Source organism: Salvelinus alpinus, chromosome 30 (assembly GCF_045679555.1).
Source record: "Salvelinus alpinus chromosome 30, SLU_Salpinus.1, whole genome shotgun sequence".
In the NCBI taxonomy this organism is placed as follows: Eukaryota; Metazoa; Chordata; class Actinopteri; order Salmoniformes; family Salmonidae; genus Salvelinus; species Salvelinus alpinus.
The window spans coordinates 14,498,406-14,640,543 of NC_092115.1; the positions used below are offsets into that span (position 1 = coordinate 14,498,406).

Genomic DNA, 142,138 nt, shown 5'->3' on the forward strand with positions numbered 1-142,138 from the left:
TTTTTGTTGGTGCGAGTTTTCATTTTTTCCTTGTTCATTTAAACATTTGTGGAATTAAAATATTGTGCAATGGAATTGTGTCGAAATTGTAAAAGCCTATAGGGTGAATTCAGAAAGTAGAACATCATATAAACTGGGGCAGCTTAATCCTGAAGCATATATTTATTGGTCTGACAAGAGAAAATCTAAATTATTGTTATGCCACGTTCAAAACAACTTGGAACTCGGAAATCTCCGACATCAGTGCGTTCAAGACAACTGGGAACTTGGGAAAAAACGTTTTGAAGGGTCATCCAACCCGGAATTCCAAGTCAGAGACTCTGGCATATTTCTAGAGCTCTGACTTTCGACCTGAAGATCACTGATGCCTCGTTTTTTTCTTAGTTCCCAGTTGTCTTGAAAGCACCAACACTAATGCCACGTTCACATGTTACTAGGAAACTCGGAAATGTCACACTTGCCAACATGGTTGTAGTTATGCACGAGCCATGTTCAACTAGTTAGTAAAGCGGACATTTCTGAGTTTCCTAGTTCCGATTAGTTTAGTTGCACAAGTAGGAAGACAGTTTGTAACCGTAAACAAATGCCCTTGCAGAGAAACCAACCACATGACAAAAATCACATAATTTCGTTGGTGTGACATCACAGAGGGGCCAGATGCCACGTTCAAAACAACTGGGTACTAGGCCGAAATCTCCGACTTCAGTGAATTCACATCAACTGGGAACTCCCGAAAGAAAACTTGCTCTGAGTTGGGAAAATCGTTTTGAACAGTGATTCAACTCGGAATTCCAAGTCAGGAAATCACACCTCTTTCTAGATATCCGATCTGGACGTCGTGATTTGACCTCGTTTTTTCTCTGAGTTCCCAGTTGTCTTGAAAGCACCAAGAGCAAGCTTCAAACAGGAAGTTCACCTTGCAATGCACAGTAATATCAGTGACATATAGCTTTTTTCTGTTAAGGTCATACAACTCATAATGAACAGTGTCAAGTTGTGATGTAAATGTGCATACTACTGGTGCTTCAAAATAAAAAATTGAAAAAGTTGCCAAAATTATGTTTACATTTTGTAATTCAGCACTTTTTTGTTGTCCCGCTTTACTAAACATAGCTAGCTAAAGTAGGACATTCTTCTAGGCTTTTCCAATGGAGGAAAGATCCAGTTTACATTAGGGAACACCTGTACTTAGGTTAGGCACGGTTCTGGTTCTTCTAGTACTATACCTTGTTCATTTTTTCTTGTAGTATTGTTATTAGTACTGTTATTTTTACTGTTATTAGTACTGTTATTTGAATGAATTCAGAAAAAAATACACTTTTTATCTATCCAACATATACAACACATGATACATTTCTGAAATTCTCAGATGTTTCCTAGTCACACAACATTGAATTGAATTGTTTTTTGGGTACAAGTAGGACTGTAATAATGGTGTCCCAGTTTATCTAACCTGCTGTCTACCAAATGAGAACTGAAAATAGGGTTTTGACTCAGTGTGCACAAATGGGTGTGCTGCCTTCTGTGATAAAATGTGTGTTTGTGCGTGATTATGAAACATTTTGGAGAGATGTCTGAAGAGGTTACAGGAAACTGAAGTTTGCCCGATTACTCTTCCCATTCCGAATTCAACCTACTGTATCAATTCACTCACTTCACTGACAACAATTAAATTCACTGACAACAATTTTGGATGAAGGACTATTATTATTATTATTATATATATATATATTTGAACATGTTTGGTTTAGATGTCTTCACTTATTAGCCTATCATTGTTTTTTACAAAAGACAAGGGAACATTTAAAATGCATATTCAGACAAAGGAGCATAAATTCTCCTTTCCTCACCATGGATTCTGTATACACAGCAGATTATAAAGCGACCGTGTTGGATAATTAAAGGCGTTAATTAATTAAACAGGCATTAATATTAAAATGTTCCGATAAATAGACTACTAAGCTATAGCATATAGAAGTTAACTAGCCGGTTTCTTCTCGAGAAGAAAACAAATAGGCTAGGCTAAAACGAATTATGCGCAAATACAATCCTTGTGGATCACAACCAAAACTTTTAAATCCTGTATTTTTGTGTTGTGTGAAATGATATTCAGAATTTGGCCTGTAGCTAATGAAAATCTATAGGCCTATTTAATAAATACATGTTTAATTTTCAAAACAAGAATATGAAGAATGAAAACAATTAGGCATATAGCCAAGCAATGATAGAATAACATAAACGTATTTTGAAAGGGACATATTTACGCTACATGTATTAAAATAATACAATTCTCCAGCACAGTTTTTCGGTGTTGACAGTTTTTCATTTCAATCCATGTTGTGTTTCCTTGTGCCTCCTCAGATCCACTTTCCTTTGGAATCCTTTGCCGCAGAGGTCGCAGCCGAACGGTTTGAAGCCTGTGTGCTTGCGGCTGTGCGTGATGAGGTTGGAGCTCTGACTGAAGGCCTTCCCGCATACCTGGCACTTGTGCGGCTTCTCACCTGATAATGTAAACAAGTTGCATTATGAAAGTGTCATTTTGAGCTCTCCATATCTGCTGTGATTGTTCTCGTGCCTAATTGTCTGACTTTTAGAAGCATAATATGCATACCCACTGGGCACCGACGTCAATTCAAGGTCTATTCCACGTTGGTTTAACGTAATTTAATTGAACTGACCCAGAGGGAAAAGTTTATTTTTGTTTGGTTGACACTTTCAAATAACAGGCGTTTGTAAAATATTTTATATAATATTTTAAAATCATTAACTTATCTTTTGTGGTGGATGCGGGATCTCTCACCTGTGTGGATAAAGGTGTGTTTCTTCATGTCGGACTTCTGATGGAATCTCTTCCCGCAGTACTGACAAGGGTAGGGCCGCGTGTCGGAGTGGATAAGCAAGTGCGTGGACAGCGTGGATGAGCGCTTGAAGCTTTTGTCACATATTTTACAGTTGAAGCTCCTCTCCTGTGAACCAGGTAAGATGTGAGTGCATGTGACATGCACCTTTTTATTTCATCCATTGCGTTTGTCGTTTACGCATGCATAACACGTGGTATTGAATCCCAATAGGCATAGGAGAAAGTAGGCCTAAAGGTCCAAATATTAAGTGACATAGGCATTTGGGCCTTACCTGTGAGTGAACGCCCTTGTGTTGTTCGAGGCTCACTGCGTGCCCAAACGTTTTCCCACACAATCCACAGGCAAAGGGGCGAGTTCCGCTATGCGACCGACGAACGTGAACCTCTAACCCGTGCGGCGTCGAGAATACCTTTAGGAAAGGATGAAAGAGATGTTATTATGTGTTAATAAGTGACAATCACCCAATTGAAACCGAACAATTGTTTATCGTTGCCATACGTTGTGATAGAGGAGTGTGGTCCACCTTGCAACACTTGATGCACTTGTACGATCCACTTGGTTCTAGACGGGAACAGATGAGATCGGATTCAGACTTGATTTCAGAGGCCTTGGTCTTCAGCTTGAGGTCCGAATATAACTGGTCGGCGTCCCGCATTCTATAGGTAGGGAACACCGTAGACCCAAAGTCCCTGTAAAATCCAGTGTGTGGGCCCCTCTGTGCGTAAATGAGGGAGTTGGTGGCACCATCCTCGGATCCATAGAGGCCCATCTGTATGTCGGGCTCCAGGGTTGTGGGGAGATTGTGTTGATATGTTCGCTGCACAAGGTGCCTGAGCTCGGAGCCAGAGTAGGTAATCCATGGGTAAGGGCGAAATGGAATGGCGAAAGGGTGAGCGTCGTCTGCTGACGGAGTGAAACATTGTTCCGAATCTGGAAAACATTTGGACTATGAGTCGTCACGTTTCCAAATACTATTTACAAAAATAGGTAATAGTTATTAAATAATACACCCTTTAATATTCTGGTAACCTATATTGAAGGATAAAAGTGCTAAAATATGAAAAGCAGAGGGACAGCCTCAAATAACCATGTTTGGAGATGCAGTGCGCATATGCGTAATGATGACATCACAACAAACTATAAACACAAACCTGGTGATGCAGATGGAGATGGAGGGCGCCAGTAGTCGTCATAGTCCGAGAAGCGGTCGCACACGCTGCCCTCGCAGCTCAGCGGGTAGATGGGGGAGTGGTCAGCCGTGTGCACCAGACGGGATTCGGGGGAGAGGTTAGGAGCAACCTGCGCGTCACAGTTCCCCTCAAACTCAACCTGCAATTTGCTTTCTATAGCCATAGAGAAAGAGAGCAAGGACTGGCACTTAATTCAAGCTCATAATATTCGTCACAGTTTTATATTTTATTTGTGAATTCTAAAAAGTAAACATAAAACATTCCACGCGTATTTAGAGAAATTTGAATCGTATCCATATCCAAACAGACTTGTGTGTAACGTGCATAATGTATTACAATTAAGTCCAGGCCTAGGCATGACATACATTGAGACCAGTATCACATATAGACATACCTGCGCATATATGGGCTAAAATAGTATCCATTCTAATGTAGTCATCATCCAGGTATCGTGGTTGGTGGTAGCTATGTGCTCGTTTACTCTTCACCAAAAATGACCTCGGCATGGTTATTCTCTGCTGTGTGACTGTCAAGATCCCTGGGCACTTGTGATGAAATCCTCTTCGTCCACACGGACCTATTTTATCTCTGGAAAGATTTGAATACCATTGGTTGACAGGTTCATCCAGCATAGGGATTTTTTGGCAGGAGATGAAGCATGCGCATTGCCCAAAGGCACCTGCGCGTTCACCAGGTGTTGTGAGACAGGTGGCCAGAGGAACTACTGCCCTCCACGGTCTACGGAGTGTGTGATTGAATACCACAACTTATCATATTTCAAAAAGGTCATTAAGAGGCCATAGTAGTTGTTTCCTTTCATGACAGGTAATATTTGAGTTTGTTCAGAATCAGATGACAGAATATAATTTGTTACAGTGATTGGTTTTAACGTGTGTGCATTGGGTTTAAATGGACATAATCTTATTGGAATTTCTTTGATTATGATGTGGAGTCTTTAGAATATTTGTCGATTTAAAGTCGTAACCCTCCCTTCATTAATGGCTTATGCAACTAGGCCCATGTCAATGTAAACGGATCCTGCGGTACCTTCTCAGAGCTCACCCACCGGCAATGATATCCCATTAATGACGCATGCACGGCAAGGTGACTAGCCCTCTCCATGCAACCGTCTCCAAGTGCGGACCTGAGGTATCCCTTACTGACCCGCCGTCAGTTAACATGCTGGTTAATTAACCTGTATAGACCCAATAACTTCTTCCAAATGTATCTTATCCAAATGCGTAATGCAAAAGCATGTCAAGGCTCTATTATTGTATCAGTACCCACTGGGCACACTGGTTTAATCAACCTTGTTTCCAGGTCATTTCAATGAAATTACGTTGAACCAACGTTGAATAGACGTCGAATAGACGTCTGTGCCCAGGGGTAGGCTCGCCTTTGATTTAAAAAAGTTGGAGTGAACTGAGATGCTGTCATTTAGCCTATTCCAGAAATCACTAAGCTTCAAATTAAATCATTGCGAGGATTTTCGTGTTCAAGGTTGGTGTTCGAAGTTGTCTGAAAGCAAAGTGATATCGATTTCTGGATGGTGTGGGAAAGAACGTTGTTAGTTGAACCTGCAAGTACAACTTGAGATAAGCAAAGTTGGAACACATGCTCGATACTCATAGCCAAAGTTGCTTACCCGTGCTTATTATTTTTTTACAGAGCCTTTTGATTAACAACTAACACCTCCAACACATTGCAACTGTAAGTAATTGATAAATCACTTGACATCTGAAGTATTTCCCCCCCCAAAAAAGTATTTAATTCTTTACCTTAAAACATTTGACACTCTATCAACCACACATAGAAGCATTAACATTTAGTCTACATTATTAAAATTGTCAAGAAACAAAACTGTTTCAGTTACAATTTTTGTTATTTCAGTCTAATGCATTGAGACCTACCCGTACACGGTGTCCACATGCGTAATAGGCGCAACTTGCAGCGTCCCTCCTCTCTCATCTGAACACAGCGGCTGTGCGGCTGTCATGACCTTTAAACAGCTGACAACTTCCTGAACTTCAGATTTTTTTTGCACAACTTTCAGTAAATAGACAGTGATTAGGCCTGATCGCTAATGACATAAAGGGCTATTCTTATCATTTGTACGCCTATTTCAATTGTTCTACCTTGTTTGACAATCAAGTCATATGAAATGACTTCAACCAATTTGATTTGATGTTATAACAAAGTTATACCTCCTCAAACATTAATAACACAACACCCAATGAATCATAACAAAAAAAATCCCACAGACAACTCATGTTCCAAAGCAGCTTTTTCATATCCCAATTTTACTCTGTCTATTTACAGCTCAAGGTAGGGCTGTGAGTTTGTAATGATGTTTCCAATATTAGACCTATGGGTTATGGGCTGGCTAGACTTATCCTTAGTCGTGACAGTGCCAATGCCCACACAGAAGCTGTGTAATTTCAGAAAGATCCTAAACATTCCTTTAAATGGATCTCGTAACCATTCATTATCTGAACTATTTGTGTATTGAACTGACCAGGCATCTTGACTGACATGAATAGCCCATTGTTGTCTTCTCTCCTGGTTTTCACTTTCCTGCAGGTGGAAGTTCACTGGAATAGAGGGCCTCCACCCTTAAAGCCAGACGGACTGTCACTGGATGGAGTTCACTGGAATAGAGGGCCTCCACCCTTAAAGCCAGACGGACTGTCACTGGATGGAGTTCACTGGAATAGAGGGCCTCCACCCTTAAAGCCAGACAGACTGTCACTGGATGGAGTTCACTGGAATAGAGGGCCTCCACCCTTAAAGCCAGACGGACTGTCACTGGATGGAGTTCACTGGAATAGAGGGCCTCCACCCTTAAAGCCAGACGGACTGTCACTGGATGGAGTTCACTGGAATAGAGGGCCTCCACCCTTAAAGCCAGACGGACTGTCACTGGATGGAGTTCACTGGAATAGAGGGCCTCCACCCTGAAAGTCAGACAGACTGTCACTGGATGGAGTTCACTGGAATAGAGGGCCTCCACCCTGAAAGTCAGACAGACTGTCACTGGATGGGGTTTTTCATTTATTGTTTAAATGTAACCTTTATTTAACTAGGCAAGTCAGTAAATAACAAATTATTATTTACAATGACAGCCGGTGAACCGTGGGTTAACTGCCTTGTTCAGGGGCAGAACAACAGATTTTTACCTTGTCAGCTCGAAGATTCGATCCAGTATCTTTTTGGTGACTGGCCCAACGCTTTAACCACTAGGCTATCTTCCATTCACTGGAATAGAGGGCCTCCACCCTTAAAACCAGACAGACTGTCACTGGATGGAGTTCACTGGAATAGAAGGCCTCCAACCTGAAAGCCAGACGTACTGTCACTTGATGCACACATGCCTACTCTTACACACAGGGCAGGGCATAGTGGCCTTCATTGTTTCTCTTTATGGATTTGATATCAGATCTGGGTTCAAATAATTGAGTTGGCTTGATTGAGCTTGCCTGGTAAAATTGAACCAATGCAATAGACCCAAGTGCAAACCTCTCCCATCTGGGACTCCATCAGACAGACTCAATCAAACACTCAGAGGATTTGAAAGATAACAAATCAAATACTATTTGAACCTGGGTCTGTGAAATCTGTATAATCTTTTGAGTTTATGTTCCCTGAAGTTTTGATCTGCATCAAGATATCTGGAGGGAAAAATCCCATTTCCATGGGACCTCAGTGGAGGATGCACCTTTATGTGCCCTTTAGGGTCTTGAGAATGAGACTGATTAGACAAATAGCTTGACATGCACAGTACTGTACAGACTTAATATGGTGTCTGAGGCACTAAGAGCATCAAGCAGACTAAGAGCATCAAGTGCATCAAGCCCAACACTCTGTCTTGTCTATAATAACGACCGTATAAGCTATTAAAAAAATGAAAAGGGGTGCAAATATCTTTGCATCCTTTTGAGCAGTCAATCACAATCACACTGCATTTAGGTAAAGGCAAAGCAGACTGACCTTGTGCAGTATTGCAGAGTGATATCTATCTGAGCAGAGCTGAAGGAATTGGAGAGTGTAAACTCAGAGCCAGAACAGGAAACCAAACACAGTGCAGAGCAGGCGCTATCAATGCTGCGGCAGGTCATCATCTCGTCAGTCATGCTTTTTTTCTCTCTCTCCTTTTCTCACCATCCAGAGACCCTGGTGGTAAACGCTACAGTCTCTCAGCCAAATATGTGATTGAAATAGCTGCAAAGAGTCGCTGTGATAACAGCTTGTGGTTTTTTTCTTTCAACTTTCTCAAACATGCTATAGAAATAAACGTGGGCTTTGACTTGCTGTCTCTGAACCACCAGTCTATATCTGCAGCTCAAGCTAATGTTCTTGAAACCATATGTGCGCAGAGAGAAAGTATGTGACTGCTGTTCCTGGAAAGTATATATAGTATTTTACCTGTGCAATGCTGTCGCTTAAACACCACAAAGTCCCTGTGAATCTTTCAGAAGACAACTCAGCAGTTCAAAAAACATGGCTGTGCAATATGTTAGTTATTTGAGGGTTGCTTTCCAGACCCCGATTAAGTCTGCTACTCCTGGACTTAAAAAATTGTGCTAAATGGAGATTCTCCATTGAAAGTGCTATTAAATCCAGGACTAGGCTTAAACTAGGTCTGGGAAACCAGCCCTGAAAGTTTAAACTGAATCTTCTTGACTGCATTCCACTCTAAAGTGATGGGTCACCTTTTGCAACAAGGCAAATTACTTTAAAGTAAGGTCTGATAAGCTCTTGAGTGGCGCAGCAGTCTAAGGAACTGCATCTCAGTGCTAGAGGCGTCACTACAGACCCAGGTTAGATTCCAGGCTGTATCACAACCGACCTTGATTAGGAGTCCTATAAGGCTGCGCACAATTGGCCCAGTCTGGTCCAGGTTAGGGTAGGCCGTCATTGTAAATAAGAATTTGTTCTTAACGGACTTGCCTCGTTAAATAAAGGTACCAAAATAAGCATACCACTGATAGACTAATCTTATGTATCTGTGGCTTTTATAAAGCCGAGCAGGTTTTCTCAGACATTATCAACAGCTCAGTGGACTGTGAGCCTCCACAGTCCATTATGTAGCTCATGTGACTCAAGCATGTTTGGATTCTTGTCAAATTTACCATAGAATATTAAGCTACACAGTGTATCAAAATAGTCTCCCCTATGTACATCAAGCAGTCAGAGGCAGATCATGGGGGTTGGAATCCAGTAAGAGTGGAGTCTGTTGTGGAGCCTCCATCAGTGTTGAGACATCTCTATAAAAACCACACCGCTATCTAATCACCTCACAAGTTCCTCTGGCCCACTCACGCAAACCACACAAACGTGAAGCGCTAAGGAAACACACACACACACACACACACACACACACACACACACACACACACACACACACACACACACACACACACACACACACACACACACACACACACACACACACACACACACACACACACACACACACACACACACACACACACACACACACACACACACACACACACACACACACACACACAAACCTTACTTTAACTTCACCCACTGCCTCCCCTCATTCAACCACAGCCCAATGGGAACAACAAGCCAAATCTGACCGAACCCCCAGCTGCCAACTGCTCCCTCCAGATAGGGCTGCAATCGAGAACACAATGCATGATTTACTGTGTCGCAGTCGAAACAAAACCACAAGACAGTTCTTCTCTCAGAGGGATAGCATCTTGTTCTCCCTTCAAATCTTGTCATCTGAACTAGTAAATCAGTGGTTATGAGGAAGAAAACCCTATAGTCCCCTTCTGTCCACACTGTGTCTCATTTCTTTTCCAACTGTCCTACACTTCTTCGGCTGTACCCATAGGAGAACCCCTTTTGGTTTCCATGTTGAACCCTCTGTGGATTGCGTTCTACCTGGAACCAAAAATGGTTCCTCAAAGGTTTCTCCTATGGGGACAGCCAAATAGCCTTTTTATGTTCCAGGTAGCACCTTTTTTTCTAAGAGTGTATGATCATAAGATTTCTTCTTCAAATCAGTGTGTATCTTTACAGTTTCTCCATCAATCAGTCATGCATGCTTCTTTTGTTTGGGTCCCCTTGTATTGTATGTTATATAAGATTATGAATTACGAAAGTCAAGAAAGTGGACCAAACAGCAACTTGAATGTACATTTTCCTTAGACTGCACAGAAAGCTAAACGATATACAGCTACTGGCCTATTTGGCTATATTTTGGCATGATTTTGTCAATAATGAAGTTCTTGAAAACACTCTCTCCTAGACTTGCTGGATGCTATAAACAGGTTACAAATCACCTCCTCAGAACAGGAGCACCTCATCAATCTGATCAACAAGACCCCTTGTTAGCAAGCCGCCAGGCCAATTTCTGGTTGTAAATCATCCAAAGTGGGCAAATACTAGGAATCTCATGGAAACAGACGTGTGCAAATCTACTCAGAGCTTCCTGGTTATTGTGCCCCTCTTCAGGAGCATGTTGGAGTTTGTTGCTGAGAGGTCAGGGTTCACAACCTCGCTCTCCGTGTTGTGTGATTTTCTGATACACTTGACAGCGGTCAGTGCAAAGAGCTTATTGATAGGTTATTGATTTACAGCTCTGTGTTAAAGAGCTATGATTCATAGTAACATTGAAGTCTTCCTGGTAGCCACTGGTTACTGTCTTCTCAGTACATTGGTAGTTTTAATCTCCCTTGTTAAATATTCATAACAGGACTGCTTCAGAGCTCATTGTTGATATTGATAAGATGTTTGACTTGTTTGGACAAAATAGACCCCTTTTTCTACTTCAACCCATATGCACGCACGCACACACACACACACACACACACACACAAATAGTAATGACCCCACTGATGTACTTTAATCGGTGTTTTGACTAGGATTGCAAAAGGAGGGTATAATATTGGAAAATGTCTCAGTTTACCAGTAAACTACCAGATTTTGATAACTTTCAAAGTTGTTTTGGAATTTTCTGAAATAACATCTAGTGGCCTTTTTGGCTATTTCGGATTATCACAGGCATCTGTAACTATCTAAATAAAATGACAAAGCTGGAAAATGTTATCCGAAATACAGTGCCTTCAGAAAGTATTCATACCCCTTGACTTATTCCACACTTGGTTTTGTTACAACCTGAATTAAAAAGGGATTGTATTTAATAGACACAGACCCCATAATGACAAAGTTTTTAGAAATGTTAGCAAATTTATTGAAAATGAAATACAGAAATGTCTAATTTACATAAGTATTCACACCCCTGAGTCAATACTTTGTAGAATCACCTTTGGCAGCGATTACTGCTGTGAGTCTTTCTGGGCAAGTCTCTAAGAGCTTTGCACACCTGAATTGTACAATATTTGTACAATATTCTTTTTAAAATTCTTCAAGATCTGTCAAGTTGGTTGTTGATAATTGCTAGACAGCAATCTTCAAGTCTTTCCATAGATTTTCAAGCCGATTTAAGACAAAACTGTAACTAGGCCACTAAGGAACATTCAATGTAGTCTTGGAAAGTAACTCTAGTATATATTTGGCGTTGTGTTTTAGCTTATTGTCCTTCTGAAAGGTGAATTTGTTTCCCAGTGTCTGTTGGAAAGCAGACTGAACCAGGTTTTCCTCTTGGATTTTGCCTGTGCTTAGCTCTATTCCGTTTATTTTATCCTAAAAAACTCCCTAGTCCTTGCCGATGACAAGCATACCCATAACACGATGCAGAAAATATGAAGAGCGGTACTCACTGATGTGTTGTGTAGGATTTGCCCCAAACATAACGCTTTGTATTCAGGAAATTAAGTTGATTTATTTGCCACATTTTTTGTAGTTTTACTTTAGTGCCTTATTGCAAACAGGATGCATGTTTTGAAATATTTTGTATTTTGTACAGGCTTCCTTCTTTTCACCTTTTTCACTGTCGTTTAAGTTAGCATTGTGGAGTAACTCTAATGTTGTTGATCCATCCTCACAGCCATTAAGGTCTTTATCTGTTTTAGTCACCATTGGCTTCATTGTGAAACCCCTGAGCGGTTTCCTTCCTTTCCGGCAACTGAGCTAGGAAGGACGCCTGTATCTTTGTAGTGACTGGGTGTATTGATACACCATCCAAAGTGTAATTAATAACTTCACCATGCTCAAACGGTTATTCAATGTCGTTTTTTTTTACCCATCTACCAATAGGTGCCCTTCTTTGTGAGGCATTGGAAAACTGCCCTAGTCTTATGGTTGAATCTGTGTTTGAAACTCACTACTCGACTGAGGGACCTTATGTGTGGGGTACAGAGATGAGGTAGTCATTGAAAAATCATGCACACAGTGAGTCCATGCAACTTATTGTGTGACTAATTAAGCAAATATTTACTCCTGAACTTTTACATTTTTTAAATGTAAGCTTTATTTAAACTAGGCAAGTCAGTTAAGAACAAATTCTTATTTACAATGACTTATTTATTCTTGCCATAACAAAAGGGTTGAATACTTATTGACTCAAGTCATTTCAGCTTTTCATTTTTAATTAATTTGTAAAAATTTCTACAAACATATTTCCACTTTGACATTATGGGGTATTGTGTGTAGGCCAGTGACACAAAATCTCAATTTAAATTCAGGCTGTAACACAACAAAATGTGGAAAAAGTCAAGGTGTGTGAATACTTTAAGGCACTGCATAAACCATCAACTTAGTGAAAACCACTAATGTTTAATATAAGCGTTTCAGCATGAAATATCCTTAAAAAATGTTTTACACTGTCACGTTCCTGACCTGTTTTCTGTTGTTTTGTATGTGTTTGATGGTCAGGGCGTGAGTTTTGGGTGGGCAGTCTATGTTTTCTGTTTCTATGTTGGTTTTGGGTTGCCTGGTATGGCTCTCAATTAGAGGCAGGTGTTTGACGTTTCCTCTGATTGAGAGTCATATTAAGGTAGGTTGTTCTCACTGTTTGTTTGTGGGTGATTGTCTCCTGTGTCAGTGTCTGTATGTTACGCCACACGGGACTGTTCCGGTTTTTGTTTGTTCGTTCGTTTTATGTAGTCTGTTTCCTGGTTCATGCGTTCTTCACGTTGTATGTAAGTTCGGGTCCAGGTCTGTCTACATTCGTTTATTTGTTTTGTAATTATTCAAGTGTTCGTCGTGTTCTTCAGTTTTGTTTATTAAAGTATCATTATGTATTCACAACCCGCTGCACGTTGGTCCAATCCTTGCTACTCCTCTTCGGATGAAGAGAAGGAGGAGGCCCGTTACAGAATCACCCACCAAACCCAGATCAAGCAGCGGGTTAACGGACAGCGCACGAAGCAGGATTTATGGTCTTGGGAGGAAATCATGGAAGGAAAAGGACCATGGGCTAAAGTTGAGGTGAATCGCCGCCCATGGGAACAGCTGGAGGCAGCTCGGAGAGCGGAGGAAACCGGAGAGAGGAACCGGCGTTATGAGGGGACGCGTCTAGCACGGAAGCCCGAAAAGCCCGCAAGTACAACCCAAAAATTTCTTGGGCGGGGGCTAAGAGGTAGTGGGTCTAGGGCAGGTAGGAGACCTGCGCCCACTTCCCAGGCTAACCGTGGAGAGCGGGAGTACGGGCAGACACCGTGTTACGCAGTAGAGCGCACGGTGTCTCCTGTACGTGTGCATAGCCCGGTGCGGGTTATTCCACCTCCCCGCACTGGTAGGGCTAGATGAAGCATTGAGCCAAGTGCCATGAAGCCGGCTCTACATATCTGGCCACCAGTACGTCTCCTTGGGCCGGCTTACATGGCACCAGCCTTACGCATGGTGTCCCCGGTTCGCCTACATAGCCCGGTGCGGGTTATTCCACCTCCCCGCACTGGTCAGGCGACGGGGAGCATACAACCAGGTAAGGTTGGGCAGGTTCAGTGCTCAAGGGAGCCAGTACGCCTACGCCTACACGGTCCGGTATTTCCGGCGCTATCTCCCCGCCCCAGCCCAGTACCACCAGTGCCTACACCACGCACCAGGCATCCGGTGCGTTTCCAGAGCCCTGTTCCTCCTTCACGCACTCTCCCTATGGTGCGTGTCTCCAGCCCAGTGCCTCCAGTTCCGGCACCACGCACTAAGCCACCTGTGTGTCTCCAGAGCCCTGTACGCACTGTTCCTTCTCCCCGCACTCGCCCTGAGGTGCGTGCCCTCAGCCCGGTACCTCCAGTTCCGGTACCACGCACCAGGCCTATAGTGCGCTTCGAGAGGTCAGTGTGCCCTGTCCCTGCTCCCCGCACTAGCCTTGAAGTGCGTGCCGTCATCCCGGTACCTCCAGTTCCGGCACCACGCACCAGGCCTACTGTGCGCCTCAGCAGGGCAGAGTCGGCCGTCTGCCCAACGCCTTCTGCACTGCCTGTCTGCCCAGCTCCGTCTGAGCCATCTGAGCCATCTGTCTGCCCAGCGCCGTCTGAGCCATCTGTCTGCCCAGCGCCGTCTGAGCCATCCGTCTGCCCAGCGCCTTCTGAGCCATCCGTCTGCCCAGCGCCTTCTGAGCCATCCGTCTGCCACGAGCCATTAGAGCCGCCCGTCTGTCCCGAGCCATTAGAGCCGTCCGTCAGTCAGGAGCCGCGAGAGCCGTCCGTCAGTCAGGAGCCGCCAGAGCCGCCAGCCAGTCAGGAGCCGCCAGAGCCGCCAGCCAGTCAGGAGCCGCCAGAGCCGCCAGCCAGTCAGGAGCCGCCAGAGCCGCCATCCAGTCAGGAGCTGCCAGAGCCGCCAGCCAGTCAGGAGCTGCCCTACAGTCATGAGCTGCCCTACAGTCATGAGCTGCCCTACAGTCATGAGCTGCCCTACAGTCATGAGCTGCCCTACAGTCATGAGCTGCCCTACAGTCCGGAGCTGCCCTACAGTCCGGAGCTGCCACTCAGTCCGGAGCTGCCACTCAGTCCGGAGCTGCCACTCAGTCCGGAGCTGCCACTCAGTCCGGAGCTGCCACCCAGTCCGGAGCTGCCACCCAGTCCGGAGCTGCCACCCAGTCCGGAGCTGCCACCCAGTCCGGAGCTGCCATTAGTACAGAGTTGTCCCTCTGTCCTAAGCTATCCCTCTGTCCGGAGCTACCTCTCTGTCCGGAGCTACCTCTCTGTCCGGAGCTACCTCTCTGTCCTGAGCTACCTCTCTGTCCTGAGCTACCTCTCTGTCCTGAGCTGTCTCCTCTATGTAGGAGGGGCCTTAGTGAAGGTTCCTGGACCATGGTCGGGGGCGAGGGTCGCCACTCAAAGGACGCTAAGGAGGGGGACAAAGACAATGGTGGAGTGGTGTCCTCGTCCACCGCCGGAGCCGCCACCGCGGACAGATGCCCACCCAGACCCTCCCCTTGAGTTTTAGGGGTGCGCCCGGAGTTCGCACCTTGAGGGGGGGGGTTCTGTCACGTTCCTGACCTGTTTTCTGTTGTTTTGTATGTGTTTGATGGTCAGGGCGTGAGTTTTGGGTGGGCAGTCTATGTTTTCTGTTTCTATGTTGGTTTTGGGTTGCCTGGTATGGCTCTCAATTAGAGGCAGGTGTTTGACGTTTCCTCTGATTGAGAGTCATATTAAGGTAGGTTGTTCTCACTGTTTGTTTGTGGGTGATTGTCTCCTGTGTCAGTGTCTGTATGTTACGCCACACGGGACTGTTCCGGTTTTTGTTTGTTCGTTCGTTTTATGTAGTCTGTTTCCTGGTTCATGCGTTCTTCACGTTGTATGTAAGTTCGGGTCCAGGTCTGTCTACATTCGTTTATTTGTTTTGTAATTATTCAAGTGTTCGTCGTGTTCTTCAGTTTTGTTTATTAAAGTATCATTATGTATTCACAACCCGCTGCACGTTGGTGCAATCCTTGCTACTCCTCTTCGGATGAAGAGAAGGAGGAGGCCCGTTACATACACACTTGTATTTATTTTACTTTGTCAATATGTCTTTGATGCAAATGTTTTGCTGCCAAACTGGTGGCAGCTGTGAAAAAAAATTAATAGTAGGAAGAGTTTCAGAGTTAATTGAAAATAATGGCATTGTTGATTAGATAATTTTTTCATTAATTAGGCTATTTTCTGCTGAACCATATAGTCTAACCTGTTAGACTGTTCCCCAGGCGCCGCACCTCCCTGATTCAGACTGGTTGGGTTAAATGCGGAAGACACATTTCAGTTGTAGTGGTCTGGGTGTAGCTGGTGCAGAGGACTCAGGCGCAGGACAGCAGAGATGAGTAACACAAGTAACTTTACTCAAATATTCCAATAACATGTCGTAATATGCCGAACATACATAAAACAATCACGCACAAAAACCATGGGGGAAACAGAGGGTTAAATAATGAACGTGTAATTGGGGAATTGAAACCAGACAAAACAAAATGGAAAATGAAAAGTGGATCGGCGATGGCTAGAAGGCCGGTGACGTCGACCGCCGAACGCCGCCCGAACAAGGAGAGGGACCGACTTCGGCGGAAGTCGTGACAGTACCCCCCCCCCCCCCCCCTTGACCCGCGCATCGACACTGACCTCGGGGACGACCCGGAGGACGAGGCGCAGGGCGATCCGGATGTAGACGGTGGAACTCCCGCAGCAACGAAGGGTCCAAAACGTCCTCCACCGGCACCCAGCATCTCTTTCCGGACCGGACCCCTCCCACTCCACGAGGTACTGAAGGCCCCTCGCCCGACGCCTCGAGTCCAGTATGGCTCTAACAGCATACGCCGGGGCTCCCTCGATGTCCAGAGGGGGCGGAGGAACCTCCCGCACCTCAGACTCCTGGAGTGGACCAGCCACCACCAGCCTGAGGAGAGACACATGGAACGAGGGGTTAATACGGTAATCGGGGGGAAGCTGTAACCTGTAGCAAACCTCGTTCAGTCTCCTCAGGACTTTGAATGGCCCCACAAACCGCGGGCCCAGCTTTCAGCAGGGCAGGCGGAGGGGCAGGTTTCGGGTCGAGAGCCAGACCCAGTCGCACCGGGGCCTCACTGTGGTGGCGGTCGGCGCTCGTCTTCTGACGCCTCACGGCCCGTTGCAGGTGCACATGAGCGGCGTCCCAGGTCTCCTCCGAGCGCTTAAATCACTCATCCACCGCAGGAGCCTCGATCTGGCTCTGATGCCAAGGTGCCAGAACCGGCTGATACCCCAGTACGCACTGGAAGGGGGAGAGGTTAGTGGAGGAGAGGCGGAGCGAGTTTTGGGCCATCTCTGCCCAGGGGATGAATGCCACCCACTCCCCCGGCCGGTCCTGGCAATAAGACCGCAGAAACCTACCCACATCCTGGTTTACTCTCTCCACCTGCCCGTTACTCTCGGGGTGAAAACCCGAGGTAAGGCTGACCGAGACCCCCAGACGTTCCATGAACGCCCTCCAGACCCTTGACGTGAACTGGGGACCTCGATCAGACACTATATCCTCAGGCACCCCGTAGTGCCGGAAGACGTGTGTTAACAGGGCCTCGGCAGTCTGTAGGGCCGTAGGGAGACCGGGCAAAGGAAGGAGACGGCAGGACTTAGAGAACCGATCCACAACGACCAGGATCGTGGTGTTACCCTGTGAGGGAGGAAGATCGGTGAGGAAGTTCACCGATAGGTGCGACCACGGCCGTTGTGGAACGGGTAAGGGCTGTAACTTCCCTCTGAGCAGGTGCCTGGGGGCCTTGCACTGGGCGCACACAGATCAGGAGGAAACATAAACCCTCATGTCCTTGGCCAAGGTGGACCACCAGTACTTCCCACTAAGACAGCGCACAGTCCGGCCGATGCCAGGATGACCAGAGGAGGGTGACGTGTGGGCCCAATAAATCAAACGGTCGCGAACAGCAGACGGAACGTACAGACGCCCAGCTGGACACTGGAGGGGAGTGGGCTCTGTACGTAACGCCCTCTCGATGTCCGCGTCCAGCTCCCACACCACCGGTGCCACCAGGCAAGAGGCCAGAAGTATGGGAGTGTGATCTATGGACCTCTGTGTCATACATCCGGGACAGTGCGTCTACCTTAGCGCTCTGGGAACCTGGTCTGTCGGACAGGGTGAAAACAAAACGGGTAAAGAACATGGCCCACCTTGCCTGGCGAGGGTTCAGTCTCCTCGCCGCCCGGATGTACTCCAGATTGCGGTGGTCAGTCCAGATGAGAAAAGGGTGTTTAGCCCCCTCAAGCCAATGTCTCCACGCCTTCAGAGCCTTGACAACAGCCAACAGCTCCCGGTCCCCCACATCATAGTTTCACTCCGCCGGGCTGAGCTTCTTCGAAAAGAAAGCACAGGGGCGGAGCTTTGGTGGCGTACCCGAGCGCTGAGAGAGCACGGCTCCTATCCCAGCCTCGGACGCATCCACCTCCACTATGAACGCCAAAGAGGGATCCGGATGAGCCAGCACGGGAGCCGAGGTAAACAGAGCCCTCAGGTGACCAAAAGCCCTGTCCGCCTCAGCCGACCACTGCAGTCGCACCGGTCTCCCCTTCAGCAGTGAGGTAATGGGAGCCGCTACCTGACCAAAGCCCCGGATAAACCTCCGGTAGAAGTTGGCAAGCCCTAGAAACCGCTGCACTTCCTTTACCGTGGTGGGAGTCGGCCAATTATGCATGGCTGAAATGCGGTCACTCTCCATCTCCACCCCTGAAGTGGAAATGCGGTACCCTAGGAAGGATACGGACTGTTGGAAGAACAGACATTTCTCAGCCTTGACGTACAGGTCATGCTCCAACAGTCGACCAAGCACCCTGCGCACCAGGGACACATGCTCGGCGCGTGTAGCGGAGTATATCAGAATGTCGTCGATATACACCACTACACCCTGCCCGTGCAGGTCCCGGAAAATCTTGTCTACAAAGGCCTGGAAGACTGATGGAGCATTCATCGACCCGTACGGCATGACAAGGTACTCATAGTGCCCTGAGGTGGTACTAAATGCCGTCTTCCACTCGTCCCCCTCCCGGGATACGCACCAGGTTGTAAGCGCTCCTGAGATCCAATTTTGTGAAGAGGCGTGCCCTGTGCATTGACTCTATCGCACTGGCTATGAGAGGCAGCGGGTAGCTGTACCTCACAGTGATTTGGTTGATACCTCGATAGTCAATGCACGGGCGCAGACCTCCATCCTTCTTCTTCACAAAAAATAAACTTGAGGAGGCAGGTGAAGTGGAGGGCCGAATGTACCCCTGCCCCAGGGATTCGGAGACATATGTTTCCATAGCCGCCGTCTCCTCCTGTGACAGGGGATACACGTGACTCCTGGGAAGTGCTGCGTCTACCAGGAGATTTATCGCACAATCCCCCCGTCGATGGGGTGGTAATTGAGTCGCCTTCTTCTCACAGAAGGCGAGAGCCAAATCGGCATATTCAGAGGGGATGCGCACGGTGGAGACCTGTTCTGGACTTTCCACCGTAGTAGCACCGACGGAAACCCCTAAACACCTCCCCGAGCACTCTTGTGACCACCCCTTGAGAGCCTTCTGTTGCCACGAAATAGTGGGGTTATGACAGTCCAACCAGGGTAGGCCCAGCACCACGGGAAACACAGGAGAATCAATAAGGAAAAGACTAATTCTCTCCTTGTGACCCTCCTGCGTAACCATGCCCAGTGGTGCGGTGGCCTCCCTAATTAACCCTGACTCTAATGGTCATTTATCTAGGGCATGCACAGGGAAGGGCATATCCACAGGAACAGGAATCTACGAGTGCCTTATGCTGGAAGTGGTGTCCCTGCAGGCCAACTCCCGACGGACGTCCTCATGCAGACTGCACCGGTAGTGATCGATCAGGGCCCTGTTGTTCCCTCCCGCACTGGCGGCCAGGGTCCGGAAGACCAAGGCGAACTCCTGTGCGCTCCTCGTCCCCTGCCTCAGGTGGAACAGACGTTCACCTAATGATCCAACACCGCTTCTCCTTCCCCCCATACGGCGTTGGCCCATTCCAGGGCTTTCCCTGAGAGACAGGAGACAAGGGCGGACACGCTCTCACGTCCCGAAGGAGCCGGGTGGACGGTCGCCATGTAGAGTTCCAGCTGCAGTAGGAACCCCTGGCATCCGGCAGCCGTTCCATCATACTCCCTCGGGAGCGCGAGCCGAATCCCACTGGGACCGGGTGAAGGAGGGGTGAACAGTGGTGCCTGTTGTAGTGGTGCCGGTGGAGGCGCTGGAAGAACTCCTCCTGTCTCCCATCGGTCCGTCGTCTGCAGCACGCAATCCATGGCGGTGCCGAGATGTTGCAACATGGTCGCATGGTGCTGGACACGCTCCTCGGCCGCCAAAGAGGGGTTGACTGCTCCTGCTGACTCCATTTTTTTGCTCCGTGATTCTGTAGTGGTCTGGGTGTAGCTGGTGCAGAGGAGTCAGGCGCAGGACAGCAGAGATGAGTAACACAAGTAACTTTACTCAAATATTCCAATAACATGTTGTAATACCGAGCCCACAATAACGGACCGAACATACATAAAACAATCACGCACAAAAACCATGGGGAAAACAGAGAGTTAAATAATGAACATGTAATTGGGGAATTGAAACCAGGTGTGTAAAACAAAGACAAAACAAATGGAAAATGAAAAGTGGATCGGCGATGGCTAGAAGGCCGGTGATGTCGACCGCCGAACGCCGCCCGAACAAGAAGAGGGACCGACTTCGGCAGAAGTTGTGACATCAGTTGAATACATTCAGTTGGACAACTGACTAGGTATCCCACTTTCCCTTTCCCTATCCACCAGAAAGTCGACACAGATATAAAAATACTCTACATGAATATATTTAAAGGTTGTTCAAGTATAAATTACCAAAGTTACCATAGATTGCCATAGATTACCTGCTAATTACCAAAATTACAGAAGATTCAGTTATCTTTGGTAAATTACCAGTAGCTTTGCAGACCTAGTTTTGACAAAGCGATTTTCTTCTCTAAATAAGATGTGAGAAGTCTGGTCAGAGTGTCACATAGCTGACTGAGAACAAAACACTTTTTCAAACAGGAGTTGCTAGATCTTAGCGCCATCTCCACTATTTCCGCTATATATTTGGCATGTAATTTACTTATTCCTTGTAGGGTAATCTATCGTAATGAGTAAATTTAGGACAAATTTGCCTTTTCCGAGCCAGACAGCCCATAGTAGGTACTGACACAAATGTGGTTTTATGTAGGCCTTTATTGTAATTAGGGCTTAAAACCACTTTTGTGTTGAATGGAAAAAACTAGGACTCCACTGAATTGACGTTCTGCGTCCACAGTCATCCTATGCAAGATTTGTCTGTTCTGCTGCAGCACCAGTCAACCATGGGTGGCTTCTCACTCAACCACCTAGGCCTATTACAGGCACTACAAGATGACTGGACTGTACTGGATGGGCACTCAGGGCACATGCCCTAGGGCCCCCGACATTCAAGGGGGCTACCAACCAAAATATTTTGAGGTTGGGGACCCCCAGATACCATAGGATAGCAAAATCTTTAGAATTGCAAGAAAATTAGCTTTAAAACTACTACATTATCTCTCAGCCTCATGGAAAAATGTGTAGAATAGCAGGAAATGTGAACCCTCCTGTCTCAGCCTCCAGTATTTATGCTACAGTAGTTTATGTGTCGGGGGGCTAGGGTCAGTTTGTTATATCTGGAGTACTTCTCCTGTCTTATCCGGTGTCCTGTGTGAATTTAAGTATGCTCTCTCTAATTCTCTCTTTCTCTCTTTCTTTCTCTCTCTCGGAGGACCTGAGCCCTAGGACCATGCCTCAGGACGACCTGACATGATGACTCCTTGCTGTCCCCAGTCCACCTGGCCGTGCTGCTGCTCCAGTTTCAACTGTTCTGCCTGCGGCTATGGAACCCTGACCTGTTCACCAGACGTGCTACCTGTCCTAGACCTGCTGTTTTCAACTCTCTAGAGACTGCAGGAGCGGTAGAGATACTCTTAATGATCGGCTATGAAAAGCCAACTGACATTTACTCCTGAGGTGCTGACTCGCTGCACCCTCGACAACTACTGTGATTATTATTATTTGACCATGCTGGTAATTTATGAACATTTGAACATCTTGGCCATGTTCTGTTATAATCTCCACCCGGCACAGCCAGAAGAGGACTGGCCACCCCTCATAGCCTGGTTCCTCTCTAGGTTTCTTCCTAGGTTTTGGCCTTTCTAGGGAGTTTTTCCTAGCCACCGTGCTTCTACACCTGCATTGCTTGCTGTTTGGGGTTTTAGGCTGGGTTTCTGTACAGCACTTTGAGATATCAGCTGATGTAAGAAGGGCTATATAAATAATTTTGATTTGATTTGATTTGAGATCAGCTATAAAACAGCACATTCTTTCTCTCTGACCTATTGCCAAAAGTATAGAATTGCAGGAAATTAGCTTTAAAACTGTAAATTATCTCATAGCCTCATGACAAAATGTGTAGAATAGCATTCTAAAACATTTTTTTCAACACACAATTTGTTGAAATGCATGAAGTTATCTGTTTTCACCGCCCAAAAAGGGTTGGTCCCCTGGGGCCCCAAATGGGGTAGTCCGGCTCTCCTTTCACAGTTGCTCTCTCTTGCGAAACCAGTTCTGCAGAACAGAGCTTGGGAATGGCAGTGACCTGTTCACTAGGACCCAATGTGACTGAATGACAGCAGTGATGTTCTCACTGAGAGTGAGAGTGAAAGATCTTATCGGTCATTTTATCCAGAAAAGGAGAAGACATTGGTTCCTTTTTAGGGGTTGGGTGATCTACAGATAGGGCTACATTTTAACAAACTCATAGTGCGATGAAGAAATCTAAATGTTTTATCTTTCTATATCGTGAGACCGGGGTTTGAGTCGACCGGCTAGGCAGTTGTTTGTTATGTACTTGAACGGACATATCAAACTCTGGGAAACGTTATTTAATAGTTTATCCGTCATTGATGTTCTACTGTACTGTTATCTCTCTGTCTATATATATAATTACAAATGAGAAACACTGTAAAGTTTGCAAAATTGTGCAAAGAGAACATAATTTGGCTAATCAGAATGCCGTAACATTCTAAAACGTTTTGAATGTTCTTCAAATGAACTGTAGACCTTTTGGATCTTATCTCAAAGACCGTTTCACAAACATGACAAGGAGGTGGAAAAAGTTTCATTTTTAGGCGGACGGGTAATGTGATTTTAACATAATTTAATAAACAATGAATGATAGACAACTTCAATATGTATGGTAATAACATTTGTTTTGAATTATCAAAGAGTCATCAATATTTTACCTTGTGAGTGAGGTACACACACAATAGTGATTTTTAACATAAACATTTCAAGCATCCTGTCCTATAGTTGACCCCTGTGACTGAGGACCTTCCCAAGGCTTGACTGCTGCATGATACTAGGCTGATTAATCAAAGCAGAGTGCTCATTGGGGGAGGTTACCACATATAGGTCAATGGTCTCTACTCATCACCACCGGTCCTACCAGGGAAGAGCTGGATCAGCAGACTGGGCGTGGCTGCTTCAATGTCAAGGGAGACTCTGTCCCAATATATTCACACTAGCATACCATTTAGTGTGAAGCAATGTATTGAACATGGATTCTAAGTGGTATACTTAGTATGGGTATTGCAATGTGGCCATTTTTTTAAACTGCATTCCAATAGGTAACCAATTTTGGCAAACCTTAACTAATTTCTTATACAGTTAGAATTTACCCTTGCTAACTTAACTGGGTGTGGCTGTCCCTGCCATCGCTCTCCAGGACAGCAGAGCTGATACCGTGACTGTCCCTGCCATCGCTCTCCAGGACAGCAGAGCAGATACCGTGGCTGTCCCTGCCATCGCTCTCCAGGACAGCAGAGCAGATACCGTGACTGTCCCTGCCATCGCTCTCCAGGACAGCAGAGCAGATACCGTGGCTGTCCCTGTCATCGCTCTCCAGGACAGCAGAGCAGATACCGTGACTGTCCCTGCCATCGCTCTCAGGATAGCAGAGCAGATACCGTGACTGTCCCTGCCATCGCGCTCCAGGACAGCAGAGCAGATACCGTGGCCGTCCCTGCCATCGCGCTCCAGGACAGCAGAGCAGATACCGTGGCCGTCCCTGCCATCGCTCTCCAGGACAGCAGAGCAGATACCGTGACTCCACTGAATTGACGTTCTGCATCCACAGTCATCCTATGCAAGATTTGTCTGTTCTGCTGCAGCACCAGTCAACCATGGGTGGCTTCTCACTCAACCACCTAGGCCTATTACAGGCACTAAAAGATGACTGGACTGTACTGGATGGGCACTCAGGGCACGTGCCCCAGGGCCCTCGACCTTCAAGAAGGCTACCAACCAAAATATTTTTGAGGTTGGGGACCCCCAGATACCATAGGATAGCAAAATCTTTAGAATTACATGAAAATTAGCTTTAAAACTACTAAACTATCTCTCAGCCTCATGGAAAAATGTGTAGAATAGCAGGAAATGTGAACAATATCATGAGATAAGCTATAAAATAGCACATTCTTTCTCTCTGACCCATTGCCAAAAGTATAGAATTGCAGGAAATTAGCTTTAAAACTGTACATTTTCTCATAGCCTCATGACAAAACGTGTAGAATAGCATTCTAAAACATTTTTTCAACACACAATTTGTTGAAATGCATGAAGTTATCTGTTTTCACCCCCCAAAAAAGGTTGGGCCCCAAATGGGGTAGTCCGGCTCTCCTTTCACAGTTGCTCTCTCTTGCGAAACCAGTTCTGCAGAACAGAGCTTGGGAATGGCAGTGACCTGTTCACTAGGACCCAATGTGACTGAATGACAGCAGTGATATTCTCACTGAGAGTGAGAGAGAAAGATCTTATCGGTCATTTTATCAAGTAAAGGAGAAGACATTGGTTCCTTTTTAGGGGTTGGGTGATCTACAGATAGGGCTAAATTTTAACAAACTCATAGTGCGATGAAGAAATCTAAATGTTTTATATTTTCTATCTTTCTTTTTTTCTGTCCCTGGCATCGATCTCCAGGACAGCAGAGCAGATACCGTGGCTGTCCCTGCCATCGCTCTCTAGGACAGCAGAGCAGATACTGTGGCTGTCCCTGCCATCGCGCTCCAGGACAGCAGAGCAGATACTGTGGCTGTCCCTGCCATCGCGCTCCAGGACAGCAGAGCAGATACTGTGGCTGTCCCTGCCATCGCGCTCCAGGACAGCAGAGCAGATACTGTGGCTGTCCCTGCCATCGCGCTCCAGGACAGCAGAGCAGATACTGTGGCTGTCCCTGCCATCGCTCTCTAGGACAGCAGAGCAGATACTGTGGCTGTCCCTGCCATCGCGCTCCAGGACAGCAGAGCAGATACTGATGGGCAACCAAATGGAGCAATGGTTCAGTAGCTAGCGTTCAGTAGCCAGACTACAAACTGGCGGGCTCTATGAGGATGAAATTTAGCATAATTCAGCTAGACAGCTAGTTCAGTCACAGATAGAACAATGAAGCAGATTTTTCACCGAATGTATAAATGTGAAGCATCCGGTTGGTGTTTCCACTCACTACCAAATATGGTGATGAGAGGAAGCCCAGTTTGTTGACTTTACCCTTTGCCAAAGTTTCTAAAAATGTTGTTTTTTATAAGGAGTGCAAGGGTGAATTGAGTTATTGCACACTCACACTTCACAGAGTTGGCGTTCCCTAATGAAATACAATTAAATCAAATGTTATTGGTCACATACACATGGTTAGCAGATGTTATTGCGAGTGTAGTGAAATGCTTGTGACCAATATGCAAATATGCTAATACTGTACACGCTAGAACGTGCCAATAGGCTCTCGCTAGCTCATGCTTGGCTCTGCCCACCTCCTTGCTTGTTCTGCACACTAGGATTAATTTGTTCCCATTGGATACTACAGGTTGGGGTCTATCTTGGGTTAGTTCTAAAAATCCCACTTTTCATGAGTCATGACGTTTCACAATGCAGTTTACAAAGGAGCATGAGGTTGTGATTAATATCACAACATCCTATTCAATTCAGAACCCTTATACTCAGTCTATTTAAAAATGCCATTAACAACAGAACTTTTTTTTCAAAATATTAATTAATTCATTTCAGAAGGCAGCATAAAAACAAATAAAGTAAAGCAGTGGCAGTCTGGTCTGGTGGTAGTGCTGCCAAGTTGGGTGTACACATAGCCCCTTTGGGCAAGGGTTTGAAACCTGCTCTATGACCAGCAACTCTGTCTCCCCATCTTGTTCTAATCTATACCTATCCAAAAAGGAAGAAATACTCTCCTTTGAAACAGTAAAAAGTATATAGGCTATTGGCCTCTCAAATTCAACTCATGACCTTGAAGCACTTCCACTGCTTTTTGTCATTGTTCCCCTCTAGTAAGGGGGGAACCTGGTACACCAGTGGGTGTAATTACTTGTCAGGTACATTAGAAAACCAGCAGGCTTCGGACCTCGTAGGGTAAGAGTTGAATACCACTGCGTAGTAGAGGAGGCTGGTGTGAAGAGCTATAGGAGGACAGGCTCATTGTAATGGCTGGAATGGAATGAATGGAACGGAGTCAAACATGTGCTTTCCATATGTTCAATGTGTTTGATACCGTTTTATGGATTCCATTCCAGCCATTACAATGAGCCCATCCTCCTATTGCTCCTCTCACCAGCCTCCTCTGATGCACAGCTACATCCTTTTTCAACACTGTTATTGAACTTTCAGGAATGCCATGCCTAGCATAAGTAGTGAGCAGTGGAGGCTGCTGAGGGAGGACAGCTCATAATAATGTCTGGAAATGAGCGAATGGAATGGCATGGAACCCATGTGTTTGATGTATTTGATACCATTCCACCCTTTCCGCTCCAGCCATTACCACTAGCCTGTCCTCCCCAAATACCTTATTCCCGAGATCACATACTGCAGGGCTGGGCTACTGTACACTGGAATGGGTTGCTGCTGCCCTCTGCTGGTGTCTTGGTAAATGTCAGCCAGGACAATGACCCTTTGTTTCTTATTTCTATTTCTGGTGTGTTTTTATACTACCTGTTATTCTACCTGTTTATTTTTAGTGCTACATTGATATTGATTACTGCATTGTTGGGTTTGGAGCTCGCAAGAAAGGCATTTCACTGTACCTGTGCACTTGTTTTGGCCGGTGTAGGCCGTCATTGTAAATAAGAATGTGTTCTTAACTGACTTGCCTAGTTAAATAAAGGTTACATTTGACATTAAAACTTGAAACTCTGTGATGGTTTATTATCCTCACCCATGGTAAGAACATCCAGTGGCGCTGGAGGGGAAACACACACAGATAAAGTTTTACCACACAATGTCATGTAGAAGTATACAGGGATTCTTTACTTAGTCAGAATTGATTTTGAATGTAGTTTCATGGGTGTTAGTTCCTTGTTGTATGTGTACTGTGTCTTTGCCTTCATTATGGTGATATTCATAATTGAGAGGCCAGAATAGATTATTCTTGCAAAAGCGTAAATATTTTTGCAACTTTGCTTGCATCCTTGCACAGATAGGAGACACATCAGAGACTAATATTGTAGCCTCTGCCCAGGCATTCACCTGAAGCCGAGGCTAGCGATATGAGATACATTTTATTTGATATTTTTTGTTAATATTCATACAATTTCTCCTCCAATCCACTAGGTGGCGTGTATTACAGTTTCTATTCACAAGAACACACATCCTGTCTGCAACGTCAGCATATTTTACCAGCTCTGGAAAAGGCTGTCAACTGAGAAGTTGGAAAAACTGCAAAAATGGTAAATATATTGTCTTCATATACTGTCAACATTAAACATTTAATGCTATTACTTGTCCTGTGCATTTCTATGTCTGATGTTCGTTTCTTTTGAAATGGATGACGTTGGATTTGTGATATAAACTTTCACCGGTCAGCTGAATGCTAGGTTCCAGCGTGGTGATATGGCGCTCAAAGGCCTTTGACATTTCTTAGTTATTCCTATTAATAAATAATGACATGCCAATTGCATAACGTGTTTGTTGTTAATATATCGGCCTGCTTATCTTCCATGCGAATGAAACTGGTCATTGTGTGAAGAAGTTGTCAGTCGATACTCTTGTTTGAAAGTCCTAACGTTACCTAGCAAGTTAAGTTTGAAAATTGGCCACCAGTCTGAAGAAAAGTGTTTCAACCGGCCAAGCTAGCTGTGCCATGGAGAACTTACACTGCAGTAATATGTATTGCACGTTAGGTGAGTGACACCCATGTCACCAGAAATATGCAATGGCAGCTGTCTCACTTCTCTTCTCCACAGGGCTTCGTGAAAGTAGTGAAAAGTAAGGCGTACTTCAAGAGATACCAGGTGAAATTCAGGAGAAGGCGAGGTGAATAATCATACAATTTTCTTTATGTTATGCACATTTACGAGCCACGGACTCAATAGATTGTAGAACAGTGTTTTAATTGGCTTATTTTAATGGTGAATACTAACCAGTTTTCAACTTGTGCGTTAAATTAGCTGCTTCTTAATGATGATACCAAGATCTCTGAGCATTATGTAGTTGGTCCTTCATTTGCGACGGCTGATGTTTTTTTGTTCTTTCAAGACGGGGCTGAGAGAAGCAAGAGTCTTGTAATTGTCATTGTCCTATTGGCTAATGCTGGCATACTAACCAGTTGTGTGTTTGGTGTGATTTGTCTTTGACAGAGGGTAAGACTGACTACTTTGCCCGTAAGCGCCTGGTCATCCAAGACAAGAACAAGTACAACACACCCAAATACAGGATGATTGTGAGGTTCTCCAACAGAGATATCTGTTGCCAGGTGATTGCTGGAGGGCTGATGTGTGCAGCCGTGGTGTGATTTCAACAACTATTTAGATTTGTAAAAACACATCCTGGCCCTCACCACTTTTATCAATTGCTTCAGATTGCCTACGCCAAGATCGAGGGAGACCAGATTGTCGCTGCTGCCTACTCCCATGAGCTGCTCAAGTATGGCATCACCGTGGGACTGACAAATTACGCTGCAGCCTACTGCACGGGCCTTCTGCTGGCTCGCAGGGTAAGGGTCACACACACCCCCTATGACATGCTTACACACATACTATATGCATACACATACTGAAGTCTCAAACAGAGAAGAATGCATAGCTACATGTCATTGTGCAATCCCATAGAGTTGGCCACATGTGCGCACTCGTGCTAAGATTTCTTGCTTTTTCTCATAGTTAATTTTTCTGTTTTCATGAGGTAGCTAGTTGACGTCATTGTGATTCATCAGGCATGACTTTCCCTTGAGTGAAGTTGTATGTCAGGGTGTTGATGTGTAGCCATTCATCTGCAGTTCTGCACTGGCAAAGGATACTTTTTTTCAAATTATGGGAGAGGAATTGTTGCTGATGTTGGGTTTGAGGGCTTTTGACTAAAACCTTCCACCATAGCCAGAATCAGTATCATTGTGCTGACAAAGCAAGACAGACCTGGCCTTTGTGGACTTCCCTTTGTGTATAGATTTAATGCTAGCAAATGCTTATAATTTTGATGTCTAATACACTGAACTCTGTTTTTTGGGGGGGGGGTGTAAGCTGGTGTGGGGATATTCCTTAACCGAGTCTGATATCCAGCAGCACAGTTAATGCAATGAATTTTCAGTTTATCAAGATTCTATTCATTAGATATGAATTGTCAACAGGGGTTGCTGCTAAATCTTAGACTGCATTTCTCTAATGAAACATCTTGGTCCCCTCAGCTGCTGAACAAGTTCGGCCTGGACCAGGTGTACGAGGGCCAGGTGGAGGTGACGGGGGACGAGTTCAACGTGGAGAGTATAGATGGCCAGCCGGGGGCCTTCACATGTTTCCTAGACGCCGGGCTCGCCAGGACGTCCACAGGAAACAAGGTGTTCGGAGCACTAAAGGGCGCCGTCGACGGTGGGCTCTCAATTCCTCACAGGTTAGTTTGAGATTTTGGCAATTAAGTTCTTTATCTACCCCACCAGAGTCAGATGAACTCGTGCATATCATTTTTGTCCCTTCGTCCAGTATGAAGGAAGTTTTTTAACTAGCGTTTGCGCAATGACAAAGTCTATGCGAACAGCTGTTCCTGAGCCCACCAGTCATTGCGCTAACACTGCTTAACATTAGTCTGGGTAACTAACTCTTAACTTCCTTGATACTGGATGCAGAGACATCAAAATTGTATCATGAGTTCATTGGACTCTGGGGGGAGTCGATTAATGACTTCATGATCAAAATCACTAACTATCCCTTTAAGTGCAGCTTAAAGCTGAATATGTATCCCCTTTTTTGCCCATCTAGGACTTGAAGTGTCCTATATGATCAACACAGAGGGGTAGAGGATGATAGTTCTCTCATAAACCTGTAGTGAAGGCTGAACACCTCACTGCGGATCCTGTCGGGAGATACAATGTGTCCATGTCTCTTCGCCATGGATTGTATAATGAATGGCCAAGACCAGACCATCGGCCCTGTAATAAGACATGGTCTTTGTCATAAAACAAGTTTTTCCAGAATCGCATTGTATAATTTGACTATTCAAAGTCACTAAATCAACCCAAGTAATCCAGTGTTGTACCACATCACCATCCTCTTCTCCTCAGCACAAAACGTTTCCCAGGCTACGACATGGAGAGCAAAGAGTTCAACGCAGAGATGCATCGCAAACACATCATGGGCATGAACGTGTCGGACTACATGAGCTACCTGATGGAAGAGGACGAAGACGCCTACAAGAAACAGTTCTCGCGCTTCATAAAGAACGGAGTCACGCCAGACACAGTAAGTCCTTTTGCACATCCCACTGAATTAGATATTAGAAATGTAATGCTGCCAGACTGATGGTAGTTACTCCTGGTGTGTGAGGGTATCGGTTGGTTTGGCAACTCCTTTCTCACAGTTTTCTGTGTAAATTTGCTGCTTCTTAATGATGATTCCAAGATCTCTGAGCAATATGTAGTTGGTCCTTCAATTGCGACGGCTGATGTTTTTTTGTTCTTTCAAGACGGGGCTGAGAGAAGCAAGAATAATTACCAGTGCTGAAAGGCTATTTGTGTGTTCTGTGACTCTCGTCCCAAAACCGCTACCCTACCTCTGTCTAAACAATGTCATTCTTTCAGGTAGAGGAGATGTATAAGAAAGCACACGCCGCGATCAGAGAGAACCCAGTCCACGAAAAGAAACCCAAAAAAGACGTCAAAAAGAAGAGGTGGGTTTGTCTCCGTTGCTGGATTTCCGCTTGGGAACACTTTGAAATTGTTCTTTGGAGTAGTGCTTCTTTATGATGATACGAAGTACGCTGAGCAAAATGTAGTTGGTCCTTCATTTGCAACGGCTGATGTCCATTGTCCTTTCAAGACGGGGCTGAGAGAAGCAACTTGTATACCCACTTGTAGTATTAAAAACATTGAGCGGTCTGCCATTTAATGTTGTTTAATGTGCTGAATGTTAATGGGGGCATTGTTTTCTGTCGCAGGTGGAACCGCGCCAAACTTTCGCTGGCACAGAGAAAGGACCGCGTCGCCCAGAAAAAGGCCAGCTTTCTACGAGCACAGGAAGCCGAGGCAGCGGACGGTTAGAGGGACGGGGATCACTGCCCGTTCCAAAGACACCACTGCACATTGCCTCAATAAATTTATTGCAAATGACTTCATCACTTTGCTCTCTATGGAAATTCTGCCAGTGTGGCGTGTTAGACATTTTGGGGAAATTCTGGTGTGATTGAATGATAGACCTGATGGAAAACATTTAACATACTAGGAACTCTTTAAAAAAAATGTTTTATTACATTTCCTTCGACTGTCACTGCATACTACAGTCAGGACAATCCACAACTCAGCTGACAAAGAAATTAAGATGAGACCACAGTGAGTGGTATGTGGATTTATTGTGCAAAATCATGCTGTTTCAAACTTCAAGGAAAACATACATTGATCCCTCAAAATCAGCTGTGTGCTTCAGCTCCTTCAGAAACCAGACCGGGTTTCCTGTTTAAAAGTTGCGCTTGAAAGAATGTAGAAACAGGAAGCTGAATAAAGCGAGCAGTTCATGTACAGTACCTCCTTCACAAGTGGTTGACTAATTCCAAGTTTTATAGTTTTCAGCATGATCTCATGATACGCTACACGGTTAGTGGTAAACTACAAGTGAAAATGTAGATGGTGTGGTCTAGGGCAGTGCTAGCTGCGCCACCAGAGTCTCTGGGTTCGCGCCCAGGCTCTGTCGCAGCCGGCCGCGACCGGGAGGCCCATGGGGCGACGCACAATTGATCTAGCGTCGTCCGGGTTAGGGAGGGTTTGGCCGGTAGGGATATCCTTGTCTCATCGCTCTCCAGCGACTCCTGTGGCGGACCGGGCGCAGTGCGCGCTAACCAAGGGGGCCAGGTTCACGGTGTTTCCTCCCACACATTGGTGCGGCTTGGTTGGGTTGTGCTTCGGAGGACGCGTGGCTTTCGACCTTCGTCTCTCCCGAGCCCGTACGGGAGTTGTAGCGATGAGACAAAATAGTAATTACTAGCGATTGGATACCACGAAAAATTGGGGATAAAATAAAAAAAAAATAAAAAATGTACATGGTACACAAACCAAGAATAATGGCTCGTCATAGGCCGATTCGGGAATTCAGGACGACAGCTGGGTACATTCCAATGTCTCCTGAAGTGTACACTATCCACTATTTGCCATAAATCTAAAAGCATTGGATTGGTTGAGGTATGGACTACAGGAAGTTTCCACAATATTGGTTATACCAGTAATTTCCTTTCAAATCAGAAGGGAACAAGTGCACACTGGAAAGGAGAGAATTGGAACAATACCGTAGACCTCTATAATACTGTTTCTTCGGATAGATTCCTTGGTCACATTGAAGAAAACGAAATGTGCAAGTGTACTTCCAACGTGTAGTGCATAACTTACCAAATGTTCCATCTGTTTTTTTCTGAGGGGAAAACAAGACTCCCTGAGCCCTGTCATAAACAGCAGATCTACAGTTATTTTCCAGCATCCTGAACAGGAATTATAATTATCATTCTTCCAATGAGTCAGCAAAACATAAATAAAACAATGTAGTACGTCTTGAATGAATGATCCACCCAAAGTGGTTGTTTTTGTGATTCACTCATTTTGAATGTTATATTGTATTTCTGCCTGCTTGAACAGCAATAGCTCAGACACATGAAATGACCCCTGGAATCGATAGAACATCACTCAGATGCACAAAAACGATAACATTCAAAATGGGTGAATCTTTCCTTTTAAGTATTTGAGGACTCGGTTGTGTTGTCCCCTCATCACGAGTCTTTAGTATGGGATATCTGTCTCCACAGCAGGGCCTTGAGGTTGTTCAGAATCAGGGAGTGCTCCATGTCCATCTGTCCCGCCGAGCCTCTGAGGGCCATGCAGGCGTACAGCTGCATCTCTAACCCCTCCCTCAGCTCTGACGGCGCCCCTCTCAGAAGGTAGTCCCTCAGCACCCTGCATGCCTTGGCCAGGTTGGGCTGGGTTACCTCCTCCCTGCATCGTCTCTGAGCCATGTCGCACGATGTCCGGCAGTCCGGCCCCAGCACACAGTCGTCGTCCTTCTCGCAGTGCAGCGCACGCATGGTGCGCCGGAACGTGTCCTCAGAGACGATGGCCCTGGGGTCGGTGAGGCGGAGGTCGTGACGGTCCGTGTAGCCGAAATGGTCGGCGCTCAGGTCGCACATGAGGAAGCTCCCGTAGTTGCCGTGGAAGATGTCCTCCACCAGCTCCAGGAGACCCATGGAGATCTTGGCTTTGCGGGGCCAAGAGGGCGTGAACCACTGGTCCATGCTGCGTCGGGCCTCACTGGGTACCCAGGCCTCAAGGGACCAGGGGAGGCTGAGACCGTACAGGGGGCCGTAGGGGACCCTCTCGGTCATGTACAGGTCCCCACAGAAGCCCAGCAGCCGAGGGGTGTGGCCCCGGTCCTGGAGGAGCAGGCCCAGCAGTACCTCATCCAACTGGAGAAGAGCCCAGGCTGAACGGGCCTCAGGGAGGGAGACGTGCCCGTCCTTGTTGCCGTCGGCGACGGTGAGGATCTTGGTCACCAGGCTGGCCAGGTTGGCCTGCTCGCCCAGCTTTGACTGGAGACGGAAGGAGTTAGGGGAGGTAAGAAGAAAAGAGAAAGAAGTTAAGGTGATGTTCTCATGCTCAATCTGGAGATTTTGGTAAAACTGATGGTGAAATAACAAAATCACTTTAAACAAAAGACAAATGATAGTTGTAATGCTATGCTGATGTTGCCATTGTGACACAGCATATGCTAAAGTCAAAGCAGCAGGAGTTCCAGAACCTTGAAGTGATTGAAGACCATCTCTCTGAACTTCTTCACAGACGTGCCACGGGTGGGTTTGTCGAAGACTGCAGCCTCCCTCCGGGGCTCCGGCTCTTCTCCCAGCTCATAGTGCAGCACCTTCCCCACCCGGCAGCGGATCACCCCGTCCACATCACCCCAACCACCTGTGTAAACCTGAGGGCCCAGGCAAGGGGAACGAGAAGGACAACCAGACCCAAGTTAGTGGAATTACATTATTATACACCTACAGTCGATAAGAAGGACCAATGGTTCTGACTTATTCTTCTGGACTGACTGCGTGGGAAATACTATAGTGAACTTCTACTGAAGACACCACACCCTTCAATAAAACTATTGGCTACATACTGGAACTTGCCGAAGTGCCTTCTTGAGTCGACATTAGGGCTGTAGGTCCCGGTTGTAGTAGGTTGTCCCAAGATGCACTGATCTAAAGTTGGTTTTACAAAACCTGGATCTGTACTTAAAACAAACCAAGACTACTTGAACAGTACAGGGCTCTACAGTGCTACCAACAGCTTGTACAGGGCTCAATTTTTTAAAAACTTTTATTTAATTTGGCAAGTCAGTTAAGAACAAATTCTTATTTATAATGACGGCCTACCGGGGAACAGTGGGTTAATTGCCTTGTTCAGGGGCAGAATGACTGATTTTTATGACTGATTCGATCCAACTGGCCCAATGCTCTAACCACTAGACTACCTGCCGCCTATAAAGTGCATATCCACCTAAATATTTTGCTTTGTGACCTGGAATTTTAATTTAGGAGCACCAGTGCGCCTAGAAGAATGAAGGATTCTAGTTTTAATATCTCAGATATGTTTCATTGTGCTCACACATTTCTTTGTGTGCGCCTACATTTTTCAACAACCTGGTCAGCGTAGAGCCCTGCAGTACAGATGACGCAATCTCAATCCACACCGCCCTTTCTCACCTGGACAAAAGGAACACCTACAGTGGGGAGAACAAGTATTTGATACACTGCCGATTTTGCAAGTTTTCCTACTTACAAAGCATGTAGAGGTCTGTAATTTTTATCATAGGTACACTTCAACTGTGGGAGACGGAATCTAAAACAAAAATCCAGAAAATCACATTGTATGATTTTTAAGTAATTAATTTGCATTTTATTGCATGACATAAGTATTTGATACATCAGAAAAGCAGAACTTAATATTTGGTACAGAAACCTTTGTTTGCAATTACAGAGATCATACGTTTCCTGTAGTTCTTGACCAGGTTTGCACACACTGCAGCAGGGATTTTGGCCCACTCCTCCATACAGACCTTCTCCAGATCCTTCAGGTTTCGGGGCTGTCGCTGGGCAATACGGACTTTCAGCTCCCTCCAAAGATTTTCTATTGGGTTCAGGTCTGGAGACTGGCTAGGCCACTCCAGGACCTTGAGATGCTTCTTACGGAGCCACTCCTTAGTTGCCCTGGCTGTGTGTTTCGGGTCGTTGTCATGCTGGAAGACCCAGCCACGACCCATCTTCAATGCTCTTACTGAGGGAAGGAGGTTGTTGGCCAAGATCTCGCGATACATGGCCCCATACATCCTCCCCTCAATACGGTGCAGTCGTCCTGTCCCCTTTGCAGAAAAGCATCCCCAAAGAATGATGTTTCCACCTCCATGCTTCACGGTTGGGATGGTGTTCTTGGGGTTGTACTCATCCTTCTTCTTCCTCCAAACACGGCGAGTGGAGTTTAGACCAAAAAGCTCAATTTTTGTCTCATCAGACCACATGACCTTCTCCCACTCCTCCTCTGGATCATCCAGAGGGTCATTGGCAAACTTCAGACGGGCCTGGACATGCGCTGGCTTGAGCAAGGGGACCTTGCGTGCACTGCAGGATTTTAATCCATGACGTCGTAGTGTGTTACTAATGGTTTTCTTTGAGACTGTGATCCCAGCTCTCTTCAGGTCATTGACCAGGTTCTGCCGTGTAGTTCTGGGCTGATCCCTCACCTTCCTCATGATCATTGATGCCCCACGAGGTGAGATCTTGCATGGAGCCCCAGACCGAGGGTGATTGACCGTCATCTTGAACTTCTTCCATTTTCGAATAATTGCGCCAACAGTTGTTGCCCTCTCACCAAGCTGCTTGCCTATTGTCCTGTAGCCCATCCCAGCCTTGTGCAGGTCTACAATTTACCCCTGATGTCCTTATACATCTCTCTGGTCTTGGCTATTGTGGAGAGGTTGGAGTCTGTTTGATTGAGTGTGTGGACAGGTGTCTTTTATACAGGTAACGAGCTCAAACAGGTGCAGTTAATACAGGTAATGAGTGGAGAACAGGTGGGCTTCTTAAAGAAAAACTAACAGGTCTGTGAGAGCCGGAATTCTTACTGGTCGGTAGGTGATCAAATACTTATGTCATGCAATAAAATGCAAATTAATTACTTAAAAATCCTACAATGTGATTTTCTGGATTTTTGTTTTAGATTCCGTCTCTCACAGTTGAAGTGTACCTATGATAAAAATTACAGACCTCTACATGCTTTGTAAGTAGGAAAACCTGCAAAATCGGCAGTGTATCAAATACTTGTTCTCCCCACTGTATGTGAGAATGCTGTTCATCGACTACAGCTCAGCGTTCAACACCATAGTGCCCACGAAGCTGATCACTTAGCTAAGGACTCTGGGACTAAACACCTCCCTCTGCAACTGGATCCTGGACTTCCTGACGGGCCCCCAGGTGGTAAGGGTAGGCAGACGTGTTGTTGCCACGCTGATCCTTAACACTGGGGCCCCTCAGGGGTGTGTACTTAGTCCTAACCTGTATTCCCTGTTCACCGACGACTGCATGGCCAAAAACGACTCCAACACCATCATTACGTTTGCTGACAACACAACAGACGGCCTATAGGGAGGAGGTCAGAGAACTGGCAGTGTGGTGCCAGGATGACAACTTCTCCCTTTATGTGAGCAAGACTAAGGAGCTGATCATGGACTACAGGAAAAGGCGGGCCGAACAGGCCCCCGTTAACATCAACGAGGCTGTAGTGTAGTGGGTCGAGAGTTAAGTTCCTTGGTGCCCACATCACTAACGAACTATCATGGTCCAAACATACCAAGACAGGTGTGAAGAGGGCACGACAAAGCCTTTTTCCCCTCAGGAGACTGAAAAGATTTGGCATGGGACCTCAGATCCTCAAAAGGTTATACAGCTGCACCATCGAGAGCATCCTGACCGGTTGCATCACCGCCTGGTATGGCAACTGCTCAGCATCTGACCGTAAGGCACTACAGAGGGTAGTGCGAACGGCCCAGTACATCACTGGGGCCAAGCTTCCTGCCATCTAGGACCTATATAATAGGCGGTGTCGGAGAAAAGCCCATAACATTTTCAGAGACTCCAGTCACCCAAGTTATAGACTGTTTTCTCTGCTACCGCACGGCAAGCGGTACCGGAGGGCCAAGTCTAGGACCAAAAGGCTCCTCAACAGCTTCTATCCCCAAGCCATTAGACTGCTGAACAATTCATAAAAATTGCCACCGGGCAATTTACATTGACCCCCCCCCTCTTGTACACTGCTGCTACTCGCTGTTTGTTTGTTACCTATGCATATTCACTTCGCCCCCACCTACATGTACAGATTACTAGCCTGTACCCCTGCACACCGACTCGTACCGGTGCCCCCTGTATATAGCCTCGTTATTCTTATTGTGTTACTTTTTATTATTACTTTTTATTTTAGTCTACTTGGTAAATATTTTCTTCTTCTTGAACTGTACTGTTGGTTAAGGGATTGTAAGTAACCATTTCATGGTAAAGTCTACAGTTTTTGTATTCGGCGCATGTGGCAAATACAGTTTGATTTGATTTACAGTAACCCCTGCAGCTCAAAGGTAGGGGCATGGTCTGTTACCTCACCTGGTGGTTGGGGCTGGTAGAGAGACATCTTCCCAGGTAGAGGGTGTCTTTGTCACACAGACTGCTGCAGGCCGAGCCGTCAATGATACCCCTCCTGTATTTATCACACTGACAAGTGGAGGGTTGGTGTTAGTCTATTCCTCTCCATTAATTTATTCAATATAACAATATGCTAGGTATTACAAAGTCAGAACCATAGCGCTTAAACCACTTGTGACAGATTTTAATCTTAGTGACCTCGCTATTGTTTTATTTCTATGGTCAGAACCAACAACACTTCACTCAAGATGAAAGTTAACTGCCACAGACTACCCAAAGACCTGTCACTAACTTCTTTCTCTGTTTGACGCTCGCATGTTACGAATTAAATCAGTCTCGTGGTAGCAGATCTGGTAACAGCAAGGGTCCGAATGCCAAATAGCTTGTCCTTGAGCCTTTGTGTCTAAGCTTCATAAGCCTCAGTGCTCTAACCCTCAACGGTTGAATGAGATGGATGATGTCAAAATGGTGGAGGATAAAAATGGGTGATATTGTATGGGTGATGCTCTTTACAAGGGTTCCCCAACTGGCGGCCTGCGAGCCGAATTTGGCCCGTGTATAATTTGTATTTTTTGACATTTTTGGACATAAAAGACCATAAAAACACAAGCAAATCAGCAGCAAGTTATTTACATTTTGGAAATCTGTCCCAAAGTATTCCAATAAAATAGAAACGTGATCGTATACAAATGTAAGCAAGGTTTGAAATGCTGTTTTAGTTCAACATTATGGGCTTCTTGAGGTCAATTTGCTCTGGCCCCCTGACCATCCACTCAAGAAAACATAATCGTCCTGCCACTGAATCTAGTTAATGATTCCTGCTCTACACTACAGCAGTGCTACTACAACTACTAAAAATCTAATCAAATTTTATTAGTCACATACACATATTTAGCAGATGTTATTGCGTGTGTAGCGAAATGCTTGTGTTCCTAGCTCCAACAGTGCAGTAATATCTAACAATTCACAACAATACACACAAATCTAAAAGTGGCTGGTCCAGCAGTTATAACCGCCGATCGGCCACCCCCATATTATGTAGTCATTCCAATCTTTCCCATAGCCTGTTTGACACACTCCTCCTGTTATTCCTGTTCCCCCTGTCTATCAATAAAAGCATAACAATATGAAAGTTGGTCATGAATATGATATGTCAGATGTGTCTGTACTCACTATGGCGTTCTTGCACTCATGTCCTCGGCAGAGCTCGGTGTAGTTAGAATACTGGACGTAGATCACCCAGCCTCCCACGAACACTGTCAGCCAGGTGAGGAACAGGTATTTCACCCGCACAAAGGAGATACGAGCCTGTAGGCGTCAAACAGAGAAAGACGGTTGGTTGGTTGCTTCATTCCCTTTAAATGCATGAGCATGCAGTTCTACCATTTCACGTTGTGAAATTATACAGTGTGCCGAGCACCTACCCTACATAGTAAACATCACACCATATGATATAACTAATTATATATTAAGTTCAGTTGGTTGATGTTATTTGATTGTCAATGCATCAGAAACAATGGATTTTTCACTAATTTCATGATCTGGTTAAGGTGAGCTATTCTGTTATGATTTATAACAGTGATTCCCAACCAGGGGTACTAGGACTCCAGGGGCACTTGGCCTATCCACAGGGGTACTTGGCCTATCCACAGGGGTACTTGGCCTATCCACAGGGGGTAGTTGAGAAGACTCATGAGACCTAATGGGAAAAATACACAAGGGGGTACTTTCAGGGTACTCCGGGCAGAGCACAATTCAGTTGGTGGAACAGGAACTGGAAAAGGTTGGGAACCACTGACTTTAAATATGACACACACAACCTACAGTACAAAAAAATGGAGTGAGAACATAAAGAACATGCCCCATTTAGCCATGAGATGGAAAAATGAGGCTAGCCTGGTCAATGGCAGTATACTAATTAACACTTCCTAATCAACACCGTCATGTGACCAACAACTGACAGCCCAGCAGTATTTTTATTACATTTTTTAACCTTTTATTTAACTGGGCAAGTCAGTTAAGAACAAATTCTTATTTACAATGACGGCCTAGGAACAGTGGGTTAACTGCCTTGTTTTCAAGGTTTTACTGTTAACCTATAAAGCGTTACATGGGCTTGCTCCTACCTATCTTTCCGAGTTGGTCCTGCCGTACATACCTACACGTGCGCTACGGTCACAAGACGCAGGCCTCCTAATTGTCCCTAGAATTTCTAAGCAAACAGCTGGAGGCAGGGCTTTCTCCTATAGATCTCCATTTTTATGGAATAGTCTGCCTACCCATGTGAGAGACGCAGACTCGGTCTCAACCTTCAAGTCTTTACTGAAGACTTATCTCTTCAGTAGGTCATATGATTGAGTGTAGTCTGGCCCAGGAGTGTGAAGGTGAACGGAAAGGCTATGAAGCAACGAACCGCCCTTGCTGTCTCTGCCTGGCCGGTTCCCCTCTCTCCACTGGGATTCTCTGCCTCTAACCCTATTACAGGGGCTGAGTCACTGGCTTACTGGTGCTCTTTCATGCCATCCCTAGGAGGGGTGCGTCACTTGAGTGGGTTGAGTTACTGACGTGATCTTCCTGTCTGGGTTGGCGCCCCCCCTTGGTTTGTGCTGTGGTGGAGATCTTTGTGGGCTATACTCGGCCTTGTCTCAGGATGGTAAGTTGGTGGTTGAAGATATCCCTCTAGTGGTGTGGGGGCTGTGCTTTGGCAAAGTGGGTGGGGTTATATCCTTCCTGTTTGGCCCTGTCCGGGGGTATCATCGGATGGGGCCACAGTGTCTCCTGACCCCTCCTGTCTCAGCCTCCAGTATTTATGCTGCAGTAGTTTATGTGTCGGGGGGCTAGGGTCAGTTGGTTATATCTGGAGTACTTCTCCTGTCTTATCCGGTGTCCTGTGTGAATTTAAGTATGCTCTCTCTAATTCTCTCCTTCTCTCTTTATTTCTCTCTCTCGGAGGACCATGCGTCAGGACTACCGGGCATGATGACTCCTTGCTGTCCCCAGTCCACCTGGCCTTGCTGCTGTTCCAGTTTCAACTGTTCTGCCCGCGGCTATGGAACCCTGACCTGTCCACCGGACGTGCTACCTGTCCCAGACCTGCTGTTTTCAACTCTCTAGAGACCGCAGGAGCGGTAGAGATACTCTTAATGATCGGCTATGAAAAGCCAACTGACATTTACTCCTGATTATTATTTGACCATGCTGGTCATTTATGAACATTTGAACATCTTGGCCATGTTCTGTTATAATCTCCACCCGGCACAGCCAGAAGAGGACTGGCCACCCCTCATAGCCTGGTTCCTCTCTAGGTTTCTTCCTAGGTTTTGGCCTTTCTAGGGAGTTTTTCCTAGCCACCGTGCTTCTACACCTGCATTGCTTGCTGATTGGGGTTTTAGGCTGGGTTTCTGTACAGCACTTCGAGATATTAGCTGATGTACGAAGGGCTATATAAAATAAACTTGATTTGATTTGTTCAGGGACAGAATGACAGATTTTTACCTTGTCAGCTCGGGGATTCGATCTAGAAACCTTTCGGTTACTGGTCCAACGCTCTAACCACTAGGCTACCTTCTGTATTGTAGTTTCCACAGTGATGGTGGGGTCACACATATTCAAGCTATTGATCTCATAACCACAGTGGCCCAACAATGTCCCTTTGAGACTAAACAACAGAGTTCGGGGGTTAAGTGTTGGATTGGTCCTAATGTAATAGAAGACTCGAGACATAGTTGTAAACCAATTGAGTTATCACTTCAGCTGTGGCATGTATCACATGACAGGTTAACAGGCTGTATGCAGACATAGGTTATGTTCCAATGTCCATACTAGCATACTAATGTTGCATACCCAATCAGGAATTGACGTTAAGGGCTGCCCCATTGCCATGACAATACATTGCTTCACACTAAGTGGTATGCTAGTGTGTGGATTTTGGAATCAGAGCATGTCTGAAAGGCAACTGCGACCAATAAGATCCTCATGAGGCGACAGGGACCAATCGCCTTCGACTTTCTCTGACTTGGTATTTCTAAATCAGGACTATGACCAGGGCTGGAGCTTAAAGAGGTGTTGTTTTGGGATGAGAAGAATAAGCCTGAACAGTGACAGAGTTATGCCTTAAAGGGGTGTGAGAGAGTGAGTGAGAGAGTCCTGAGTTGTGTTCACCAGACACGAAATGGAAGAAAGCTGTCTGACCTCTGAAACGGTGTGAAATGGAACTTGTATGAGAAACGCTCGTTCCCATTTGGTTTTTCCACTGTATGCCCCAATGAACCTGACCCACATCTTTCAGTGTTGTCCTCACAGAAAGGCGGTAACAGATAGGGATCAGATATTCCCCTCCCAAAAGCCTCGCTAGACTATCTGATCTGACCCCTGTAGTGTGTGTGTGTGGGCTAACACACACTTTAAAGATACAGGGCTCTGGCAGTCACTTAGGTATGAGGCTCCATGATGAGTCTGTGTTTGAAGACTCGAGACATCGGCCTAGTTGTAAAATCAATTGAGTTACAACCAATAGGCTAAAGCAGTGCTTGACTTGGACTGAAATAGGTGCCGGTACTGTTTATATTCATGTGAAGTAACTCCTCAATACATTTGAGCTGATATTCTGTAGGAGGTGCAGGAACTCAAGCAGAAGAACATTTGAGGTGCCGGTACTCAGCTCCGGTGAACTCCTGCCCAAGTTAAGCCCTGGGCTAAAGGCTATGTCACAGGTCTCATATCATCTGACAAGATAACTTTTTTATTTTATTTAACCTTTAACTAGGCAAGTCAGTTAAGAACAAATTCTTAATTTACAATGACGGCCTACCAAATGGCAAAAGGCCTCCTGCGGGGACGGAGGCTGGGATTAAAAATATAAATAAATGTAATAAAAATATAGGACAGAATGTGACTGGCAGAACATGTGTTGTATGAGAGCTGCAGTAGATACCTCAGATAGGGGTGAGTGAGGCAAAGAGGGTTTTATAACTGCCTGTAGGCAGACAGAGGATGTCTGAAAAGTCATTGTGTGAGTTTCAGAGAGTAACTACCTCTACCTGTGCTTGTGTTTCGATGAGGAGCTGTGTGTGCGTGTGTGTGTTGATCGATGTGTTTGGTTTGGATGCAGTAATAATACTCCAGTCTCACAAGTTGAAACAGGTAAGATCAAAATTGCACATCTACTAGCTTCCGTCTGATAAGTAAAACGGTTGCAGTCAATGAGGTGCCAAAATGCTAATTGTGTTCGTGTTATGCAACAATAATGCATATAATAATAGGTTTAAACACTTCACGCCGCTGGGTTGCACTTTGACTCATAGACAGTTAGCGGCTCTGTCATGTGTGAGTAACATTTATCCTACAGCCCATTGCTCTTTGCTTCTAAGGGTCTACAGTATGCCATTTTCACATTCCCTGACACTATTATGCAATAAAGGCTGTCGTGATATCCTGCATTCCCCTACTCCAGGCCACGGCTAGCTCTACAGTAAAAGCATCACTGCATAAGCCAGGCCTGCCACTTAAGTCACCACAGGTCACATCCACTAACGCATGTTTAATAATACAGTAACAGTAAAAATAGTAATATCACCTTTTACTGTTTCAAACACCTCCTTTGCCGAGGGTTAGTCTGTGCAGCTTGCACATAGCACAGACTGTCTTTACACTGAAGGAAATAATAGCACTTGCCATTGGCCTTGCTCACTCTCACACTGCTCCTTGCTATCTATTTCTCTGTTGCTCTCTCTCATAACTGCTTCTTAAGGGCAACTCTTATCTACTGAGTAAATACAGTATTTCCTTGCTGTGTTAGTGTCTTGTCAATAAACTTTTTTATAACCTTGCATTGCTCAAAATAACTAGCCAGATGCTGGCAAGTAGTGTTAACCTCAGGAAAAGATGGGGGGGGGGGGGGGGGGGCTCAGGAATTCACACAGGGTGAAACATCATTTGATGTAGCTGAGAACTCATAGGTTGTTAGATGTCATAAAGACCCTATGCCAGACAGTATTTCACTTCGCAATCAAATAGTACTGTGCCTATGGCAGCCAAACCTTTTGCATTGTGAAGAACTTACACGGCCTGCCAACAAATAGCGTTGTTGCTATGACAGTCTGGCAACACAGAAAGGGGTTTGGTGCCAGATAGGTGGTGGACTGAGTACTCTGTAAACCTCTCAACCCACTTGTATTAATAAGTAGTCAAGGATCCTTTTATATCTAAACTAGCAAAAACAAAAGCTATACTACATTTAAAGTGTCTGCAATCCTATGAAAGTACAGACAAAAGGTTGAAACAATGTATCTGCTCAACTATGGAAAGAAATATAAATAAATAAATGGATTTGCTGAGCCACGTTTACATTTCCGGTGTCTGGTCCGGTCAACGCTGTTTGGATTTATGGTCGCCTCATGAATCACTGTAGCAGGCGTATTCTGTTGACCGTCCTGCCAAGAGGCCACATTCTACAGAGAGTAGTAATCTTGTTCTAACAGTGGTCTGTTCAGGAGGATGTAATGTTACAGAACGTTCAGATAGAAATGTGGTTTGTAGAACAGATATGATTATCTGTCAGATCGAACAGTGTGTGCTCTACTCGTTCTGATTATATCTGCAATGTTCAGAACATTTCCCCTCACTGAATACAACACATGCTGTGTTTCAACAGATGGTGGAACAACTGTTAAGTATAGCTAAACATGGAAATATAATATTATAATGTGCTATTGAATGCCTTCAACACACCCCTACAGCCAGGTCAGAAATGTATTCAGGAGCTTGAATAAGTTACATATTAGCTAAGTCTCCATGACATATTTAACAAAAGCAAAGCAAGCCTGTCAGACATTGAGAGCAATGTCAACATTACCACAGTGATGGATTGGGAACCATCGTGATAGGGCAGTGATGCAAAGCCTGAGTACACAAGCAACTCTATCACATCCAAGTGAGATAAACTTTTATACTATCCAACACAAAACAAACTAACAGACAGACAGAAACACACATACACACACTGTGTGGCCCCTCTCTCCCTCTTTCCACTAAGCGTTTTATGGTATAGTGGAATTGCAGGCCCCGAGTGCCCAAAACCTTTAGTTCAGCCATATTATCCAGCACAGCGGATTATTCTTGCTGTCGCACTGGATACACGTAAATCAAATATGCCGCTGGTGGCCTCAGGCAGGGACAAAGGTGACCCACATCCACCCCTTACTGTTGGACGTGACCTGTTATTACGCCATCACCAATTTGTAATGAAATATAAAACAATATTATGAAAAAAGGATCGCAGGACTACATTGAGCCAATGAATTAGCCTACATTCAACAAGAGTGTATAAAGATATATGCAATAAAGTGTAGACTATAGCCATAGTCTAAAAAATCCTATTAAAGAGTCTGGCATAATTTATTTCTGCCAGTTCTTTGGGGTAGCCTATTTTTCCAAACCAAATTGACGCACTTCATGGCAGCATCAACAATTTCAGCATGCAAGAATATGCATTGCAGCAAAACAGTCTTTTCAATCTCTAAATGTCTAGCTCGTGGCTGTCCTCGCATACATGGCCTTACTGTATAGGCTACTATAAAACCAACATTTGAGTCCCTTCAGAATTTTAAGAGGGTGCACGGTGTCCCGTGTGCGTAATATTGCTCGACAAAAAGCACACTACAGCTGTCGATGGCAGTGGCCACACGACGTCAATTCGCTTGTGGCGCGGTTGATTGTAGACTGAGCTCAATCAATATAAATTGTAAAACGGTTTAGAACTGTTACCTGGAAATATAACGATTTATTTATCCAGGCACGTGGAAACAGACGCCTCGCCATCACAAAAATAGATGATCTCCATACGCGGAGCTGCGAAAGAGAATCCAAATAAATGGAGAATGCATTTCAGTGCATTCCTATGCGTTCGAAGCAGATTCTATTAACACTGAATATATCCGTTGCAGAGTTATTCTTAGTTACCCTTTCGTGTAGTTACAGCCGAAGCCTGTCTCTGAACGCAGCGCTGCTGTCTTGTCCGTGCAGCTGCTGATCACCACCTCACAAGAAAGACCACAGAAAATAAAGGCGCTGGGACGATTTTTTGGCGACGCAAAAGCTTTGATCTCCTCTGTGCAAGCAATGCATAACCATCACATTTCCTATGAAAATTTCCCTATGAAATAATGAGAATTTCTATGAAATCATTAAAACATTTATAGATTATAACTCTTCTCTCTCACTAATTCTGAATTTCATGAATGCTTGGATTTGCCATAAAATGTAACTGTTACAGCAGCTCGCAGTCATAAAAAGCAACAAGGTTTCAGCCTTTCATTGTAACAAATATGTAAATGTTACACAATGTAACAATACACAATGTTACAGGACTACTAACAGTAACAGAGGTGAAGATGGTGTATGGTTCTCTAGCGCCGACAAGTGGACGGTTGATTAATTCATATATTTGATTGGAATTCAAATAATATTACAAATATGAATAACTATAGGCTAGTCTACTACAGCTATACATTTTCCAAAACTTCAGAAGTATCCCAGAATAGTAGGTTGCCATGTCCACTATGCACACTATAATTTAGTTGTGGGCTCACAAGCTGGATATGCAGTCTAGGTGGGACGAAACAATAAGTGTAGATAATAATAATTGGACTGGTTCTGACAGTAAAACATATATATTTTTAAGTGGGTCGTGGGTGGAAAAGTGTCCTGCCTTCATTTTCAAATGTATCTAGTGGGTCAAAGATGATTGATATAGTGCCAAGATACATGTCTCTCCGCCTTTACAATGGGAGTCGTCGTCTCGCTCCCGCCTTATCCTTTCTTTGGATTGGTGGATACATCTCATTATTGTTGTCCTTTTTTAAATATTCGATGAGGGTTGTTGACATCAACTGCCTGTATTCAGTGGAGAGAGACGCTATGCTACTAGCCTAATTTAATGAACATGCAGTCATCTCGAGACATCTCCGATATAAAGTGTTTTTTCTTTAAGTTTCCGGGATGTCACCTTCCCAACTTATATCAGCATTATGAAACTTCTATTGGATCAAATAAACCTCACGTAGCAAATAAGACATACATTTTTGTTGTTGACCAAATTCGACACTCTCATTGACCTCCATACAAAACCTCCTTGCTTGGTGTGCGAAACAACACTAACTGCTGGAGGGAAACAAATTTCCCGCCGAGTAGGACCTCCCTTTCTGCCATGGTTGACCGAGCGCTTCCCACAATGCACTCCCATATCAGCGGGAAATAAAAATGGCGAATGTATTAGGGGAGAATGACCCGTTTGTTATTTTCTAAACAACATTTGTATTGTGTCATATTTTGAGAGGAGCATTTCAAAGAGATTTACCGATATTCGGACAAGACGCCAATCACCGGTTACGACCGAGTATTTCAATATATGTGGCATTTTGACCCTCCTAACTGACCGAATGAGGTAGCTCGCAAACTTATCAAAATAACATGTTATTAACTGTGGGTGCGCTCCAGAATCATTCCGTCTGTTATAGCTCGAGACATGTGCCTGTAGACAACTGCTAAGACAAATTGCATACATGATGTATCCAGCTAGCCATTGAACTGAAAACGTATATGCCGTTAATTGTATCAATTCATTATTTCATCCTGGATGCAAATGTCCAGACAGCTAACTAGCCCACGAACAAAAGGAAAAAGTGACGGTGTAGAGAGTGGGATAGGGCTCTAACACCCCAAGACTACTAATTTTCTCACAGATATCTAGTATGCTGAGTTACTTGACAGCTGAGTTGACGCAACCTGTCAAATTCTAGACAATTCTCTATTAAGTAGCGTGCATGGCTTGCTTCTGTTACTTAAAAAATGTGATTTGGCTTTCCAGTGTTCCCATTGAAATAATCTCCTTTTATTCTGTGTCTCACATATGCTGCTATGGTGAGACTCAACTGGCCTGTAGCTTCAATACAATGACAACGCTTGACAGTGACACCTATTTTTGGGGGGGGGACGATGTAGGAATTAATTCCTCTCTCTTCCAATATGACAGAGACTCAACGGCATTAGAGCGGTTGCCGGTCCACCAGCAGAAAGCACATTCCCTTCGGCAGCAGTGCAAGACGCCAGTGTCCCTGACCAGCGTCCACTCTACCGAGGCTAGACATGGAGGGGACACGGACACCAAGCTCGGCAACAAGTTTGAAGAGGGACAAGAGGTCCTAGCCCGATGGTCGGATGGGCTGTTTTATTTGGGGACTATCACGAAGGTAAGCAGCTGTAGTTACTAGGTGGAAAGTTTCAATTTGGTGTAAATGCAATTTCAGACATCTTATGTCATTTTGCAGTAAAGGATCTTGATATTTCTTTCTCCCTCAGATAAATAAGGACAAGCACCGCTGCTTTGTTGTCTTTGAAGATCGGTCCAAGTCCTGGGTTCTGTGGAAGGACATTCAGACAGGCAAGTAGTTCTTCTGCACAAGACATGCTGCCATGTCAAGTTCCAGTCATATATTTGATAGTCAATGTGATGGACCGTTTTATGCTTACTTGATAGTATGTTGAACTTTCATCTTGTTGGATATTTGCCACGTGTGTATTACACTCTAAAGAAAAAAGCCGTCTGCTAGTAAAAATACATGCCTTTCTATTTTCTCCACAGATATTGCCAATAGACCGTGGGCAGAATCCTTAAAATTCTGCTTTCATAAAGTATAATTTCTTCTCCGGGATGTACAGTTTTTCAGTTAAATGTGTGTATTCATTCCGTTAGGCTTGCCCTCATTCATTCTATCTCCGGTTGTCTTCATATCCTTGGTTGAGATTTCTTCCATCTCCTCCTGGTTTTTCTTTTGTAATTTGTCCCTGACAGTTAACAGACCACAGAATTTCCTACACCAACCGTAAATTCCCCACAGACAGGCATAGGGAAGGCACTCCTCAGCCTGTGTTACTACTGTGTTCATACATGTTAATTTTATACATGTTAATGAGTCACACTTCAGGGAGGGGCCTAGAAATTAATTGTCATCTATGAGCACCGATTTTAGTTAGATTACTCATGACTGATGTTTGACATATTGGAATTGCACAATCGTATTTGGTCTAAGTGGCAGAAAATGTGATTGTGTTATGTTGAACCTCAAATGGCACCCCCAGTTGTATTTGAGTAGGAATTCATTTAAGTTGGGCCTCTCAACTAAAGTCACCTAGAGTTAAAAAGTTCATATTCTATGGCCTTTGCACTTATGCTTACACTCTGACCAGACCGTGCGTCCGCCATCGCCATTTTGTCCACCTACACCAGACACGATCAGGACACGCAGGTTGAAAAATCAAAACGAACTCTGAACCAACTATATTAATTTGGGGACAGGTCGAAAAGCATTAAACATTTATGGCAATTTAACTAGCTAGCTTGCTGTTGCTAGCTAATTTGTCCTTGGATATAAACATTGGGTTGTTATTTTACCACAAGGTCCTCTACTCCGACAATTAATCTACAGGTAAAAGTTTGTTTCTAGTAATCTCTCCTCCTTCTTCTTTGGACTTTATATGGCGGTTGGCAACCATCTTTAAGGTGCACTACCGACTGGACTGGAGTGTAGACCTCAGTTCATCTTTCAAACACCCACGTGGGTATATGCTCCTAAAAACCAATGAGGAGGTGGGACTTGCAGTGCGTCAAGCGTCACAAATAGAACCAAGTTATATTTTAGCACCTTGCTACGCAGACACGCGCGAGCAGTGTGGGTGCAATGATTGAATAACATGCATTATTTTGCAGCGCACGTGACGCGAGTGGTGTGGTCAGCATGCTAGACTACGCCATTTTATTTTGTGCGGTTGCAGGTGTGATAAAAAAATAAAATAAAAGTGTTTAACTTCTATATTAAATGACGTCCACTTCAAAAAAGGGTCCCTCTCTCGTTGGACTGGATATGAATGACAGATTCCTATTTCAGTCAACTTTGGGTGAAAGTAGCATATCTTGTTTGATTATGTTGGATTGGTAGCACATGGGGATAGGTTTGTGGAGATAGGACTGCATATAGCACTGTGCACACATCACATTGGTGAAATGGAGACTTCCCACCATGGTCTCGCACCTTTGTTTGTCAGTTATAATGTACAAAAGTTAACTGTTATGCGTTGTTGAAACTTGGTCCCCCCCACGTGCAGGTTTTTTTTTCCCCCCTAGCACTACACCCTGACTCAAATAACCAATTCATCATCAAGCTTTGATTATTTGAATCAGCTGTGTAGTGCTAGGGCAAAAATCTAAACGTGCACCTAGGAGGGGCCTCAGGACGGAGTTTGGGAAACCCTGATCTAGAGGAATGACCCATCCCACCTGTGTTTTTTTAGGGGACGAGGGAGGAGAGGACATGGTCTGCACAATATGCCAGGATGAGTGCTCAGAGGATCCCAACGAGATTGTCATCTGCGACAAGTGTGGACAAGGTAGGGCTTAATCACCTCCCAAACAATGTTGACATGGCTTAATCACCATCCTAAGAGTGGATTTTCACCAACAACGAATTTGGCAAGAGATGTTCCGTCCCTGTTAATTTTCAATGAGGACATGCAGAGAAATTGTGGGAGGGTGAGCCCTGCTAGCAGAGGGGTGGAAAAACTTTATGTGTAGCGATGCGTTTTCAAGAGGGTTCCGCCTCTGGTCAAAACCCAATGTAACTTCTTCGTCCTGTAGCGCAAAGACAAGGTTGGGAAATTATGCTTTGGGCCAGATGTTTGTAGATTTATATCCCATTTAAGGATTCCTTGTTTGCTATCTAGTCATTAGAGGTCCCACCTCTGGAAAAATTTATTGATACAATAGTAATTCTCTCTTAACTGTGACCCGTCTTTTCCTTTCAGGATACCACCAGCTCTGCCACTCCCCCATCATCGACTCCAGCCTGATCGACACCGATGAGAAGTGGCTCTGTAGGGAGTGTGTGTTCGCCACAACAGAGGTACTTACGATACTATATTATTACTAACACTGAGTGTACAAAACATTAGGAACACCTGCTCTTTCCATGAGACAGACCAGGTGAAAGCTATGATCCCTTATTGATGTCACTTGTTAAATACACTTTAATCAGTGTAGATGAAGGGGCGGAGACAGGTTAAAGAAGTATTTTTAAGCCTTGAGACATGGATGTGTATGTGTACCATTCAAAGGGTGAATGGGTAAGACAAAATATTTAAGTTCCTTTGAATGGGGTGTGGTTGTATGTGCCAGGTGCACCGGTTTGTCAAGAACTGCAACGCTGCTGGGTTTTTCACTCAACAGTTTCCCATGTGTATCAAGAATGGTCCGCCACCCAAAGGACATCCAGCCAACTTGACACAACTGTGGAATGCATTGGAGTCAACATGGGCCAACATCCCTGTGGAATGCTTTCGACACCTTGTAGAGTCCATTCCCCGACGAATTGAGGCTGTTCTGAGGGTCAAAAAGGGCGGGGTGCAACGAAATATTAGGACTGGGTTCCTAATGTTTTGTCTGTGTATATTGTCCATTTACATTTAGTGAGTTCAGCATGCAAGGTACCCAAAAAGAAATACAGTAATTAAGCAATAAGGTCCGTGGGGGTGTGGTATATGGCCAGTATACCACGGCTAAGGGCTGTTCTCAGCACGACGCAACGCTGAGTGCCTGGATAAAGCACTTAGCCGTGGTATATTGGCCATATACCACAAAGTACCTGATGTGCCTTATTGCTATTATTAACTGTTTACCAATGTAATTAGAGCAGTAAAAATACATGTTTTGTCATACCCGTGGTATACAGTCTGATGTACCACTGTTTTCAGACAATCAGCATTCAGGGCTCGAACCACCTAGTTTGTAATACAATACAACATAATGCAATATGAAAACACTGGAAAGTGAACCCACACATAATATTCATATTACAGAACCACTGTGTGAAAAGGTCGTAGTAATAGTAAGGGAACGCTCCAACCAAATTGAGCTCACAGTCCGGTGTATGTGTTCTCTGACAGAAGGGTCCCAAAGCCCTGCAGGAGCTGAAGCAGTCTCTGCCTTATTCCCTGGAGGACCTGGTGTGGGACCAGGGACACAAGACCAACATCCAGCAATGCTACTGCTACTGTGGAGGCCCTGGAGAGTGGGTCTCACACACACACACACACACACACACACACACACACACACACACACACACACACACACACACTCTGTTTTAACCCCTCTCTCCTTTAGCTGGTACCTGAAGATGCTGCAGTGCAACAGGTGTAAGCAGTGGTTCCACGAGGCATGTATCCAGTGTTTTAAGACGCCCATGCTCTATGGAGACAGGTACTAAACAACCGCACCTTTAAAGCCTCGTATGATAAGTCATCTCTCAGGAATCATGTGCTGAGTGACTACCTATGGCATGCAAGAAAATAAATCTACTCTTGTGCTTCTTTCTCACCAGGTTCTATCTATTTATTTGCTCAGTTTGCAGTAGTGAACCAGAGTACCTCAAACGACTGCCTCTTAGATGGTGAGAGAAATTTGTGTCGAATTGATTGGTGTACGAGAAGGGTTGATGTTATTCACTCGAGCTGTTGATCTATTGTTTCCACCTGTTGAAGCAAACAAGATACCCCAATAACACTGAATCAGTTTAACAGTGTGTGTGTATATATATATGTATATGTATGTGTATGTATGTGTGTGTGTGTGTGTGTGTGTGTGTGTGTGTGTGTGTATATATATATATATATATTTGATGAAACTGGAGTAGCAGTCTATCATAGTTCCCTCTAGGAAAAATAAAGCTATTCTATTCCACGTTAATCCCCGTACTGAATCATTGACTTGTGGCTGTTCTGTGCTTCCTTCCTTGTTTCTGTCCAATAGGGTGGACGTTGCACACCTGAGCCTCTACAACATGAGTGTGATTCACAAGAAGAAGTACTTTGATTCTGAGATGGAGCTGATGACTTACATCAACGACACCTGGGAGCAACTGCAGCTCGGGGAGGTAGGACGAAGCTTGACACAGTTGGGAATAGTGGTGTGAATGTTTAAACATTAAAACGTTTAAACAAAATTGTGATCCTTGACGGCAAGAAAAAGTTTCCCCCCCAAAAAATTATCACAGTGCCGTTATCACAAAACATATTATTTTCTGTGTTATAGCATAACTAGATGATAGGCTATAAAGAAGTGTTTTTTTACATTTATTTCACCCTTATTTAACCAGGTAGGACAGTTGAGAACAAGTTCTCATTTACAATTGCGACCTGGCCAAGATGAAGCAAAGCAGTGCGACGAAAACAACAGAGTTACATAAACAAACATACAGTCAATAACACAATAGAAAAATCTATGTACAGTGCGTGCAAATGTAGAAGAGTGGGGAGGTAAGGCAATAAATAGGCTATGTAGGTGAAATAATTACAATTTAGCATTAACACTGGAGTGATAGATGTACAGATGATGATGTGCAAGTAGAGATACTGGGTTACTGCAAAAGGGCAAGAGGATAAGTAACAATATGTGGATGAGGTAGTTGGGTGTGCTATTTACAGATTGTCTGTGTATAGGTAACAGCTGCTCTGACAGCTGATGCTTAAAGTTAGAGAGGTAGATATAAGACTCCAGCTTCAGTGATTTTTGAAATTCGTTCCTGTCATTGGCAGCAGAGAACTGTAAGGAAAGGCGGCCGAAGGAAGTGTTGGCTTAGGTGACCAGTGAAATATACCTGCTGTAGCGAGTGCTTCGGGTGGGTGTTGCTATGGTGACCAGTGAGCTGAGATAAGGCTGGGCTTTACCTAGCATAGACTTATAGATGCCCTGGAGCCAGTGGGTTTGGCGACGGATATGTAGTGAGAGCATACAGCCAACGAGAGCATACAGGTCGCAGTGGTGGGTAGTATATCGGGCTTTGCTGACAAAACGGATGGCACTGTGATAGACTGCATCCAATTTGTTGAGTAGAGTGTTGGAGGCTAATTTGGAAATGACATCGCCGAAGTCAAGGATCAGTAGGATAGTCAGTTTTACGAGGGTGTGCTTAGCAGCATGAGTGAAGGAGGCTTTGTTGCGAAATAGGAAGCCAATTCTAGATTTAATTTTGGATTGGAGATGCTTAATGTGAGCCTGGAAGGACAGTTTAGTCTAGCCAGACACCTAGGTAGTTGTCCACATATTCTAAGTCAGTACCGTCCAGAGTAGTGATGCTTGTCAGACAGGAGGTTGCAGGCAGCAATCGGTTGAAGAGCATGCACTTAGTTTTACTTGCATTTAAAAGCAGTTGAAGGCCTCGGAAGGAGTGTTGTATGGCATTGAAGCTCGTTTGGAGGTTTGTTAGCACAGTGCCCAAAGAAGGGCCAGATGTATACAGAATGGTGTCGTCTGCGTAGAGGTGGATCAGGGAATCACCAGCAGCAAGAGCGACATCATTGATATATACAGAGAAAAGAGTCGACCCGAGAATTGAACCCTGTGGCACCCCCATAGAGACTGCCAGAGGTCCGGACAACAGGCCCTCCGATTTGACACACTGAACTCTATCAGAGAAGTAGTTGGTGAACCAGGCGAGGCAGTCATTTGAGAAGCCAAGGCTATTGAGTTTGCTGATAATGGTCGGGGATCTGTTTAACTTCGCTTTCGAAGACTTTAGAAAGGCAGGGTAGGATAGACAGTTTGGGTCTATAACTATAAACTATAACAGTTTGGGTCTAGAGTGTTTTCCCCTTTGAAGAGGGGGATGACCGCGGCAGCTTTCCAATCTTTGGGGATCTCAGATGACACGAAAGAGGTTGAATAGGCTAGTAATAGGGGTTGCAACAATTTCGGCTGATCATTTTAAAAAGAGAGGGTCCAGATTGTCTAGCCCAGCTGATTTTATAGGGATCCAGATTTTGCAGCTCTTTCAGAACATCAGCTGTCTGGATTTGGGTGAAGGAGAAGCGGGGGAGGGGCTTGGGCAAGTTGCTGCAGGGGGTGCTGAGATGTTGGCCGGGGTAGGGGTAGCCAGGTGGAAAGCATGGCCAGCCGTTGAAAAATGCTTACTGAAATGATCGATTATCGTAGATTTATCAGTGGTGACAATGTTTCCTATCCTCAGTGCAGTGGGCAGCTGGCAGGAGGTGCTCTTATTCTCCATGGACTTTACAGTGTCCCAAAACCTTTTGGAATTAGTGCTACAGGATGCAAATTTCTGTTTGAAAAAGCTAGCCTTGGCTTTCCTAACTGACTGAGTATATTGGTTCCTGACTGCCCTGAAAAGTTGCATATCGCGGGGGCTATTCGATTCTAATGTATAACGCGACAGGATGTTTTTGTGTTGGTCAAGAGCAGTCAAGTCTGGGGTGAACCAATGGCTTTATCTGTTCTTAGTTCTACATTTTTTGAATGGGGCATGCTTATTTAAGATGGTGAGGAAAGCACTTTTAAAGATCAACCAGGCATCCTATACTGACGGGATGAGGCCAATATCCTTCCAGGATCCCTGTGCCAGGTCGATTAGAAAGGCCTGCTTGCTGAAGTGTTTTAGGGAGCTTTTGACAGTGATGAGGGGTGGTGGTTTGACCGCAGACCCATTACGCATGCAGTCAATGAGGCAATGATCACTGAGATCCTGGTTGAAGACAGCAGAGGTGTATTTAGAGGGCAAGTTGGTCAGGATGATATCTAAGAGGGTGCCCATGGTTACGGATTTAGGGTTGTACCTGGTAGGTTCCTTGATAATTTGTGTGAGATTGAGGGCATCTAGTTTAGATTGTAGGATTCCTGGGGTGTTAAGCATGTCCCAGTTTAGGTCACCTAACAGTATGATCTCTGAAGATACATGGGGGGAAATCAATCTACATATGGTGTCCAGGGCACAGCTGGGGGCTGAAGGGGGTCTATAACAAGCGGCAACAGTGAAAGGATTGTTTCTGGAAAGGTGGATTTTTAAAAGTAGAAGCTCAAATTGTTTGGGCACAGACCTGGATAGTAAGACAGAACTCTGCAGGCTATCTCTGCAGTAGATTGCAACTCTGCCCCCTTTGGCAGTTCTATCTTGTTTTTTCAGGATTTTTGGTGGCCTTCCTAAACCAGGATTCAGACACGGCTATGACATCCGGGTTGGCGAAGTGTCCAAAGCAGTGAATAAAACAAACTTAGGGGGGTGGCTTCTAATGTTAACATGCATGAAACCAAGGCTTTTACGGTTACAGAAGTCAATCAATCAAGTTTATTTTATATAGCCCTTCGTACATCAGCTAATATCTCGAAGTGCTGTACAGAAACCCAGCCTAAAACCCCAAACAGCAAGCAATGCAGGTGTAGGTGCAGGTGTAGAAGTCAACAAATAAGAGCGCCTGGGGAATGGGAGTGGTGCTGGGGGCTGCAGGGCCTGGATTAACCTCTACATCACTAGAGGAACAGAGGAGGAGTAGGATAAGGGTACGGCTAAAGGCTATCAGAACTGGTCGTCTAGTGTGTTCGGCACAGAGAGTAAAAGGAGCAGGTTTCTGGGCATGGAAGAATAGATTCAAGGCATAATGTACAGACAAGGGTATGGTAGGATGTGAATACAGTGGAGGTAAACCTAGGCATTGAGTGACGATGAGAGAGGTTTTGTCTCAAGAGACATCGTTTAGACCAGGTGAGGTCACCGCATGTGTGGGGGGTGGAACAAAAGGGCTAGCTACGGCATATTGAGCAGGGCTGGAGGCTCTACAGTGAAATAAGACCTTCACTAACAAAAGCAGCAATGGACAAGGCATATTTACATTAGGGAGAGGCATGCTTAGCCGAGTGATCATTGGGTCCAGTGAGTAGCTAGGCGAGCTGGAGACACGGCGATTCAGACAGCTAGCGGGCCGGGGCAAGCAGGTGGTACGTCGCAACGGAGGAGCCTGTTGAAACCCCCTCGGACGGTTACGTTGGCAGACCAGTCGTGATGGATCGGCTGGGCTCTGTCGGCAGTAAAAGGGTTCAGGCCAAAATATGTATTGAAGCACAAGAATTGGCTGATGGACCTCTTCAGCTAGCCAGGAGATGGGCCTAGCTCAAGGCTAGCTCCAGGCTAACTGGTGCTTGCTTCGGGACAGAGACATTAGCCAGGAGTAGCCACTCGGATAGCAGCTAGCTAGCTGCAATGATTCGGTGCAAAGGTTCAGAGCTTGCGGTAGGAATCCTGAGATGTGGTAGAGAAAAAGCAGTCCGATATGCTCTGGGTTGATATCGCGCTGTGCAGAGTGGCAGGAATTGACCAGGCGGAGGCTGGCTGATGTCCGTGTTAACGGTGATGACTGCTAGCAGTGGCTAACTGACTACTGGCTAGTAGCTAGTTAGCTGGCTACCTTCTGATGGGGGTTCCGGTTCTAAAGTGTAAAAATAGCAGATCCGTACCACATTGGGTGAGGCGGGTTGCAGGAGAGTATGTTCAGTTCGTAGATGGCAATTCAGATTTTAAAAATTATATATATTAGAAGAAAACAAGAAAAAAATATATACATGGGACAAGACAACAGACATCTGACTGCTGTGCCATCTTGGATATTTTGCCTGGGGAAAGTTGTGTAATTTAAATAAAAACCAGAGAGTAAGAGGCAAACTTTGGGTTACTTTGGTGAATTTGCGAGGCATACAATATATTGCGAGATACAGATTACCAAGATATATGCACGCTGTTCTGCCTGCCCCCTCTCTCTCCCTCGCGCTGTTCTGCCTGCCCCCTCTCGCTCCCTCGCGCTGTTCTGCCTGCCCCCTCTCGCTCCCTCGCGCTGTTCTGCCTGCCCCCTCTCTCTCCCTTGCGCTGTTCTGCCTGCCCCTCTCTCTCCCTCGCGCTGTTCTGCCTGCCCCCTCTCTCTCCCTCGCGCTGTTCTGCCTGCCCCCTCTTCTCTAGTGATGCGAGTGTGATCAGTCTTTGGTCTGTTGCATGTGGAATATTCTAGCCTATTCATTGATGATAGGCCCTGCTTTACTGAAGTGAGACATTGTAAGCCAAGAACTTGAAAGATATAGCTTTTGATTGCTGATAGATAGGCCTAGTGCATGGTTCTGACTGTCTGCCTGGTGGCCGACCTGCCTATACTGTGCCCCTTCCCTCTCACTCCGTCCCTCGGTATGAAAATGCAGGTGTTTGTGTTCTCGGAAGTACGGCAACTAATCCGTCTCCTCCAATCCAAAAAACACTTAATCTTAGGAGTCGATTCTGGTATCTTGACACTAAGAAATGGGATTCGACACCGGGATTCGACTCCCCACCATTACGTCATTAACAATTGGAAAGGGGAAAGTGGGATACCTAGTCAGTTGTCCAACTGAATGTATTCAACTGAAGTGTGTCTTCCGCATTTAACCCAACCCCCCTGAATCAGAGAGGTGCGGGGGGCTGCCTTAATCGACAACCACGTCTTCGGCGCCTGGGGAACAGTGGTTAACTGCCTTGCTCAGGGGCAGAACGACAGATTTTTACCTTGTCAGTTCGGGGATTTGATCCAGCAACCTTCCAGTTACTGGCCCAACGCTCTGACCAAAGGCAAGCGACAGCAGCAAAGTCCTGTATGGAAGTACTTTGAGAGTTAAATGGAAAAAATGTGCAAGCTGGAATTGAGGTACAGTAATGGTAGTACAGGTGCAATGCTTAACCATCTGAAAGGGACGCACCGTGAGACCCAAAATATTGCTGGTAGCAGCGCAGCCTCATTGATTTTTTAAATTTAATTTTCTGACTTTTTCTTATTGTTTTAATGGAAAACCAAAATAAATAAATGGGGAGCCAGGCCCAGGCAATCAGAATCCGTTTTTTTTTCCCAACAAAAGGGCTTTATTGCAAACAGAAATACTACTCCGTTTCATCAGCTGTCCGGGTGGCTTGTCTCAGACGATCCGGATGTGGAGGTCATGGTCTGCGATTTTAAGGCAAGTTGGACAAACTACCAAGTTCTCTAAAACGACGTTGGAGGCAGCTTATGGTAGAGGAATGAACATTCAATTCTCTGGCAACAGCTCTGGTGGACATTCCTGCAGTCGGCATGCCAATTGCACACTCCCTCAACTTGAGACATCTGTGGCATTGTGTTGTGTGACAAAACTGAACATTTTAGAGTGGCATTTTATTGTCCCCAGCACAAGGTGCACCTGTGTAATGATCATGCTGTTAATCAGTTTCTTGATATGCCACACCTGTCAGGTGGATGGATTATCTTGGCAAAGGAAAAATGGTCATTAACAGGGATGTAAACACATTTCTGCACAACATTTTAGAGAAAAGCTTTTTGTGCATCTGGAACATTTCTGGTATCTTTTTTCACCTCATGACACATGGGACCAACACTTTACATGTTGCGTTTTTATATTTTTGTTGAGTTTATTTTATTTGATACAGCAGTATATTACATTTTAACACTAAATAAATCTGACTTTTTCGTTTTTCCAAATACAGCTTTCAGCCACTCCTCAGTCGGACCGATATGAAAGTATTTTGGAAGCACTGAATAGCAACCACAGCATGTGAGTAACTCTCTATGACCTTATGATTTCTGTAATGTTAGCATACAAATCCACCCTCATTTGTCCATCTCTCTTAGGTTCATGTCAGGGAAGGAGATCAAGAAGAAGAAGCACCTCTTTGGGCTGAGGATCCGTTTTCCTCCGGGTCCCCAGAGCTCTGACCTGCTGGCCAACAGAGGGGAGCCAGAGAGGGCCTCCAACGAGATCAAGATCAAAGGCAGGAAGGCTATCAAGCCTCTTACTAACACAAGGTGGAACTCAAGTTTCTACTAAATTATGTTATGAGACACTCATAAAAAAATATATACTAATTTAAAAACCCATTTTTTTGCATGCAAGATATCCTGGTAAGGCTGTTTTGGTTTTTATCTCAGTACTTTTGGTTGGGTTTGGTTAGCCAGAAGTTTACTGGTAAGATAAGGGACCAGAAAAGAGAACTATCCTTTTGTTTTCAGTGAACTATGATGACTCAATTTGACGGTGTGAATCTTGTTGTTCCAGTGAAGTAACCAATGGCGTGGTGAAGAAGACCAAGAAGATGAAGAAACAGGGAGGTCACTCCCTGGCGACTCTGGCCAAGCTAAGTCGCTCCAGTGAACTCTTGGCCCAGGTGTGTGTGTTTAATACTACTTGTATTGATCAACGTTAACACCTTTACCCAAAGTTAAAACATTTTGAGAGATATGTTGTTCATCCATTGACATGTGTAATACCTCTTTATCCCTCCTGAAGGATATGAAGCCACCACCACCTCTGGATTCCCAGTCCTTAAGGAGGTCAGTTATCCCCCCCCAAAAAAAATTAATTTGTGAAACTTTTGCTCAGTTTGTGAAACTGTTGAATTGTGGTGTTCTTCTTTACTCCCAGCAGCAGGAGTGACAGATCTGTTCCCTCCTCCAGTACCTCCGAGATGGAATCCATCAGTGCCGTCCGCACCACTGAAACTACCTCAACTAGCCTCTCCAGACAGTCCAGGTACATTCTACAATAGCATTATGGTACACCAAGTATGTGGACATCCCTTCAAATTAGTTGATTCGGCTATTTCAGCCATGCCAGCTGCTGACGTGTATATAATCGAGCATGCGACCATGGAATCGCCGTAGACAAACATTGGCAGTAGAATGGCCTGTACTGAAGAGCTCAGTGACTTTCAACGTGGGATGCCACCTTTCCAACAAGTCAGTTTGTCAAATTTCTACCTTGCTAGAGCTGCCCCGGTCAACTGTCAGTGCTGTTATTGTGAAGTGGAAATGTCTTGGCGCAGCAATGTCTCAGCTGTGAAGTAGTAGGCCAAACAAGCTCACAGAACGGGACCACCATGTGCAGAAGCGAGTAAAAATTGTGTGTCCTCAGTTGCAACACTCACTATTGAGTTCTGTACTGCCTCTTGAAGCAACGCCAGCACAATAACTGTTTGTTGGGAGCTTCATGAAATGGGTTTCCATGGCCGAGCAGCCTCACACAAGCCTAAGATCCCCATGCGCAATGCCAAGCGTCGGTTGGAGTGGCGTAAGCTCGCCACCATTGGAATCTGGAGCAGTGGAAACGCCTTCTCAGGAGTGATGAATCAAGCTTCACCATCTGAATCTGGGTTTGGCGGATGCCATGATAACGCTACCTGCCCCAATGCATATGGCCAACTATGAAGTTTGGTGGAGGAGGAATAATGGTCTGGGCCTGTTTTTTCATGGTTCGGGCTAGGCCCCTTAGTTACAGTGAAGGGAAATCCTACCGCATAGTGACATTCTAGATGATTCTGTACTTCCAACTTTGACAACAGTTTGGGGAAGGCCCTTTCATGTTTCAGCATGACGGTGCCCCTGTGCACAAAGCGAGGTCCATACAGAAATTATTTGTCTATCGGTGTGGAAGAACTTGACTGCCCTGCACAGAGCCCTGATCTCAACCACATCGAACACCTTTGGGATGAATTGTAACGCTGACTGCGAGCCAGACCTAATCGCCCAACATCAGTGCACGACCTCACTAATTCTCTCTCGCCTCTCACTCTTGCCTCTCGCTTTCTCTCTTCCCTATTCCTCCCCAGCTTGTGTAGCTCCAGTAAGACGTTCACGGGTCGCCACTGGCCCATCTCCCAGCCCCCCCTGAAGAGGAGACGGGGCCGGCCACGTCGGGCCCCCCTCCAGCCTCCCAACCCTGAGATCCCCCCTCCTCACCAGCCAGACCCCCACCACCTCCCAGAGCTCCCCAACCCCCTGCTGGGGCTCCACTCCACGGACATAGTGCACGGGCTGGGCCAAGGTGGTCAGCTGTCCCACCTGAAGAGCTCAATCAGTAGCTACTTTGGGGTGGCAGGCCGCCTGGAGTGCGGGGAGAAGTACCGCATCCTAGCTCGCCGGGTCACCCTGGACGGCAAGGTTCAATACCTGGTGGAGTGGGAGGGTGTCACTGCCTCCTAAACTTGTCATATCGCTTAACATGTTTACACAGCGTTTATAAAGCATTATAAACTGGGTGGTTCTGAATGCTGATTGGCTGAAAGCTGTGGTATATCAGGCCGTATACCACGGGTATGACACATTTATTTTTACTGCTCTAACTACATTGGTAACCAGTTTATAATAGCAATAAGGCACCTCGGGGGTTTGTGGTATATGAACAGCCCTTAGCCGTGGTATATTGGCCATACACCACACCTCCTCGGGCCTTATTGCTTAATTGCACTCTTCTTCTGAGATCGGGCTTCCCCGTGTTGCCCAGTCTGGAACGGCGCTTGCGTTTCCAGTGATATGCTCCAGTGATATGCTCTTTCTGTGACTTGTCTTTTGTGTTTCAGATCTGTTTCGGTTTTGTAAACTGAAGAGGTTAAGAGATCAGCTTTGGCAGAATGTAAAATGAATGGTGTTTAGAGTGGCTAGGTAAAGGGTGTGAATGGTGTTTGAGTGTCTTTGCGCCTGACTTGATATGTTGAAAGTGTGCCTGTTTGCGAGTAGTTGATGTTCGAGAGGGACTCAAACAACAGAGATGATGTTGTGCTGCTGCAAACCCGTTTTATTATTATTGTTTATTATGAATTATTATATATATCTTTACTTTTCTACGTTTTTATTGATATGCCTCGAGTGTCTAGTGAGACACAGTTCATTTTTTTACGATTTGGATTTGATTGCACATACTGTATCAAGTTCAGCCTGTCATACAGCAATTCTCCTGAACCCGTTGTACCCAGGCTCATAAAATCACTTAGAGATATGAAGTTTCTCTTTTCAGTCTTTGGCAGCTGAAAGCGTGTAACCTCTAGCTCTAATCTCTGCTTAATGTTCTGCAAATCATCTCACTATGAATAGTATTAATTTCACTGTGTTCTAGTCCAAATCTACACTGTCAAGATTTTACTCAGACTTTTTCTAAAGCATTATTAATTACTGGTAGAATTTGCTTTGAGGGCTGAGCTTGTGCGAAAGAACGTTAGTGACTGAATTCATGTGTCATGCGGTAACTGGTACCGTTAGGCCTTGTGTTACATTTGAAAGGTTGAGTAATGTACCCACGTTTTTACTTGTGTTCTACAATATATGTTCTGAAGATATACATTTTTGCTGCATTTTTTTAATATGCAATCATTGTACTTTTAGATATCTACAGTTACATTTATGAACCTCTTAAAGAACTTTGTTCCTTAATTTTCTTCCCTCTGTGTGGTTATATTTTATGACTGATCAGTGCGAACATTGAATGCAAAAATCTCATGGACCTTTTTACTTATATAAAACTGATTTCAGTTCTTAAAGCCGCCTATGCAACTTAAGTCTCGAAAGACAATTGTTTTTGTATTTCAATCACTTGACCGCAAGATTGGCATCAGCAACAAACCGCAAAAATATTTTGGTTACATCTGACTCTGGACTTTTTTTTTTTTTTTTTTTCAGGTGCTATTTATTTCACCTTTTACTCCTCAGAACTGTGCACTTAGTCAGATGTCTGCTGGTACAACCAAGCTCACCTAGAACCCACTCAGGATATGCTCAGCAACTTTATTGTATGTATGACGTACTCAAAGATTTGGAATATAACATGTTATTGATGGAACATTTTCTGTGGTGTCAGTATTTCATTGAAGTTAATTTTAAAGAAAATGTATCATTCATTTAGTCATTCCTCTGTGACTGGTTGTTTTCAAAAAGCTGCAGTTCAGTCCATTATGCTTCAGGGTCACAAGTGTCTCTTAGTTCATCTGAAAACATTATCTTCCACTTATCACATGAAGTGTTTACTTTTTATTTCCCTTCACCTCTGAGGGGTTAGGTTCAATATAGAAGAACATTTCAGTTGAATGCGTTGTATAACTGACTAGGTATCCCCCCCCCCCCCTGTTTCATTGTAAGAGGTCAAGCAGTTAATGCCTCTTGCTGTTGGATTATGTTTTGTTATTCTCAGAAAATGCCATTTTCCCCTTGAGGCAGTGGAGTTGGGTCAAGTCGTTGATACCTCTTTATTCATATATATATTTTTTTTAAGTGATTTTAAGCTTTTCTTCTGTATCAAACTTTATTGGTCACATACACATTTAGCAGATGTTGTTGCGGGTGTAGTGAAATGCTTGTGTGTGTGTATGTTGTTCCAGTGTTAGACCCCTGGATCTTTCTGTTTTCTACTGGCTTTGGGCAGGCTTCTTCAGCCGAATAATAAATATCTAAAAGCCTACTGATATTATTTATTTATTTTCTTCACATTGGCACTTTTCTTTTGATTCCAGTATGTCATCTTGCTGTTTAATTTTTTTATTTTTATGTATGGCATGTTACAGTTCCATGAAGTAAGACAGTGTAGAGAATTAATTCAGGTCACACAGTCACCAGCTAGTTAACATTAACCCAGAAATAATAATTCTTAGTGTTTCTGATTTCACTCCAGTAGTGGGCTTACATCTCAGCTGTGTCATTATGGTCATCTCTGGCGATCATCATTGACATGATACAAGGGTAGTTTATATTTATTCGTATAAGTTTTATTCCAAAGATGAATGTGTCCACCCTGAAGTGGCAGTTTCGAGACAACTGAAATTCGGGGGGAAAATGAGGTCAAATCATGACGACGGTGATCTTCAGGTTGGAGATCTAGAAAGATGCCAGAGTTTCCGACTTGGAATTCCGATTGTTCCCAGTGTGGAGCTCGTTATGTTCGAGTTCCCATTGGTCTTGAACGCGCTGAAGTCGGAGATTTTCGAGTTCCCAGTTTTGAACGCGGCATATGTCCCAAGATACAAGGCAAGATGGTATACTATATAATAAGTGTAGCCTATTGTTGTCGTGGGGTAATTTGTTTTAATCTTTCGCCTATGACGTAATCTCGTCCAGAAATACGTCACTTGAACATGAGCGTGACAGGACTTCTTGGGTCAGTTCTTCATCAAGGAGTCAGTCCGTTTTCAGGCCTAACTACCATCAGTTAGGAAAGGACACCCGCTCAGACTTCGTGAGGTCAAGTCTGTCACAGAGGCTAATCCACGAGGTACATGTATGTTGATTGTAGACCACTGCGACCTGTCTAGCAGATGACCCGTCAATGCGTTGCTTGCCTCGGCTCCAGGCTTCACTCAGGAGACGAAAGCCTGTGGCTGAGGCTAGGAAAAGGAAATGCTGCCGTAGGTTTCTATGTAATGTTAAACGGACACGAGGCACACGCAGAGAAATGTTTCTCTGCCCCTTCTGTAAGGAATTTTAACCTTGTTGCCGCATGAGTTTTCTAGATGTTTGATAAACGTGGTTAACGTGTTGCTAACAGGGTATTGAGGATTAACATATGGGTGTCAAAGAAAAATAATGATTATTAGCTACGTGGTGGTGGGACTAGGCTATAGGGTGGTTTGGGGTTAAACGCATCCTCCTGTAATTCTCGCATAAACCACTATATGTCACCAACATGTATTTCATCACTTTCACTGGATGCCACTAGTCTTGCTCAACTAAAATTGTCATCTGTCTTATCTCAACTTTGTAAATCGCACCGACAAAACGGTTTTGAGGTACATTGATCTTTTATTTTGTTATTTACAAAAAGTTATATAGCTAAATAATTTAACAAAGTTAGAGCAGTTGCTAGGCCCTACATCCATTTCCGGACTTATTAATGATATGTACCCATTTGATTCTTGAAAAAACGTTTAAATGCCGCATGAGCTTAGTTCAATTGTCATATCCCATCAGACCCCAAATATAAGCTTGTTTAACTCCAATGTGTGTAAACAAAGTAAATGTAAACAAACACTATATACCCTCAAAACATGGTTCCAACTATAATTTTGATATAATGGACGGTAAGTCCTTGCATCCATAGCTCTGTCTATGAACTTGAGAGCGGTTACATGTCTCCAGCCCCATCCCTCAGCTTTTTTGCGAAACAACTGCTGATTGCCCCTTTAAAACCTGAAAACACATGCATTTAATTGAGTTGTGGGAATAAGACATATGTTTATCTTCAGACAACTTCATCCTAAAAATGTCTGACTACACTGTGAAGATCGAGGGAACTGGTCCCGAGGAGTCCGAGGCGTCCCCTGAGAAGTCCAGGTAGCTATTTTTAAAGCAAACAGAGACGACAGACTGACAGATCTAAAATGGATCTAGATAGATGCTCAACAACTACTTACGACCACTAAATAGACTCAACAACCAAATCTCAATGGTTAACTCAGACGTGCTGTGGCCTACAGGGACCCGTCTCCTGAGCCTGCTGTCCTGCCCGTGACAGATGTGTCCTTCCTTGGAGCAATGGAATACACGGTGAAAAATGAATATTGAAATTGTTGAAGAAATCTTGAGCATAAATGTATTTTTCTAATCTGCTGGGTCTAGTTAAAAACATGATAGCAATCTATAATCTACAATAGGTTATCTTGTACCTTTAGCCTAGCAAGCTATTAATCAGATTTTTACGCTCACAGAATGAGATGCTTAGCTCCCTGGATCAAGTGATGGACAGTCAAACACAAGAAAATGGTGAACAAGTGGAAGCAACTGAAAGTCAGAGGAAGAGACTAAAGGTAGCAATCATCTATTGTTACTGTCTGTACATTTCTCACAACCTGCCAACCTGCCTTCAAAAGCCAAGGGGACTCTCGTCAAACGCTATTAGCTCTTGCTCTTTTACCCAGTGTAACGGCTGCATTTCATCATCTTCATGAACTCAATGTGCTGTCAAATGTTATGATTGCTGCATTGCCTATATTACTATATTTGACATGGTTTACAATTGTCTCGAAACAGGGAAACCTAGGTTTGTCCTCTGCTGGGTGTTCACTTGGATGTATTCCAAGCTTTGACTCAGGTCAGTGTTTAATCTTTACTTGATTACTTTATTGTATCACTATGATAACACCAGCAATATGTCCAATGTGTGAGATAAGTGTCAGACATTTGATCTCCTTTCCTCTAGTGTCCCTTACATCTACGGTCAACACGGATAACAACTCAGGGGAGAGTCTAGAGCAGCTGCAGTACCAAGGGGTCCTGAGTGTGGATACATGTGATGAGGTGGAGGTCAAGGTGCCTGTAGATAATGACACCCTGATGCCCACAGTCATTGACTGTGACTCCTTGACAACCCTGGACCAGATAGCCTCCTTGAGGACTCTTCAGGAGGAGATGGACAGAGTGCTGGACATGGACACTGTGGATTGTCTCTCGAGAACAGTTAGCTTTGAAAGCAGCCCCATTCCGGAGAAGAGTGGAAGCACAAAGACATATTGCAGTGGTGTACGCTCGGCAACCCCCTACGCTTCAAAACCGTAAGTATTTTTTTTACCAATCCTGTGACAGCCTATGCTTTTCTTATTCTTACTTTAATTTTAAATGTGAAAGTTGAAAACAAGTCCTAGATCTATGAAAGTTATCTGAATAAACCCAATGTTGTTGTTCATTGTCTATTGTAGATCCCTTACATCTATTGACACACATGGGGCTGAAAATGAGGTGGAGGCCAAGGTGCTCAATATCGACTTATCTTCATTCACCCTGGACCGGATTTCCTTCTCCAGTATTCTTCAGGAGGAGAACGACAGAGTGCTGGACATGGACACTATGGATTGTCGCTCTCTGTCGAGAACAGTTCGCTTTGAAAGCTGCCCAATTCCGGAGAGGAGTGGAAGCTTGAAGACGTATTGCAGTAGTGTACGGTCGCCCACCCCCTACCAGTCAAGATTGTATGTTCATTTCGTTTGACTACGTTATTCATTCCATTCTCATTCTTGTAAGAGTTGAAAAAAGGTCCTAAACAGGTGGTCTATGACATCACTTATCTGATAGTAAGAGTTTTGTTGCAAAATGCAATATTCACACATTTTTCACATTTGTGTGTAAATGATTACTATTTTAATATTAATAGTACTGTTCTCAGAATTTGAATTAATAGATTTTAGATTTAAAATGTGTTTAGTTGCTAAACGCTATATATCCATTGTTTAACCCCTTACACTCGTGGGAATTGGCCTATATGGATAGGGCTAAATTAAAATGTTTCAAACAGAAGAAACATGGAAAGTATATACATAACCATGGTAGCAATTTGGAGATTATGGGGAAATTATTAGACTAAAGGTGAGGACACAACAGTTCACCTGACAAGACTGAATCCAAACATTACACTGTTGATATTATGCACATTTGAAATTTACTGTCGGCAACTTTTTGCTGCATTTGTTGATAAAGAAATCTGAAAACACTCTGGATACATTCAGTAACATAATACGAATATTCTTGAAAAATTTGTGCTTGGTGCAACATAAGACAAAAAAAACTACACGGGTTCGAGTGAGAGGTCTAACTGGGGTTTCCAAGTGGCCACATACCTCTCCAAAGTGTGCACACTTCCTAAGTAATTTCCATGCCCTTTTATGACTCAAGAGTCTTCAACTATAAGGTGCTTTTTTTTTTTTATCTAGCTGTGCCGTTGAAGAATTAGACCAAGCACACTTGTAGTTGTTTTGTTTAGAACCCAATTACTGTTGTTGTTTACGCAATCCTAAGAACGGTTCATTATAAATCACAATCTGGGTCAGGTGGGCATTATTTCAAAGCTTTTTCTATTGCCAACAAATTATAAAATACAATCTTACAGTCTTAGGCTTTCACAAGGTAATTCAGAGAACCAGATTGTAATTTTTTTGTGCATAGAATGGAGTCATGAGTGCATTCAGGACATTTTCTTCACAATGCAACAAACATTTGGAATGAAACTCTTTGTATGTTCCCAACGGTGTCCTTCATTGTCTATTACAGATCCCTTACCTCCACTGAGGCACATGATCAGGTTGCACACAGCTCAGGCACACAAGTGAGCCTCCAAATCCTGATGGACCCTCTGGTGGAGCTTTTTGGTATCACTCAGGATATGATATACACAGACGTCCAGGATAGAGTGATTGAAGTGCTGCAGGACATCTACTTGGCGGCTAACCAGCTAGAGCAACAGCTATTCCAGAGTGTCTTTGACAGGCAAGCCAGAGCCATTGTAAAGGCGGTAGTGCAGGAGATCAATGCCGCCCTGTCCAGGGCTATACAACAAACCTGCTCGGGATCACAATTACTTAGTATAGTGGGATCTGCCAAGCTCTATAGCAAAGATGAGTTGGCAGCGGTTGAGGGCCAAGGAGTTCCTTTGATCACCTCATCAGCAGAGGGAGACAGGGATGGCAACAAGGAAGGAAGTAGACCGTTGAAACATTGTTTTAACAGCTTTGTTCGTGTTTTGTCAGCAAAAATGAGGAGTATCTCCAAGGGGATCAAACAGAGAGGCGGGAGTGCACAACAAGAGCACAAGCTAGTTGTTGAACTGCCAGCATCATCTGACGAGGGTACAGAGCAAGAGGCAGCAGAGGAAGCTGGATCTAGTACAGTTTCTGAACCCTCTAGGAAGGAGATCACAGAGGTCAGTGAAGTTCTTCAGTCGGAATCTGATGATTCTCTACTTCCCTCCATTGGGGGAATGCTCTTCCACGTTGGATCCATGCCTCATACAGAGGATTCAGTGGAGCTATACGGCAGTGTCCCATCAAAGTTGACACCAGAAAGTATGGTGCAGGAAGAACGTGTTGATGAAGGCTTGTCTAATGCTTGTTCCAGGACAACTTCTTCAACCAGCACCACTTTCAGCATGGACGACGTCCAGAAGGCTGTTGCTACTTTGACCACTTCTGGAAGTGACAGGGGTAGAAGCATTATCACTACCCCAGAAATGCCAGAGCAGAGTCTGCACCACCAGGGAGGTGGACTGGACAGCCCTGTCTCTTCAGAGAGAAGAGTGGCTGGAAGTGGCAGAAAGAGCCCTGCAACTTGGTCAGATGCAGAGGGATTAAGTTCTGCAAAAAAGGCTGTGTCGGAGTTAATGGAGAGGATGGTGCTCAGCCGTGAGGATGCAGCGTCAGCAAAGAGCCTGGAGATCCTCCTCTCTGGCATTCTTCGTCCTCACACTGACAAGTTAGTCGACCAGCTGCAAAGCCTTTTGATGGTGAACAGCACACTTACAGCACAATCTGTGTCTGGCAGGTCAAAATCAGAATCTGCTCTGCCGAAGTCCAGCATGACAGGGGAACTCCAAAGGGAGATCTCAAGGAAGGGTTTGCTGGAGATAGCATATACTATCACCGAGAGATCGATAAAGACCCTTTTGGAGCAGCTGCTCACTGCCCTCCTCCCTCCATCTGCAGTGGTTGAGGTTGCCAGGTCATGTCAGAACATCCGACCAGTCACTCCCTCTCAGGTGATGAGTTCTGAAGTTAGCCCAGGATGCTGCAACCCTCTTTCAATGATTTGCCGTGTGATCATAGATGTCTTTACGATCACAAGACAGGTGGTTGAGACAGCCAGTGAAATGGATATGTCTCCCCCCGGAGAGAACATTGATGAAAGGCTTTGTAGCAACATAGCGCCACTGACCACTGATTCAACCCCATCTGTCCACCCGATCAACCGTGAGTGCAACAGATCTTTGGTCACCAAACCAACAAACAAAGTCAAGAGCTTGACATTCTCATTTCCTAAGCTCCCAAAGATCAGTCTCATAAAGGTAAAACCCAGTCTTCATTATTTTGGGCAAGGCATTGAGATCAACTTGGACAGTAAATGTATTGGTATTTTGACTGCAATCAAAAATAAATGTTAAGCTTGTTTGAAATTCTTCTTTCCTCACGTTTAAACCATCAGAGCAAGAAAGTCAACAAAGGGGATATCGCTCCCCTTGAGACCACCAAGGATCCTACTGATGTCGACTATAGTAGTATGTAGCTAATAGATTACTAACTTTGCTTTCAAAAGCATACAGGTAGTACTATGCATGCATGATCAGTGTTTTCTGTTATCCATTTTCTAACGCCACATTCTTTGTTCACAGTATTCTGCACTACTCCAACACCAGAGAATGCACAACGACAAGAGGAAAATCTTGCCTCCTGCTCCTCACAGAGGAAGGAGAGGCCAAAGAACCAATTATTTTTAATCAGGGTATACTCTGCCATGTCTAGGCATGACAACAGCTAGCGTCAGTAGAAATGTCCTTTTGGTTATTTGGCAACACAACCAGAGAACCATCTCGCCACCTACTCCACAACGAGGAAGGAGAGGCTCAAGAAGTGTTCATTTTCACTGCCATAACCAATCATTTCAACTCAGTCCTACTGACATCCCACTGGGCAAAAACTGGTTTAATCAACATCGCTTCCACATCATTTCAACACCCCCAAAAATCTACACGATGAACTGATAGGATTTACAACAAGTCACGAATGTCAGAGCATTTCGTCTTTTTTTCACCCAACTTTTAATCTAAATCCAATGACATGGAGATTTTTTTTAAACGTTGAAGTGACGTTAGTTGACAACTCAACCAAATGTAAATCAAAACTAGATGTTGAACTGACATCTGTGCCCAGTGGGATTTACTGTTGTCAGTCTTCTACACGGGTTTTGCAACTACATCAGAGGACCATCTTGCCTCCTACTCCCCAACAAGGAAGAAGGGGCCCAAGAATTGTTACTCTTTTGTCAACCAGTCCTTTCAACTCTTTCAAAACTCATTTCAAAACTCTCCTTTCACCTATTAATCTCATTCACGAAGCTTCCAAAGAAATATCTCAACAAAAATGTAAGTGGATCTCACTCCCCTTCTGACCATCCAGAGTGAGACATAAAGCATGCAGGTAGTGTTGTGCATGATCAGTATTTGTTATAATCTGTTTTTTAAACACCACATCCTCTTGTTCATAGTGTCTACACCACCACCAGAGGAGGAACTTGCCTCCTGCTCGTCAATGAGGAAGGAGATTCCCATGAAGCGTACTTTCACTTCCTTCAATAATAAACTGCCACTTCATGCATTCATGAGTCCTTTAGTGAAATTTATATTTTAAAAAAGTAGAGTGGAGAGATCGACAAAGAAGAAAATTAATGGGCATTCAAAGTTCAAAGAAATCCTTCATGACATTCTATGAGTCTTAATGAGACTCCAGTGGTAGAGTTCAAAATGGACTATATAGGTCTGGCTGCCAAGCCTGTAAATCCTATTCTAATCTATTCTCCCCTTTGGACTCAAATATTGATGAAGTCCCTGGCAGTCAGGTTCATGTGTGACACGAATGGTCTGACAAGAATATTTGCTATGAGTAATACACCATTGTAAACCATGAGGCAATCTGACCATAAATAAATAGGCTTTCCATTATATACTGTGATCCTGGCTTCAATCACACATTCATTAAGTTGGTTGTAACAGATGATAAAACAGTATTGATTACTCAAATGTTACACAGACGCCCAAAGGTCACTAATACTGATGGCGCAGTCTTCTATCCACCTATTGGCTAATATACAGTAGCTACATCTATCATATAAACACACTCTAAAGCCTGCTTCCCATCAGAATGTGCCTTGTTGATCAGAGTCCAGTGGGAGTCATGAGGCTGGAGCACGAAGTCTCAATGGGTGTTAAGGTAAATCAGGAGATGTGCGTTAGCTCTTAGCAGAGTGTAACACACCTATCTCTCATGTTTAATGCACTTGATCCATATTCAAGAGTTGATCGAATAGTCCAAGTAGTCGGTTCCAAGGAATCTGTATATTAAATGTCTAACAGATGAAGCCACTTGTGATATAAATATAGGTATGTCGAATCTGGCACTCAAATGGTGGCATATTGGGACACAATTTAATGTCTCACCTGTAGATACTATCCCCTTATGGCATTTCTTCTCTCTTAAATTACCTTCAAAGTAATTGTATTTCTTTGTGAAAATGCTGCTGTAAGAAGTTTGTTCTCTCATCAAATGTCTGAGATCAATCTCATTTTGAAGGGAATTTATTCAGCTATATGACTCATGGTATGTTCTCAACTACATTAATCAAAATGTATGACCCAGTGACTTCATCTCCATGCATTATATTATTTGGTCATTCTGCATATTTAAGAACAACAATTTGCCAGGAATATCAGAAATTAACACACAAACACAAAAAATAAAAATCAAGGAGGCCAAGATGCAAACATATTATTCATTTAAATCCATAATGAAAATAGTGATACATTAGAAATCTCTGGCAATGTTTTCCATTGGGAGGTCTAATCGTGACACCATTCGTGGCATTTGCAGTTCACGACCTCTTTTTACAACCAATCACTTTTTAGACAGTTCCCTCTCGTCCAATCGGATGAGGTGATGTTGGAGCGTGTAGTTGTGTTGTTTTTAATTTGGAAGTGAGCGAATCAGGGAACTGTCAAGCGGTAAAAAAGAGCACCGCATATTTTCCAGAGTATCACAGTTGCTATAGCTTCAGTTAGCTAACCAACTTAAACCCTAGCAACCTGTTGATTGATGTAAGCAGGCTAACGTTAGGGGGGGGGCAGGGCAATGTGAATAGTCTGGGTAGCCATTTGACTAGCTGTTCAGGAGTCTTATGGCTTGGGGGTAGAAGCTGTTTAGAAGCCTCTTGAACCTAGACTTGGCATTCCGGTACCGCTTGCCATGTGGTAGCAGAGAGAACAGTCTATGACTAGGGTGGCTGGAGTCTTTGACAATTTTCAGGGCCTTCCTCTGACACCGCCTGGTATAGTGGTGTAATGTTAATGTTAGTCAATGCCAAATCTTTTCAGTTTCCTGAGGGGGAATAGGTTTTGTTGTGCCCGCTTCACGACTGTTATGGTGTGCTTGGACCATGTTAATTTGTTGGTGATGTGGACACCAAGGAACTTGAAGCTCTCAATCTGCTCCACTGCAGCCCCGGTCGATGAGAATGGGGGCGTGCTCGGTCCTCTTTTTCCTCTAGTCCACTATCATCTCCTTAGTCTTGATCACTTTGAGGGAGAGGTTGTTGTCCTAGCACCACACGGCCAGGTCTCTGACCACCTCCCTATAGGCTGTCTCGTTGTTGTCGGTGATCAGGCCTACCACTGTTGTCATCTGCAAATTTTATGATGGTGTTGGAGTCGTGCCTGGCTGTGCAGTTACGAGTGAACAGGGAGTTTTATGATGGGAGGGGGCTGAGCACGCACCCCCGAGGGGCCCCTGTGTTGAGGATCAGCGTGGCAGAGGTGTTGTTACCTACCCGTTACCACCTGGGGGCGGCCCATCAGGAAGTCCAGGATCCAGTTGCGGAGGGAGGTGTTCAGTCCCAGGGTCCTTAGCTTATTGATGAGCTTTGAGGGCACTATGGTTGAACGCTGAGCTGTAGTCAATGAATAGCATTCTCACATAGGTGCAATAGAGACTGCATCATCTGTGAATCTGTTAGGGCATTATGCAAATTACTGGGTCTAGGGTTTCTGGGATGATGGTGTTGATATGAGCCATGACCAGCCTTTCAAAGCACTTCATGGCTACAGACGTAAGTGCTACGGGTCGGTAGTCATTTAGGCAGGTTACCTTAGTGTTCTTGGGCACAGGCACTAAGGTGGTCTGCTTAAAACATGTTGACATTACAGACTCAGACAGGGAGAGGTTGAAAATGTCAGTGAAGACACTTGCTAGTTGGTCAGCGCATGCTGGCAGTACACATTCTGGTAATCCGTCTGGCCCTGCGGTCTTGTGAATGTTGACCAGTCTAAAGGTCTTATTCACATCGGCTGCGGAGAGCATGATCACACACTCTTCCGGTACAGCTGGTGCTCTCATGCATGTTTCAGTGTTATTTGCCTCAACGCGAGCATAGAAGTAGTTTAGCTCGTTCGGTCGGCTTGTGTCACTGGGCAGCTCTCGGCTGTGCTTCCCTTTGTAGTACGTAATGGTTTGCAGGCTCTGCCACATCCAAAGAGCATCTGAGCCGGTGAAGTACGACTCGATCTTAGTCCTGTATTGATGCTTTGCCTGTTTGATGGTTCATCGGAGGGCATAGCGGGATTTCTTATAAGCTTCTGGGTTAGAGTCCCGCTCCTTGAAAGCGGCAGCTCTAGCCTTTAGCCCAGTGCGGATGCTGCCTGTAATCCATGGTTTTTGGTTGGGGTATGTACGTACGATCCCTGTGGGGACGACGTCACCAATGCACTTATTGATGAAGCCAATGACAGATGTGGTGTACTCCTCAATGCCATTGGAGGAATCCCGGAACATATTCCAATCTGTGCAAGAAAAACAGTCCTCTATTTTAGCATCTGCTTAATCTGATCACTTTTTTATTTATCGAGTCACTGGTGCTTCCTGCTTTAATTTTTGCTTGTAAGCAGGAATCAGGAGGATGGAATTATGGTCAGATTTGCCAAATGGAGGGTGAGGGAGAGCTTTGTATGCATCTCTGTGTGTGGGATATAGGTGGTCCAGAGTTCTTTTCCCTCTGGTTGCACATTTAACATGTTGATAGAAATTAGGTAAAACTGATTTAAGTTTCCCTGAATTAAAGTCCCCAGCTACTAGGAGCGCCGCCTCTCTGGGTGAGTGTTTTCTTGTTTGCTTTAAGGCGGAATACAGCTCATTCAATGCCATCTTAGTGCCAGCCTGACTGTGGTGGTATGTAAACAGCTACAAAGAATATAGACTAAAACTCTCTTAGTAGGTAATGTGGTCTGCAGCTTATCATGAGAAACTCTACCTCAGGCGAGCAATGGCTCGAGACTTCCTTAGATATTTAGCCCCAGCTGTTGTTTACAAAAATACATAGACCGCCGCCTCTTGTCTTACCAGACGCCGCTGTTCTGTCCTGCCGGTACATCGTATAACTAGCCATTATGTGTGAGATGAGTGTGTTTCTTAGATTTTTGTGTGTGTTGGGTTTGTCTGTGATTTATTTAGGCGTTCATTGCTTCTGTGTGTTTGTATACGTGTCTTATATATGCATTGCCATTTTGTCGCTGATGGCATCTCTTAAATGTATGCCAGTTTTTCACCTCAGTCTACCTCATCCAGGGCTGTGTGGATGGAGGTTGCCCTCTCCTCAGGGAGAAGCTGGGTTGCCTGCGTCAGGAGAACGACTCCCTGGAGAACAGACAGCTCTTTAGGGACCTGGAGGTGGCCCAGATTGAACTGGGCAGCTCCAAGACCAAGGTACTTAGTGAGAACAACCATGAATGTGAAGATCGTTGACGTTCACTAGGTGGGGATGCTAAATGTTCTCTGTTTCTCTGCTCTTCCTTCCCTCAGGTCTGTCTCCTGGGCTCCACAGTAGGGGCTAAGACCTCCAGTGTGACTGTCACGAGATAACAGATCCTGGGCTTGGAGGCCGAGGTAGAGGCCCAAGCCAAAGAACTCCGGTAACTAAGCATCTTGTAACTAAGCATCTTCTCACATAACCATAAAGCCCTGAACTTCTACACACACCTTTGTCCTGAAATTCTGAAAATGTTGTATTGTTCTATTTAGTTTTGTCACGATACCAACATTTCCCAACTTTAAAAACATTAGGCACCAAACAGAATTTAAGGAGCACCAGAAAGATAGATATTTTTATACAGTTTAGGCGTACATTAGGCCTACACGAATCCTACCTTTTGAAGTACATCTCATGATTAGCAGAGCCCTTTATTTTTTTCCTGGGCCAATCAGATGTGCCTTGACTTACTGTCAAGTTACCAGATTGTTAGCTAACTAGGTAACATGACTGAACAACGTTGTTTGTTATCCAACCAATAACTACCGACCCAGGATCAGTTTAAAACGGATCGCGACATGGTTTTATGAGACGTTATAAAATGTGCATGAAATCGAGCAGAAAGAAAAAAAATGTAGCTCTGCTAATATGGGTAATATTTTATCAAACTTTTTTGCTGTAAAGCTGTCGGTATGCCTGTCAGTACGCCTGTCACGAAACTGCTCCATTTTTCCTCTGTCACACAGAGGCTGCGTGACCGCGAACTTGTAATTGCAAAGCCTACTCAGACTGGCCTGTGCTCTTGGTTATACCATGCAATGAAATTATACAATGTATCAACTTTGCTCACTCTGCTTGCTGCTCCAATGTAGAAAATGCAACAACGGAAGACTCATCAGGATCTGCATCCCCGCTTTCACCATCAAGGCTAAATTCTATTTAAAACACTGATGGAGGAATAGATATGCAGGAAGAGTGGGCAGAGAGAAGCAGGTGAGTGAGCGCTTGTAGGGGTTACGGCTAGCTGATCACAGCTGCCACACGTGATATGCGCATGAAGTGAAGTAGAAATTATTGGACTGGCGCATACAAGATTAGTTGCTGTTGCTTAAAAAATTTAACTGACTCCATAAACATTTTATAATGCGCGCCAGCTGGTTCTTAAGATCGTTGGTAGTATCATATGAAACTGTATTCTAACATTTTAGTATCATGACGTTTTGGTACCGTGATATTACCGTGGTAACGGTATACCATGCAACACTAGTTCTATAATGTCATACCATTTTATAACATTGTTTACAGCCTGTAATACATTTCAATATAGTTCTTGTGAGCATAGGAAACTAGGGGGGATACACTGACAGCTGTTATAACCATTGCTAAAAGGGTCATTTTAAGGCATTGGAAAGAGGAGCAGCCACCCTCATTTGCAGAATGGCTCCAGCTGTCAATTAATACTGTAACATTTTAGACAACTATTGTGAATTTAAATGGAAAGGAAAATATGTGGCAAGTTTGAAGCTCCTGTCTTAGTGAATGAAAACAGAAAAATGTTTGCAAGTATAGAAATACAAGTATAGAAGTTTGCCTTTGAGTCAAAAAATAATTGAGACCAGGGCCAAGTTTCCCGATAGCGATGGAATTTAGGCTTACGAGTGTTTTTAACGATGCATCTTTCCTGCAATTTATAAAACCCTCTTAGGCCTCACTCCCCTCTTTCTGAGATACCTACTGCAGCCCTCATCCTCCACATACAACACCTGTTTTGCCAGTCACATTCTGTTAAAGGTTCCTGAAGCACACACATCCCTGGGTCGCTCCTCTTTTCAGTTTGCTGCAGCTAGCGACTGGAACGAGCTGCAACAAACACTCAAACTGTCCAGTTTATCTCCTTCTCTTCGTTCAAAGACTCAATCATGGACACTCTTACTGACAGTTGTATTGTTGTTTCTACCTTCTTGTGCTGTCTGTGTCCATTAATGTTTGTACCATGTTTCGTGCTGCTCCCATGTTGTGTTGCTACCATGTTGTTGTCATGTTGTGTTGCCACAATGCTGTGTGGTTGTGTTGCTACCATGTTGTTGTCATGTTGTGTTGCCACCATGCTGTGTTGTCATGTTGTGTTGCTACCTTGTTGTTGTCATGTTGTGTTGCTACCATGCTGTGTTGTTGTGTTGTCTTAGTTCTCTCTTTATGTAGTGTTGTTTTGTCTCTCGTTGTGATGTGTGTTTTGTCCTATTTTTATTTCTCGAGATTCATTTGAAGCGTATTTTTTATCCTTTGCTTGTTTGTAACAACTGCAAATACATTGACAACTTTGTATTTGTAGTTAACTTCGTTGTTAAATTATCAGTGGTCACAGAGAGACAGATAAACATCTTGATTCTATGTTTAGGTGATTGAGAGCAAACTGAAGGAGATTTTTTTATAGTGAGTGACCGAGAGAGAGAGGCGCTGGAGAGCAAGCCAAATCATCATATTGTGGGACTCTGCCCCAGATCCAGGAAAACTAGGGTCACAGACTATAGCAAACCGTTGCAACATTTTCTCATTGGACAAGTTTAGCTTGTCCATCCACATTGTTCCAGCCAAATATCAAATGTTATTTGTCAAACGCTACGAATACAACAGGTGTAGACCTTACAGTGAAATGCTTACTTACGAGCCCCTAACCAACAATGCAGTTAAAAATAAAAAAAATACACATAAGAATAAGAAATAAAAGTAACAAGTAATTAAAGAGCAGCAGTAAAATAACAATAGCGAGACTATATACAGGGGGGTACCGATACAGAGTCAATGTGCGGGGGCACCGGTTAGTTGAGGTAATATGTACATAGAGTTATTAGAGTGACTTTGCATAGATGATAACTACAGAGAGTAGCAGCGGTGTGTAAAAGGGGGGTGCGGAGGCAAGAGCCTGAACACGTGGGTAAAGAACCGTTTCGGAACTATGTCATTGATACTCTGATTGGTTAGAGACGATCCAATCGCTGATGACTTGGTTTTGTACAACGGCCCTCACTTCGACATCTACGATGGCAGACTCAGACTGAATGTATGGAGAGATCGATACAACGGCAGAATTAAATTCAGGATGAGTCGTCAAGGAACTGTCTTGGTCCGTTGTCTTACGTTTGGTTTCTAGTGAACACGACCCAGGGCTAAAATGGATAGCTAATGACAGCTGAGTAAATTGATATGGAGCGCATATCTTGATTATAAATGTCATTATAAACCTCTTCCCGTCTGTTTCTCCAGTGAGCTGAAGGACGAGGTCACCCAGGCACGAACACAAGCCGCTGAGGTCCAGGGACGTCTGGAGGAGGCTGCCCAGCAGTCCTCGCGGCTGGAGATGGAGCTGGGCGAGTGGGCCTTGGCAGCCAGGGAGCTGGCCTCTCCACAGGGAGACGGAGCACAGTGCCAGGAACACAGGCTGGCCCGGTGCCGGAGAGAGAACAGCAGAGCCAGGCTGAATGAGCTAGTCTGGAGAACATACTGGCCCTGCTGAGTCTGAGAGGTATGGAAGAGTCTCACACACATTATATATACAAAACTATGTGAACACCCCTTAAAATTATTTCAGCCACACCCGTTGCTGACAGGTGTATACAATCGAGCACACCGCCATGCAATCTCCATAGACAAACATTGTCAGTAGAGTGGCCCGTATTGAAGAGTTCAGTGACTTTAAACATGGCACCGTCATAGGATGCCACCTTTCCAACAAGTCAGTTCGTCAAATCACTGCCCTGCTAGAGCTGCCTCGGTCAACTCTAAGTGCTGTTTGGTGGAGGAGGAATAGTGGTTTGGGGCTGTTTTTGATTGGTTCGGGCTAGGCTCCTTAGTTCCAGTGAAGGGACATCTTAATGCTACAGCATACAATGACATTCTAGACTATTCTGTGCTTTCAACTTTGTGGCAACAGTTTGGGGAGGACACTCCTGTTTCAGCATGACAATGCCCCCATGCACAAAGCGAGGTCCGTACAGAAATGGTTTGTCGAGATCGGTGTGGAAGAACTTGACTAGCCTGCACAGAGCCCTGACCTCAACCTTTGGGATGAATTGGAATGGCGACTGCTAGCCAAGCCTAATCACCCAACATCAGTGCCCGACCTCACTAATGCTCTTGTGGCTGAATGGAAGCAAGTCCCCGCAGCAATGTTTCAACATCTAGTGGAAAGCCTTCCCAGAAGACTGGAGGCTGTTATAGCAGCAAAGGGGAGACCAACTCCATATTAATGCCCTTGATTTTGGAATGAGATGTCCGTTGAGCAGGTGTCCACATACATTTGGTCATGTAGTGTACATGTGCATGCACACACTGACACACACGTGCACGCACACAATATGCACGCACACATATTCACACATGTGCACGCACACACGGACACACACACACACACACACACATTCACTCTCAGACATGCACAAACACAGACAAACAACTTGGCAGCCATCTCAAAAAGGTTTGGAGATACTAAACACATTGTTGTTCTTACAGGGCAACAAGGAGCTCTGTGTTAGGCCCTGTATGCTGCCCCCAGTGGATTATACAGGAACTGCAGATCTACTCAGCCTCAAACCAGGTACAGTGCCTTCAGAAAGTATTCATACCCCTTGAAATATTCCACATTTTGTTGTTACAGCCTGAATACAGCAATCAATCGCTCCAACTGCCGAGCGACACTAAACTCAGCTTCCACCAAATCTGTTTTGCTCAGATCCAGCAGTGGTTTCTTTTTCCCATCTACCTTCAGTGTGTACCAAGATTCTCCGATTTCTTTAACTATTTCCTCAGTGACAATCTCACTCGTGAGCCCTATGATTTCATTTTGAGTATTGTATATCGAGTAAGTCAAGGGCACACAGGGCCTCCACCAGTTGGCTGTTGCGTTCGCTGAATCGGTCTGACATTTCACCAATGACAACATCCAATGTGCTGAAGAACAGTCTTTTACGCGTTCTCTTCTCCTCTGTCCCGTTGGCCTACTGAACTGGCCACCAGGTATTGCTGGAGATTTGTAATTACATAATATCGTTGTTTACTTGGAGCTGGTGGTGGTGAGCCAGTGCCACTGGCACTGTGCCCAGATGACTTTGAATTCGTTGTCACACTGCAGCTTCTCGACGCACTCCCAAAGCATTGCGGACCACTTTGACTCCAGCGTAAAGATCTGTTGCTTTTGCCTGCAGTAATTTGTTTGGAGGCTGGAGAAGACTGAGGATTCTGTGCACCATGGTGGCTGTAAACTTAAAGCCAGGGTCCATCAATGCCTTCAGCAGCCCTGTAGGCTCCAGTCTTACTTCTGTGTTGTAGGAACGAGTGTGTTTCCCCCCGCTTTTTTCCCCCTAACCGCCCAGTGGCTTTCCATAGCCCCTTTACACACACTGTTTTATTTTTTAGATGTATTTATTTAACCTTTATTTAACTAGGCAAGTCAGTTAAGAACAAATTCTTATTTACAATGACGGCCTACCCTGGCCACACCTCGGACGACGCTGGGCCAATTGTGCACCGCCCTATGGGACTCCCAATCACGGCCGGATGTGATTCAGCCTGGATTCAAACCAGGGACTGTAGTGTATCCTCTTGCACTGAGATGCAGTGCCTTGGACCGCTGTGCCACTCGGGAGCCACTGTGGTGGGCCCTGTCCATTGTGCTGACACAGCGCAGCGGAGCTATATATTTTTTTTCTCACCAACCTGTCACTCACTGAACTTTTTGCTATTTTATATATGGATCATAAAACTGAGGGGGGCTAAAGTTTTTAAATTGAGGAGCCGGGCTCACAGCTGTGAGTCTTTCTGGGTAAGACTCTAAGAGCTTGCACACCTGGATTGTACAATATTTGCACTTGATTATTAAAAAAATTCTTCAAGCTCTGTCAAATTTGTTGTTGATTGTTGCTGGACAACCATTTTCAAGTTTTGCCATAGATTTTCAAGCCAGGTTTTCCTCTAGGAGTTTGCCTGTGCTTGACTTTATTCTGTTTCTTTTTATCCTAAACAACTCCCTAATCCCTGCCGATGACAAGCATACCCATAACATGATGCAGAAAATATGAAGAGTGGTAGTAGTACGACGCCCCTGGAGCAAATGAGGTTTAAGTTCCTTGTCGGCTCGAGTATTTGAACCAGCAACCATTTCGTTACTGGCCAAATGCTCTATCCACCAGGCCAGTGGTTCCCAAACTTTTTATAGTCCTGTACCCCTTCAAACGTTCAACCTCCAGCTGCGTACCCCCTCTAGCACCAGGGTCAGCGCACTCTCAAATGTTGTTTTTTGACATCATTGTAAGCCTGCCACACACACACTATACAATACATTTATTAAACATAAGAATGAGTGTGAGTTTGTCACAACCTGGCTCGTGGGAAGTGACAAAGAGCTCTTATAAGACCAGGGAACAAATAATATAATAATCAATAATTTAGCTCTTTATTTAGCCATCTTACATATAAAACTTTATTTGTTCATCGAAAATTGTGAATAACTCCACAGGTTAATGAGAAGGGTGTGCTTGAAAGGATGCACATAACTCTGCAATATTGGGTTGTATTGGAGAGAGTCTGTCTTAAATAATTTTCCACACACAGTCTGTGCCTGTATTTAGTTTTCATGCTTGTGAGGGCCGAGAATCCACTCTCACATAGGCACGTGGTTGCAAAGGGCATCAGTGTCTTAACAGCGTGATTTGCCAAGGCAGGATACTCTGAGCACAGCCCAATCCAGAAATCTGTCAGCAGCTTCTGATTAAATTCAGTTTTCCCAGAACTGCTTGTTGCAATTTCGATGAGGCTCTCTTGTTCAGATATTCTTAAGTGGACTGGAGGCAGGGCATGAGAGGGATAACGAATCCAGTTGTTTGTGTCATCAGTTTCAGGAAAGTAACTGTGTAATTGCGCACCCAACTCACTCAGGTGCTTCGCTATATCACATTTGACATTGTCCGTAAGCTTGAGTTCATTTGCACACAAAAAATCTTACAATGATGGAAAGACCTGTGTTTTGTCCTTGTTAATGCAGACAGAGAAGAATTCCAACTTCTTAATCACAGCCTCAATTTTGTCCTGCACATTGAATATAGTTGCGGAGAGCCTGTAATCCTAGATTCAGATCATTCAGGCGAGAAAAAGCATCACCCAAATAGGCCAGTCGTGTGAGAATCTCGTCATCATGCAAGCGGTCAGACAAGTGAATTATGGTCAGTAAAGAAAACTTTAAACTCGTCTCTCAATTTAAAAAAACTTGTCAATACTTTGCCCCTTGATAACCAGCGCACTTTTGTATGCTGTAAAAATGTTACATGGTCGCTGCACATATCATTGCATAGTGCAGAAAATACACGAGAGTTCAGGGGCCTTGCTTTAACAAAAAACATTTTCACTGTAGGGTCCAAAACGTCTTTCAAGCTGTCAGGCATTCCTTTGGCAGCAAGAGCCTCTCGGTGGATGCTGCAGTGTACCCAAGTGGCGTTGGGAGCAACTGCTTGCACGCGCGTTACCACTCCGCTATGTCTCCCTGTCATGCCATCAGTATAGATACCAGCACATCTTGACCACCAAAGTCCATTTGATGTCACAAAGCTGTCCTGTACTTAAAAGATATCCTCTCCTGTTGTCCTGGTTTCCAGTGGTTTGCAGAAGAGGATGTCTTCCTTAATTGACCCCCAGAAACGTAACGGTCATATACCAGGAGCTATGCCAGGCCCGCCACCTCTGTTGACTCATCCAGCTGGAACGCATAGAATTCACTGGCTTGTATGCGAATTAGTAATTGTTTCAAAACATCTCCTGCCATGTCAGAGAGGGAACAATGATTTGTTCCCCATACAATAGTATGGGGCTTGCCTGTCCTTGCCACTCGGTAGCTCACCATATAAGACGCTTCTAGACCCTTCTTATTAATGGTACCTGCTTTTATACATGTCTTACTACTCGAAAGTTGTCTTAATTCTCGCTCAAAAAACTCCCGTGGCTTATTTTTCAAATTGGCATGTTTTGTTTTTCTTGTCTGCGCAAGAGTGAAGGTTTCATCGAGTTGTGAGATAGTACTTTTGGACATATGTGGCTGAGGAAAGGCACTACTCCCAATATAAGTGAACCCCAAATCAATGTAGTTCTCATCATATTTGCGCCTCTTCGATGGTCCAACGTCCATGTCTGTTGTTCGGTGCTTTCCCAGGGAAGGGGGCATTAGCTCTTTGACTACATCAGATTCACAGCTGGCAGTGTCCATAATAGCTGGGCTATTAACAAATGTAGAATTACTGATGCTAGCATTGGATGTGCTCGTGGAAGCAGAACAACTTGTGTCGTCGACAGGTGCAGGTGTAGTACTGCTGGTAGTAGCAGTACTAACTGTAGAGTTGGTATGTGTCTCTATGGATGCGGGCCGTACCTTTTTTAATCATTTATCCATTTTCGAGCAAACGAAATGAGCAGCAGCTACATACGGAACGTTAGTGGAATTTCTGCGAGAGACTAACAGTTAATGTGATTAGATGTTCATTATTTGACTAGGCTACCTGTATTTGACATTGTGTTGTTATTTCACTGAACACTAGATGTTTTAATATTATTTTTGGCAGTGAAACGAGGCTACACAAGCAAGAAAAAAACCTCACCCAAGTGTATAGCCCCATTGGAAAATATAAATGGACTGTTTAAAAATGTGGGGGGGAAAAAACAATTAATAAAAGAAACTATATATATATTTTTAAAAAAATTCTATGTAAATTACATTTTTATTTGGCGTACCCCCGACTGCATTGCGCTTACCCCTGGGGCTATACCTGCACTAGGCTAATCTTTCCATCTCCCTTCTCCCCTTCAGCTTTCCGTCTCCCTTCTCCCCTTCAGCTTTCCGTCTCCCTTCTCCCCTTCAGCTTTCCGTCTCCCTTCTCCCCTTCAGCTTTCTGTCTCCCTTCTCCCCTTCAGCTTTCCGTCTCCCTTCTCCCCTTCAGCTTTCCGTCTCCCTTCTCCCCTTCAGCTTTCTGTCTCCCTTCTCCCCTTCAGCTTTCCGTCTCCCTTCTCCCCTTCAGCTTTCCGTCTCCCTTCTCCCCTTCAGCTTTCCGTCTCCCTTCTCCCCTTCAGCTTTCCGTCTCCCTTCTCCCCTTCAGCTTTCCGTCTCCCTTCTCCCCTTCAGCTTTCCGTCTCCCTTCTCCCCTTCAGCTTTCCGTCTCCCTTCTCCCCTTCAGCTTTCCGTCTCCCTTCTCCCCTTCAGCTTTCCGTCTCCCTTCTCCCCTTCAGCTTTCCGTCTCCCTTCTCCCCTTCAGCTTTCCGTCTCCCTTCTCCCCTTCAGCTTTCCGTCTCCCTTCTCCCCTTCAGCTTTCCGTCTCCCTTCTCCCCTTCAGCTTTCCGTCTCCCTTCTCCCCTTCAGCTTTCCGTCTCCCTTCTCCCCTTCAGCTTTCCGTCTCCCTTCTCCCCTTCAGCTTTCCGTCTCCCTTCTCCCCTTCTCTCCCTCATCTTTCCGTCTCCCTTCTCTCCTTCTCTCCCTCATCAAATGTCTTACCATTATCATACCATAGGTCATTGATCAAGGATTGCATACAATACAAGGATGTGCAATATGGAAAGGAGAAATTACAATAACATGTATGTTTGACATAAATACTTAACATATTGCATATAACAGGAGCATTTCTGATAACATGAACATGTTTTGTTTCTGTGTGTCAAATGAGGCAGCTGGAGACAGCGCTGTCCTGTAGAGATGGAGGCCAAGGATCAGTACCAGAGACAGCTGGACATCAAGAGCCACGAGGTGTGTGTGTTTTGCGGTGCTACATGTAGGTACCTCCCTGTTACTTATACAGCATTGTGACTGTTTGACAGTCTCCACTACCATGCTCGTGTGTGTGCTTTTGACTGTTTGTGCATGTGTGTTTGTATCCCTTTGTGTGTGTGTGTGACCACCTGTCCCTCTCTACTCCGTCGCCATCTGTTGTCTCTGCAGGAGGAGTTGCGTAGCTGCACTCTGGTGTGTAGTCACTTCAGTGTCCAGCTCCAGTACTCCCTGCAGCAGAACATGTTACAGGAGAGCAGCACTCTGGTGTGTAGTCACTTCAGTGTCCAGCTCCAGTACTCCCTGCAGCAGAACATGTTACAGGAGAGCAGCACCCGCTGGCCGAGCTGGAGGACAGCCAGAGCCAGCTACAGGGACATGTAGAGAAACCTATGGGAGAGACAAGATAAATAGACAAATACTCTACCTAGATGGGTGTAAATGTGTCCTATAGAGGGACGTCACAAATAACGAGGTGTAGTGCCAACTTGGCAAAACACGGGCCATTGAGCCAGCTATAGGGAGGTAAACCTACTAGAGAGACTAAGACAAATGGTCTACCTAGACGCCAGGTATGAATGTGTCTTACAGACAGGGAAAACCCTAACATTGCATTGAGACCTAAGGTAAAACACACATCTGTCAAGCAAAAGCTATTGCATAATATTCCATGTATTTTAGTATTTGACATAGCAGGGTTCTGTATGTGGTTATAATCGTCTTAGCTAATCATGTCACATGCTCTTGCCATATTTTTGTGTCACTGTTCTTTTTTTCTTGTTCTTCACCAAGAACACAGTATAAAGGACTCCATTGACCAAATCCAATCTAAATATCTACAGTTGCGGGGAATAACATTTCTGTTTACAAAGCGCAGCTTGACAGGAGACATGAGAGCTGAACTTCCCAAAGGCAACACTCAATCTTAGGGTATCACCAAGTCTTCCGTTGTTTTAAGGTGAATCATGTTGACGGTTATTTTACGGTAGTAGAAAGGAGTCTTTCAAGCAGTGTGGACATTTCCTATCATGGGGAATTCCAAAGGGACATATCTCTCAGACATAGTGAGATGCAGCGCCGTGGGTCAATCCCAACACAATTCAGGAAATTATCAAAGTTCCGTTCCTGACTTGACAAATCATTTTAAGACGTGTGCAATTTCTTATTCATAATGGTCTGCATTTGTTTCAACTTTAATGTTACGCCCACAGATTATCACAAATCAGGGTCGGTCCATAGTGAAAAATCATATTTAGCTCTGGTGACAGGGACTCTGATCTAACTTGCTGATGTGGCCTGGTTTGTGTCTGTCTAATACTAGGCTACAGACAGTAGTAACGCTGTTTTCCTACTGGAAGCAGCACTAGAAAAAGAGATCTACTTGAATGCAAGTCTTGTGCTTCTTGAAATCCCTCCCATTGACGCACATACTATCGCCTACAGAAATAAATATTTATTGTTGATTTATCTGTGTACTGTACTTTGCTTATCTGATATTCAGTTCAAAATTTACAACTGTAAAAAAAAACATAACAAAACAATAACAAAAAACATTCGTTTCCATGACTACACAGGGATGAAAGCAACTTAATGTGAATTAAACTTTTTCAACATTTTGTTACGTTAAAGGCTTATTCTAAAATAGATTTTTTCTTCTCATCAATCTACACACATTACCTCATAATAACAAAGCAAAAATAGTTTTTTGACATTTTTGCAAATAAAGAAAATGAAATATCACATTTACGTAAGTATTCAGACCCTTTACTCAGTACTTTATTGAAGTACCTTTCGAGGCAGCGATTACAGCCTCGAGTCTTCTTGGGTATGACGCTACAAGCTTGGCACACCTGTATTTGGGGTGTTTCTCCCATTCTTTGCAGATCGTCTCAAGCTCTGTCAGGTTGGATGGGGAGCGTTGCTGCACAGCTATTTTCAGGTCTCTCCAGAGATGTTCGATTGGGTTCAAGTCCATGCTCTGGCTGGGCCACTCAAGGACGTTCAGAGACTTGTCCCGAAGCCACTCCTGCATTGTCTTGGCTGTGTGCTTAGGGTCGTTGTCCTGTTGGAAGGTAAACCTTCCCCCCCAGTCGGAGGTCCTGAGTGCTCTGGAGCAGGTTTTCATCAAGGATCTCACTGTACTTTGCTCCGTTCATCTTTCTCTCGATCCTGACTAGTCTCCCAGTCCCTGCCGCTGAAAAACATCCCCACAGCATGATGCTGCCTCCACCATGTTTTGCCATAGGTAGGTTGTCAGGTTTCCTCCAGACATGACATTTGTTATTCAAGCCAAAGTGTTCAATATTGGTTTCATCAGACCAGAGAATCTTGTTTCTCATTATCTGAGAGTCTTTAGGGGCCTTTTGGAAAACTTCAAGTGGGCTGTCATGTGCCTTTTACTGAGGAGTGGTTTCCGTCTGGCCACTACAAGGCCTGATTGGTGGAGTGCTGCTGCTAGAAGGTTCTCCCAACTCCACAGAGGAACTCTGGAGCTCTGTCAGAGTGTCCATCAGGTTCTTGGTCACCTCCCTGACTAAGACCCTTCTCCCCCGCTTGCTCCGTTTGGTTGAGCGGCCAGCTCTAGGAAGAGCTTCTTCCATTTAAGAATGATGGAGGCCAATGTGTTCTTGGAGACCTTTAGTACCGCAGCCATTTTTGTTGCCCTTCTCTAGATCTGTGCCTCAACACAATCCTGTCTCGGAGCTATACGGACAATTCTTTCGACCTCATGACTTGGTTTTTGCTCTGACATGCATTGTCAACTGTGGGACATTTATATAGACAGGTGTGTGCCTTTCCACATCATGTTCAATCAATTGAATTTACCACAGGTGGACTCCAATCAATTGGAAAATGGATGCACCTGAGCTCAATTTCGAGTCTCATCATAGCAAAGGGTCTGAATACTTATGTAAATCATTTATCATTTAAAAAAATATATAAATTTGCAAAAATGTCTAAACCTGTTTTCACTTTGTCATTATGGAGTATTGTGTGTAGATTGATGAGGGACATTTTTTATTCAATCCATTTTAGAATAAGGCTGTAACGTAACAAAATGTGGAAAAAGTAAAGGTGTCTGAATACTCCCCGGCTGCACAGCTCTCCGGCTGCACAGCTCCCCGGCTGCACAGCTCCCCGGCTGCACAGCTCCCCGGCTGCACAGCTCCCCGGCTGCACAGCGTTCTGGCTCTGTCAGGTAACACTAGATGGAAGATTTTTATTCATTCACGTTTCATGTGTAGTTTTCTATAGAACGCTTTAGTCACACAATTCACTCAATTTAATTTAATTAAGTCATTGCATTAATGGCTGATTCGTTAATCAAGCCAGTCAAATGTGCTTCTTTGTTTATGCACAAAACAAAACAGATATTATGATATCTAATCTATGAAAGTTTAATTTACAATAACCCTCTATAGTTGTAGTTGGTGCCACACGGAAACATACCGCACTACCTTTACAGAGCCTTCACAAAGCATTCACACCCCTTGACTTATTCCACATTTTGTTGTTACAGCCTGAATTCATGGACCCCCCCCCCCCACACCCATCCACACACAATACCCCATAATAACAAAGTGAAAACATGTTGTTATAAATTGTTGCAGATTTATTGAAAATTAAATACAGAAATATCTCATTTAAATAAATATTCATACCCCTGATTCAATGTTAGAATCAGCTTCGGTAGTGATTACAGCTGTGAGTTTTTCTGGTTCAGGCTCCTGGATTGTACAATATTTGCCCATTTTATTATTTTCAAAATTCTTCAAGCTCTTTCAAATTGGTTGTTGATCATTGCTAGATAACCATTTTCAAGTCTTGCCATAGATTTTCAAGCAGATTTAAGTCAAAACTGTAACTCGGCCACTCAGGAACATTCACTGTCTTGGTAAGCAACTCTTGTGTTTTAGGTTATTGTCCTGCTGAAAGGTGAATTCTTCTTCCAGTGTCTGTTAGAAAGCAGACTGAAGGTTTTCTTCTAGGATTTTGCCTATGCATAGCTCCATTCTGTAAATGTTTTATCCTGAAAAACTCCCCAGTCCTTAACGATTACCCATATACCCATAACCTGATGCAGCCACCGGTATGCTTGAAAATATGGAAAGTATTCACACCCCTTGACTTTTTAGACATTTTGGTGGTTCCGGGCCTAAATTTAAAATAGATTTTTTTGAGATTTGTTGTTACTGGCCTACACACAATACCCCATTGGTCCAAGCACACCAAGACAGTCGACCCTCTCAGGAGACTGAAAAGATTTGGCATGGGTCCTCAGATCCTCAAAAGGTTTTACAGCTGCACCATCGAGAGCATTCTGACGGGTTGCATCACTGCCTGATATGGCAACTGCTCGGCCTCCAACCGCAAGGCACTACAGAGGGTAGTGCGTACGGCCCAGTACATCACTGGGGCCAAGCTTCCTGCTATCCAGGACCTCTATACCAGGCGGTGTCAGAGGGAAGGCCCTAAAAATTGTCAAGAACTCCAGCCACCCTAGTCATAGATTGTTCTCTCTGCTACCGCATGGCAAGCGATACCGGAGCGCCAAGTCTAGGTCCAAGAGGCTTCTTAACAGCTTCTACCCCCAAGCCATAAGACTCCTGAACAGCTAGTCAAATGGCTACCCAGACTATCTGCATCTACGCTGCTGCTACTCTGTTATTATCTATGCATAGATACTCTACTTACATGTACATATTACCTCGACACCAGTGCCCCCGCACATTGACTCTGTACCGGTACCCCCTGTATATAGCCACGCTATTGTTATTTACTGCTGCTCTTTAATTGTTTGTTATTCTTATCTCTTATTTTTCTTTTAGGTATTTTCTTAACTGCATTGTTGGTTAAGGGCTTGTAAGCATTTCACTGTAAAGTGTTGTATTCGGCGCATGTGACAAATAACATTTGATTTGATTTAATGTGAAAGTGGAATTATGTTTTTAGAAATTTTTACAAATTAATAAAAAAAATGAAAAGCTGAGATGTCTTGAGTAAATATGTATTCAATCCCTTTGTTATGGTGTCTTGTTGCAGACAGGAGGAATATTTTAGAATATTTTTTATTATGTACAGGCTTCTTTCTTTTCACTCTGTCAATTAGATTAGTATTGTGGAGTATCTACAATGTTGGTGTTTTCTTCGAGTTTAATGGCTGTGATAGTAGAAAACTAAGTGTTTTAAAGTCACAACTGGCCTCATGGTGAAATGAGGGCAGTCGTGTGATTTCCTTTCTCTCCGTCAACTGAGTGGGGAAGGACGCCTGTATATTTGCAGTGACTGGATGTATTCATACACCATCCAAAGTGTCATTAATAACTTCACCATGCTCAAAGGGATGTTCAATGTTGTTTTTTTACTAATCTACCAATAACTGCCCTTCTTTGCGAGGCATTGGAAAACCTCCCTGGGCTTTTCAGCTTTTCTTTTTTTTTTTTTACATTATGGGGGTATTGTGTGTAGGCCAGTGTCAAAACATTCTCAAAATAATCTATTTTAAATTCAGGATGTGATACAATAAAATGTCTAAAAAGTCAAGAGGTGTCAATACTTTTTGAAGGCGTTGTAGAAACCATCAGATAAGACCACAAATTAATTTATTTTTGTAGACTCCAACTGTTCACTGTTGTATAATGGGAGTCGTTTGAGTTCAGTCCAGACAGAGCAGCTCCTACCCTAATAACAAAGAGAGAAAGAGGGAGAGATATTCTTATCCCCTGAGCAGCTGACAGAATGAGACAGCCCCATGACTCTAGTGCATCCACAACCAGTGTTCTTATTGTGTCCCATCTCCTCCCCTAACCCCCCATCTCCTCCTCTAACCCCTCATCTCCTCCCCTAACCCCTCATCTCCTCCCCTAGCCCCCCCCCCCCCCACTCTCATGGGGTATATATATACAGTGCTCTGCTCTCTGAAGCATCCTTCCTAGGAAGAGTGAGTTTTCGGTGCTCAGGGTGGAGTTTAACAGCGGAGAATAGAGGACCACTTTAGGACATTGCTTCTTCTATGTAGTCTATACAGGGGAAGGAAGATGCTCAGATTTCTAACACTTGTCAGTTAGTATTCTAGTTTTAAGTTACTCAGTTAGTACTTTAATTTGGTCCCAGGTCCTACAGATCCTGAGTTTTTTTGTGGGTAGTGCAGTAGCATAATGGGGGCACGGTTGTGCACTGTTAGGTGGACGCCAGATGGAGGGTGTCTAGAATGTGTGTGAGTTCCCGGTGTGATCTCTGCATGTCTGTGACAGTGTATTTGATTTGATCTGTGTGAGGATACTTGTATGCCTACTAACGTGTGTGTATTCCAGTCTGCTGTCGTCTGAGATAAATACGTGTCGTGAGGAGCTGTCATCCATGGAGCAGGAGCTGCAGAGGCTGCGGAGAGACACCAGGATGAATTCCTCCCAGCTCAGCTACGTGGAGGAGACCCTGCAGAAGACCCAGGGCCTACTGGAGGAGAAGAACAACGCTGGTAGGACACTGGGGGAGTTATTTTAGATCCTTCCTTCCTTCCTTTTTTCTTCATTTCTTCATTCATTAGGGCCCATTTCCTTTAGACTTCTGTGATTCTAGAACTGAACTGAACGTTCATTGTGGAAACCCTTTCTTCCCCTTCTCCCCCCTGCAGTTGTGGACTTGGAGGAGAAGCTCCAATGCTGTGAGGAGGACAGGCGGAACTCTGTGCAGCGTGGGAAGGATCTGGAGGGACAGCTACAGGAGGTGCGAGATGAGATGCATGACACCCTAGAGAAACTACAGGAACTGAGAGACCTGTTACAGCGCATGCAGCTCGGCGCAGATGAACGACACATTTCATTGGAGAAACTCTCCGCCGAGCTCAGGTGAGCCTCTTTGCCAACCGCCCGACACACACACACACACACACACACACACACACACACACACACACCCTTGACCGGTGGTCTCCATTTGTTGCTTCATTGAAGAAGACAGGTCTCCCCTCAAACCTTTAGGACATGCTTCTTAAACAAAATCATCTCCAAACAGACAAAAGTCCCCCTCCCCAAGTAAAATGTAATAAAATGACTGCATGGCAATTTGAAGGTGAAGGTATTTCATTTTTAAAACCTATTTCATTACACATTTCATTGAAGAAGCGCTGCCAGCACACCGGAAGTAGTACGTGCTGTCTATGGACAGTGTAACCATGGCAACCGCTGACCTGCCGAGCGCTGTGGATTTGTGTCTGCGACTTCGTCGACCGACGGATTTGGGAAGACTGATTCCAAAGTCCTGCGTTTTGATTTGGTTTTTACACAATGAAAACATTCTTTGGTCAGATTTAATAATCATTGATTTTGGATTACCTTGTTTGTCTTTTACTGTGACTTTTTACTATATAAAAAAGGAAATATGATATGTGTAATATATGTATATACTATTTATAAAAGTACATATTACGTACTGTGCATAACTTATTTGTTGAGAATTAGGTGCAATGCTGAAAACGTAGCTCCTCTTTGCACTGAATCCTGACGTGAGCTCATCATCATCATCATCATCATCATCATCATCATCATCATCAAGGGAAAGCCTCCGTTTCAAGATGAGAAGGCTAACTGTACTATGCAGTGGCAGACTGAGTTGGTCTCTGTCATTCATAATATGGATCATTCTATTTTTATTATTTATATATTTCATAATGTATTGTTTTTATAATGTATAAATTGTGTATTCTTTTGAGGCTTTGTCGCAGTGCGGAGAACAAAGAGCAGTTGCTTTGGACACACACACACGGATATCAAACACCCGTGATGAGTCATAAATCATTTGATACACATGATCTCTTTGTGTACATAGATACACAGAACAGGATATTACATTTTACATCCTGTTCTCCATTCCAAATACAATATCACTCTTGTCTGTCTGGTATGGAGTTAATGCCCTCTGTTTGATACCAACCAGCCACTTCATCTTTGGTAAACGTCTTTGTCAAATACACAGTTGTCCCCCAGCCAACATGACTTGACAAGTTGACAGTGTCACAAACTGTCAAAGGGCACGCTCTAACCGGGTGTATGTCATGGGGATTATTGTCAAGCTTTGACAGGTATACATGTGGATGGTCTCTCATTCAAACATAATGACAACTACAGTAACACCTGATGATCTGTAAATCCTATTGAACAGCTACAGTGCTGTAACTCCTCCCCTCAGGCATGGATGCAGTAGTATTGAAGTTAAACTAAAGGCATCAAAAAGACTACGTACTGTGACTGAGCACAGGCTGTCTGAGGGGATCAGAATCACTTATCTGGGTCACACACTGATTCATCTCTCCTGGACAGAACTACCTAAACATCTGATCAAATTGCGTGAGATTTTTTGTTATTGGTTAACTGAGATTACACACTGACTAGTTATTTCGGATGCAAGGTGATTTGTAGATCAGTGATTCAGACAGCAATGCAGTTAATCTCAAACGCACACAACATCTCTGCATTACAGTCGCAAGTAGTTTTCCTTTGATTCCCTCGTGTGTGTGAAACAAAATGCCCTTTACACAGATGTGATCAGATGAGATCTTCTGGTTGAAATAGAATATGCCCCTGGTGAACAGTGATTTCACAGCCCAAATATGTATGAATAATTGAGTGTGTGATTTCACAGTTGTGCCGGTGCTTTCAGATCCACTGTGTGTGTGTGTGTGCGTGCGTGCGTGCGTGCGTGCGTACACAGCCAGAGGGAGTTGGAAGAGAGGAACCATGAGGTGTTGGACATAGACACAGCACTGAAGGAGAGACAGGGGGAGCTCCAACAGGGAGGACAGCTGGTACACACACAAATACAAAACTGAGGCAACATTAATTGCGTGGTGCGTTATAGTGTATTTAATTTGAATGGCCAAAGTCTTAATGGATGGAATAATAAGAAATAAGGCCTCTCTGTGTGTCTCCCTCCTCTTCCTCAGCTGGGCCAGCTGGACGTGGTCATCACAGACCATAACCTGGAGATAGACAAAAAGGGTCAGTCCCTACAGCAGACTGGACCAGAGAATGAGGTTAAAGACTGAGACAGACTCATTTGGAGTTGTTGTTGGCCCTGGAAACCATCCTCTTGTCTCACATACTCTCCATTCTGGTATTGTGATAAATGTGAAGGGATGTTGACTATCACCTCATGTTTTGTTTCTACAGGTGGAGTTTTTGAGTGACAGGTTAGACCTGCTAAAAGCACAACAACAAGGGAAGGAGGATTCTTAGGAAGGTATGAGAGGGAGAGATGGATGGAGGGAGAGATGAGTTCTGGTATTATTATACTGATGGATGCAGGGAGAGATGAGTTCTGGTATTATTATACTGATGGATGCAGGGAGAGATGAGTTCTGGTATTATTATACTGATGGATGCAGGGAGAGATGAGTTCTGGTATTATTATACTGATGGATGCAGGGAGAGATGAGTTCTGGTATTATTATACTGATGGATGCAGGGAGAGATGAGTTCTGGTATTATTATACTGATGGATGGAGGGAGAGATGAGTTCTGGTATTATTATACTGATGGATGCAGGGAGAGATGAGTTCTGGTATTATTATACTGATGGATGGAGGGAGAGATGAGTTCTGGTATTATTAGACTGATGGATGCAGGGAGAGATGAGTTCTGGTATTATTATACTGATGGATGCAGGGAGAGATGAGTTCTGGTATTATTATACTGATGGATGCAGGGAGAGATGAGTTCTGGTATTATTATACTGATGGATGCAGGGAGAGATGAGTTCTGGTATTATTATACTGATGGATGCAGGGAGAGATGAGTTCTGGTATTATTATACTGATGGATGCAGGGAGAGATGAGTTCTGGTATTATTATACTGATGGATGCAGGGAGAGATGAGTTCTGGTATTATTAGACTGATGGATGCAGGGAGAGATGAGTTCTGGTATTATTATACTGATGGATGCAGGGAGAGATGAGTTCTGGTATTATTATACTGATGGATGCAGGGAGAGATGAGTTCTGGTATTATTATACTGATGGAGGGAGAGAGAGATGGATGGTTGCAAGGTGGGTTGCATACCTGAAGTATTGTTCTGACAAAACACAACCAGTAACATCATAACATCATTTAATGGTGTTCAGTCTTCAGTTACCTTTCAGAACCATCTGAAACCATAAACTGGTCCCAGATCAGCTTCAGATATCTGATTGACCATCTAGGAGTAGGCACCCTCTAACTGACCTTTGACCTATTGCTCCAGGACTCTGCAGCAGAGCCAGCACCTGTGTGTCGGGAGAGAACAACACAAGAACTCCAGAGGACGACTGGGGAGCTGCAGGATACACTCGCTGTGAGAGCCTGTGCAGAGCGATGGAAAGCATCAACCAACATGCCAGGGGCAAGGCGAAACCTTCATTTTGTTGCTGTTTATAAAAGGACATACCCAAATGAAACCATGCATTCTTTCTGTGTTGTATCCATAACAACAAAGTGTGGTATTTCTGTCAATTTTACTATGGCTAGAAGATGACCTGTGTGTTGTCTTCTATAGGAGGTGCAGGTGCGGGGTCCAGGCAGAGGCCAGACTGCAAGCCACTGTCTCCTCTCTGCAGCTGGAGAAGGAGAGAGAACGGCACAGCAAGGAGGTACAACTGGGCCCAACAACGGTCTTTGTAGTGTCTGTCAGTCGTTATCTCTCTCTTTGTTTCAGTCAGTCTCTGTCTCTCTTTCTCTTGCTGTCTCTGTCTGTCTTCATCTGTCTTTTTCTCTCTGTTGCTGTCTCTGCCTCTCTTGCTCTTTCTCTCTCTGTTGCTGTCTTTGTCTCCGTCTCTCTTTCTCTCTGTTGCTGTCCCTTTCTCTCTCTGTCTGTCTCCGTCTCTTTCTCTCTCTGTTGCTGTCTCCGTCTCTCTTTCTCTCTCTGTTGCTGTCTCCGTCTCTCTTTCTCTCTCTGTTGCTGTCTCCGTCTCCCTTTCTCTCTCTGTTGCTGTATCCGTCTCTCTTTCTCTCTCTGTTGCTGTCTCTCTCGCTCTCTTTTGTTTTCTTTCTTTGTCAGTCAGTCAGTCTCTCACACACAGTCACTATCTTTGTCTTTCTCCTCAGTTCCCTCTGTCTCTCTCTCTACTGCTCTGCTCTTAGATATCTATCTCTTCCACAGTTCCTCTTTCACTTTGTTTCTCCTTTTTTCCATAATCACCTGTTCTCTTTATTTCTGTAATCACCACTTCTCTTATATCTCCTGTATACCACCTCTACCTTGTCACTACACAACTGATTGGCTCAAACACATTAAGAAGAAATGAAATTACACAAATTAACTTTGAACAAGTCACACCTGTTAATTGAAATGCATTCCAAGTGACTACCTCATGAAGCTGGTTAAGAGAATGCCAAGAGTGTACAAAGCTGTCATCAAGGCAAAGGGTGGCTACTTTGAAGAATCTCAAATCTAAAATCCATCCATGTTGCGTCGTGCATAAGAACAGCCCTTAGCCATGGTATACCTAGGATAGGTATACCTAGGATAGGATAAAGTAATCCTCCTAACCCCCCCCTCCCCCTTAAAAGAGTTAGATGCACTATTGTAAAGTGGTTGTTCCACTGGATATCATAAGGTGAATGCACCAATTTGTAAGTCGCTCTGGATAAGAGCATCTGCTAAATGACTTAAATGTAAATGTAAATGGTATACGGTCCATATACCCCCATCCGGGCCTTATTGGTTAACTATAGTAGGTATGTTGGGGGGTAGTATAGTAGGTATGTTGGGGGGTAGTATAGTAGGTATGGTGGGGGGTAGTATGGTGGGGGGTAGTATAGTAGGTATGATGGGGGGTAGTATGGTGGGGGGTAGTATAGTAGGTATGGTGGGGGGTAGTATAGTAGGTATGGTGGGGGGTAGTATAGTAGGTATGTTGGGGGGTAGTATGGTAGTAGTATGGTGGGGGGTAGTATAGTAGGTATGTTGGGGGTAGTATAGTAGGTATGTTGGTGGGTAGTATAGTAGGTATGTTGGGGGGTAATATTGTATGTATGGTGGGGGGTAGTATAGTAGGTATGGTGGGGGGTAGTATAGTAGGGTATGTTGGGGGGTAGTATAGTAGGTCTTTTGGGGGGTAGTATAGTAGGTATGTTGGGGGGTAGTATAGTAGGTATGTTGGGGGGTAGTATAGTAGGTATGTTGGGGGGTAGTATAGTAGGTATGTTGGGGGTAGTATAGTAGGTATGTTGGAGGGTAGTATAGTGGGTATGTTGGGGGGTAGTATAGTAGGTATGTTGGGGGGTAGTATAGTAGGTATGTTGGGGGGTAGTATAGTAGGTATGTTGGGGGGTAGTATAGTAGGGTATGTTGGGGGGTAGTACAGTAGGTATGTTGGGGGGTAGTAGAGTAGGTATGATGGGGGGTAGTATAGTAGGTATGTTGGGGGTAGTATAGTAGGTATGATGGGGGGTAGTATAGTAGGTATGTTGGGGGTAGTATAGTAGGTATGTTGGTGGGTAGTATAGTAGGTATGTTGGGTGGTAGTATAGTAGGTATGTTGGGGGTAGTATAGTAGGTATGTTGCGGGGTAGTATAGTAGGTATGTTGGGGGTAGTATAGTAGGTATGTTGGGGGTAGTATAGTAGGTATGTTGGGGGTAGTATAGTAGGTATGTTGGGGGGTGGTATAGTAGGTATGTTGGGGGTAGTATAGTAGGTATGGTGGGGGGTAGTATAGTAGGTATGTTGGGGGGTAGTATAGTAGGTATGATGGGGGTAGTATAGTAGGTATGTTGGGGGTAGTATAGTAGGTATGTTGGTGGGTAGTATAGTAGGTATGTTGGTGGGTAGTATAGTAAGTATGTTGGGGGGTAGTACATTAGGTATGGTGGGGGGTAGTATAGTAGGTATGTTGGGTAGTATAGTAGGTATGTTGGGCAGTATAGTAGGTATGGTGGGGGTAGTATAGTAGGTATGGTGGGGGGGTAGTATAGTAGGTATGATGGTGGGTAGTATAGTAGGTATGATGTGGGGTAGTATAGTAGGTATGTTGGGGGTAGTATAGTAGGTATGTTGGGGGGTAGTATAGTAGGTATGTCGGGGGTAGTATAGTAGGTATGTTGGGGGGTAGTATAGTAGGTATGTTGGGGGGTAGTATAGTAGGTATGATGGGGGTAGTATAGTAGGTATGTTGGTGGGTAGTATAGTAGGTATGTTGGGGGGTAGTACAGTAGGTATGATGGGGGGTAGTATAGTAGGTATGATGGGGGGTAGTATAGTAGGTATGTTGGTGGGTAGTATAGTAGGTATGTTGGGGGGTAGTACAGTAGGTATGGTGGGGTGTAGTATAGTAGGTATGTTGGTGGGTAGTATAGTAGGTATGTTGGGGGGTAGTACAGTAGATATGTTGGGGGGTAGTACAGTAGGTATGTTGGGGGGTAGTACAGTAGGTATGATGGGGGTAGTATAGTAGGTATGTTGGGGGTAGTATAGTAGGTATGTTGGGGGTAGTATAGTAGGTATGTTGGGGGGTAGTATAGTAGGTATGTTGGGGGGGTAGTATAGTAGGTATGTTGGGGGTAGTATAGTAGGTATGGTGAGGGGTAGTATAGTAGGTATGGTGGGGGTAGTATAGTAGGTATGGTGGGGGGTAGTATAGTAGGTATGGTGGGGGGTAGTACAGTAGGTATGATGGGGGGTAGTACAGTAGGTATGACGGGGGGTAGTATAGTAGGTATGATGGGGGGTAGTATAGTAGGTCTTTTGGGGGGTAGTATAGTAGGTATGTTGGGGGGGTAGTATAGTAGGTATGTTGGGGGGTAGTATAGTAGGTATGTTGGGGGGTAGTATAGTAGGTATGTTGGGGGGTAGTATAGTAGGTATGTTGGGGGGTAGTATAGTAGGTATGTTGGGGGGTAGTATAGTAGGTGTGTTGGGGGGTAGTACAGTAGGTATGATGGGGGGTAGTATAGTAGGTATGATGGGGGGTAGTATAGTAGGTATGTTGGTGGGTAGTATAGTAGGTATGTTGGGGGGTAGTACAGTAGGTATGGTGGGGGGTAGTATAGTAGGTATGTTGGTGGGTAGTATAGTAGGTATGTTGGGGGGTAGTACAGTAGATATGTTGGGGGGTAGTACAGTAGGTATGTTGGGGGGTAGTACAGTAGGTATGATGGGGGTAGTATAGTAGGTATGTTGGGGGTAGTATAGTAGGTATGTTGGGGGTAGTATAGTAGGTATGTTGGGGGGTAGTATAGTAGGTATGTTGGGGGGGTAGTATAGTAGGTATGTTGGGGGTAGTATAGTAGGTATGGTGGGGGGTAGTATAGTAGGTATGGTGGGGGTAGTATAGTAGGTATGGTGGGGGGTAGTATAGTAGGTATGGTGGGGGGTAGTACAGTAGGTATGATGGGGGGTAGTACAGTAGGTATGACGGGGGGTAGTATAGTAGGTATGATGGGGGGTAGTATAGTAGGTCTTTTGGGGGGTAGTATAGTAGGTATGTTGGGGGGGTAGTATAGTAGGTATGTTGGGGGGTAGTATAGTAGGTATGTTGGGGGGTAGTATAGTAGGTATGTTGGGGGGTAGTATAGTAGGTATGTTGGGGGGTAGTATAGTAGGTGTGTTGGGGGGTAGTATAGTAGGTGTGTTGGGGGGTAGTATAGTAGGTATGTTGGGGGGTAGTATAGTAGGTATGTTGGGGGTAGTATAGGAGGTATGTTGGTGGGTAGTATAGTAGGTATGTTGGGGGGTAGTATGGTGGGGGGTAGTATAGTAGGTATGTTGGGGGGTAGTATAGTAGGTATGTTGGAGGGTAGTATAGTAGGTATGTTGGGGGGTAGTATAGTAGGTATGTTGGGGGGTAGTATAGTAGGTATGTTGGTGGGTAGTATAGTAGGTATGTTGGGGGGTAGTACAGTAGGTACAGTGGGGAGAACAAGTATTTGATACACTGCCGATTTTGCAGGTTTTCCTACTTACAAAGCATGTAGAGGTCTGTAATTTTTATCATAGGTACACTTCAACTATGAGAGACGGAATCTAAAACAAAAATCCAGAAAATCACATTGTATGATTTTTAAGTAATTAATTTGCATTTTATTGCATGACATAAGTATTTGATACATCAGAAAAGCAGAACTTAATATTTGGTACAGAAACCTTTGTTTGCAATTACAGAGATCATACGTTTCCTGTAGTTCTTGACTAGGTTTGCACACACTGCAGCAGGGATTTTGGCCCACTCCTCCCTACAGATCTTCTCCAGATCCTTCAGGTTTCGGGGCTGTCGCTGGGCAATACGGACTTTCAGCTCCCTCCAAAGATTTTCTATTGGGTTCAGGTCTGGAGACTGGCTAGGCCACTCCAGGACCTTGAGATGCTTCTTACGGAGCCACTCCTTAGTTGCCATGGCTGTGTGCTTCGTGTCGTTGTCATGCTGGAAGACCCAGCCACGACCCATCTTCAATGCTCTTACTGAGGGAAGGAGGTTGTTGGCCAAGATCTCGCGATACATGGCCCCATCCATCCTCCCCTCAATACGGTGCAGTCGTCCTGTCCCCTTTGCAGAAAAGCATCCCCAAAGAATGATGTTTCCACCTCCATGCTTCACGGTTGGGATGGTGTTCTTGGGGTTGTACTCATACTTCTTCTTCCTCCAAACACGGCGAGTGGAGTTAGACCAAAAAGCTATATTTTTGTCTCATCAGACCACATGACCTTCTCCCATTCCTCCTCTGGATCATCCAGATGGTCATTGGCAAACTTCAGACGGGCCTGGACATGCACTGGCTTAAGCAGGGGGACCTTGCGTGCGCTGCAGGATTTTAATCCATGACGGCGTAGTGTGTTACTAATGGTTTTCTTTGAGACTGTGGTCCCAGCTCTCTTCAGGTCATTGACCAGGTCCTGCCGTGTAGTTCTGGGCTGATCCCTCACCTTCCTCATGATCATTGATGCCCCACGAGGTGAAATCTTGCATGGAGCCCCAGACCGAGGGTGATTGACCGTCATCTTGAACTTCTTCCATTTTCTAATAATTGCGCCAACAGTTGTTTCCTTCTCACCAAGCTGCTTGCCTATTGTCCTGTAGCCCATCCCAGCCTTGTGCAGGTCTACAATTTTATCCCTGATGTCCTTACACAGCTCTCTGGTCTTGGCCATTGTGGAGAGGTTGGAATCTGTTTGATTGAGTGTGTGGACAGGTGTCTTTTATACAGGTAACGAGTTCAAACAGGTGCAGTTAATACAGGTAATGAGTGGAGAACAGGAGGGCTTCTTAAAGAAAAACTAACAGGTCTGTGAGAGCCGGAATTCTTACTGGTTGGTAGGTGATCAAATACTTATGTCATGCAATAAAATGCAAATTAATTATTTAAAAATCATACAATGTGATTTTCTGGATTTTTGTTTTAGATTCCGTCTCTCACAGTTGAAGTGTACCTATGATAAAAATGACAGACCTCTACATGCTTTGTAAGTAGGAGAACCTGCAAAATCGGCAGTGTATCAAATACTTGTTCTCCCCACTGTATGTTGGGGGGTAGTAGAGTAGGTATGATGGGGGGTAGTATAGTAGGTATGTTGGGGGTAGTATAGTAGGTATGATGGGGGGTAGTATAGTAGGTATGTTGGGGGTAGTATAGTAGGTATGTTGGTGGGTAGTATAGTAGGTATGTTGGGGGGTAGTATAGTAGGTATGTTGGGGGTAGTATAGTAGGTATGTTGCGGGGTAGTATAGTAGGTATGTTGGGGGTAGTATAGTAGGTATGTTGGGGCGTAGTATTGTAGGTATGGTGGGGGGTAGTATAGTAGGGGGGGAGTATAGTAGGTATGTTTGGTGGTAGTATAGTAGGTATGATGGGGGGTAGGATAGTAGGTATGTTGGGGGGTAGTATAGTAGGTATGTTGGGGGGTAGTATAGTAGGTATGATGGTGGGTAGTATAGTAGGTATGAAGGGGGGTAGTATAGTAGGTATGTTGGGGGGTAGTATAGTAGGTTTGATGGGGGGTAGTATAGTAGGTATTTTGCGGGGTAGTATAGTAGTTATGTTGGGGGGTAGTATAGTAGGGGGGAGTATAGTAGGTATGTTGGTGGGTAGTATAGTAGGTATGTTGGTGGGTAGTATAGCAGGTATGATGGGGGGTAGTATAGTAGGTATGTTGGGGGGTAGTACAGTAGGTATGGTGGGGGGTAGTACAGTAGGTATGGTGGGGGGTAGTATAGTAGGTATGTTGGGTAGTATAGTAGGTATGGTGGGCGGTAGTATAGTAGGTATGATGGTAGGTAGTATAGTAGGTATGTTGGGGGTAGTATAGTAGGTATGTTGGGGGGTAGTATAGTAGGTATGTTGGGGGGTAGGATAGTAGGTATGTTGGGGGGTAGTATAGTAGGTATGTTGGGGGGTAGTATAGTAGGTATGTTGGGGGTAGTATAGTAGGTATGATGGTGGGTAGTATAGTAGGTATGATGGGGGGTAGTATAGTAGGTATGTTGGGGGGTAGTATAGTAGGTATGTTGGGGGGTAGTACAGTAGGTATGGTTAGGGGTAGTATAGTAGGTATGTTGGGGGGTAGTATAGTAGGTATGTTGGGGGGTAGTATAGTAGGTATGTTGGGGGGTAGTATAGTAGGTATGTTGGGGGTAGTATAGTAGGTATGTTGGGGGGTAGTACAGTAGGTATGTTGGGGGGTAGTACAGTAGGTATTATGGGGTAGGTATAGTAGGTATGTTGGGTGGTAGTATAGTAGGTTTGATGGGGGGTAGTATAGTAGGTATGTTGGGGGTAGTATAGTAGGTATGTTGGTGGGTAGTATAGTAGGTATGTTGGGGGGTAGTATAGTAGTTATGTTGGGGGGTTGTATAGTAGGGGGGGAGTATAGTAGGTATGTTGGTGGGTAGTATAGTAGGTATGATGGGGGGTAGTATAGTAGGTATGTTGGGGGGTAGTATAGCAAGTATGTTGGGGGGTAGTACAGTAGGTATGGTGGGGGGTAGTATAGTAGGTATGATGGTGGGTAGTATAGTAGGTATGAAGGGGGGTAGTATAGTAGGTATGTTGGGGGGTAGTATAGTAGGTTTGATGGGGGGTAGTATAGTAGGTATGTTGGGGGTAGTATAGTAGGTATGTTGGGGGGTAGTATAGTAGGTATGTTGGGGGTAGTATAGTAGTTATGTTGGGGGGTAGTATAGTAGGGGGGAGTATAGTAGGTATGTTGGTGGGTAGTATAGTAGGTATGATGGGGGGTAGTATAGTAGGTATGTTGGGGGGTAGTATAGCAAGTATGTTGGGGGGTAGTACAGTAGGTATGGTGGGGGGTAGTATAGTAGGTATGATGGTGGGTAGTATAGTAGGTATGATGGGGGGTAGTATAGTAGGTATGTTGGGGGGTAGTACAGTAGGTATGGTGGGGGGTAGTATAGTAGGTATGGTGGGGGTAGTATAGTAGGTATGTTGGGGGGTAGTACAGTAGGTATGTTGGGGGGTAGTACAGTAGGTATGATGGGGGGTAGTACAGTAGGTATGTTGGGGGTAGTATAGTAGGTATGTTGGTGGGTAGTATAGTAGGTATGTTGGGGGGGTAGTATAGTAGGTATGTTGGGGGGTAGTATAGTAGGTATGATGGGGGGTAGTATAGTAGGTATGATGGGGGGTAGTATAGTAGGTATGTTGGGGGTAGTATAGTAGGTGTGTTGGTGGGTAGTATAGTAGGTATTTTGCGGGGTAGTATAGTAGTTATGTTGGGGGGTAGTATAGTAGGGGGGAGTATAGTAGGTATGTTGGTGGGTAGTATAGTAGGTATGTTGGTGGGTAGTATAGCAGGTATGATGGGGGGTAGTATAGTAGGTATGTTGGGGGGTAGTACAGTAGGTATGGTGGGGGGTAGTACAGTAGGTATGGTGGGGGGTAGTATAGTAGGTATGTTGGGTAGTATAGTAGGTATGGTGGGCGGTAGTATAGTAGGTATGATGGTAGGTAGTATAGTAGGTATGTTGGGGGTTATTATAGCAAGTATGTTGGGGGGTAGTACAGTAGGTATGGTGGGGGGTAGTATAGTAGGTATGTTGGGGGTAGTATAGTAGGTATGTTGGTGGGTAGTACAGTAGGTATGTTGGGGGGTAGTATAGTAGGTATGTTTGGTGGTAGTATAGTAGGTATGTTGGGGGGTAGTATAGTAGGTATGTTGCGGCGTAGTATTGTAGGTATGGTGGGGGGTAGTATAGTAGGTATGATGGGGGGTAGTATAGTAGGTATGATGGGGGGTAGTATAGTAGGTATGGTGGGGGGTACTATAGTAGGTATGGTGGGGGGTAGTACAGTAGGTATGGTGGGGGGTAGTACAGTAGGTATGGTGGGGGGTAGTATAGTAGGTATGTTTGGGTGTAGTATAGTAGGTATGATGGGGGTAGTATAGTAGGTATGTTGGGGGTAGTATAGTAGGTATGTTGGTGGGTAGTATAGTAGGTATGTTGCGGGGTAGTATAGTAGTTATGTTGGGGGGTAGTATAGTAGGGGGGAGTATAGTAGGTATGTTGGTGGGTAGTATAGTAGGTATGTTGGTGGGTAGTATAGCAGGTATGATGGGGGGTAGTATAGTAGGTATGTTGGGGGTAGTACAGTAGGTATGGTGGGGGGTAGTATAGTAGGTATGTTGGGTAGTATAGTAGGTATGGTGGGGGTAGTATAGTAGGTATGGTGGGCGGTAGTATAGTAGGTATGGTGGGGGGTAGTATGGTAGGTATGGTGGGGGGTAGTATAGTAGGTATGTTGGGGCCTAGTATTGTAGGTATGGTGGGGGGTAGTATAGTAGGTATGATGGGGGGTAGTATAGTAGGTATGGTGGGGGGTAGTACAGTAGGTATGTTGGGGGGTAGTATAGTAGGTATGTTGGGGGGTAGTATAGTAGGTATGTTGGGGGGTAGTATATTAGGTATGGTGGGGGGTAGTATAGTAGGTATGTATGGTGGGGGTAGTATAGTAGGTATGTTGGGGGGTAGTACAGTAGGTATGGTGGTGGGTAGTATAGTAGGTATGTTGGTGGGTAGTATAGTAGGTATGTTGGGGGTTGGTATAGTAGGTATGTTGGGGGGTAGTATATTAGGTATGTTGGGGGGTAGTATAGTAGGTATGTTGGGGGGTAGTATAGTAGGTATGTTGGGGGGTAGTATAGTAGGTATGTTTGGGGGTAGTATAGTAGGTATGTTTGGGGGTAGTATAGTAGGTATGTTTGGTGGTAGTATAGTAGGTATGTTTGGGTGTAGTATAGTAGGTATGGTGGGGGGTAGTATAGTAGGTATGTTTGGGGGTAGTATAGTAGGTATGTTGGGGGGTAGTATAGTAGGTATGGTGGGGGGTAGTATAGTAGGTATGTTGGGGGGTAGTATAGTAGGTATGTTGGGTAGTATAGTAGGTATGGTGGGGGGTAGTATAGTAGGTATGTTGGGGGGTAGTTTAGTAGGAATGCTGGGGTAGTATAGCAAAAAAGAAACGTCCTCTCACTGTCAACTGTGTTTATTTTCAGCGAACTTAACATGTGTAAATATTTGTATGAACAAAACAAGATTCAATAACTAAACAAGTTTCCACAGACATGTGACTAACAGAAATTGAATAATGTGTCCCTGAACAAAATAAAAGGTAACAGTCAGTAGCTGCATTAAGTACTGCAGTGCATCTCCTCCTCATGAACTGCACCAGATTTGTCAGTTCTTGCTGTGAGATGTTACCCTACTCTTCCACCAAGGCACCTGCAAGTTCCCGGATATTTCTGGGGGGAATGGTCCTAGCCCTCATCCTCCGATCCAACAGGTCCCAGACGTGCTCAATGGGATTGAGATCCGGGCTCTTCGCTGGCCATGGCAGAACACTGATATTCCTGTCTTGCAGGAAATCACGCACAGAACGAGCAGTATGGCTGGTGGCATTGTCATGCTGGAGGGTCATGTCAGGATGAGCTTGCAGGGCACAAACCCACCGTTGCTGGACCAGACAGGACTGGCAAAAAGTGCTCTTCAATGACGAGTCGCGGTTTGTCTCACTAGGGGTGATGGTCGGATTCACGTTTATTGCCTGCCTTACAACAGGCCTACAAGCCCTCAGTCCAGCCTCTCTCAGCCTATTTCGCGAACAGTCTGAGCACTGATGGAGGGATTGTGCGTTCCTGGTGTAACTCGGCCAGTTGTTGTTGCCATCCTGTACCTGTCCCGCAGGTGTGATGTTCGGATATACCGATCCTGTGCAGGTGTTGTTACACGTGGTCTGCCACTGCGAGGACGATCAGCTGTCTGTCCCGTCTCCCTGTAGCTCTGTCTTAGGCGTCTCACAGTACGGACATTGCAATTTATTGCCCTGGCCACATCTGCAGTCCTCATGTCTCCTTGCAGCATGCCTAGGGCACATTCACGCAGATGAGCAGGGACCCTGGGCATCTTTCTTTTGGTGTTTTTCAGAGTCAGTAGATAGGCCTCTTTTAGTGTCCTACGTTTTCTTAACTGGGACCTTAATTGCCTACCGTCTGTAAGCTGTTAGTGTCTTAACGACCGTTCCACAGGTGCATGTTCATTCATTGTTTATGGTTCATTGAACAAGCATGGGAAACAGTGTTTAAACCCTTTACAGTGAAGATCTGTAAAGTTATTTGGATTTTTACAAAATATCTTTGAAAGACAGGGTCTTGAAAAAGGGCAGTTAATTTTTTTGCTGAGTTTTTTAAATATTTATGTTATATTTTCAATTCAAATGAATTAAATCAATTTTAGTAAACTTTTGACCTGAACTTCACTTTGATTTTGGCATCTGTGTGCAGAACTGTGCAGTCATGTTGCCAGGGGAAGAAGGTAACTTGCCAGCCCTAGGGAGAAATTTGTGGTCCAAACGACAGCCCAACTTTCTCATTTGGAATTGGCACTAGGAGAGGGGTTTACATAACAAGAACAAAGTAGTGTAGAATTTGTATAGTTTTAGGACTCAGATGAAATACAGTGGGGTAAGGACAAATATTCTGTACTCAAGTTAGAAACGAGGGTAAGTTAAAACTAGTGAAGTTTTATATTTTCATAAAGATCATCAGCTGCATGATTGTCACTAATAGTCACTCATTTAATTAATATGCATACTTTATTTTTTACTGAGGAAAAGGTAGATTTGACTGAATTAAAGTTGAAACCTGCTATTTATGACCCTAGGTTAACAAGCCCAAGCTAGGTTAACAAGCCCAAGCTAGGTTAACAAGCCCAAGCTAGGTTAACAAGCCCAAGCTAGGTTAACAAGCCCAAGCTAGGTTAACAAGCCCAAGCTAGGTTAACAAGCCCAAGCTAGGTTAACAAGCCCAAGCTAGGTTTACAAGCCCAAGCTAGGTTTACAAGCCCAAGCTAGGTTTACAAGCCCAAGCTAGGTTTACAAGCCCAAGCTAGGTTTACAAGCCCAAGCTAGGTTTACAAGCCCAAGATAGGTTTACAAGCCCAAGATAGGTTTACAAGCCCAAGATAGGTTAACAAGCCCAAGCTAGGTTTACAAGCACAATGAAATACAGATCAAGTAAGATTATCGTGTCATGACACGACAGGCAAACATTATTTGACACACACACACACACACACACACACACACACACACACACACACACACACACACACACACACACACACACACACACACACACACACACACACACACACACACACACACACACACACACACACACACACACACACACACACACACACACACACACACAGCAGGTTACCACAACAGGGAACACAATGCTTGGTGTACAAATGTGGGTTTGCTATTTGGAGACAGTAGGCTACACACAAAGCTGTCTGGAAAGAACAGACAGGCCTGCTGAGGGTTGGCTGCTTACTGAGAGCAATAAACGTACATTGTGTGTGTGTGTGTGTGTGTGTGTGTGTGTGTGTGTGTGTGTGTGTGTGTGTGTGTGTGTGTGTGTGTGTGTGTGTGTGTGTGTGAAGGTCTGCCTGTGGGACTGTGTGTGTGTGCATGCGTGTGTCTTCCTGTATGTGTTTGCACAGACTCCCCCCACTGTCTGACTGTACCATTTTATCTGAAAGTTATACAAAAATAAATGCAGTTTTCTTTCTTCAAGTTATCCCTAATCAAGCTGTTTAGTGATGTGTATTTGTACTGTATTTATATAGAAATGTCTGACAGACATTTTAAATGTCATATTATTGCTCTCTTTTTGTCTCTGTCTCATTCTTTCTCTCTCTCTCTTATCCTCCCCCTCTTTTTCTTTCTCTCTCTCAATTCAGTTTAAATTTAAGGGGCTTTATTGGCATGGGAAGCATTTGTTTACATTGCCAAAGCAAGTGAAATAGATAAACAAAAGTGAAATAAACTAAAATGAACAGTAAACATTCCACAAGTTCCACAAACATTTCAAATGTAATTATGTATATACAGTGGGGAGAACAAGTATTTGATACACTGCCGATTTTGCAGGTTTTCCTACTTACAAAGCATGTACAGGTATGTAATTTTTATCATAGGTACACTTCAACTGTGAGAGACGGAATCTAAAACAAAAATCCAGAAAATCACATTGTATGATTTTTAAGTAATTCATTTGCAATTTATTGCATGACATAAGTATTTGATACATCAGAAAAGCAGAACTTAATATTTGGTACAGAAACCTTTGTTTGCAATTACAGAGATCATACGTTTCCTGTAGTTCTTGACCAGGTTTGCACACACTGCAGCAGGGATTTTGGCCCACTCCTACATACAGACCTTCTCCAGATCCTTCAGGTTTCGGGGCTGTCGCTGGGCAATACGGACTTTCAGCTCCCTCCAAAGATTTTCTATTGGGTTCAGGTCTGGAGACTGGCTAGGCCACTCCAGGACCTTGAGATGCTTCTCTCACAGTTGAAGTGTACCTATGATAAAAATTGCAGACCTCTACATGCTTTGTAAGTAGGAAAACCTGCAAAATCGGCAGTGTATCATACTTGTTCTCCCCACTGTATACAGTGATGCTCTCTCTCTCTCGCTCTGTGTCTCTCTCTCTCTCGCTCTGTGTCTCTCTTTCTCTCTCTGTCCCCCCCCCCCCTGTCACCATCGGGGATCACTAAGGTTGAGGATGACTATGTATGTACTGTATCTGTTACATTTCAGAGACAGTTTGAACCAATGTAGCAATATATTGTAGGAAATAATGAGCCCTTTTGTTTGAGCTTGTATAGTTCATTAGGATCCCCATTAGCTACTGCACATGCAGCAGCAACTCTTCCTAGGACCCACATAAAAGTACAAATACATGACAAAGTACAGAACAGTTATAGACAAGAAAAACATAAGATATTACCTTAAATAAGGTTAGGTTAATGTTAGTGCAGGGCACCTGGGTGAGTAGAGGTAGAAGTGAGAGTGTGAAGTGTGAGTGGTTTCTGTGCCACACGCCGTCTCACCACAGCTGGCACCAGTTGTCCTGGTTATGAGGCACAACAGTGAAAACAACAACTCTAAACAAGAAGAACCTCTTCAGTTGTTGACACCGTTGTTTTATACATCTGTATTCTTCTTACTATGGATGTCACAATGTGTGTGACATGAAGAGAAAAATACCCTTTCAAACTAAATGTACTAGCCTCGTATTGAATCCTTCAGTGATAAGAACTATGATGAGCACTATTTAGGGGCCATAGAAAGAGCATTTAGGCTCTGGACATGTCCATACGATCCAAACACTCTCTGTAGGTTTTGTTTTCTTCAAAAGGTCAGAAGTGACTGAGTTGACTCTTCTCCAAAAGCAGTAGAACTGGCCCATTTTACTATGTGTTCCAGTGACTAACATGTTAGTCATGTAAAAGCATTTAAATTGGTGCATCTTAGTTCGGAAAATGGTGTGCAGAAAAGTGTTGGTTTTTTTGTGCATATTTTTTTCTTCACGCTATCCCTAACCAAGCTGTTTAGTGATGTGTCAATGTACTGTTGGTTCTCTCTCTCACACACCATCGTGAATCATTGAGGTTGATGATGTGCGTGTGCAGCTATCAGTGAAGAGGATGTGGTTCTACTGGCATGTGGTGGAGATGCAGCCTGTAGGTCTATGTTTGAATCGCAGGTTTCAGAGGTATCCCTAAAAGAATACTTCACTCTTATTTTACTACTCTAAACCCAGTGACTTAAAATATATTATTTTATGAGGGAAACATTCTGGTTAACTTGTTTTTTGTAGAAGATAAACCATTGTCATTGTCTTCTGTTTTTGACTTCCTTCCTACTGTTGTCGTTCTGTGACAATATGTACTGTAACTGTCACATTTCAGACACTTTGAACCAATGTAGTTATATATTGTAGGAGAAAATGTGCCTATTGGTTTGAGCTTGTATAGACAGTTGATTATGCTTGGGTACAGTGGTTAGGTTAATGTAGGGTGCAGGGCCCAGGGTGATTTGAGGTAGAAGCGAGAGAGAGAGAGATAGAGAGTGTGAAGTGTGAGTGGTTTCTGTGCCACACGCCATCTCACGACAGCTGGCACCAGTTGTCCTGGTTATGAGGCACAACAGTGAAAACAACAACTCTAAACAAGAAGAACCTCTTCAGTTGTTGACACCATTGTTTTATACATCTGTATTCTTCTTACTATGGATGTCACAATGTGTGTGACATGAAGAGAAAAATACCCTTTCAAACTAAATGTACTAGCCTCGTATTGAATCCTTCAGTGATAAGAACTATGATGAGCACTATTTAGGGGCCATAGAAAGAGCATTTAGGCTCTGGACATGTCCATACGATCCAAACACTCTCTGTAGGTTTTGTTTCCTTCAAAAGGTCAGAAGTGACTGAGTTGACTCTTCTCCAAAAGCAGTAGAACTGGCCCATTTTACTATGTGTTCCAGTGACTAACATGTTAGTCACGTAAAAGCATTTAAATTGGTGCATCTTAGTTCGGAAAATGGTGTGCAGAAAAGTGTTGGTTTTTTTGTGCATGTTTTTTTCTTCACGCTATCCCTAACTAAGCTGTTTAGTGATGTGTCAATGTACTGTTGGTTCTCTCTCTCACACACCATTGTGAATCACTGAGGTTGAGGATGTGCGTGGGCAGCTATCAGTGAAGAGGATGTGGTTGTACTGGCATGTGGTGCAGATGCAGCCTGTAGGTCTATGTTTGAATCGCAGGTTTCAGAGGTATCCCTAAAAGAATACTTCACTCTTATTTTACTACTCTAAACCCAGTGACTTAAAATATATTATTTTATGAGGGAAACATTCTGGTTAACTTGTTTTTTTTTGTAGGAGAGAGAGAGAGATTAGTTGGGACACAAGCATTTCGCTACACTCGCATTAACATCTGCTAACCATGTGTATGTGACAAATAAAATTTGATTTGATTTGAGAGAGAGAGAGAACTCTTTCTATGACTTAGACAAACCAGGTAAATCGAGGTGAAAGCTATGATCCCTCATTGATGTCACTTAAATCCACTTCAATCAGTGTAGATGAAGGGGAGGAGATAGATTAAAGAAGGTTTTTTAAGCCTTGAGACAATTGAGACATGGATTGTGTATGTGTGCCATTCAGAAGGTGAATGGGTAAGACAAAAGATTGAAGTGCCTTTGAACGGGGTATGGTAGTAGGTGTCAGGCGCACCGGTTTGAAGTGTGTCAAGAACTGCAAAGCTGCTGAGTTTTTCAAGCTCAACAGTTTCCCGTGTGTATCAAGAATGGTCCACCACCCAAAGGACATCCAGCCAACTTGACACAAGTGTGAGAAGAATTGGAGTCAACATGGGCCAGCATCCCTGTCGAATGCTTTTGACACTTTGTAGATCCCATGCCCGACGAATTGAGATATACACAGTGTATATCTGACAGCTAAGAGTACGACCAAGCGCCCGCCTGTCTGAAAATGTTATCAAAGCCTTCACACAATGGAGGCTCTTACAATGTCCCCACAACGTCCATACAAAACTCTCCCACTGTCTGGGACAGGGACTCAATGGAAACGTAGGATGGTAGAGGTCCTTATCTCTCCCCCAGTTCACCAGTCTCCTAGCTACAGCCCTCTGGTCTTTAAACAACACTCCTGGTCAAACTGACCATCGTAAGGAAAAGGTCCTCTGTGGGCACCGTGGCAACAGATGCTGTGACGTCATAAAGGGTTCCTGTTTGCTATGCCTGAGAGTGTGTTATTGGTCTTGGTAGAGATGTCACAAATACATTGGGTGTCTGTCTGCTAGAGGAGCGAACTGAAGTGTGTGTGTGTGTGTGCTCCTGGGTCGGCCATGTTATAAGATGTTATGTCGTCACATGTTGACCTACTGTGGAGTCTTCCCGGCTTTTGTGTCGTTTGTGTTGACTACAACACACTTAGTGCTTTCTTTCATTGTCTAGTTGTTCATGTCTTATTCCACTTGTTTCATACCAACATCTTGCATGGTTGGTAATAATAGATTGCTATCAATATCTATGTGTATAGCAGATGCATATTTTATGATGTAGTTGAACCATGTTGTCATTCAGTCATGGAAAGGGACTGTTTTGTTTTACTTCATTTAAACAATCACATTTGCATACTTACCAGTTATCATTCTATCAAACATCCATAAAAACATATTACTATTTTGCAGCATTTCTAAAGTCACATCGTCTGGTCCATGTTTTACTTCAGAGGGGGTTTCTATCAGACTAACTGTAAATTGCTGCAGATCAGATCTTTAAGAAGGGAACAGTTGGTTTTCAGAAATAAAATCTAAATTGAACAGTAAGGCCTTCAGCTCCTCGTGTCGTTGGGATCTTCAGAGGCCTTTTTGAGAGGAAAGTCTTCAAGTTGTGCTCCGCGGGGCGAAAATGGTTTGAATCAACATTGTTTCCATGTCATTTCAATCAAAAAAATAAATGTGATGAGGTTGAATCAACTGTGGAAAACTGATTAGTTGAAAAAAGTCATCAGCGTAAGGGAATTTCATATTTTTTCCCCCACCCAACTTTTAACCTAAATCCAATGACACGGTGACATTTTTTTGTTGAATTCACGTTAGTTGACAACTCAACCAAATGTACAATAAATCCCAACTAGACGTTGAACTGACGTCTGTGCCCAGTGGGAGGGCACTGAAACCAAACACTCGTACTGGCATTGACCAACTGCTTTCCCATAGCATGTGTTTCAGTTTAACATGGTTTTGTATGAGTTTGCTTCTCCTGTGAGTTGTATACCTTCATTCACAAGTATATAACACTTCAATGTAGTTCTAACTAGCACAAGGCACATATATTCCACATTACTCACTTCTAGTGTGGACATATGGAATCTTAGAGTGTGTAAACATCTCTTTACTGTGAGAGAGGGAGTGTCAGTGGGTGTGAACTGATAACATACCTTTGGGCTTTAGTAATGGTTGCTGAGTTTTGTTTAATGAACTGAACTGGTTATTGTGTGGAGAATTTTCCAAATGTCCCAGCTAATGTGTTAGGCTACTTCTAGTCTGCAGGCCTTTAGACAGTCAAACACAGCCTAAACACTACACCAGTGTGGTAGGCCTGCCTAATTACAAACAACGACAAGACAGCCTGCAGGGAGGAGGAGAGGGCCATGGCAGAGTGGTGCATCGACAGGCCCGAAAGTGGAGAGGGTGAAAAGCCTTGGCGTGCACATCACTGACAAGCTGAAATGGTCCATCCACACAGACAGTGTGGTGAAGAAGGCGCAGCAGCATCTCTTTAACCTCAGGAGGCTGAAGAAATGTGTCTTGGCCCCTAAGACCCTCACAAACGTCTACAGATACTAACAAGATTATCAAGGACCTCAGCCACCCGAGCGCGGCCTGTTCACCCCGCTACCATCTAGAAGACGGAGACAATGCTGAACTTTAGTCACTGTTACTAGCCGGCTACCACCTGGTACTCTACCCTGCACCTTAGAGACCAACCTGGTATAATAGACTAGACGTAACATAGTAAATGTAAATCCGGGACACTTAAATTAGTATGATATATTACGTTTGGTATGTTTACATAAGACAAATTGTTACTTAAGGCAAAAATGAAAGTAGGGTGGATGGTATGCATAAAACACGAACGTCTAGCAACCCAAAGGTTGCGAGTTTGAATCTCATCACGGACAACTTTAACATTTTAGCTAAATAGCAACTTTTCATCTACTTAATACTTTTTAGCTACTTTGCAAGTACTTAGCATGTTAGCTAACCCTAACCATTTTATCTAACCCTTCCCCTAACCCTTTAACCTAACTCGTAAACTTAACCCTAACCCCTAACTCCTAGCCTAGCTAATGTTAGCCACCTAGCTATAATTCGTAACATCATATGTTTTGCAAATTCACAACATATAGTACGTTTTGTAATTCCTAACATATCATACGAAATGGGGGATGGACATCCACAAATGAATACATACCATACGAAATGTAACATATCATACTAAATTGAGTGTCTCAGATTTATGTACAGAATAATACAAAATGCTCTGATACCAGGTTGCAGCAACTGCTGCCCTATGTACATAGTCATTGAACACTGGTCACTTTAATATTTACATACTGTTCTACCCACTAAACATGTATATACTGTATTCTAGTCCAGGCTCATCGTATATACTGTAGCTACTGCTGTACACTGTATAAAGTCAGAAAATCTGCTATCTCAGCCACTGCCTGTCACCAGGAGAGTACCCCAAGGCTTGATCCTAGGCCCCACGCTCTTCTTAATTTACATCAACAACATAGCTCAGGCAGTAGAAAACTCATCTATTTATATGCAGATGATACAGTCTTATACTCAGCTGGCCCTTCCCCGGATTTTGTGATAAATGCTATACAACAAAGATTTCTTAGTGTCCAACAAGCTTTCTCTACCCTTAAACTTGTTCTGAACACCTCCAAAACAAAGGTAATGTGGTTTGGTAAGAAGAATGCCCCTCTTCCCACAGGTGTTATTACTACCTCTGAGGTTTTAGAGCTTGGGGTAGTCACCTCATACAAGTACTGGAGAGTATGGCTAGACGGTACACTGTCCTTCTCACAGCACATACGTATCAAAGCTGCAGGCTAAAGTTAAATCTAGACTTGGTTTCCTCTATCGTAATCACTCCTCTTTCACCCCAGGTGCCAAACTAACCCTGATTCAGATGACCATCCTACCCATGCTAGATTACAGAGACATAATTTATAGATCAGCAGGTAAGGGTGCTCTCAAGCGACTAGATGTTTTTTACCATTCGGCCATCAGATTTACCACCAATGCTCCTTATAGGACACATCACTGCACTCTATACTCCTCTGTAAACTGGTCTTCTCTGTATACCCGTCGCAAGACCCACTGCTTATTTATAAAACTCTCTTAGGCCTCACTCCCCCCTATCTGAGATATCTACTGCAGCCCTCATCCTCCACATACAACACCCGTTCTGGCAGTCACATTCTGTTAAAGGTCCACAAAGCACACACATCCCTGGGTCGCTCCTCTTTTCAGTTCACTGCAGCTAGTGACTGGAACGAGCTGCAATAAACACTCAAACTAGACAGTTTGATCTCAATCTCTTCATTCAAAAACTCAATCATGGACACTCTTACTGACAGTTGTGGCTGCTTTGTGTGATGTATTGTTGTCTCTACCTTCTTGCCCTTTGTGCAGTTGTCTCTGCCCAATAATGTTTGTAAAAATGACGCTACACCGGCGATAACATTCGCAAAATATGTGTAAGCAACCAATACAATTGTATTATATTTGACCAGGAGCAGGAGGTAGCGCATGACATCATGAATACTTCTATTCTCTCAAAATAAGAATGTTTAGCTTGTAGTGATGTTTCAGCTGGCCGTAACCAAAGAGCAGCAAGTCACTCAAGTCAAAATGTTACAGAGACTTGCTTATTCATTTCTTATTCATTTCTGACCTTACCTGACCCTTTATCGATGGAAATGATTGGCTGCAGCCTCTGTGTGTGTGTGTGTGTGTGTGTGTGCGTGTGTGCCTGCCTGCGTGCGTGCGTGGGTGTGCAAGAAAGTAAGTAGACTATGAATCCTACAGGACATGAACACAGCCTACTGTAGGCGACTGTATGCACTGCCTTATTATGTTACATTATGGTCGAACCCAAGAGACTAATTTGTCTATAGTCATTGATGTACAGTTTTCTACAACCTCTCCGTCAACGTCAGCAAAACAAAAGAGCTGGTGGTGGACTACAGGAAACGGCCCTCATTCACATGGACGGGGCTGTAGTGGAACGGGTCGAGAGCGTCAAGTTCCTTGGTGTCCACATCATTAAGGATCTATCATGGTCCAAACACCATAGCACAGTCGTGAAGAGGACACGACAACGCCCCTTCCCCGTCAGGAGGCTGAAAAAATTTGGCATGGGCTCTCAGATCCTCAAAAAGTTATGCGGCTGCACCATTGAGAGCATCTTGACTGGCTGCATCACCGCTTGGTATCGCAACTAACTGCTTGTCATCCGACCACACGGCGCTACAGAGGGTAGTGCGAATGGCCCAGTACATCACTGGGGCCGAAATCCCTGCCAGCCACAACCTCTATACTGTACGTGACAGAGGAAGGCCCTAAAAATGATCAAAGACTTCAGTCACCCAAATCATAGACTGTTCTCTCTGCTACCGCACGGCAAGTGGTACCGATGCACCAAGTCTGGAACCAACAGGACCCTGAACAGCTCCCCCCCCCCCCAAGCCTTAATAAGACCGCTAAATAGTTAGTTCAGGTAGCGATTTGGTTAACTATTTAAGTATCTGCATTGACACCTTTTTTCACCAACTTTTTTGACTCATCAAATATGCTGCTACTACACTTTACTATCTCAAATCAAATGTATTTATATAGCCCTTCTTACATCAGCTGATATCTCAAAGTGCTGTACAGAAACCCAGCCTAAAACCCCAAACAGCAACCAATGCAGGTGTAGAAGTATCTGTCCCTTTATTCTTACTTATATGCACGTCTACCTCATTTACCTCGTACTCCTGCACATCGAATCGGTACTGGTACCGCGTGTATATAGCCAAGTTATGGTCACTCATTGTGTATCTATTATTACTTGTATTATTATGTTTTTCTTTTCTATTATTTTCTTTCTCTCTGCATTGTTGGGAACGGCCCTTAACTAAGCGTTTCACTGTTAGTCCACACCTGTTGTTTACGAAGCATGTGACGAATTACCTTTCATTCGATTTTTCTATACAGCTCTTTTTTTCATGGCTTTGATTGTCGACCAATCCATGCGTTGCTTCAATGCCAACCCCATAAGGGCTGAACACTCCACAAGCAGGCGTTTTAAGAAGTTGTATTCGCGTCCACATCTGTTTCTGCTCACTTAGCACCCATTCTCTCATTTTCCGTTACACATCTGTCAAACCGTGAGTTTCTTTTTGATATTAATTAATTTTGTATTATAATTTGGTGCACTTTGATTCTTTGTTGCAATGCATTTTATTACAAAGTTGCGAGACTTGTTTGAACCTCCAATGGTCTCTATGGAAACTTTATTACGCCTAAACTTTTATCGAGCTTTGTCTAAATTATCGTGCGCAATCGTAGACACTGTTGAAGTTTGGATTTAATTATTCCAAAATTTGCGCAAAGTTCCAAATGATTTCATATCCAGATGTGTGTGACCGACAGTAAATTCGGTCTATTCCTGTTTTAAATTTGAACAGAGCTCGACTGAAACATTATCTCTTCAACTCTTTACGCAGTTGACTAATAGCCAAACAAATGCCTTTATTTTACCAGCTTTATCAATGAATTGTAAATAGGCCTATCATATTGAGAGTTGTGCATGGGATAATTTATACTACTCGGCTTGATAACATTTCCCAGCACAGCCAGCCCATTTGGGGGCACAGGCTAGCCTATTCTGTTATGTTCCCTGCGAAGATGGAAAAATGTCACCATTGAGTTCGAAGTGCATCAGATTCATTATTATATCCATCAGATTATGCCAATGATTTATTTTATAGACCTATACTAGTACACTAGATGAGTTATATAGTATATATATTAGGCACCGTTTTGAAGCCTCCCGCCTCCATTTTGGCACTCCCCCACCGTTGTAAAAATGTACTGACACCTTATTACAGACACCTTAATGCATACTTTTAAGTCATATTATGTGAGGTAAACATCAAAATAAAACATGAAAATAAATATAATTTTTTTCCCCCTTATAGTATAATTTTTTTTCACTAGAACAAAAAAATACTATGCAGAAATCCCTCCGACATTTCCTGGTTGCTAAAAATTATAATAGTTTGCTTAATTTCAGTTTATGTGACAAAACAAGCAAGTGTAGTGTAGAGAATCATTGTACCATCTAAACCGTTGTGAATTATATTTTCCATAACCAAAAATATTGTCTTTGCAGGTTTTGAAGCTGGTGTACAAAACCTGAAAGTAAAAAATGCAAAAAACGAAATTTAAGAATAGGAAGCATAGAATTAGCACAAATAGAACAGAGCTACTGCTTCTTAGACTTGCTTTCAATGAGAATGGCAGATCTATAAAACACAATTCTATGTGAGTCTGGTTGGGGTTGCCCAAAAAGTTACATCTTGCAGCTTTAAATACAGAATTCCATTAATTCCTATGCTCCTTCTGGGGAGTGTCAATATGGCCAACTGGTGTCTGAAACATCTCTCATTGGCCAATACATATAGCATCAACAATCCAGCTTTTATACAGTGCAAAAATGTCTAAAAACCTGTTTTTGCTTTGTCATTATGGAGTATTGTATGTAGATTGAAGAGGGTGAAAAAACAATTTAATCCAAGGCTGTAACGTAACAAAAGGTGGAAAAAGTCAAGGGAGTCTGAATACTTTCCGAATGCACTGTACATTATTGGATTATCCCCATGTGGAAATGAAAAGACAAGCGTGTGTGTTTGTCTGTGTGAGAGAGAAAGGTATTTTAATATTTGGTCATAAATTTGTTTATCTTTTATTGAGGAGGATAGGAGTTGTGGTCGGATTTACCAAATGGAGGGCGGGGTAGAGCTTTGTACGCGTCTCTGTGTGTGGAGTACAGGTGATCTAGAATTTTTTTCCCTCTGGTTGCACATTTAACATGTTGATAGAAATTTGGTAGAACTGATTTCAGTTTCCCTGCATTAAAGTCTCCGGTCACTAGGAGCGCCGCCTCTGGGTGAGTGGTTTCCTGTTTGCTTATTTCCTTATACAGCTGACTGAGTGCGGTCTTAGTGCCAGCATCTGTCTGTGGTGGTAAATAAACAGCCATGAAAAGTATAGCTGAAACCTCTCTCGGCAATATACTCTACTTCAGGCGAGCAAAATCTAGAGACTTTACAAATATGCACAGACCGCCCCCCCTCGTCTTCCCGGAGTGTGCTGTTCTATCTTGCCGGTGCAGCGTATATCCCGCTAGCTGAATATCCATGTCGTCATTCAGCCATGATTCCGTGAAACATTGTTTTTTTTAACCCCCCTTTTTCTCCCCAATTTCATGGTATCCAATTGTTAGTAGTTACTGTCTTGTCTCATCGCTACAACTCCCGTACGGGCTCGGGAAAGACGAAACACAACCCAACCGCACTGCTTCTTAACACAGCGTGCATCCAACCCAGAAGCCAGCCGCACCAGGAAAAACCGTACACCTAGCGACCTGGTCAGCGTGCACTGTGCCCGGCCCGCCACAGGAGTCGCTAGTGCGCGATGAGACAAGGATATCCCTACCGGCCAAACCCTCCCTAACCCGGACGACGCTAGGCCAATTGTGCGTTGCCCCATGGACCTCCCGGTCGCGGCCGGCTGCGACAGAGCCTGGGCTTGAACCAAGAGTCTCTGGTGGCACAGCTAGCGCCTTAGACCACTGCGCCACCCGGGAGGCCAGGATATTACAGTTTTTGATGTCCCGTTGGTAGGATATTCGTGATCGTACCTCGTCTAATTTATTGTCCAATGATTGCACGTTGGCGAGTAGTATTGACGGTAACGGCAGCTTGCCCACTCGCCTTCTCCGGGTACTGACATGGCATCCGGGTCTTTGTCCTCTGTACCTGCATCGCTTCCATTGTATCATCTTGCACACAGTGTCTGAGTCAAGAGAGTGGACAGGAATGAGACAATGCTATCTATTGGTTCTGCGTTTGTTTATTTAAAGCTGCAATATGGCACTTTTTGGAGTGACCAAATTCACTTAGAAATTTGGGTTATAGATCTGTCATTCTCATTGAAAGCAAGTCTAAGAAGCGTTAGATCTGTTCTATGTGCACTATTTCTATGCTTCTCGTTCTTAAATTTAGTTTTTTGCGTCTTTTACTTTCGTTTTTTTAAACAAGCTTCAAACAGCTGAAAATACAATATTTTGGGTTATGGAAAATATATTTCACAGCGGTTAGTACAATGATTTGCTACACTATACTTGCTTGTTTTGTTACATAAACTGAAAGTAGGTGAACTATTAGAATTTTAGCAACCAGGAAATGGAGAGATTTCTGCATATTGAACCATTAAAAAGAGAAGTTATAAAAGAATAGATGTTTATGACTTTTATGGTATGTCTGCCTCTTGAAGCTCCAGCTCTCTCTCTCTCTCTCTGTCTCTCTCTCTCAGAGCTGTCATGGTGTCACACAAGGAGTTTGTGACTGCAGGGAAGGAGAAAGGGCTGCAGGTGTGGCGTATTGAGAACATGGACCTGAAGCCTGTCCCCAAGGCCCTGCATGGCAACTTCTACACAGGAGATGCCTATCTGCTCCTCTACACAACTGCAGCTCCCTCCTACTACATACACATGTGGATGGGTAAGATTTGCGTACACACAAACACACACACACACACACACACACACACACACACACACACACACACACACACACACACACACACACACACACACACACAGTACACACCTACAGACAAACAGACTACACTAGACTCCTATAAGTAACCACTGATTGGACATGGACTGGATCTGAGAGATCTATGTAGTAGATTTCTTGCTTTCGTCCAGTCATCTTAGATCAATGTTTACTTTGAGAAAGAGAGGGATGGAAGAGCTACTTTTAAAGTGTTGGAACCGGTTCAGGGAACAGAACAGAAAACCGGAAAATAATAAACATTTTCAAGGGAAAGAATCAGAACCAGGAACTAAAGTGGACTATACTGTTCCAGAACAGAACCATTATTTTAAAAGCATGGAAACCGGTTAATAACGTTATTTTACATCAAGGCAACAAAGCGCCTATGCAAAGCCCTCCCTCTGTCAATCAGAAACTTCTTCCAGCTTCTGCCTGTCAGCTGAGAATCTGCCTGCCGGCTGAGAATCTGCCTGCCAGCTGAACATCTGCCTACCGTCCCCTCCGAAGCTTAGCTGTAGCCTACTGACGTTATAAGCGTGATTCAGAAGATAGGGAGAGATTTTTAATTAGAGAACAATGGATAAACTTTTTCAATGCTAGTTAGGGATACTATAGTTATCACATTTCACACTGGATTTATTAACTACTGAAAGGTAAGATGTGTTTTTAATTCTGGTGCCGCTCTGCACACACAAGCTTGTTAGCTAGATAGCTTTTCTGGTCCAACGTTAAGCCAACTCTGAAGTTCAAAGACATTCAAAGTTCCTCCCTAGAAACCGCTCCTCCGTAGGTATAATAATGTAGGCCTAATTCAGATACTACATGTCATTACAAGATGCCGAGCGTTTCAAGTCAAGCCTCGTCCTCTACCCTCTCTCGCTCTCTCCCAACCCGCAACATTTCAGTTGCATCTCACGCCTGACACTTATCTTTTCATCTCGCCTGTAAACAACTCACTGAGCTGTAGCTTGCCTGCTCCATAGCAAGATGCTCTATTCCTACTGCATGATTGGTTAAGTTTTTTAACATCGAACTAAATGTAAAACAATTACGATTTCAGAGATTTTAAAAGAACAGAAAGGAACGATTTAAACCGGTACTTTTTGGGGGCTTTGATCCGGCTCAGAAATGTATTTTGCTGGTTGGAACAGTGAAATAGGACAAACCAAATAATACTTGCTATTTTGTTACACGGTTTCTACCACGAAAGGTCGTGTGAATTTGCATGGTATAAATAATGTAGAAATACCTGTGGTAGCTGTGGTTAATCTACACATAGAAAACATTACTTTTGTCAGTGCGCATGTGTATAAATACCCTATAGCTATGGTCAAATATACACGTATTGTAGACACTGAATCTGCATATAACAAATATTACTTAGCAGGAAATGTTCCTCTTTCTCAACACACATGTGAGAAAGCATTTCCACCCTGACACTGTATCTAAGTGTTGAGATAACAAGAGTGTTGAAACTTGTGTGAAATGAAGTTGTGTAATTCTATTTCCCCTCTTGTTTTCCTGTCTTGTCTATTAGCTTGATTCAATTGGCAAAAAGCTCTGGGCATGGTACATGCAAGTGCACATCTTCAAAGAAAGCCCACAAGTAATTACACTACACTCCCTCATCTCCTTCTTTCTGTCTCTGTCTCTTTTTCCTTTCCTCCCTCCCTCCCTCACTAGCTCTCTTTCCTTTCTTCTCTTTCTCTGTCTTTCTCTCCTCTTCCCTCCAACTCTCCCCTGTCTAGTTTGTCAGTTCAACTTTGCACTGAGACAAACCCGAGTGAACACAGTGTGCATGCTGCCGGCTCTCACACATAGCATACCAGTGCCTGTTAGTCATTACCCAGCCACATTAGAGAGGCCTGGGTCTGGACGGGTTTATGTGGTGCCTAGCTCTCCCTCTGATCGAGGCTTCAGTTCTTTGCTGTGGTGGCGGCCTTACTGATCTAACATTCTCTATCATTCCCGTTTGAGATCTGAGAGGGATCCACGCACAGTTGCAAACAACTCCACCCCATTGTTTCAGTTTTTCAGCCACATGTTGGGCAAAACTCAAACCATATTTAGCTGTAGTAAAGATAACTTTCTGGCTCTTGGTGGAGTTCTTGTTGAATCTGATCAAACCAGTTCTAAAATAAGCATTTATGTACATACAGTACCCAGTGAAAGTCTACACACTCCTTGAACAGTCGTCACATTTTTTTATATAAAATAGGATTGTTTTTTCCTACTGTTTTACAATACCTACAACATTTTCAAAGTGAAACATTTTTCAATTATTTTTTACAAAAACATGTCTTGATTGTAAGTCTTCACACCCCAGAGTTAATACTTGGTGATAGTACCTTTTGTTTTTTTACAGCCATAAATCAAAGATTCTACCAACTTTGCACAACATATCCATTGTATATGTAAACATTTCTCAGGCTCAGTAAATTTGGCAAGGAATTATTGGACAGCAATATTCAAACCTTATATCTTGTTTTCAAATGGATTTAAGTCAGGACTGAGACCGGCTCCTTCTGGAACACTCAACACCTATAGGAAAGCCATTCTAGTCTGTCTTTGGCATAAACATGTGTGTAATTGTTCCGCTGAAAAGCAAACTATCCCAGGGTTAGATATTCAGAAGACTGACGCATGGTTTCTTTTAACTTTTTATCTGGGCTCCTTTGTTTTTTTATTCTGACAAACTCCCCAGTCCCTGCCGGTGACAAGCATACTCATAACAGGATGCTGCGACCGCAATACTTAAAAGTAGAGGATAACATGGTATTCACTCCACATTAATGGCCTGAATGACAGAAAAAGAAAGCCTGTGTTTAAAAATCCCATCAAAATCATCCATTCTGTTTGCAACAAGGCCGTTAAGTCATACTGGAAGACAACACGGCAAAGATATATTTTTGGCCTAAATTAAAAATGACAGGCTTGGGTCAAATCCAATACAACACAGAGTGAAAAATACAAAGTATTGTGGTGGCAGCATCATGTTATGGGTATGCTGCGATGTGTGGGGTTGGACCCAGGTGCAGAGAATGGACCAGACGCGGAATCAATGGTTTATTATAAAATTAAATACTTTACTGAAAATAAGGATCACAGTAATATTGAAAAAAACACTAGGACTAGAAAACTTACTCAGGCAACAAACAGAGGCAACCGAAATCAAGCTTCTGCAAACAAGGACAGAAAACATTTTTTTAAAGGAAAAATCATAAATTAAGTGATAAGCAACACCTGAGTAACAAAGAAAGTCTTTAGGACGGCATCTGCTGCCTGGAGGAACCATGACAGTACACCCCCAGGAGCGGCTCCAGCTGCGGAGCCCTGACGACCACCACGTAATCGGTTGAAGTCTCTTACCAGACCCGGATTCAGGATGTACCGGGCCGGCACCCACGCCCCCTCCTCGGGTCCGTAGCTCTCCCAGTCCACCAGGTACTGCAGGGTCCCTCAGACCCGGCAAGCCTCCAACAGACGTCAGACAGTGTAGGCCAGGTTGGCCATCCACAAGTCGAGGGGGCGGAGGAGCAGGTGGGGGGGAGAGAAGGGACTGGCTTGAGACCAGAGACATGGAAGGACAGACAGAACTTCATGGACCTGGGAAGCTGGAGACGATAGGTATCCAGGTTGATGCGACTCAGAATCTTGAAGGGTCCTATGTAGCGAGGAGCGAGCTCCCACAAATTCACCTTTAAGGGAAGATCATGGGTGAACAGCCACACCCATTGACCCGGTCGGAGGAGCCAAATAGGTCTTTGGTGCCGGTTTGCCTGATGTTGATGTCGGGCAGGTGGGGGTGACAGTCCAGTGGATGAGTTCGGCAGTGTGTTCTGAGCATATTCCGCCCAGACGAGGTATCTGCTCCAGTTTCTGGCCTGAGTGTAGACGAAGCAGCAGAGTAACTTCCCTAGCTCCTGGTTGGCATGCTCTATTTGCCCATTCAACTGTGGGTGGAACCCCAAGTAGAGACTTACCGATGCCCACAACAGAGCAGAAGGTCTTCCAATAGCGTGCGACGAACTGGGGGCCCCGATATGAGACAATGTCCTGGGGAAGTCTGTGTAGTCGAAAGACATGACTAAATACTCATAGTGGCCACTAGGGGTGTTAAAGGCAGTTTTCCACTAAATCTCCTTCCCTGATTCTCACCAGATTGTAAGCGTTGGTGAAGAATTTGGCCCAGTGGGCCAACTCTAAGGCAGCGGACTATCTTGATCATAATCCGGTTCAGCCCTCTAAATCGATGCACGGATGCAGGCCTCCATCCTTACCCACAAAGAAGAAGCCTGCATCAGCTGGGGATGTAGATGGTCGAATGAATCCATCCTCCAGCGACTCCTGGATGTAATTGTCCAGGACTGGTGCTTCAAGGGTCAAGAGAGAGTACAGATGGCCCCGGGGAGGTGTGGAGCCAGGTAGGAGTTATGGCACAGTCGTATGGATGATGAGGGAGAAGGGTGGCCTCTAACTGAAGGCCTCCCAGAGGTCGAAGTATTCGGGAGGGAGAGAGGAGAAGTCTTGGTCTTCAATGGATGCAGGAGGACACGGCTAGGCCCTTGGTGGGGGTCATAGACATTTGGTCTGGCAGTCCTTACCCCAGTCTAGTAGGTGTCCCGTGGACCAGGAGAATCGAGGGTTATGTAGCACTAGCCAGTGGGTTCTCTGGAGCAGTGATCAAAAGAAAACTAAGAGTCTGAGTGGTTCAGCCCAACCTGCAGTAGAATGGGCTTGGTCTGATATTCCACTTGGCCAGAGCCAATGGGGCGTCCATCGAGGGCTTGAATCTGCAGAGGGATGGGACATTTCAGACAGGGGATCAATGAAGTTATCTGCGGCCCCAGAGTCCACGAAGAGTTGAATCTGGTTTTGACGGTTTTCCCAGTGGAGGGTTGTGGGTAGTAACTGACAGTGACTGGGTAGCCAGGAGGTAACTGCACAGCTCATCAGGGTCTCCCCTTGTCCTGGCGAGCCCTGGTGTTTACCATCAGCTCTGGACATGTAGCACGGTGATGACCGCAACCTCCGCAGTAGAGGCAGCAGCCTTCACACATGTGCCTGTCACGCTCCTGTGGGCTCAGACGTGTGTCCAAGCTGTATTGGCTCCTCAATGCTGGGTTCAGGTGGGGTGCTCAGAAAGCCGGGATACTGGGGTGGTGTCAAAAAAACGCTGTCTCACCCGTTCTCGGATGCGGTTGTAAGGCCTGATTTCCAGCATTATCAGGGACTCAAGGTCCTCTCCCAGTTCCCAGGCAGCCAGTTCATCCTTGATAGAGTTAGACAGACCCTGGTGGAAAGCGGTAACCAGTGCCTTAGTATTCCACCTACTCTCGGTGGCGAGGGTACGGAACTCAATGGTGAAGTCAGCCACTGGTCTGGCCCCCTGGCGGAGTCTGAACAGTCAGCTTGCTGCTTCCCGTCCACCGACTGGGTGGTCAAAGACTCGACATAGCTCGGCAGCGAAGGCTAATATGGAGCTGCAGGATGGTGGCTGCTGTTCCCATACGGCCGTTGCCCACACCAGGGCACTGCCCGAGAGCAGAGAGATGATGTAGGCGATCATGGCCTGATCGGTGTGAAACAAGGAGGACTGTAACTCGAGCACTGAGTGAGAAAACCCTTATATCCTCCTGGGTGGCCGTCATACTGCTCAGGGGCTGGGATCTTGGGTTCCTGGAGGAACTACGGCAACGCCTGTAGCACTGGGCGATGAGACTTGGGCATTGGCTCCTCCTGGGTTGAGGGTGTGCTGTGGACGGAAGGAATTGGTGATTGCCCGGAGGGACTCTGAGATCTGGGAGAGTTGTTCTTGCTGTCTTCCCAACAGTGCTCCTCTGTGGGTTATGACCTCTTTCATCTGGTTGATCTCTGCTGGGTCCATGTTGGGGCAGAAGCTTGCTGTGACGTGGTGGGGTTGGACCCAGGTGCAGAGACTGGACCAGACGAGGAATCAATGGTTTAGGATAACCATAAATACTTGACTGAAATTAAGGTAAAAGAAGGATAACAGTAACACTGACAACCAACAAACACTAGACCTCTTACTCAGGCAACAAACACACAGGGCAACCAAAATCAAGCTTCTGCAAACAAGGACAGAAAATACACCTATTTTAAAAGGAAAATAATAATGAAATGATAAGCATCACCTGAGTAGCAAAGATAGTCTCTAGGGCGGTCTACCGCCCTCTGGTGCCCGGAGGAACCATGACATATGCTTGTCACTGGCAGGGACTGGGGAGTTTGTTAGGATCAACATACATATGAATGGAGGAAAGCCCAAGTAAAAAGCAAAACCCGCCTCGGTCTTCTGAAAACCTGACCCTGGGATGGAGTTACAACTAGGCACAGACTGTTTGAATCACGTTATTTCAATGACATTTCAACAACATTTTGTTGTGTTACAGCCTGAATTCAAAAGAGATTATATTGATATGTTTTTGCCCCCATCTACACACAATAGCCCATAATGAAAAAGTGAAAATATGTTTTTAGAAATTTAAGCAAATTGATTGAAAATGAAATACAGAAATATATCATTTACATAAGTATTCACACTACTGAGTCAATACATGTTAGAATCACCTTTGGCAGTGATTACACCTGTGAGTCTTTCTGGGTAAGTCTCTAAGAGCTTTGCACAACTGGATTGTACAATATTTGCACTTTATTTTTATTTTTTATTCTTCAAGTTTGTTGTTGATCATTGGTAGACAGCCATTTCCAAGTATTGCCATTACTAGGCCACTCAGGAACATTCAAAGTCGTTGGTAAGCAAATTCATTGTATATGTGACCGACCACCTAGATTTGGTCTTATGTTGAAAAATTAGAAAGTGTTTTTTTACATTGGATAAAAGTAGAGACTCAGAGCTACAACATCATACACTGCAGTTGAGGAACAATGGGGAAATAATTCTGCTTTGAAAGTTTCTAAACTTGTAACCCCACTTTTGAGAATGTCCCTTGAATATACCTATTCAGCATCGTTCACATGCTCTTAAGCCTTAGCCACACCCATCTCTTTAAGGATTCACATGTGAGACCATGTGCTAAACAGAGTGAGTAAGGTAGTGTAGTAAACAACAAAAGATTTCAAGACTAAAAGTCAGGAAAATAGTAACCTATAATAAGGGAAAAACTCCAGGTAAAAATACACTTGGTCTAGTCCTTGGCCTATATCCTAGTCTGACTTTGGTGCAGGTCATGTTGTTCTTCACATTACCATCTCTGGTAAACACACACTATATCAAATAAAAGCAAAGTTTATTTGTCACATGCACAGGATACAAAAGGTGTAAACGGTACAGTGAAATGGTTTCTTGAATAGTAGCAATATCAAAAATAGAAAGTGTTTAAATTATTAGATGATGCTTACCCAGACACACATGTGTAAATTGATGGGTCATGTGAAAGAAATGTTATAACCACACCCCAGCCACATCTAGCTAAGTGGATGGATCACTATTGTCTAGACATGTACACATGTTCATGAATACAATAGAAGGCCGTAATCACCCACAGACACACCTGCCTAACTTGATGGGTCATGTAATCATCTGGTGAAGTGGAGTATCATGTTTAGACATGAAGCTGGCTAGCTAAAATATGAACCATAATCTCAACCCATACAGTACAAACGGATTGTCATAGCTAGCCACCATGCATGAAATGCATTAATATGAATCTGCAGGTAGCTAAAGCTAACCAACTAGGTTCAATGTTATCTAGCTAACTAACATTAGGCTATAATTAGCATGGTAAATGGCTTTCTGAGATACAAATAATATTACACAGACTACAGAGATCATACAAGTAACGTTAGCTAGCGAGCCAGCAAGCTAACGTTCGCTAGCTAGCTAACAGTACTCTTTAACTTGCAATGAAAACGATTTTCTGACTAAATTAGATAATATCTGAAAATGTAGCTAGACTCTTACTGTAACTGACATCACATTGAACTACTGAACCGACAACACTCGCCAATCTATTGAAAGTGTTTAGGAAGAGCACAACCTCCTGTTTCTTTCAAGACTTTTTACTTTTTGTTTGACTTAATGTTTTAGTGTAACCATGTAATACATGGATGAACGCTTCACGGCAGACTAGAACCACAGGTTCCTGTCTTTCCGTGGCTAAACCAACTAGGCTTGTAATTTAACAATTGTATTCGTATTTACAGATGGCAGTTTGTTATTGGGGCACTTGAATGTTCACGTTTAAGAAGGCATTTCTGCAACAACTACAAAAAACGCAAAAGAATGAACAAAACGTTCAAATGCCTCTCCTGACCTCTGAATGCTCGGCTATGAAAAGTCAACTGACATTTACTCCTGAGGTGCTGACCTGTTGCCCCCTCTACAACCACTGTGATTATTATTTGACACTGCTGGTCATCTGTGAACATTTGAATATCTTGAAGAATGATCTGGCCTAAATGGCCATGTAATCTCCACCCGGCACAGCCAGAAGAGGCCACCCCTCAGAGCCTGGTTCCTCTTTAGGTTTCTTCCTAGTATCCTGCCTTTCTAGGGAGTTTTTCCTAGCCACTGTGCGTGCTTCTACATCTGCATTGCTTGCTGTTTGGGGTTTTAGGCTGGGTTTCTGTATAAGCACTTTGTGACATCTGCTGATGTAAAAAGGACTTTATAAATACATTTGATTTGATTCCTGTGTAGTGACGTGCGACATACGCCTAGCTTCCTGAAATGGGTTACATATTTGGCCTTGCGTTTTAGGTTATTGTCTTGCTGAAAGGAGAATTTGTCTCTTAGTGTCTGTTGGATAGCAGACTGAACCAGGATTTTCTCTAGAATTTTGCCTGCGCTTAGCTCTATTAGTTTATTTTTATCCTAAATAACTCCATAGTTCTTGCCAATGAAAAGCATACCCATAACATGATGCAGCCACCACCATGCTTGAAAATATGAACAGTGGTACTCAGTGATGTATTGGATTTGGCCCAAACATAACTCTTTGTATTCAGGACTTTTTCAGGGCAGTTTTACTTTAGTGCCTTATTGCAAACAGAATGCATGTTTTGGAATACTTTTATTCTGTACAGGCTTCCTTTTCACTTTGTCATTTAGGTTAGTATTGTTGATTAACTACAAGGTTGTTGATTCATCCTGTTTTCTTTTATCACAGCCATCAAACTCTGTAACTGTTTTAAAGTCACCATTGGCCTCATGGTGAAATCCCTGAGCGGTTTCCTTCCTCTCCGGCAACTGATGCCTCTATCTTTGTAGTGACTGGGTGTATTGACACACCATTGTATGTGTGGGGTACATAGATGAGGTAGTCATTCAAAAATCATGTTCAACACTATTAATGCACACAGAGTGTGTCCCTGCAACTTCCTATGTGACTTGCTAAGCATATTTCTACTCCTGAACTTATTTAGGCTTGCCATAACAAAGGGGTTGAATACTTATTGAGTCAAGACATTTCAGCTTTTCATTTGTAATTAATTTATAAACATTTCGAAAAACCTTATTCCACTTTCACATGATTCCGTATTGTGTGTAGGCCAGTGACACAACATCTACATTTAATACATTTTAAGTTCAGGCTGTAACACGTCAAAATGTGGAAAAAATCAAGGGGCGTGAATACTTTCTGAAGGCACAGTATGTTACCCTGAGAGTTGTGCAAAGTTGGTTGAATCTGATTCAAAAGGATTCACAGGTGTAATGGCTGCCGAAGGTGCTTCCGCCAAGTTTTTACTCTGGGGTGTGAAGATATATGCAATCAAGACATGTTCGTTTTTAATTTTTTGCTTTCACTTTGAAAATGTGGAGTAGGTAGTGAAGATAAGTACGAAATAAGTCAAATTTAGTCCCTTTTTTCCCCATTTAATTTTAAGGCAAGAAAATGTGAAGACTGTGCAAGCGGTGTGTAGACTTTCACTACTTAGCTTGGTGTACTGCAATTACAAAAAATAAATAAAATTGTCTATAACCAAAACAGGCAGTCACCTATACCATACTCAACAGTTTGAATAAAGGCTTGGAAAGGCAATACTTAACCGTTATTGGTCAAAACAAGTTTTAGCAATTTCTCTGTGGATGATTTCTAACTTTCTCTGCTCTCTTTCCTCCAGGGGATGAGTGTTCTCAGGATGAGAGAGGAGCGGCGGCCATCTTTTCCACCCAGCTGGATGACTTCCTGGGCGGAGGGCCAGTCCAGTTCAGAGAGGTCCAGAACAATGAGTCCATCACCTTCTTGGGCTACTTTAAGTCTGGCATCAAGTACAAGGTCAGCTTCTTCTGCTAACAGCTGAAAGATGTGGAGTGGGAAGTGATTTGTTTTTTCTTCCAATTAAGCATCCACTAATGACACTTTGAACAAGAGCAGTGGGTTAGTTCAGGGTTTCCCAAACTCGGTCCTGGGGCACCCTCTGGGTGCACATTTTGTTTTTTTACCCTAGCACTACACAGCTGATTCAAATAACCAACTCATCATCAAGCTGTGATTATTTCAATCAGCTGTGTAGTGCTAGGGCAAAAATCTAAACGTGCACCTAAGGGGCAGGACCGAGTTTGGGAAACCCTGGGTTAGTTGATGGTCAGGAAGTGGTTTATTGTGCATTATAAATGTAAGGGTTTGTGTTGCACAAGAAAGGTAACAGTTAGGGCAAGAGGGGTTGGTCGTAGCGATCTGCAACATCTCTGTTACAATCGTTCCTGTTTGTGGCAATGCGTTAGGCAATAGGAAGGAATACTCTTTGGACATCCATTGACGTACTCTGTCAGTATAAGGTCAGAAGGATTAAGTCATTATTACTGATCCAAAAATAAGATATAGAAAATATTGAAAAACTGGATAAAACTGGATAGAAAAACTGGATACGGTTTGGACATCACTGGGATGTCACTAATGATTAAAGCACTGGTTTAAAGCACTGGTTTAATCATTAGCGACATCCCATAAACTTTGCAATGAAGTGAATGAGTCTGAAGTTCATAGACATTAACGGACATTCCCCTTAGCCTTTGTCATGTTTACATCCAAAGGTGCGACAGGCACTATAGTCACTGCAACCAGCATGTCAACGGCAGCCATTTTGAAATCCTTATAAATACAACAACTGTGGGGTTTGAGAGTTTTTCCCTTTGCTGTTTCTCTCACCATCTGTTTTACGTTTCCAGAAAAGCCTCAGACCTTGGTTTAGATAGCACTAATTAATGGTAAACAGTTCTGTTTACCATTTTGAAATGTTCGGTTTGTAGAAACTATCTTCCTTTTATTTTAGAGTTACACACAGTGTCCTTGAGAGAGAAAAATAGAGAGAGGGAGGGAGCGAGAGGGAGAAAGAAAGTGATGTGGATTATGAGGGAGCAGAACGAAGAGGGGAAAAGGGTAAGATGAGAGAGAGACTTTTGTCTTACTTTAATGAGATATCATCATTACACTAATTACACTCCCCACCCCCACCTCAAAACACACACGCTGATAAAAAAGCATCTGGACATTGAGAGAGAGGGGAGAGAGAAAGAGAGAGAGAGTAAGAGAGAGGGTAAGAGGGAGAAAGAGGGAGGGGTGAGAAAAGAGGAAGAGGGCAACAGGGTACCAAGCTAGGGCTCATTATCTGAACCCTTCATTACCCTGTAGACATAAAACATTCTTTCCATGAAAATAAACATAGCTGCTTCTCTGCCATGGAAAGTTATCTGTCTTTCTCAGGAGAACTCTCTCCCTCAGAGTAGATCTGTTTCTCATTTGGGGAATTTTCATAATCACATAACATGGGAACACACTTTGTATGCCCTTGAGAGGAAAAGTAGAACCAGGATTTGCCAACGTTTTTTCCCCAAACCAATGGACAAATTGTTTGAGTTAAAGTGAAGTTTGGACAGTGATATCTATGGTTTGCAAACCGAAATCTGGTTTCGAATTCAGATCGGGCAATGTTGCCACTATCACCGTTTTTGATTTTTTTATCATGATTCAATATTTTCCTCTAACATCCATATGCATGTTTTTGTGTGGCGTCTTACCAGGAAGGCTCAGCTGACAGCACATTAAGGTAGAAATCTGTAGTGTAGAACAGAAATTATTCTCGGTCTTGTCGAATAGGGAATAATGCAAGTTTTATGTAATACATTTCAAGCTGCAAGGTTTCAAACATTGCGCACCACCGAACAAGCGTCTGAGCTCATCTTTACTCTTTGACATTATTTGACCCCTCCTATCACAGCAAGGGGGCGTGGCTTCAGGCTTCCAGCACGTTGTGACCAATGACATGAGCGTGAAGCGTCTGTTGCACATCAAGGGGAGGCGGACCATCCGGGCCACAGAGGTGGTACTGTCCTGGGCCAGCTTCAACCAGGGAGACTGCTTCATCGTGGACCTGGGCAAGGTAAAACTCTACACTAGAGTACAGGTGAAATGTAGATCTGGCCTGTGTATATGTAGGCTACAGTATTGGAAAACTGTAAGCTGGAATCAGGGCTACGAGCTAAGTAACATGAACACTTATAGGTGCAGTATCTCACATCTTAGTCATGTATTGACGCCAATGGAATATTTGAATAAAATGTCAAGCTATGCATCTTAAGTTAGGATTTTGCCCTACAAGCCTGAAGGGCTTTTGACTAACATGAAAAGTAAAAATTATTTACACCAGAAATCACCTGGAATGGAATATCAATACACGCATAGAACCCGTAGTCACCGAACGGACAGTAATATCTGTACGTACATGGTACCACTGGAAACCTAAACCCTTTATTTCTTGTATTTCTTTTCCACCTCTTCTTCAGGATATCTACCAGTGGTGTGGCAGTGAGAGTAACCGCTTTGAGAGGCTGAAGGCCTCCCAGGTGGCCATTGACATCAGGGACAATGAGAGGAACGGCAGGGCCAAGCTCCACATGGTGGAGGAAGGTGCTGAGCCACAGGAACTCACTGAGGTGAGGGATACACACAAACATGCTTGCACCAACGCACACACAAACACACACACACACACACACACACACACACACACACACACACACACACACACACACACACACACACACACACACACACACACACACACACACACACACACACACACACACACACACACACACACACACACACACACACACACAGAGAAGCAAAATCTAACCTTAACCCTAAACTCCCTAGAAATAGCATTTGACCCCAGTTGTTCAAATTTTTGTTTGTTTACAAGTATAGTTGAACACGTTCACGCACGCACGCACGCACGCACGCACGCACGCACGCACGCACGCACGCACGCACGCACACACACACACACACACACACACACACACACACACACACACATCCAAATCAAATTTGTACAAGATGGCGCCGACAGAGATGGTCGCCTCGCTTCAAGTCCTTAGGAAACTATGCATTATTTTTTATATATTTTTTTATTTTACCCCCTTTTCTCCCCAATTTCGTGGTATCCAATTGTTAGTAATTACTATCTTGTCTCATCGCTACAACTCCCGTACGGGCTCAGGAGAGACGAAGGTCAAAAGCCATGCGTCCTCCGAAACACAACCCAACCAAGCCGCACTGCTTCTTAACACAGCGCGCCTCCACCCGCACCAATGTGTCGGAGGAAAAACCGTGCACCTGGCCACCTTGGCTAGAGCGCACTGCGCCCGGCCCGCCACAGGAGTCGCTGGTGCGCGATGAGACAAGGATATCCCTACCGGCCAAACCCTCCCTTACCTGGACGACGCTAGGCCAATTGTGCGTCGCCCCACGGACCTCCCGGTCGCGGCCGGCTGCGACAGAGCCTGGGCGCAAACCCAGAGCCTCTGGTGGCGCAGCTAGCGCTGCAATGCAGTGCCCTAGACCACTGCGCCACCCGGGAGGCCGTATTTTATTTTTTTATGTATTATTTCTTACAGTGTTACCCCAGGAAATCTTAAGTCTTATTACATACAGCCGGGAAGAACTATTGGATATAAGAGCGACACACACACACACACACACAAGCAAATCACTCGTACTTACACACCTACTGTATCCAAATAACATTCAAATATTATATCATAAAATGGTGCTACCATATCATAAAATGGTGCTATACATTGATGAGGAGTTCCCTGGACATTGAAATACCCCTCACCGTGGGAATATATATGGGCACAAAAGCTTTGTGCTATGTGTCCTTTCTGTGCCAGCTCTGTGCCATAGCCTTTTGCAACTGGGCCCATCAAACAAGTGTGTGGCAATGGCTCTAAAAACAATGTAATGAGAGAAAGAAAGAAAGAGAGTGAGAGAAAGTGAAAGAGGATAAGAGAGAAAAATAAAAAGGGAGAGACTGGCATTGCTCAGTCTCTGTATGAAGCTAATCCTCCATTTTGGATCTGTCCTAGGCTCTGGGGCCCAAACCCAGTATCCCCCCTGGCACCCCTGATGATGAGAAGGTGGACACCTCCAACAGGAAGAAGGGTGCCCTCTACATGGTAACTGATGTTACTGCACCTTTGTTGTTCAACATCAGTATAATGATTTGTAATTGTTGTTCCTATCTCATTGTTCTCTTCTCTTGATAATGGTGTTGTTCCTATCTCATTGTTCTCTTCTCTTGATAATGGTGTTGTTCCTATCTCATTGTTCTCTTCTCTTGATAATGGTGTTGTTCCTACCTCATTGTTCTCTTCTCTTGATAATGGTGTTGTTCCTATCTCATTGTTCTCTTCTCTTGATAATGGTGTTGTCCCTATCTCATTGTTCTCTTCTCTTGATAATGGTGTTGTTCCTATCTCATTGTTCTCTTCTCTTGATAATGGTGTTGTTCCTATCTCATTGTTCTCTTCTCTTGATAATGGTGTTGTTCATATCTCATTGTTCTCTTCTCTTGATAATGGTGTTGTTCCTATCTCATTGTTCTCTTCTCTTGATAATGGTGTTGTCCCTATCTCATTGTTCTCTTCTCTTGATAATGGTGTTGTCCATGTCAGTTCTCACACGTTGTTGATCTCTCAAGCTCATTCACATGCATTGTGAATCTAGGACGTTATGTGTTTAGTTGTTCATAACATTTACTATATATTATTTAAGGATCCATTTGAGAAGAACAAATGATTTTTCAAGGGAGTACTGTGAATATATGTACAGTATAAATGTATGTATTTATTGATATCTCATCTCGGTGTATTTTGTAGATCTCCGATGCCTCTGGCTCTATGAAGTCGTCAGTGGTGGCCTCGTCCAGCCCCTTCAAACAGGCCATGCTGACTGCCGAGGAGTGCTACATCCTGGACAACGGAGTGGACAAGAACGTCTTCGTATGGAAAGGTAGACTAGTCCTCGTCACTGTTTTTAAACACTTGCCAGGATATCAAACGTTATTTATGCAACACATTTCTTACATAGAATGCAGTTCAAAGTGATTCATATATGAAAAACGTAAAAAATATTTTCTACTTCTACTGTGTAGGATAGTGCATGATACAGAATGAGAAGTCAAGTAAATGTTCACTAAATCCCTGTGCACAGCTGTGAGTTTTTAGAGTATTGTTGAGATGTGTTGATGATTAATCAACTTTATCTTACCTCCATCACAGGACCCAAGGCCAATGCAGCCGAGCGCAAAGCAGCCATGTCAGCAGCCCAGCAGTTCATCAAAGAGAAGGGCTACTCCGATAAGACACAGGTAAGCTGATGGAATAATGTGAAGTAACATTTTTAAGCATGGATGAAAACATTTCGACCGTTGCTAGGTCTTGCTCAGTCACTACTAGGCTATGTTCAAAATGTTGTTAGCTATGTCCACTTTTTATTTTATTTTTTTAGAGTCACTTAAAATGTTGAACAATAATGAATTGAAAAAAAATATTGATAGTGAACTAGTCTCACATAACCATACTACTAAGTTTAGATGATCAATTGGCTATTGGAATGCATGTGAGAGGAAATCGAGGTTCATGGTGAACAACTGACTCTTACTTTTTCTTCGACCTTGTAGATCCAGGTACTACCAGCAGGAGGCGAGACCACTCTGTTCAAGCAGTTCTTCAGTGACTGGAAGGACAAGGACCAGACCACGGGCCCCAGTAAGGCCTACAGCATCGGCCGCATCGCCAAGGTGGAGCAAGTGCCCTTCGACGCCTCCACCCTCCACTCCAACAACAACATGGCCGCCCAGCACAACATGGTGGACGACGGCAAGGGCAAAGTCCAGGTAAAACAAACAACATTGGACTACAATGGAAATAACTAAGTGAGGGTTCTCATAGTAATTTTGCCCAGAGTCTGTCTGTTTATGTTTACAAAGACAACCACGTGCCGCACTAAATTGGCTAGGGGACCAGATGCCCGTATGTTTCAGACCGCTGAACTAAGTCTGTATAAAGTGACGCGGGAGGGCTAAAAATGATCTAACGACGCAGTTCGCTGTTCTAAGAGTGGTCTGAGGCAGGCGTTAGATTACGAGCGTTTTGAAGTGCAATGTTAATAATGCTGGTTTTGGGAAACAGCTCGGAGATTTAACAGTTCTCCTACTAAGGTTCTAACAATGAACTTAGCCTTAAATGTCCCATGCAGCCGTTTTTTTGTGTAACAATGAAGTACCTTACAGTGATTGTTTTCAATTAAAATAGATTCTTAGCAAAGAGCAATTCCTCAAGCAAGAAATTAGCTAGGACCTTCTGGGAATGGTCTGAGTGGGGAGGGGAAAACTGAAAACTAGCTTTTATTGGCAGAGAGGTTTGGAACTCTCTTTCTTATAAGTCACCAGGCAGGCCAAAACTCCATCCCACCAAAACAGGCATACATTTCAGGCAGTCTTTTGAAACAGCTTTTACACTTAAAGGGCATTATTATTATCATAATTCTCACAATTTCACAGTATTACTCCAACTTCATAGTGTGGAAATATATATATAAAACACAGGATAATCACGTTTTTGACTGCACTGGGCCTTTAAGATGCTTTTGGGGAAACTAGCCCTGGTAAATACAAGGTTTTGAAGCAAAGGGTCAATCAGGGTGCTGGGCACTTTTTCAAACAGATCAGGGCAGCAACATACACGTTGAAAATTATACTATTGGTTTCAGATCTGGCGTGTTGAGGTTGGTGATAAGGTGGCTGTGGATAAGGTGGCTGTGGATCCCTCCTCTTACGGCCAGTTCTACGGAGGAGACTGTTACCTCATCCTCTACAGCTACAGGCTGGGAGGCAGGGAGCAGCACATCATCTACACCTGGTCAGTACATATGACGTCATCCACAAATATGCTATAAACATGACAGAATTTATTTACACCTAAACAGTTAAAATGACATCATCTACTTTACACCTGACATCATCCACAACTATGCTGTAAACATGACATCTTTATTTACATCTAGACAGTTCAAATGACATCCTCTACAAGGAAAGGGGATACCTAGTCAGTTATACAACTGAAATGTATATTCTGCATTTAACTCAAACCCTCTGAATCAGAGAGGTGCGGGGGCTGCCATAATTTACATCCCTGTCGTCGGCAACCGGGGAACAACTGCCTTGCTCAGGGACAGAAAGGCAGATTTTTACCTTGTCAGCTTGGTGATTCGATCCAGCAACCTTGCAGTTACTGGCCCAATGCTCTAACCACTAGGCTACCACACCATATCATCTACTGTGCATTTGCCACCTGGTCAGTGCAAATTACATCGAAACCCAGTGTGTGTACGTGACATCATTAATAACAAATCACACCAACGGGGTATTTTACCTTACCCCAACCTGTTCTGGAATATTCTGAAACCCTTAGATGTGTTCTCCTAGTCTTAGTTCATAAAGAAGGATGTATCTGAAATAATCATGGCAAAACTGACTCAGTACTTGTAGTAGTGCATGTTCGATACCTGTAGAAAGGTCTCAATAAGGTGAGCTTGACGTGTGTGTGTGTGTTTGTGTTTATTCATCTGTATCTGTGTGTGTGTCAGGCAGGGGCTGAAGTGCACCCAGGATGAGCTGGCAGCCTCTGCCTTCCTCACGGTGAAGCTGGATGACTCTATGGGAGGAACCCCTGTTCAGGTGGGTCTCTATCCTCTCCATCTCATCCCCATGTCCCCAACACTCACAGTCCAAAAGCACCTGAGCAATAGGTACGACGGTGTGAAATTTAGATTCGTACGGTCACTGGGCTAAGCACTATAAGTTAATAGGCCAAAGCTGTTGCATTTATCGTGCTTCATAAAGCCGATGGCGTGATGTATGATCTTTTGGCAAGGGCAGCTGCTGCATTGGTGTCCAGTCATTTAAGTCTCTCACAAGTGAGGTCATATTATTGAACCACTTGTGGATTTTGTCTTTATAGACTGAATAGTTGTGGAAAGTTTTTTATACTGTCCAGCAGAGGGCAGTCACACTTTGTTTTACTTCCAGTGTGTGTACAATTTTAATGGTTACCATATTGACACATAATGTTCCATCATGACAGTATATTATATTATAATAAGGAAAGCAATCTTTGCTAAAAATTTTATTAAATCACCAGAATTACCTGTCACTTTAGAATGGGTTTTCTTCTACATAGTTATCATTAAGTGTCCATTTCCCCCTCCAGGTGCGTGTGACCCAGGGTCAGGAACCCCCCCACCTGATGAGCCTGTTCCAGGGCAAGCCCATGATGGTCCATAATGGAGGGACATCCCGTAAAGGAGGACAGTCGGGTACTGGCAGCACCCGCCTCTTCCACGTTCGTCAATCCTCCACCCGCGCTACACGAGCTGTCGAGGTGACTTCTCAGTGTGTGTGTGTGTATGTATGTCAAAGTGGGACCACACTTTGTACCTGTGTGTGTGATTGCTTGAGGAAGATTAACAATTCTTAGCCTAAACCATCAAAATGACTGAACAACTTCTGAGCACCTCTTTGTCTCCTCTCTCTCTCAGGTAGAGCCCTCTGCCTCCTTCCTGAACACCAACGACGTGTTTGTGCTCAAATCTCCCACCGCCATGTTTGTGTGGAGAGGGGTGGGTGCCAGCGAGGAGGAAATGGCCGCCGCCAAGCACGTTGTGGGTTTCCTGGGTGGCAGTGGCAGTAATGTGTCTGAGGGCAAGGAGCCAGGTAAGGATTCCATCTAGTGTTACAGGTTTATTGTATTAAGTGGGGTGCATCTTAATATTATTAATTTGGCTGGATCTCAATAGTATGACATGGGGTGCATCTCAATAGTCAAATGTGGCTTCCTCTTCTTGTCTTATCCTTCATCTACAGCCTGAAATCACAGGATATGGGAAAGCAACTTGGTGGTCGCATCCTTTAATGTATTTGATTGCCTATCTACTTTTTTTCAGATCAGTGTTGATGAAGGAAATGTTACATGGAGAGGAAACAACTTTAGACAATTGAAATGTACCCCTAAATAAGACAGAAAAGAGAGAACATCACACATCCTGACAAATCACAACAAAACACTATATAGTGCCAAACAACCAATGAGACTAATCCATGCTGGTCTTTTCTGTCCTAGCTGGGTTCTGGTCTGCCCTGGGAGGGAAGAAGGAGTACCAGACTTCCAAGAGTCTGCAGAACATGGTCAAACCTCCACGCCTGTTTGGCTGCTCCAACAAGACCGGATGCCTCAGTGTAAGTGATGGATCGTTGTTGAGTGTGTCTAACGTAACTAACTCTCTTGGATAGATATATTCTCAATTCATCCCCAATGGGAAATTCAGTGTCACTCAGGAGGAGAGAAAAAGGCATAGGTAATACAAAGTACAATGCAAAAGTCAAATGTGCCCATGTTCCAAAGTGCTGTAACATATTGTAATCCTCCAATCATCAGGTGGAAGAGGTTCCTGGAGACTTCCAACAAACTGACCTGGCCACTGATGATGTCATGTTGCTGGACACCTGGGACCAGGTGGGTGAAGCTCCCCCATCCATATCATAATTCACAAGCGTGTTCATCTTCTGCTCTAAAAAAACAATGCAGAGTGAATCTGAAAGTCAATAAGCTAACAGCATTTCTGGACTCCCGCCAGATCTTCCTCTGGATCGGCAATGACGCAAATGCAGAAGAGAGAACTGGAGCACCCAAAATAGGTAGGACAAACACGCAGGCCAAGAGTGTGCAAAGCTGTCATCAAGGCAAAGGGTGGCTACTTTGAAGAATCTCAAATATAAAATATATTTTGATTTGTTTAACACTTTTTTGGTTACTGCATGATTCCATATGTGTTATTTCATAGTTTTGATGTCTTCACCATTATTCTACAATGTAGAAAATAGTAAAAATAAAGTAAAACCCTTGAATGAGTAGGTGTGTCATACATATATATATATATATATACACAAACTACCATTCAAAAGTTTGGGGTCACTTAGAAATGTCCTTGTTTTTGAAAGAAAAGCACATTTTTTTGTCCATTAAAATAACATCAAATTGATCAGAAATACAGTGTAGACATTGTTAATGTTAATGTCTCCCTCCCTCTCTAGCTAAGGACTATGTGGACTC

General features: G+C 44.1%; 7 protein-coding genes and 2 non-coding genes across 17 annotated transcripts in view; 7 read left to right on the top strand and 2 right to left on the bottom strand.

Moving 5' to 3' along the window:
* Window positions 1-2,149: 2,149 nt before the first annotated feature.
* Window positions 2,150-6,158, bottom strand: LOC139560484 (zinc finger protein Gfi-1-like). The gene is made up of 7 exons (XM_071377304.1): window positions 5,962-6,158; window positions 4,446-4,639; window positions 4,013-4,204; window positions 3,385-3,791; window positions 3,133-3,270; window positions 2,801-2,966; window positions 2,150-2,501 (listed from the first exon to the last, which is right to left on the bottom strand). The coding sequence occupies exons 1-7, from the start codon at window positions 6,045-6,047 to the stop codon at window positions 2,323-2,325; spliced, it is 1,362 nt and encodes a 453-aa protein (XP_071233405.1). The 5' UTR covers window positions 6,048-6,158; the 3' UTR covers window positions 2,150-2,322.
* A 21,370-nt stretch (window positions 6,159-27,528) lies between these two features.
* Window positions 27,529-31,557, top strand: LOC139560391 (large ribosomal subunit protein uL18-like). The gene is made up of 8 exons (XM_071377105.1): window positions 27,529-27,691; window positions 28,208-28,277; window positions 28,601-28,716; window positions 28,822-28,956; window positions 29,644-29,846; window positions 30,514-30,691; window positions 31,030-31,118; window positions 31,386-31,557. Exons 1-8 carry the CDS (start codon window positions 27,689-27,691, stop codon window positions 31,486-31,488), a joined length of 897 nt encoding a protein of 298 aa, XP_071233206.1. The 5' UTR covers window positions 27,529-27,688; the 3' UTR covers window positions 31,489-31,557.
* LOC139560676 (small nucleolar RNA SNORD21) lies at window positions 28,417-28,516 on the top strand. The gene has a single exon (XR_011672017.1). It is a non-coding gene; the product is annotated as a small nucleolar RNA SNORD21 (small nucleolar RNA).
* Window positions 30,200-30,323, top strand: LOC139560685 (small nucleolar RNA SNORA26). Its single transcript, XR_011672024.1, has one exon. It is a non-coding gene; the product is annotated as a small nucleolar RNA SNORA26 (small nucleolar RNA).
* Window positions 31,558-31,777: 220 nt separating the features above from the next.
* LOC139560390 (divergent protein kinase domain 1A-like) lies at window positions 31,778-46,250 on the bottom strand. 2 transcript variants are annotated; one of them, XM_071377103.1, is made up of 6 exons: window positions 46,116-46,250; window positions 45,921-46,004; window positions 39,330-39,464; window positions 38,118-38,225; window positions 34,220-34,396; window positions 31,778-34,010 (listed from the first exon to the last, which is right to left on the bottom strand). In XM_071377103.1, the coding sequence occupies exons 2-6, from the start codon at window positions 45,972-45,974 to the stop codon at window positions 33,198-33,200; spliced, it is 1,287 nt and encodes a 428-aa protein (XP_071233204.1). In that variant the 5' UTR covers window positions 45,975-46,004; window positions 46,116-46,250; the 3' UTR covers window positions 31,778-33,197. The 2 variants fall into 2 exon arrangements, with proteins under 2 accessions (XP_071233204.1, XP_071233203.1); XM_071377102.1 differs by lacking the exon at window positions 46,116-46,250 and having other exon boundaries at window positions 45,921-46,109.
* Window positions 46,251-47,384: 1,134 nt separating this feature from the next.
* Window positions 47,385-64,278, top strand: LOC139559636 (metal-response element-binding transcription factor 2-like). 3 transcript variants are annotated; one of them, XM_071375796.1, is made up of 15 exons: window positions 47,385-47,598; window positions 48,187-48,403; window positions 48,513-48,594; window positions 50,502-50,597; window positions 51,012-51,109; window positions 52,149-52,273; window positions 52,369-52,464; window positions 52,586-52,654; window positions 53,014-53,137; window positions 59,543-59,610; window positions 59,688-59,861; window positions 60,112-60,220; window positions 60,343-60,386; window positions 60,478-60,585; window positions 61,661-64,278. In XM_071375796.1, the coding sequence occupies exons 1-15, from the start codon at window positions 47,594-47,596 to the stop codon at window positions 62,031-62,033; spliced, it is 1,788 nt and encodes a 595-aa protein (XP_071231897.1). In that variant the 5' UTR covers window positions 47,385-47,593; the 3' UTR covers window positions 62,034-64,278. The 3 variants fall into 3 exon arrangements, with proteins under 3 accessions (XP_071231897.1, XP_071231898.1, XP_071231899.1); XM_071375797.1 differs by having other exon boundaries at window positions 60,481-60,585; XM_071375798.1 differs by having other exon boundaries at window positions 60,484-60,585.
* A 432-nt stretch (window positions 64,279-64,710) lies between these two features.
* On the top strand, window positions 64,711-71,941 carry LOC139559635 (uncharacterized). Of its 2 annotated transcripts, XR_011671799.1 has the most exons (11): window positions 64,711-65,085; window positions 66,056-66,143; window positions 66,287-66,356; window positions 66,518-66,616; window positions 66,840-66,900; window positions 67,009-67,360; window positions 67,505-67,774; window positions 68,850-70,635; window positions 70,773-70,845; window positions 70,960-71,709; window positions 71,832-71,941. XR_011671799.1 is itself a non-coding variant. In XM_071375795.1 (10 exons), the coding sequence occupies exons 2-10, from the start codon at window positions 66,073-66,075 to the stop codon at window positions 71,103-71,105; spliced, it is 2,928 nt and encodes a 975-aa protein (XP_071231896.1). In that variant the 5' UTR covers window positions 64,711-65,085; window positions 66,056-66,072; the 3' UTR covers window positions 71,106-71,941. The 2 variants fall into 2 exon arrangements, 1 of the variants encoding a protein (XP_071231896.1); XM_071375795.1 differs by having other exon boundaries at window positions 70,960-71,941.
* Window positions 71,942-76,874: 4,933 nt separating this feature from the next.
* On the top strand, window positions 76,875-97,669 carry LOC139560098 (coiled-coil domain-containing protein 18-like). Of its 3 annotated transcripts, XM_071376603.1 has the most exons (8): window positions 76,882-77,126; window positions 79,398-79,656; window positions 80,643-80,727; window positions 85,833-85,933; window positions 92,244-92,407; window positions 92,564-92,777; window positions 96,167-96,304; window positions 96,458-97,669. In XM_071376603.1, the coding sequence occupies exons 5-7, from the start codon at window positions 92,290-92,292 to the stop codon at window positions 96,258-96,260; spliced, it is 426 nt and encodes a 141-aa protein (XP_071232704.1). In that variant the 5' UTR covers window positions 76,882-77,126; window positions 79,398-79,656; window positions 80,643-80,727; window positions 85,833-85,933; window positions 92,244-92,289; the 3' UTR covers window positions 96,261-96,304; window positions 96,458-97,669. The 3 variants fall into 3 exon arrangements, with proteins under 3 accessions (XP_071232706.1, XP_071232704.1, XP_071232705.1); XM_071376605.1 differs by lacking the exon at window positions 96,458-97,669 and having other exon boundaries at window positions 76,875-77,126; window positions 93,051-96,296; XM_071376604.1 differs by lacking the exon at window positions 76,882-77,126 and having other exon boundaries at window positions 79,042-79,656.
* Window positions 97,670-118,106: 20,437 nt separating this feature from the next.
* The window catches only part of LOC139559639 (gelsolin-like), a 24,641-nt gene continuing 609 nt past the window's right edge, over window positions 118,107-142,138 (top strand). Inside the window, exons 1-17 of one of the 3 annotated variants that reach the window (XM_071375803.1) lie at window positions 118,107-118,242; window positions 121,415-121,641; window positions 131,806-131,960; window positions 133,903-134,064; window positions 134,468-134,617; window positions 136,055-136,144; window positions 136,847-136,979; window positions 137,249-137,337; window positions 137,650-137,865; window positions 138,741-138,889; window positions 139,617-139,707; window positions 140,240-140,410; window positions 140,568-140,742; window positions 141,149-141,264; window positions 141,464-141,541; window positions 141,663-141,723; window positions 142,120-142,138. The exon at window positions 142,120-142,138 is cut by the window's right edge and continues 609 nt beyond it. In XM_071375803.1, the coding sequence (XP_071231904.1) occupies window positions 121,461-121,641; window positions 131,806-131,960; window positions 133,903-134,064; window positions 134,468-134,617; window positions 136,055-136,144; window positions 136,847-136,979; window positions 137,249-137,337; window positions 137,650-137,865; window positions 138,741-138,889; window positions 139,617-139,707; window positions 140,240-140,410; window positions 140,568-140,742; window positions 141,149-141,264; window positions 141,464-141,541; window positions 141,663-141,723; window positions 142,120-142,138 (2,036 nt within the window). In that variant the 5' untranslated portion in view covers window positions 118,107-118,242; window positions 121,415-121,460. The remainder of the gene's footprint in view (window positions 118,243-121,414; window positions 121,642-131,805; window positions 131,961-133,902; window positions 134,065-134,467; window positions 134,618-136,054; window positions 136,145-136,846; window positions 136,980-137,248; window positions 137,338-137,649; window positions 137,866-138,740; window positions 138,890-139,616; window positions 139,708-140,239; window positions 140,411-140,567; window positions 140,743-141,148; window positions 141,265-141,463; window positions 141,542-141,662; window positions 141,724-142,119) is intronic. The other 2 variants (XM_071375804.1, XM_071375805.1) reach the window with 2 other exon arrangements.

Excerpts from the sequence above, each read along its gene's own strand:
- LOC139559636 (XM_071375796.1), top strand. Across the intron at positions 48,595-50,501 it reads GTGGAAGGACATTCAGACAG|GGGACGAGGGAGGAGAGGAC; the intron begins GCAAGTAGTTCT and ends GTGTTTTTTTAG. Across the intron at positions 52,274-52,368 it reads TACTGTGGAGGCCCTGGAGA|CTGGTACCTGAAGATGCTGC; the intron begins GTGGGTCTCACA and ends TCTCTCCTTTAG.
- LOC139560484 (XM_071377304.1), bottom strand. The coding sequence starts at position 6,047 with ATGACAGCCGCACAGCCGCTGTGTTCAGATGAGAGAGGAGGGACGCTG. Across the intron at positions 3,792-4,012 it reads ATCTCCATCTGCATCACCAG|ATTCGGAACAATGTTTCACT; the intron begins GTTTGTGTTTAT and ends AATGTTTTCCAG. Across the intron at positions 3,271-3,384 it reads AGTGCATCAAGTGTTGCAAG|GTATTCTCGACGCCGCACGG; the intron begins GTGGACCACACT and ends CCTTTCCTAAAG.
- LOC139560098 (XM_071376603.1), top strand. The coding sequence starts at position 92,290 with ATGGAGCAGGAGCTGCAGAGGCTGCGGAGAGACACCAGGATGAATTCC. Across the intron at positions 92,408-92,563 it reads GGAGGAGAAGAACAACGCTG|TTGTGGACTTGGAGGAGAAG; the intron begins GTAGGACACTGG and ends TCCCCCCTGCAG. Across the intron at positions 92,778-96,166 it reads AAACTCTCCGCCGAGCTCAG|GACTCTGCAGCAGAGCCAGC; the intron begins GTGAGCCTCTTT and ends CTATTGCTCCAG.
- LOC139560391 (XM_071377105.1), top strand. Across the intron at positions 28,717-28,821 it reads ACAGAGATATCTGTTGCCAG|ATTGCCTACGCCAAGATCGA; the intron begins GTGATTGCTGGA and ends CAATTGCTTCAG. Across the intron at positions 28,957-29,643 it reads GCCTTCTGCTGGCTCGCAGG|CTGCTGAACAAGTTCGGCCT; the intron begins GTAAGGGTCACA and ends TGGTCCCCTCAG.
- LOC139560390 (XM_071377103.1), bottom strand. The coding sequence starts at position 45,974 with ATGGCGAGGCGTCTGTTTCCACGTGCCTGGATAAATAAATCGTTATAT. Across the intron at positions 34,397-38,117 it reads CTACCAGCCCCAACCACCAG|GTTTACACAGGTGGTTGGGG; the intron begins GTGAGGTAACAG and ends CTGGGCCCTCAG. Across the intron at positions 34,011-34,219 it reads TGGTCTTCAATCACTTCAAG|TCAAAGCTGGGCGAGCAGGC; the intron begins GTTCTGGAACTC and ends TTCCGTCTCCAG.
- LOC139559635 (XM_071375795.1), top strand. The coding sequence starts at position 66,073 with ATGTCTGACTACACTGTGAAGATCGAGGGAACTGGTCCCGAGGAGTCC. Across the intron at positions 67,775-68,849 it reads ACCCCCTACCAGTCAAGATT|ATCCCTTACCTCCACTGAGG; the intron begins GTATGTTCATTT and ends TGTCTATTACAG. Across the intron at positions 70,846-70,959 it reads TACTGATGTCGACTATAGTA|TATTCTGCACTACTCCAACA; the intron begins GTATGTAGCTAA and ends CTTTGTTCACAG.